The sequence below is a fragment of the Rana temporaria genome (genome assembly GCF_905171775.1).
Source record: "Rana temporaria chromosome 3 unlocalized genomic scaffold, aRanTem1.1 chr3a, whole genome shotgun sequence".
Classification (NCBI taxonomy): Eukaryota; Metazoa; Chordata; class Amphibia; order Anura; family Ranidae; genus Rana; species Rana temporaria.
The window spans coordinates 70,075-214,253 of record NW_024404423.1 but is presented as its reverse complement, the minus strand read 5'-3'; the positions used below and the strand labels follow the sequence as shown (position 1 = coordinate 214,253).

General features: G+C 51.8%; 1 protein-coding gene across 1 annotated transcript; it reads left to right on the top strand.

Moving 5' to 3' along the window:
• The first annotated feature begins 26,994 nt into the window (after positions 1–26,994).
• Positions 26,995–76,659, top strand: POLR2A (RNA polymerase II subunit A). Its single transcript, XM_040334211.1, has 29 exons — positions 26,995–27,207; positions 33,121–33,253; positions 35,480–35,616; positions 35,699–35,872; positions 37,367–37,648; positions 37,820–37,981; positions 38,071–38,291; positions 38,374–38,506; positions 39,274–39,398; positions 41,640–41,850; positions 42,298–42,507; positions 42,655–42,823; positions 43,904–43,998; positions 44,077–44,280; positions 46,320–46,542; positions 51,940–52,123; positions 54,179–54,350; positions 55,189–55,294; positions 57,522–57,727; positions 59,587–59,811; positions 63,888–64,134; positions 64,356–64,456; positions 66,153–66,257; positions 70,099–70,281; positions 70,356–70,559; positions 71,618–71,804; positions 71,883–71,996; positions 74,533–74,682; positions 74,932–76,659. The coding sequence occupies exons 1-29, from the start codon at positions 27,121–27,123 to the stop codon at positions 76,086–76,088; spliced, it is 5,907 nt and encodes a 1,968-aa protein (XP_040190145.1). The 5' UTR covers positions 26,995–27,120; the 3' UTR covers positions 76,089–76,659.
• The last annotated feature ends 67,520 nt before the right edge of the window (positions 76,660–144,179 follow it).

Sequence of the window (144,179 nt, the reverse complement as noted above, 5' to 3'; positions counted from 1 at the left end):
CTCAGTCGGAACAAAGTCCCTCCTCCACCTGTCCCTCAGTCGGAACAAAGTCCCTCCCCCACCTGTCCCTCATTCAGAACAAAGTCCCTCCTCCACCTGTCCCTCAGTCGGAACAAAGTCCCTCCCCCACCTGTCCCTCATTCAGAACAAAGTCCCTCCTCCACCTGTCCCTCAGTCGGAACAAAGTCCCTCCTCCACCTGTCCCTCAATCGGAACAAAGTCCCTCCTCCACCTGTCCCTCAGTCGGAACAAAGTCCCTCCTCCACCTGTCCCTCAGTCGGAACAAAGTCCCTCCCCCACCTGTCCCTCAGTCAGAACAAAGTCCCTCCCCCACCTGTCCCTCACTCGGAACAAAGTCCCTCCCTCAGAACAAAGTCCCTCCTCCACCTGTCCCTCAGTCAGAACAAAGTCCCTCCCCCACCTGTCCCTCATTCAGAACAAAGTCCCTCCTCCACCTGTCCCTCAGTCGGAACAAAGTCCCTCCCCCACCTGTCCCTCATTCAGAACAAAGTCCCTCCTCCACCTGTCCCTCAGTCGGAACAAAGTCCCTCCCCCACCTGTCCCTCATTTAGAACAAAGTCCCTCCTCCACCTGTCCCTCAGTCGGAACAAAGTCCCTCCTCCACCTGTCCCTCAGTCGGAACAAAGTCCCTCCCCCACCTGTCCCTCATTCAGAACAAAGTCCCTCCTCCACCTGTCCCTCAGTCGGAACAAAGTCCCTCCTCCACCTGTCCCTCATTCAGAACAAAGTCCCTCCTCCACCTGTCCCTCAGTCGGAACAAAGTCCCTCCTCCACCTGTCCCTCAGTCGGAACAAAGTCCCTCCCCCACCTGTCCCTCATTCAGAACAAAGTCCCTCCTCCACCTGTCCCTCACTCAGAACAAAGTCCCTCCCCCCATCTGCTCTGCTCTATATAGTTGTATATAAAATGCACTTTTTATCTTACAAAAAGCGTTTCCCAGCCCTAAACTTTTCATCCAATTTCTAAAGCCAAGATGTTAATAATAGTAACAATACACTTGTGGGTTTAACCAATCATCTCTTTTATCATTCTCCTTTAAGGGGCGTGGCCTATGACTACAAAGGGGTCAGAGACGCCTGAATGGGATCCAGCTATTTTCCAGCATGGAACAGAATTTTTTTTTTATATATTATGCACAGGAGGGAAATACAATTGTAATATTTCCCATAATATCTAGAACCAGCAATAGGGAGGGAGGGCGGAGTCTTCCTCTATCTATGGTGTAATACTGACACCTGGTGTTCATTGCTTGCACTGCATAGATAATTGGCTGAAGTGTGGACCTCTGCACTTCCAAGTGGCCGGGAAGGAGTGCACATGCTGCATACCAGGAAGTGCGTCACCTGGAGTCGGCGCCATCTTGGTCCTCCTTAGCTTACCATAGAGGAGACCTGCCCAGAGATGCTATACTGCCAGACAAATGTGGGAAGAAACCCCCCCAGGGGGACCGATGACCACCTCAGAAAGAATGGGCCAAAAAGGCAACGGGCTGCTGGAGTTGTATCTGTCAAGCAGAAAAGTCCAGCACATCTTCAGGGAATAACCTCAGCTAAGCAACCTGACCAGGAACACCAGGACCTACGACCTGAGGAAGGACCTCGTCACCCGAGGAGGGAACACCGGGACCTAGTACCCGAGGAGGGACCTAGTCACCCGAGGGACCTAGTACCTGAGGAGGGAACGGAGGGACCTAGTACCTGAGAAAGGACCGAGGGACCTGAGGAGGGACCTCGTCACCCGAGGAGGGAACACCGGGACCTGAGGAGGGAACGGAGGGACCTAGTACCTGAGGAGGGACCTCGTCACCCGAGGAGGGAACACCGGGACCTAGTACCTGAGGAGGGAACGGAGGGACCTAGTACCTGAGAAAGGACCGAGGGACCTGAGGAGGGACCTAGTACCTGAGGAGGGACCTAGTCACCCGAGGAGGGAACTGAGGGACCTAGTACCCGAGGAGGGACCTAGTCACCCGAGGAGGGAACTGAGGGACCTAGTACCTGAGGAGGGACCTCGTCACCCGAGGAGGGAACACCGGGACCTAGTACCTGAGGAGGGACCTCGTCACCCGAGGAGGGAACACCGGGACCTAGTACCTGAGGAGGGACCTCGTCACCCGAGGAGGGAACACCGGGACCTAGTACCTGAGGAGGGAACGGAGGGACCTAGTACCTGAGGAGGGAACGGAGGGACCTAGTACCTGAGGAGGGAACGGAGGGACCTAGTACCTGAGAAAGGACCTCGTCACCTGAGGAGGGACCTAGTACCTGAGGAGGGACCTCGTCACCCAAGGAGGGAACGGAGGGACCTAGTACCTGAGGAAGGACCTTGTCACCCGAGGAGGGAACGGAGGGACCTAGTACCTGAGGAAGGACCTCGTCACCCAAGGAGGGACCTAGTACCTGAGGAAGGACCTCATCACCCAAGGAGGGAACGGAGGGACCTAGTACCTGAGGAAGGACCTCGTCACCCGAGGAGGGAATGGAGGGACCTAGTCACCCGAGGAGGGACTGGAGGGACCTAGTCCCCCGAGGAGGGACTGGAGGGACCTAGTCCCCCGAGGAGGGAACGGAGGGACCTAGTCCCCCGAGGAGGGAACGGAGGGACCTAGTCCCCCGAGGAGGGAACGGAGGGACCTAGTCCCCCGAGGAGGGAACGGAGGGACCTAGTCCCCCGAGGAGGGAACGGAGGGACCTAGTCCCCCGAGGAGGGAACGGAGGGACCTAGTCCCCCGAGGAGGGAACGGAGGGACCTAGTCCCCCGAGGAGGGAACGGAGGGACCTAGTCCCCCGAGGAGGGACCTAGTCATCTGAGGAGGGAACACCGGGACCTAGTCATCTGAGGAGGGAGCTCGTCACCCAAGGAGGGACCTAGTCATCTGAGGAGGGACCTAGTCACCCGAGGAGGGAACGGAGGGACCTAGTCATCTGAGGAGGGACCTAGTCACCCGAGGAGGGAACGGAGGGACCTAGTCACCCGAGGAGGGAACGGAGGGACCTAGTCACCCGAGGAGGGAACGGAGGGACCTAGTCATCTGAGGAAGGACCTAGTCACCTGAGGAGGCCCCCCGACAACAATCCGAGCCAAACATAACCAAGTACACTCCTGGATGGTATTTAGAGCCATAGATGATACAAACTTTCTTGGAACCCATGGGTGGGATGTACACACCAGTAGGGGTGCAACGGTTCAGATCGTTCCTCGGATCAGGAGTCACGGATCGGATCATTTTTCAGATAAGCAAACAAAAAAAATCTCCCCTACAGGAAAACCCACATCTCCCCCACTGCAGTGGTATCATTAGGGTTGGTGTCACTTGGTGCAATTTTTTTTTTTTTTAAATGGTGGTGTCGTCGTCCCCCCTCAGTAAAGACACCCCCCAGTAGTGCAGACAGTAACCCCCCCCCCTAGTAGTGCAGACAGTAACCCCCCCCCCCCCCTAGTAGTGCAGACAGTAACCCCCCCCCCCTAGTAGTGCAGACAGTGACCCCCCCCCCTAGTAGTGCAGACAGTGACCCCCCCAGTAGTACAGGCAGACAGTAACCCCCCCCCCCTAGTAGTGCAGACAGTGACCCCCCCAGTAGTACAGGCAGACAGTAACCCCCCCCCTAGTAGTGCAGACAGTGACCCCCCCAGTAGTACAGGCAGACAGTGACCCCCCCAGTAGTACAGGCAGACAGTGACCCCCCCAGTAGTACAGGCAGACAGTGACCCCCCCCCAGTGCAGACCCCTCATCAGTATGACTGCCAGTCCCCTTACAGACAGCGGCGTGCGTGTCCCTCGAGCGTGGGCTCCTCCTCCTCTGTGGGTGTAAACAGAGAGGAGTGCCGCTGCCGGGTGTACCAAGATGACCGCGGCTCCGGAGCTAGGCCGAAGCCTTGGCCTTTCCTAATGCTATGGCCGCGGCGGCAATCCGCAGATCGCATAGCGTGCCGATCTGAAGGGGGTGACCCGTTCGGATCAACGGTGATCCGTTGCACCAGTAGTTTTTTTTTCCCCCAATCAACACAGCAATGATCGAACGCTAGACATCTGACCTGCCGGCTGTACACACATTAGAGCTCCAATGGGAACCTGAGAAGAGGTGGATCAGGGCAACTCGGTGCAAAACCATTACAGAGCCGGTGAGTATGAAAGGTTTATCATTTCAAAATAAACACTTTATAAACACTTTAAACAAAAATGCAGATTTTACAGGACCAGAGCATCCCCGATTAGCACCCCCCCCACTCCGTATGATAACAGCCCCCCCACTCCGTATGATAACAGCCCCCCCACTCCGTATGATAACAGCCCACCCCCTCCTGACAGGAAAAATATACAAAAAGGGCAAAGAAGCTGAGGATAATGCAGCGCCCTCAGCAGGACAAGCACGGTTTCCATAACATGAAAAGCCCGGTGTCACCACAGATGTTTAAGAGGCAGCAGGTAGGCCCATTGACTGTAAAAGGACCTCCAGTCCCATCCCCCCCCCCCCCCCCCCCACACCTTGTGTGGGACTAACCATTCGCCCATCGCAGAGGTCCTGCAAGACCCGGCTTTCTCATACGAGTTGGGATATTCCCCGACTCAAACATGTGGCCTTATAGAACAGGAGCGCGGCGGCGGCGTTCACCAGTCCTTTCTAGGTTCGTAGCGAGGGAACGATGGGGGTTCTTCCTTTGTCAGATGATGGCTTTACAGGCAAATCAGGGTTCTATGGGCTATCGCAGGGACATGCAATTAGCGGACCTCCAGCTGTTGCCAAACTACAAGTCCCATGAGGCATAGCGAGACTCTGACAGCATCAAGCATGAAACCCAGAGGCAGAGGCATGATGGGACTTGTAGTTTGGCAACAGCTGGAGGTCCGCTAATTGCATGTCCCTGGGCTATGGTATTGGCCAGTCCTATCAGATACCAAAGACAATGGTGTGTTGTGATGAATTGGGTGTTAAAACGGGGGTATTGGCAAATCTCCATCAATCAGCCGTAAGGGACCGATAAATATTCACCATTTAGAGGGATTATAATGAACTTCTATTACATGAGCCTGTCCCTGGCAGAAACAAGGTGTGGAAAGTCCCTACTGTCACCATCAAATCGGGGATCTCCCACCCATTTCTACCTGGAAAGGGGGGGGGGGGGGAAGAATTTGGAAACAATTCCTTAGATATTGCATATAAAAGTTCTAACCAGGCGGCCATCACATAGCAACCGTTCCAGGGAGGGAGGAGGAGCACGTCCCTAGCCCCAGAGAGCCACGCGCATGCCGCAGTTTACGCACCGAGAGAAATACAAATTCAGGAGAGAAAACATCAATGTACCTCGAGAGACAACGGGGCTTATTTACTAAAGGCAAATCCACTTGGAAGTGCAGTTGCTGTAGATCTGAGGGGAAGCTCTGCTGATTTTATCATTCAATCACGTACAAACAAAAATGCTGTTTTTTATTTTCCTTGCATTCCCCCCTCAGATCTACAGAGACTGCACATTGGGGATTTTCCTTTAGTAAATAAGCCCCCCCCCCCCCCCCAATGTCTCTGATGATCTTCATACCCCCTCGCTGCCCATATAGGAGGGTCAGGTAGTGACATCATATGAGGGACACAGGGGGGGTCACACAGAGGGGAATATGGAGAACAGATTCCTGCCCCCCAGGGAATATCTTTTGGGCCGGTTCCCAGTGAGACATGTGGATCCCGGGGGGGGGGGTCTCCTATACAGAAAATATTGTAGGCTTTCGTAGGAACGCATTGGAGAACGCCTCAATACTAGAGCGCCATCATCTGTAACCAACCACAAACTGGGGCAAGTAGACTACTCAGATCCCCTCGGCCACTACTCTGAGCAGACGAGGAAGAGTATTTTCAGGAGGAGATTGTCCCCACAGGACCACAAAAAAACGCATCCTCCCAAGAACCTTCGATACTGGCCACAACCTCAAAACCTTCCGGTTGGGTCGAGAAGCCAGGAGATCCCCATCAGGTGATCCCCATCTCCAGTAGAGGAGTCGAAACACCTCCGGGTGTAGAGACCACAGTCCATGGCCCAGCAACTGCCGACTCAGGGAGTCCGCCTGCTAGAGCTCTACGCCCAGACTGAATGCGGGTGATAAGGCCAGCACAGCTTTGCCCCGCTCCCGCAGGATGTGAGTGACAGCATGCAGCAGCCGGGCGACTTGTTCCCCCTCGATGAGTGACATATGCCAACGCTGTGGCATTGTCCAACTGGATCCTGACTGGACGTTCCCGCAGCCTCCGTGACCAAGTGGAGGGGCACCGACTGAACGCCCGAAGGAGCACCATGATTGGCAGGTGGGGTTCTTCCTGCGTCCAGCGACCCTGTGTCGTCCAACAAAAAAAGGAAACGACTTCCCGGACTGAAAGGCCAGAGACCTCAGCCACCGGACCAGGGATCCCAGACTAGCCGGCTCACCCGGATTTGACAATCCAGGGACAATGGAGCCAAGTCCCATGTCAACAGGATCTCAGTTTTTAAGATTCGAGAGTGGAATTAAACATATGGGACCGCCTCGAAGGTGGCTTCTGAAAAAAAAAAAAAACCAGTACACGCATGTAAAAGCGCAGTGATCACCACCAGCGCGACGCCCCCACTGTACCGCAGCCTGAAGAGTCTGCAACTTGCGAAGGGAGAAAAAGACTCTTGACTTTGAGTCCAGATCGAACCCCGGTATTCCAGGCGTGAAGTCGGCACCGACTTCTGGGGGTTCAGTACCCAACCAAAAACACCCGAAGAGTTTGGATGTGGCGATTGCCACATCCACCCTGAATTCCGAGACGGGATCTGCACGGAGATCGACAAAATAGCCAATGATTGTGATCCTTCGCTGCCTCAGCAAGGAACGCGACGAGCAACCTGAAGAAACACACTGTACCGACACCAGGCCAAAAAGGGGGAGCCACCATTTAGCAGTGCTTATCCCAGACTGCAAACCGCAGAAACCTCCAATGCCCGACGCATATGGGGGCTGCAATAAAATGCATCCTTGTTGTCCAAGGAAGGCAGCAAAAAAATTCCCTGAACGTAGTGCAGCAACCACAAAGTGACAAGCTGCCATCCTGAACCTTTGTGCCATCACAAAGCTGTGGAGGGTCTTGAGATCCAGGACCGGACCAACCCCTCCCTTCTCTGGAACTACAGATTGTAGATTCCTTAAAAAAAAACTTTCCGCACCGTCATAGGTACTATCCCCTGCGCATGAGCAGGTCCTGCACTGCCCAAAACAAGGCGGCCCGGCAAGGGGATGAAGGTAGGAGGGGAAAAGTTTATGGTGGAGAAGAGAGAAAAAACTCCATCTTGTACCCAGATGAAACCACTTCACAGACTCACTGGTCGGAAGTAGGGAGGTCCAGCGAGCTGCAAGCTCACAAGGGCGACCCCCCACCCCATAGACAGGCGGGGGCAAAAAACCTCCATGTCGCCGCAGATATGCTTGCGAGAAAAAAGGATTTTTGTACTCACCGTAAAATCCATTTCTCTGAGTTCATAGACGGACACAGCCTTCATTGACCTTAGGGTTATGCTTCTTCCTACCAGGAGATTTAGGCAGAATTCTACAGCACTTAAGGTGTTAAAAACTTTCCTTCATGCTGCTCCTCCCAGGGGGCGTGGCTCCCCCAGGCATAACCCACACCCTGCTTTAGCAGCCTCAGTTCGTAACAAGCAGTACAAACAAAGGAGGGGTGGGTGCTGTGTCCGTCTATGAACTCAGAGAAATGGATTTTACGGTGAGTACAAAAATCCTTTTTTCTCTTTCGTTCATAGACGGACACAGCCTTCATTGACCTTAGGGACGTCCCCAAGCAGTGTCAAAAAAATTCGAGGGGTGGGAAAAATAACACAGCAAAAACAGGTTACACCCCAAACAAAAACCGGAGTTACTCAACGGAGGAACTCCAACCTTAAACTGCCGCCTGTAACACCCTGCGGCCAATGGAGGCATCCGAAGATGCACTCACATCCACCATATAAAACTTTGAAAAAGCGTGGACCGACGACCAGGTCGCAGCCTTACACACCAGTAACACAGAGGCTTGGTGTCGGAAAGCCCAAGAGGCCCCGATCGCCCTGGTCGAATGCGCCGTGACCCGAAAGGGAGGCGCCCGCCCCTTCAGGGCGTAGGCCTGAAGCACAATCCGTCGGATCCACCTGGAAATGGTGGCCGACGAAACTGCCAGGCCCTTACTGGGACCGGACACAGACACGAACAGCGAGTCCGACATCCGGAACGGAGCTGTCGCCGACAAGTAAACTCGAAGGGCCCGAACCACATCCAAAGAATGTAAAGTGGCCTCCTTCGGGTTCTTCGGCTGAGGACACAAGGATGGAAGAACAATGTCCACATCCAAGTGAAAAGCCGAAACGACCTTAGGGAGAAAAAACGGCTGCGGCCGCAGCACCACCTCGTCCTTACGGATGACCAAGCAGGGAGCCTTGCAAGACAAGGCCACCAGAACAGAGACACCCGTCTGATCGAGGTAATTGCTACCAGAAATAAAATCACCTTTTGTGACAATAAAACAAAAAACCTCCCGAATGTCCTCAAAGGGAGCATCCCGAAGCACTGAAAGGACTAAATTCAAGTCCCATGGGGGTAATGGAGGGCGCACCGGAGGGGCCACCTGCCAGACCCCCTGACCCAACACACGCACCCAGGAGTGCGATGCCAAGGGTCGCTGCAAGTAAAAAAAAGGATTTTTGTACTCACCGTAAAATCCATTTCTCTGAGTTCATAGACGGACACAGCATCCTTTGACCTTAGGGTTATGCTTCTTCCTACCAGGAGATTTAGGCAGAATTCTACAGCACTTAAGGTGTTAAAAACTTTCCTTCATGCCGCTCCTCCCAGGGGGCGTGGCTCCCCCAGGCATAACCCCCACTCTGCTCTAGCAGCTTCAGTTCGTAACAAGCAGTACAAACCAAAGAGGGGTGGGTGCTGTGTCCGTCTATGAACTCAGAGAAATGGATTTTACGGTGAGTACAAAAATCCTTTTTTCTCTTTCGTTCATAGACGGACACAGCCTTCATTGACCTTAGGGACGTCCCCAAGCAGTGTCAAAAAAATTTGAGGGGTGGGAAAATAACACAGCAAAAACAGGTTACACCCCAAACAAAACCGGAGTTACTCAACGGAGGAACTCCAACCGTAAACTGCCGCCTGTAACACCCTGCGGCCGAAGGAGGCATCAGAAGATGCACTCACATCCACCTTATAAAACTTTGAAAAAGTGTGGAACGACGACCAGGTCGCTGCCTTACACACCTGTAACACAGAGGCTTGGTGTCGGAAGCCCAGGAGGCCCCGATCGCCCTGGTCGAATGCGCCATGACCCGAAAGGGAGGCGCCCGCCCCTTCAGGGCGTAGGCCTGAAGCACAACCTGTCGGATCCACCTGGAAATGGTGGCCGACGAGACTGCCAGGCCCTTACTGGGACCGGACACAGACACGAACAGCGAGTCCGACTTCCGGAACGGAGCTGTCGCCGACAAGTAAACTCGAAGGGCCCGAACCACATCCAGAGAATGTAAAGAGGCCTCCTTCGGGTTCTTCGGCTGAGGACATAATGATGGAACAACAATGTCCTCGTTAATGTGAAAGGCCGAAACGACCTTCGGAAGAAAAGAGGGCTGCGGGCGCAGCACCGCCTTATCCTGATGGATGACCAAGTAGGGGGCCTTGCAATACAAGGCCGCCAGTTCAGACACTCGTCTGATAGAGGTAATAGCTACCAGAAAGACCACCTTCGGCGACAAGGTCAGCAAGGGGATCTCCCGAATGTCCTCAAAGGGGGCACGCTGAAGCGCCGAGAGGACCAAGTTCAAGTCCCAAGAAGGTAGCGGAGGGCGCACCGGGGGGGCCACATGCCGGACCCCCTGCACAAACGTGCGAACCAAAGAATTCGCTGCCAAGGGACGCTGAAAATAAACAGCCTGAGCAGAAATCTGACTCTTGATCGTGCTCAAGGCAAGAGCCTGGTCCACTCCCCGCTGTAGGAACAGCAGGATCCGGGACACCACGTAAGTACGGGGGTGCCACTTCATCTCCTCACACATAGAGATGTATGCTTTCCATGTACGATGGTAAATTTTTCGAGAAGTGGACTTCCGTGCACGCAGCATGGTAGAGATTACCGGGCCCGACAGGCCCCGGTCCTTCAGTACCTGGTTTTCAACAGCCACGCCGTTAAAGCCAGTGACCGTAAAGCAGGATGGAAGATCGGGCCCTGAGACAGGAGATCTTCCCTCAGAGGCAGACGCCAGGGGGCGTCTGTCACCAGACGTACCAGGTCCGCGTACCAAGAGCGACGCGGCCAATCCGGGGCGATCAGGATCGTTGGAATACCATCGGCTTCCACCCTGCGCAGCAGGCGGGGTAGGAGCCTTAGAGGAGGGAAGGCGTAAATCAGGTGATATTGACCCAGGGAGCCACTAACGCGTCTGACGCGTCTGCCCACGGGTCCCTTGACCTAGCCACAAACCGTGGTACCTTCCGATTGAGACGGGACGCCAGAAGGTCCACGTCTGGAGTGCCCCATTTTTGGCACAGGATCTGAAACACCTCCGGGTGGAGAGACCACTCCCCTTGATCCAGAGTCATGCGACTTAGGAAGTCGGCTTGCCAATTCAGAACTCCCGGAATGTATACCGCCGACAGGGCCGGAACGGACCTTTCGGCCCACCGAAGTATGTGAGCGACCTCCGTCGCCGCGGCCGAGCTCCTTGTGCCGCCCTGATGATTGATGTACGCCACGGCCGTGGCGTTGTCGGACTGGATCCTGACAGGACGGCCCTGTAGCTCCAGCGACCACCTGACAAGGCACAGCTTGATTGCTCGGAGCTCCAGGATATTGATCGGCAGGCGGGACTCCTCCCGAGTCCAGCGCCCCTGGGCTGACTGGGTGCCCCAGACGCCCCCCCAGCCGAAGAGGCTGGCATCCGTCGTGACCACTGTCCAGCGGCACGGAAGAAAAGACTTCCCGGACCGAAGCACCGGAGACGTCAGCCACCATGCCAGGGAAGACTTGGCCAGATGGCTCAACCGAATCTGGTGATCCAGAGAAGATGGGACCCTGTCCCATCGTGACAGAATCTCCTTCTGTAGTACCCTGGTGTGGATTGGGCATACAGAACCGCCTCGAAGGAGGCCACCATCAGACCCAGAACCCGCATGCAGAAGCGAAGAGATGACCACTTCTGGGTCAACAACTGTCTCACTGCAGATTGCAGGGTCAGCAGGTTTTGCGATGGGAGGAACACTTTTGTCTCCCCCGAATCCAAAACCAGCCCCAGGGGTTCCAGCCTCTGGGACGGAACCAACACTGATTTTCTGAGATTCAGAAACCAGCCGAACTCCTGCAGAGTCCGACACATGATGGACACGTCCTCCTCTAACTCTGAGCCTGAAGAAGCTCTCAGGAGAAGGTCGTCCAGGTATCCCACGATAGCGATCCCTCGCTGCCGTAGCAAGGCCAGGATCGGGGCGAGCACCTTGGTGAACACCCGTGGTGCCGACGCCAGCCCGAACGGGAGGGCCACGAATTGATAGTGGTCCTCCCTGATCGCAAAGCGCAGATACCTTTGGTGGCTTGTGCAAACGGGAACATGCAGGTATGCGTCCATGATGTCTAAGGACGCCATGAAGTCCCCCTGGTGGAGGGACGCCATGATAGAACGGACCGACTCCATCCTGAATCGCTGCACCTTGACAAAGGAGTTGAGGGCCTTTAGGTCCAGGATAGGGCGAACCCCTCCCTTCTTGGGGACCACGAACAGATTGGAGTAGAACCCCCGAAACCGTTCCAGCGAGGGGACCGGCACAACCACCCCCCTGTCCAGAAGATCCTGGACAGCCCCGGACAGGGCTAGCCGACGATCCGGAGGAAGCTGGAGGTTGGATGGAAAAAAATCTGTTTGGGGGACAAGAAAGGAACTCTATCTTGTACCCCGAGGCGACCACCTCGCAAACCCAACGGTCGGATAGAAGAGAATTCCACCGATCCACGAAGTCGTGAAGCCGTCCCCCCACCCGAGACCCGGGCGGGGGCAGACCTTCATGCGGAAGCAGGCTTGTCCGCAGGCTTGTTCGGTTTTTTGAACCAGGGGCGCTTACGCCCGGCAGCAAGGGCTTTTGCACCTTGCGGACCTTTTCCAGCCGCGCTGGCGCACGAAAAAAAACGTTTAGGGGGTAGTAAAAGTAGGACCTTGCTTGCGGCGAGGTTCCCTACCCTTCCCCGACTGAGGGAGCAAGGTGCTCTTACCTCCAGTGGCATCCTTAATGATGTCATCCAGGGATGCCCCCAAAAGCCGTCCGCCCTTAAAGGGCAAATCTACCAAGGCCTTTTTTGAGTACTGGTCAGCCGACCAGCACTTCAGCCATATAAGGCGGCGCAGAACCACTGCGTAGACAGAAGCCCTGGAAAGCAAAGGAATCTAATCCATATCCGCCTCGCAGAGAAACTTCTGACCCTGAATCAACTGTTCAGCCAGGTCCCTAGAGGACTCGGAAGCCCCCTGGACCTCCAGGTCCTGCAGCAGGAGCTTCGCCCTTTCAGTCAGCGTCTGAGCTACCAGGGCTCCGGCCAGAGTCGGCCTTACCACCGAACCCACCACCGAGAACAGGGAGCGGGCCACGGCCTCCACTCTCCTATTAGCGGGGTCCTTGAAAGCAGGAGCCCCCTCCACAGGCAACGTAGTAGCCTTACTCAGTCTGGACACAGGAGGGTCCACCGACGGAGGAGTGACCCACTTTTTTAAAAAAGTCCTCCTCCAGGGGGTAACGGTAGCAAAGCTTTTAGGAACCGTAAAAGCCTTTTGCGGTGTATCCCATTCCTTATACAACATATTGTCTAAATAAGGAACACAGGGGAATACCTTAGCGGTACGCGGTGGTTTGCGGAATCCAAAAGGACTGACACCGCTGGTGTCTCCGCCAAATCCTCTAAATGAAGAGCCTCACGCACCGCAGTAATAAGAGCTCCAACAAATTCCTTATCAGCAGACTCCGCAGCAGAGTCATCCTCGCTGTCCATGTGGGTTAAGCCCGCATCCTCTGACATGACAGAACCAGAAGCATCAGATTCTGCGTCAGAGATATCCCCAGAAACAGCCTCCGGGGGGGGGCGCTTTTTTACCCCCCAACCGAGCACTGGCTGCTTCAAACCTGGTGAGAAAAAGACTCCAGGACAGCCGACACCGACTCAACAGATGTGGCAGGGGGAGGGGCGCTTAAGGGTTAATTCCGGCATTGTAAGAAATGAGGGGCCTGATTCAGGCTCCATATTGCTGTTGCCATTTCACCCCTACTGCCAAGGGCAGGAAAAAAGTCCCCCACAGGTCACCTCCCGGCCGCTAGAGCACAGTATGGGGCCCCCTGAGACTCACCACCCCCTGGTACAGCGCGGTCTGTGAAGGCAAGTGTGTGCTGAGGAGAAGCTGCAGCGCTGCGTCTGTCCCCTCAGATGATTCGCGGTCTTTTTTCCCCGCCGAAACGGCCACTAGAGGCCGAACTAGTGCTGAAAATGGCGCCGGCCACAAGAAAATGGCCGCCGAATAATACAAGCGCGGCTCCGGCAAAATGGCCGCCGTTGCGCAGTTTTAAAAAGACAGTGTACCCAAAAATGACAGTACACCAAAACAGCACACAGCACACACAAAAATGCCCAGAATGTCCACCACAGTCCCCTGCAGTGACACAGAACAGCCCCAGCCATACCACGAGTGAAAAAATGAGCCCCAGAGAAAAAAAACCCCTGCACAGCCGTCACCCAAAGGGGAAAGGAGGGAGAGGAATAAGGGAGAGAGGAAAGCAGGGGAAAACCCTCAGTCGACCTCCCAAGGGAAAACATTCCAGCCAGACCACTTACCTGAGTAAGGGGCCACTACTTACCTGTCCTGCGACTACCTGGCTGGAGGTATCCCAGACAGAACCAACGACCGCGAACGGCATGGCTGTCGGCCAGACACACTGTGACAAGGCCATAGAGACCGGTCATATGTGTGCCCTAGAACCGAAGTTCCCCGGCCGCCCCTGGAGCAATGGGGCCTGTCGTGGACGTCCCAAAGCGGAGCTGAGGGCCGGCACACGCTCGAAGGCCGAACCTGGGGGGACTACAAGGGTCGAGGACCCAGCCTGTCACCCAGTCGGCTGTTGATAGAAGAATCGCAGGATTCAAAAATAAAAATAAAATAAAAAAGCGAGGAAAAAACTCGCAAAATGCAAAAAAATTTGCAAGAAAAAACTCCAGAGTCCAGGACTCCAGAGAGAGCCTGACTCTCCTGACGGTTAGGCAGAAACAAACTGAGGCTGCTAAAGCAGAGTGGGGGTTATGCCTGGGGGAGCCACGCCCCCTGGGAGGAGCGGCATGAAGGAAAGTTTTTAACACCTTAAGTGCTGTAGAATTCTGCCTAAATCTCCTGGTAGGAAGAAGCATAACCCTAAGGTCAATGAAGGCTGTGTCCGTCTATGAACGAAAGAGAAAACAGCCAGAGCAGAAATCTGGCTCCTAACCATATGTAAGGCGAGAGCCGGAACCACTCCCTGCTGCAAAGACAGCAGAATCCTGTACACAACGCATGTACGAGAGTGCCAGTTCATCTCCCCACACACAGAGAAGTAGGCCTTCCATGTATGAGGAAAAAACCTACGTGAGGTAGACCTCCGTGCAGGCAGCACGGTAGAGACCACCGAGCCCAATAGGCCTCGGTCCTTAAGCCCCTGGCTCTCAACAGCCACGCCGCTAAGGCCGGTGGCTGTGAAACAGGGTGGAAGATTGGACCCTGTAACAGAAAATCAATTCCCAGGGGAAGACGCTAGGGGGCGTCTGCCAGCAGACGCACCTGGTCCGCGTACCAGAAGCGACGCGGCCAATCTGGGGCAATCAGGACCGATAGAATCCCTACAGCTTCTACTCTGCGCAGCAGGCGAGGAAGAAGCTTCCGAGGAGGGAAGGTGTAAAGTAGGCGACAGCGACCCCAAGGAGCCACCAACGCGCCTGACGCGTCCGCCCACGGGTCCTTAAACCTGGCCACGAACCGTGGCACCTACCGATATAGAGACGGGACGCTAGAAGGTCCACGTCCGGAGTGCCCCACTTTCGGCACAGACCCCGAAACACCTGCGGGTGGAGAGACCACTCTCCTTGGCCCAGTGCAGTGCGACTTAGGTAGTCGGCTAGCCAATTCCGTATTCCCGGAATGTACCCGGCCGATAGAGCCGGAACGGACCCTTCGGCCCACCGAAAGGATGCGCGCGACCCCCGTCGCTGCAACAGAACTCCGTGTGCCTCCCTGATGATCAACCTACGCCACGGACGTGGTGTTATCGGACAGGATCCTGACCGGTCGGCCCTGTAGATCCAGGGACCACCTGGTAAGGCAAAGCTTGATTGCTCGGAGCTCCAGAACGTTGATCAGTAGGCAGGACTCCACCTGAGTCCAGTGCCCCTGGGCTGACTGGGTGCCCCAAGCGCCCCTCCCCAACCGGAGAGGCTGGCATCCGTCGTGACCACTGTCCAGTGGCCTGCAGAAAAATGACTTTCCGGCTCGAAGCACCGGAAACGCCAGCCACCACCCAGGGGAGACATGATCAGATGACTCAACTGAATCTGGTAATCCAGAGATGACGGAAGCTAGTCCCATCGTGACAGCAGTTCCCTCCGTAGTACCCTGGCGTGGAATTGGGCATACGGAACCGCCTCGAAAGAGGCTACCAACTGACCCAGAACCTTCCTGCAGAATCGCAGAGATGACCGCTTCTGGGTCGGCAACTGCTGCACAGCAGATAGCAGAGTCTGAAGTTTTTCCGCTAGGAGAAAAACACTCCCACCCCGGAGGAATCCGGGACCAGTCTCAGGTATCCCTGAGACGGAATCAACCCTGATTTCAGGACAATCCAGAAACCAGCCGAACACTCGGAGAGCCTGACACGTGATAGACACGGCTCCACCAATGCAGAGCTCGAAGAAGCTCGTAGGAGAATGTCGTCCAGACATCCCATGATAACAAACCCCCGCTGTCACAGCCGGGCCAGTATCGGTACGAGCACCTTGGCGAAAACCCGCCGAATGGGAAGGACACCATTGAAAATGGTCCCCCCCGACCGCAAAGCACAGAATCTCTGGTGGTTTGAGGATATGCAGGTACACGTTCATGACATCCAAGGATGCCAGAAAAACCTGACAAAAACAAAACGAGGGACTTGAGGCCCAGGATCGACCGGGCCCCATCCTCCATGGGGACACAAACAGAATGGAGTAAAACCCCGAGACCGTTCCAACGAGGGAACTGGCACAATCACTCCCCTGACCAGAAGATCCTGGACAGCCCCTGACGGAGTCAACCGGCGAACCGGAGGAGGCCAGAAGCCGGAGGGAAAAAACCTGTTTGGCAGACAAGAGAGAAACTCAATCTTGTACCCCAAGGAAAACACTTCGCAATGCGAAGCCAGTCTCCCACCCGAGACACGGGCGGGAGCAGACCTTCAGGCGGAAGCAGGTATGTCCGCAGACTTGTTAGGCATGCGGTATCCGGTGCGCTGCTACCCCCGCAGCAGGGAATCAAGCACCATGTAGACCTACCCCCACCGCACAGGGCGAGCGAAAAAACGCTCGGAGGTAGGCAAGGAGGGTCCTTGCACAGGGCGAGGTCCCTAGCCCTTCCCAAACCGTGGGAACAGCATGCGCTTACCACCTGTGGCATCCTCAATGATGCCAGTCAGGGAAGACCCAAAAGGACCGTTCACCCTTAACGGTGATCACCAAGGCCACCTTAGAGGTCCTTCTTCCAGCTCCTGCAGCAGGAGCTTCGCCCTTTTAGTCGGGGCCTGCCAGGGCCCCGGCCAGAGCCGGCCTCACCGCCGAACCCACCACCGTGAATAGGGAGCGGGCCACGGCCTCCACTCTCCTATCAGCGGGATCCTGAAATGCAGGAGCCCCTTCCACAGGCAATGTGGTGGCCTTGCGCAGTCTGGACACAGGGGGATCCACTGGCGGAGGAGAGACCTACTTTTTTTTTTTTTTTTTTTTTAAAGCCCCCCTCAAGGGGGTAACGGGTTGCAAAGTTTTTTGACAAACTTTTTGCGGTGCATCCCATTCCTTGTATAACATATAGTCCAAATAAGGAACACAAGGAAACACTTCAGCGATGCGTGGTAGTCTGCTGGTACTGACACGGAGGTGTCTCCGCCACATCCTCAATTTTTAGAGCCTCACGCACCGCAGAAACAAGAGCTCCAACAAATTCTTGCCAGCAACTGACTGCAGCAGAGTCATCCTCACTATCCATAAGGGTTAAAACCCGCAGCCTCTGACATAACAGAACCAGAAAAAAACAGCGATTCTGTGTCATCCCCAGAAGCAGGCTTCAGGGAGGGGGCGCTTTTTTACCCCCCATCCGGGCACTAGCTGCTTCAAACCTGGCAAGAAACCCAGGACAGCCAACATAACAGATGTGGCAGGGGGAGGGGCGGTAAGGGTTAACTCAGGCATAGCTTGAGTTCCATAGTGTCAGCGCTGAGTCACCCACCCTGCAAGGCAGGACAAAAAAAACCCCACTGGTCACCTCCTTGCTGCTATTGCAGAGCATGGGGGCCCCCGGTATTCACCACCCCACCCAGCTGCAGAGGGAGCTGAAAAACCTCAGGTGTGCTCTGATGTGCTGACTGTGATGTGTATTCACCTCATGGAAGATTCACAGCACTAAAACTGTAACAGCACTAAAACTGACCAGAGGCTGTGCCGAGTCATCTCAGGGAAGAATCACATCGTTACCAAGGAGATTTCCAAGATGGCCACCATCTGAGGTAAAAATTACCTCATAGAACACAGCAGCACTGACTGCTTTGTTACCTCAGAAAAGAATCACAGCGTTACCAAGGAGATTTCCAAGACGGCCGCTGTCTGAGGTAAAAATTACCTCATAGAACACAGCAGCCCTGACTGCTTTGTCTGTTACCTCAGAAAAGAATCACAGCGTTACCAAGGAGATTTCCAAGACGGCCGCTGTCTGAGGTAAAAATTACCTCATAGAACACAGCAGCCCTGACTGCTTTGTCTGTTACCTCAGAAAAGAATCACAGCGTTACCAAGGAGATTTCCAAGACGGCCGCTGTCTGAGGTAAAAATTACCTCATAGAACACAGCAGCACTGACTGCTTTGTCTGTTACCTCAGAAAAGAATCACAGCGTTACCAAGGAGATTTCCAAGACGGCCGCTGTCTGAGGTAAAAATTACCTCATAGAACACAGCAGCACACAGCAGCACCCCCCAGAGTAACAACACAGTCCCCCTAACAACACACGGGCCCCGGTGGTAACAAAGAAAACCCAGGAGGCCCCCCTTCACAGCCACTACCCAGTCAGGGGAAGGAGGGAGAGGAAGGGGAGAGAGGAAAGCAGGGCGGACCCTCAGTCGACCTCCCCAGGGAAACCACCAGCCAGACCACTTACCTGAGTAAGGGGCCACTACTTACCTGTCCTGCGACTACCCGGCTGGATGTATTCCAGACAGAACCAACGTCCGTAAACGGCATGGCTGTCGGCCAGACACACTGTGACAAAGCCATAGAGACCGGTCATATGTGTGCCCTAGAACCAAAGTTCCCCGGCCGCCCCTGGAGCAATGGGGCCTGTCGTGGACGTCCCAAAGCTGAGCTGAGGGCCGGCACACGCTCGAAGGCCGAACATGGGGGGACTACAAGAGTCGAGGACCCAGCCTGTCACCCAGTCGGCTGTTGATAGAAGAATCACAGGATTCAAAATGCAGGAACAAAATAATAAAAAAAGCGAGAAAAATCGCCAGAAAAAACCTCCAGAGTCCAGGAACTCCAGAGATAGCCTTGACCTCCTGTCGTTAGGCAGAAAACAAACCGAGGCTGCTAAAGCAGGGTGTGGGTTATGCCTGGGGGAGCCACGCCCCCTGGGAGGAGCAGCATGAAGGAAAGTTTTTAACACCTTAAGTGCTGTAGAATTCTGCCTAAATCTCCTGGTAGGAAGAAGCATAACCCTAAGGTCAATGAAGGCTGTGTCCGTCTATGAACGAAAGAGAAACAGGGATACCTTTGTTAGACCCTTAGCCGGCGCCCTGTCGGCCTGGGAACTCATACCGGCGGAAGGAAAGAAAATGCGTGGCTCCTTACCTTTTCTGAATCTGAGAGAGCACAGTGCTCTCACCCCAAACAACATTTTTTAATAATGTTATCCAGCGAGGCTCCAAAAACCTCTAACCCCGGCAGAGCAACTTCACCAGAGACAACCTGGACGTCCGCAGACCATCATCCCAGTCAAATCATGCGGCATAGCCCCACTGCAGATACCGATGGTACTTGACAGCCAGGAAGCCGTACCTAAGACCGCATTGGAGACATATGTAATGCCATGCAACACCTGCTCCGCTATAAAGCAGACCCAGGAAGCCATTTGCTATCCAAATCACGGAGCAGCAACTCACCATAACCTAGATGCACTCGCCGTAACCTTCATTCTATTGGGGAGCCCGCACGCGTTGATGAGTGCTCCATCAAGCTCCTTCTAGCGCTGACACGGACGCAAACGAGAACGCAGTTCCGCACAGTCTGAAGGTCCTGGGTTGCATCCTCTGACTGGTCAGAGCAGGGGACATCTGCCACAGCCAGGCCCAAGTCTGATCAGAACTTTACCCCAAAGATGGTGGGGGATGGGGGCGTTTTTACCCCCCTTGCGTCCGCACACCGCTTCTACCCTGGTAATAAAGGGTCTCCAGGACCATCGACAAGGCGTCCATACGCACCCCAGGTACAGGGCACCGGTTGCCACCACAGGGATGTCAGGGAAAGAAAACACCAGCTCCCAACGTCATGCAACCCGCACTTGCCTGACACCCATAGGGACCAGGCAAGGCAGCAAATACACCCCCCCTAGCTGCTCAGAGTGAGGGACCCCAGGGGACTCACCGCTCTGATCCAGGTGCTGCCAGCGCCACTGTCCGCTCTCCCCATATGCCTCCTCTCATCAATCACCCTGGGGAAGAGAAAAGCTGTGGGATTACATAGCTGATAACCCGCTGTTACAGTTTACTTTACATTGCAGCCGCCTCCACTCGCGGTTACACACAGCCCCGCCTCCTGACCCCGTGCCTGTATCATATAGACAGAACACGTCCCAGCATTGGACTGGCATTCTGTCAATCTAATACAGGCGTGGGGTCAGGAGGCGGTGCTGTGTAACCACGCGCGGAGGGAGATGTAAAGTAAGCTGTAACAGCGGGTTATCAGCTATGTAATAGCTTGATCGATGGGAGAACGGCTCCCAATCAATCCCTTCATGCCGGCGGTACCCGCGCTCCCCCCCACTCCCAGCTCCTCTTCCCCTGGGGCTATCCTCTGCACAGGTGAGCAGAGGCTACAATCATGGGCACAGTGAGTAAAGGCTGCAATGGTGGGCACAGTTTGTAAAGGCTGCAATGTTGGGCACAGTGGGCAGAGGCTGCAATGGTGAGCACAGTGGGCAGAGGCTGCTATGGTGGGCACGGCTGCAACGGTGAGCACAGTGGGCAGAGGCTGCTATGGTGGGCACAGTGGGCAGAGGCTGCTATGGTGGGCACGGCTGCAATGGTGAGCACAGTGGGCAGAGGCTGCAATGGTGGGAACAGGCTGCAATGGTGGGCACAGGCTGCAATGGTGGGCACAGTGGACAGAGGCTGCAATGGTGGGCACAGGTGTGGCTGCACTGATAAAGTTTGTAACTTAATTTCCCATAAAACATGCAAGTGTCATTTCATGAGATAATTTGAGGGCGTGTTTAGGGGCAGAATTAGGGGTGGTGCAGGGTAGGGATTGGTTGGGTCAACTAATGGCGAGTAACCCTTAAGGCCTGGCTAGTAGCGCAGGACTTGAAATTTTGAGCCCTGTGTTTTAACACTTAACATGCTTTTCTGCCTAGTCCTCTTCTGATGGAAGGCTTATACCCTAATGTCAAGAATAAGATGCTGTGTCCGTCCATGAACAAAAGAGAAACAGGATTTAGGTGCCCAGTGAGGTCTTAGAAAGTACAAATAGACCGGAAAGATCGTCACTTTAAGACGAATTGTCAAACCCCTTTGAGTCCTTTCACACAGGCGGACCAATCAGATCGGTCTGTCAGATTTTCAGGTGGATCTGATCGGACCCTCCATTCACCCTTATGGAGCAGCGGATGTCATTGGTGACACGTCTGCCGACACCCTCCACTATTCAATCAAATATTGTCTGCTATCTCCAGTCGTCTGGATGCATGGATAAGAACGGGCGGTCACCCCCCCCCCCCCAAACCCCTATGGGGGAGGAGTGAGCAGAGAGAACCGCCATCCGCATGCTCAGCGGGGATCAGCAGAGCACAGAGGACCGCCGTGTGAAAGGACGCTTCTGGTTGGTGCTTCCAGGTGAACGTGGAGCCAATCATCTCCCAAGCAGCTAACCTGAAAAAATAGGATTTTTGTACTCACCGTAAAATCCATTTCTCTGAGTTCATGGACGGACACAGCAGCAATTGACCTTAGGGTATTATCCTCCCTTTTAGGAGATTGACTAGGCAGAAAAACAGCATGTTAAGTGTTAAAACAATCCACAGTACAGTACCTCCCAGGGGGCGGATCCCCCGGGTACATCCTCCATTCTCAGTTCTGCAACCTCAGTTAGTAAACAAGCAGTACAAACAAAAGGGGTGGGTGCTGTGTCCGTCCATGAACTCAGAGAAATGGATTTTACGGTGAGTACAAAAATCCTATTTTCTCTTCCGTTCCTGGACGGACACAGCCTTCATTGACCTTAGGGACGTCCCCAAGCAGTGTCAAAAAATCGAGGGGTGGGAAAATAACACAGCAAACCAGGTTACACCCCAAACAAACCAGAATTCCTCAAAGGAGGAACTCCAACCTTAAACAGCCGCCTGTAAAACCTTGCGGCCAAAGGAGGCATCCGAAGATGCACTCACATCCACCTTGTAAAACTTTGAGAAGGTGTGGACTGACGACCAGGTCGCTGCCTTACACACCTGTAACACAGACGCTTGATGGCGGAAAGCCCAAGAGGCACCAATCGCCCTGGTCGAATGCGCCGTAACCGGGAAGGGAGGCGCCCGCCCCTTTAGGGCATAGGCCTGAAGCACAACCTGTCTGATCCACCTAGAAATGACGGCAGACGAGAGCGCCAGACCCTTCTTAGGACCAGTCACCGACACGAAAAGTGAGTCCGACCTCCGAAACGGAGCCGTAGCAGACAAGTACACCCGTAGGGCCCGAACCACGTCCAAGGAATGCAACACAGCCTCTTTTGGGTTCACCGGCCGAGGACATAAGGATGGAAGAACAATGTCCTCATTATTGTGAAAAGCCGAAACAACCTTAGGAAGGAATGACGGCTGTGGCACCACATTATCCCTATCCCTGTAAATGACCAAGTAAGGAGCCTTGCAGGTCAAGGCCACCAGTTCAGAAACCCATCTGACCGATGTAATTGCCACCAGAAAAAACACGTTCTGGGACAGAGTCAATAAAGGGATTTCCCTAATGTCCTTAAATGGAGGCTTTGGAGGCACCAAGAGAACTAAATTAAAGTCCCATGGAGGCAGTGGAGGACGCACAGGAGGGGCCACATGTCGAACCCCCTGCAAAAAAAAACGTACGCACCAGAGAGTGCGCTGCCAAGGGTCGCTGAAAAAAAAACAGCCAAGGCCGAAATCTGACTCTTAATCGTACTTAAGGCGAGAGCCTGATCCACTCCACGCTGTAGGATCAGAATCCGGGACACCACGTATGTACGAGGGTGCCACTTCATCTCCTCACACAGAGATGTATGCCTTCCATGTCCGATGGTAAATCTTCCGTGAAGTAGACTTCCGCGCTCGTAGCATGGTAGAGATCACCGAGTCCAACAGGCCTCGATCCCTCAGCACCTGGCTCTCAAAAGCGTGGACGTGGACCTTCTAGCGTCCCGTCTCAATCGGAAGGTGTCACGGTTCGCGGCCAGGTCAAGAGACCCGTGGGCGGATGCGTCAGACGCGTTGTATCGCCTAATCTACGGCTTCCCTTGAAGAAGAAGTACACCAAGGCCTTTTTAGAAGACTGGTCCGCAGACCAACACTTCAGCCAGACAAGGTGGCACAACACCACCGCGTAGGCGGAAGCCCTGGAGAGCAAGGGAAGCGTATCCAGGGCCGACTCACAGACAAATTTTAGGCCCTGCACCAACTGGTCGGCCAGCGCCACACAGTCCACAGGGGCATCATGCTCCTCCAACTCCTCCTGCAGGAAAAACTAAAAGAAAAGCGAGAAAAAATAAGCAAAAAAAAATAAAAAAATCTCCAGAGCACATGGGTCCAGAAAAGCCATGTCATCTCCTTGCTAGGCAGAAAAAAGCTGGGGTTGCAGAACTGAGAATGGGGGATGTACCCAGCAGGCCCCTCTCCTTCCTGAGCAAAGGGGGCACACCAGCAGGCCCCTCTCCTTCCTGAGCAAAGGGGGCACACCAGCAGGCCCCTCTCCTTCCTGAGCAAAGGGGGCACACCAGCAGGCCCCTCTCCTTCCTGAGCAAAGGGGGCACACCAGCAGGCCCCTCTCCTTCCTGAGCAAAGGGGGCACACCAGCAGGCCCCTCTCCTTCCTGAGCAAAGGGGGCACACCAGCAGGCCCCCTCTCCTTCCTGAGCAAAGGGGGCACACCAGCAGGCCCCCTCTCCTTCCTGAGCAAAGGGGGCACACCAGCAGGCCCCTCTCCTTCCTGAGCAAAGGGGGCACACCAGCAGGCCCCTCTCCTTCCTGAGCAAAGGGGGCACACCAGCAGGCCCCTCTCCTTCCTGAGCAAAGGGGGCACACCAGCAGGCCCCTCTCCTTCCTGAGCAAAGGGGGCACACCAGCAGGCCCCCTCTCCTTCCTGAGCAAAGGGGGCACACCAGCAGGCCCCTCTCCTTCCTGAGCAAAGGGGGCACACCAGCAGGCCCCTCTCCTTCCTGAGCAAAGGGGGCACACCAGCAGGCCCCTCTCCTCCCTCCTGCTCCACACCAGCAGGCCCCCTCTCATCCCTCCTGCATCAAGAGGGCACACCAGCAGGCCCTTCTCCTCCTGCGCCAAGGGGGCACACCAGCAGGCCCCTCACCTTCCTCCAGCGCCAAAAGAGGGCACACCAGCAGGCCCCTCACCTTCCTCCAGCGCCAAAAGAGGGCACATCAGCAGGCCCCTCACCTTCCTCCAGCGCCAAAAGAGGGCACACCACCAGGCCCCTCTCCTCCAAGAAGGCACACCACCAGGCCCCTCTCCTCCTACGCCAAGGGGGCACACCAGCAGGCCCCCTCTCCTCCAAGAGGGCACACCAGCAGGCCCCCTCTCATGCACCAAGGGGGCACACCAGCAAGCCCCTCTCCTCCTGCGCCAAGGGGGCACACCAGCAAGCCCCCTCTCCTCCCTCCAGCGCCAAAAGAAGGCACACCAGCAGGCCCCCTCTCCTCCCTCCAGCGCCAAAAGAAGGCACACCAGCAGACCCCCTCTCATCCCTCCAGCGCCAAAAGAGGGCACACCAGCAGGCCCCCTCTCCTCCCTCCAGCGCCAAGGGGGCACATTAGCAGGCCCCCTCTCCTCCCTCCAGCGCCAAGGGGGCACACCAGCAGGCCCCTCTACTCCTGCTCCAAAAGAGGGCACACCAGCAGGCCCCCTCTCCTCCCTCCAGCGCCAAGGGGGCACACCAGCAGGCCCCCTCTCCTCCTGTTTCAAGGGGGCAGACCAGCAAGCCCCTCTCCTCCCTCCTGCTCCAAGGGGGCACACCAGAAGGCCCCTCTCCTCCTGCTCCAAGAGGGCACACCAACAGGCCCCTCTCCTCCCTCATGCACCTAGAGGGCCCCTCTTATCGCCAAGAGGGCACACCAGCAGGCCCCCTCTCCTTCCTCCTGCTCCAAGAGGGCCCCTTCTCCTCGCCAAGAGGACACCAGCAAACCCCTCTCCTCCCTCCAGCGCCAAGGGGGCACACCAGCAGGCCCCCTCTCCTCCTGTTTCAAGGGGGCAGACCAGCAAGCCCCTCTCCTCCCTCCTGCTCCAAGGGGGCACACCAGAAGGCCCCTCTCCTCCTGCTCCAAGAGGGCACACCAACAGGCCCCTCTCCTCCCTCATGCACCTAGAGGGCCCCTCTTATCGCCAAGAGGGCACACCAGCAGGCCCCCTCTCCTTCCTCCTGCTCCAAGAGGGCCCCTTCTCCTCGCCAAGAGGACACCAGCAAACCCCTCTCCTCCCTCCAGCGCCAAAAGTGGGCACACCAGCAGGCCCCCTCTCCTCCCTTCTGCGCCAAGAGGGCACACCAGCAGACCCCTCTCCTCCTGTGCCAAGGGGGCACACCAGCAGGCCCCCTCTCCTCCCTCCTGCTCCAAAAGGGGGCACACCAGCAGGCCCCCCCCCTTTCCTCCCTCGCCAAGGGGGCACACCAGCAGGCCCCTCTCCTCCCTCCTCCAAGAGGGCACACCAGCAGGCCCCCTCTCCTCCTGCACCAAGGGGGCACACCAGCAGGCCCCCTCTCCTCCCTCCTGCGCCAAGGGGGCACACCAGAAGGCCCCTCTCCTCCTGCGGTCTGGGGCCCCAGACCGCACACCCCCACCGGGGGCCACAGTCCGCACACCCCCACCGGGGGCCACAGTCCGCACACCCTACAGCCCCACCGGGGGCCACAGTCCGCACACCCTACAGCCCCACCGGGGGCCACAGTCCGCACACCCTACAGCCCCACCGGGGGCCACAGTCCGCACACCCTACACCCCCACCGGGGGCCACAGTCCGCACACCCCCACCAGGGGCCACAGTCCGCACACCCTACACCCCCACCGGGGGCCACAGTCCGCACACCCTACACCCCCACTGGGGGCCACAGTCCGCACACCCTACACCCCCACCGGGGGCCACAGTCCGCACACCCTACACCCCCACCGGGGGCCACAGTCCGCACACCCTACACCCCCACCGGGGGCCACAGTCCGCACACCCTACACCCCCACCGGGGGCCACAGTCCGCACACCCCCACCGGGGGCCACAGTCCGCACACCCTACACCCCCACCGGGGGCCACAGTCCGCACACCCTACACCCCCACCGGGGGCCACAGTCCGCACACCCTACACCCCCACCGGGGGCCACAGTCCGCACACCCTACACCACCACCGGGGGCCACAGTCCGCACACCCCCACCGGGGGCCACAGTCCGCACACCGGTTGTAGATAACACGGAGCGCCATGCACACCGTCGCGCAGTACACAGGTAAACATGTTGAGGAGATAAGTCCCGATAATGTCCGTCCGTTCCCGGAATAATAATAATAATGAGGTCTCTGGAGTCTATGAGGAGGTCAGCCCCGCACACAGATCAATCATCACCCGTATTCCTCCAAAAAACACCCGCGGCCTACAAAACCCGCGAAGCCTCGGTGTGTCCTGAATTGCATGCCCGGCTTCAGGCTTCTTCTTCGGTACGTAGAAAAACTCGACCACGGGGATGTGAGGCCTACACCATAAATAACGGATCAGCTGGCGATTCGGCATAGCACAATCCATAGACTGTACAAACAGGTAAAGAGATGAACCGGCGGAAAAAACGATAAAAAAAAATAACCAACACGGCGATAAACTGCTGAACAAGTCCGCCATTACTAAAGTAACCGAAATGCGCGTGCACGGCATAAAGACTCATACCCGCCAAACAAGCGTAAGGCAACACGCTATTGGAGAATTCATGTGTCAGTTACAGCTTAGGACCGCCCACCCTCCATTGAGCCATCGCTATCGGCCTACCCCCTGCTTACGAAGGTTGCCGGAAATACCCGAACCTATTTCGTAATTTGCGAATCAGTGCGCATGCGAGCAGTTTGCCCTTGTCGTCATCAGACTCCTGACGGTCCTCCAATCATTGGAGAGAGCTCCGCCCACTGCCCCTGGAAACAAGACCCGTTCCACCCGTAGGCAGCGGTACAGTCTATATAAGGAAGAGTCGCTTCACGGGGCCGCTCAGAAGCGCAGTGAGCGCCAGCAGCGACGGACCTCTGAGAGGGGGAAGTGCTGCTCGGTTCTCAGGGGTTATAAACCGGCCCTAGTCTCCGCCTTCCCGAAGGAACCGTCCGGCCGCCAACATGAACGGACCACCCACCGGGGACAGCGCCTGCCAGCTACGGACCATCAAACGCGTCCAGTTCGGTGTACTGGGCCCCGACGAGCTGGTAAGAGGCGGGGCTTGGAGGCTCGCGACTTCCCGGGAGGAGGAGGGGGCGGGAGTCACGTGCCTTGTGACGTACAGCTCTACACCCGGAAGTGTGAGGGAGGGGAGGATAGAAAGTCTAAAATACAATGTGATCCTATGGGATGGAGATCATAGAGTGTAATACTATGGGAGATCATAGAGTGTGATACAATGTAATACTATGGGATGGAGATCATAGAGTGTAATACTATGGGAGATCATAGAGTGTGATACAATGTAATACTATGGGAGATCATAGAGTGTCATACAATGTAATACTATGGGGAGATCATAGAGTGTGATACAATGTAATACTATGGGGAGATCATAGAGTGATACAATGTAATCCTATGGGAGATCATAGAGTGTCATACTATGGGAGATCATAGAGTGATACAATGTAATACTATGGGAGATCATAGAGTGATACAATGTAATCCTATGGGATGGAGATCATAGAGTGTAATACTATGGGAGATCATAGAGTGTGATACAATGTAATACTATGGGAGATCATAGAGTGATACAATGTAATACTATGGGGAGATCATAGAGTGATACAATGTAATCCTATGGGATGGAGATCATAGAGTGTAATACTATGGGAGATCATAGAGTGATACAATGTAATACTATGGGATGGAGATCATAGAGTGTAATACTATGGGAGATCATAGAGTACAATGTAACCCTATGGGAGATCATAGAGTGTGACCCTATGGAGATCATAGAGTGTAATACTATGGGAGATCATAGAGTGATACAATGTAATCCTATGGGAGATCATAGAGTGATACAATGTAATACTATGGGAGATCATAGAGTGATACAATGTAATCCTATGGGATGGAGATCATAGAGTGTAATACTATGGGAGATCATAGAGTACAATGTAACCCTATGGGAGATCATAGAGTGTGACCCTATGGAGATCATAGAGTGTAATACTATGGGAGATCATAGAGTGATACAATGTAATCCTATGGGAGATCATAGAGTGATACAATGTAATACTATGGGAGATCATAGAGTGTGATACTATGGGAGATCATAGAGTGATACAATGTAATACTGTGGGAGATCATAGAGTGTAATACTATGGGAGATCATAGAGTGTCATACTATGGGATGGAGATCATAGAGTGTCATACTATGGGATGGAGATCATAGTGTCGTAGTATGGGCGATCATAGTGTAATACTATGGGAGATCATAGAGTGTGGTAGTATGGGAGATCAGAGTGTCATACAATGTAATACTATGGGAGATCATAGAGTGATACAATGTAATACTATGGGATGGAGATCAAAGAGTGTCATACTATGGGAGATCATAGAGTGTGATACAATGTAATACTATGGGAGATCATAGAGTGTCATACTATGGGATGGAGATCATAGAGTGTCATACTATGGGATGGAGATCATAGTGTCGTAGTATGGGCGATCATAGAGTGTAATACTATGTAATACTATGGGATGGGAGATCAGCGTGTCATACAATGTAATCCTATGGGAGATCATAGAGTGTAATACTATGGGAGATCATAGAGTGATACAATGTAATACTATGGGAGATCATAGAGTGATACAATGTAATACTGTGGGAGATCATAGAGTGTAATCCTATGGGAGATCATAGAGTGTAATACTATGGGAGATCATAGAGTGTGGTGCTATGGGGAGATCATAGAGTGTAATACTATGGGAGATCATAGAGTGATACAATGTAATACTATGGGAGATCATAGAGTGTAATACTATGGGAGATCATAGAGTGATACAATGTAATACTATGGGATGGAGATCATAGAGTGTAATACTATGGGAGATCATAGAGTACAATGTAATACTATGGGAGATCATAGAGTACAATGTAACCCTATGGGAGATCATAGAGTGTGACCCTATGGAGATCATAGAGTGTAATACTATGGGAGATCATAGAGTGATACAATGTAATACTATGGGATGGAGATCATAGAGTGTAATACTATGGGAGATCATAGAGTACAATGTAATACTATGGGAGATCATAGAGTACAATGTAACCCTATGGGAGATCATAGAGTGTGACCCTATGGAGATCAGTGATACAATGTAATACTATGGGAGATCATAGAGTGATACAATGTAATCCTATGGGAGATCATAGAGTGTAATACTATGGGGAGATCATAGAGTGTAATCCTATGGGAGATCATAGAGTGATACAATGTAATACTATGGGAGATCATAGAGTGATACAATGTAATACTATGGGAGATCATAGAGTGATACAATGTAATACTATGGGAGATCATAGAGTGTAATACTATGGGAGATCATAGAGTGTCATACTATGGGATGGAGATCATAGAGTGTCATACTATGGGATGGAGATCATAGTGTCGTAGTATGGGCGATCATAGTGTAATACTATGGGAGATCATAGAGTGTGGTAGTATGGGAGATCAGAGTGTCATACAATGTAATACTATGGGAGATCATAGAGTGATACAATGTAATACTATGGGAGATCATAGAGTGTAATACTATGGGAGATCATAGAGTGTCATACTATGGGATGGAGATCATAGAGTGTCATACTATGGGATGGAGATCATAGTGTCGTAGTATGGGCGATCATAGTGTAATACTATGGGAGATCATAGAGTGTGGTAGTATGGGAGATCAGAGTGTCATACAATGTAATACTATGGGAGATCATAGAGTGTAATACTATGGGAGATCATAGAGTGTCATACTATGGGATGGAGATCATAGAGTGTCATACTATGGGATGGAGATCATAGAGTGTCATACTATGGGATGGAGATCATAGAGTGTCATACTATGGGATGGAGATCATAGAGTGTCATACTATGGGATGGAGATCATAGTGTCGTAGTATGGGCGATCATAGTGTAATACTATGGGAGATCATAGAGTGTGGTAGTATGGGAGATCAGAGTGTCATACAATGTAATACTATGGGAGATCATAGAGTGATACAATGTAATACTATGGGAGATCATAGAGTGTAATACTATGGGAGATCATAGAGTGTCATACTATGGGATGGAGATCATAGAGTGTCATACTATGGGATGGAGATCATAGTGTCGTAGTATGGGCGATCATAGTGTAATACTATGGGAGATCATAGAGTGTGGTAGTATGGGAGATCAGAGTGTCATACAATGTAATACTATGGGAGATCATAGAGTGATACAATGTAATACTATGGGAGATCATAGAGTGTAATACTATGGGAGATCATAGAGTGTCATACTATGGGATGGAGATCATAGAGTGTCATACTATGGGATGGAGATCATAGTGTCGTAGTATGGGCGATCATAGTGTAATACTATGGGAGATCATAGAGTGTGGTAGTATGGGAGATCAGAGTGTCATACAATGTAATACTATGGGATGGAGATCAAAGAGTGTCATACTATGGGAGATCATAGAGTGTGATACAATGTAATACTATGGGAGATCATAGAGTGTCATACTATGGGATGGAGATCATAGAGTGTCATACTATGGGATGGAGATCATAGTGTCGTAGTATGGGCGATCATAGAGTGTAATACTATGTAATACTATGGGATGGGAGATCAGCGTGTCATACAATGTAATACTATGGGAGATCATAGAGTGTGGTAGTATGGGAGATCAGAGTGTCGTACAATGTAATACTATGGGATGGAGATCATAGAGTACAATGTAATACTATGGGATGGAGATCATAGAGTACAATGTAATACTATGGGATGGAGATCATAGAGTACAATGTAATACTGTGGGAGATCATAGAGTGTAATACAATCTGACACTGTGGGAGGGAGATCATAGAGTGATATAATGTAAGACTATATGATGGAAAATCGCACAAATTTACTGACCACCTTACCAGACAGTGAGCACAAGACTGGGGGGGGGGGAGGGGGTAAAAACTGAAGCAGTTGTGTGCGGCAAACGATCGACATCTATCTTCATCTGTGCATGGCAGCCGATTGTCTTCAGCTTGTTCAGTTTAGCTTTTAAATTGAAAGTAACTGGTTGCCATGCACAGGTAAAGACAGATGTCGATTGGTTGCCATGCACAGGTAAAGACAGATGTCGATTGGTTGCCATGCACAGGTAAAGACAGATGTCGATTGGTTGCCATGCACAGGTAAAGACAGATGTCGATTGGTTGCCATGCACAGGTAAAGACAGATGTCGATTGGTTGCCATGCACAGGTAAAGACAGATGTCGATTGGTTGCCATGCACAGGTAAAGACAGATGTCGATTGGTTGCCATGCACAGGTAAAGACAGATGTCGATTGGTTGCCATGCACAGGTAAAGACAGATTTTGATTGGTTGCCATGTTCATCTGCACCAGTATTGATCTTTTCTCTTACGTTCATGGATGGACACAGCAGCATCTTGACCTTAGGGTATTATCCTCCTGTTAGGAAATTGACTAGGCAGAAAAACGGCATGTTAAGGTGGACGCTGAGAGTTGGGTTAAGGTCCCCCTCCCCTGGGTGGACGCTGAGAGTTGGGTTAAGGTCCCCCTCCCCTGGGTGGACGCTGAGAGTTGGGTTAAGGTCCCCCTCCCCTTGGTGGGTGCTGAGAGTTGGGTTAAGGTCCCCCTCCCCTGGGTGGGCGCTGAGAGTTGGGTTAAGGTCCCCCTCCCCTGGGTGGGCGCTGAGAGTTGGGTTAAGGTCCCCCTCCCCTGGGTGGACGCTGAGAGTTGGGTTAAGGTCCCCCTCCCCTGGGTGGACGCTGAGAGTTGGGTTAAGGTCCCCCTCCCCTGGGTGGACGCTGAGAGTTGGGTTAAGGTCCCCCTCCCCTGGGTGGGCGCTGAGAGTTGGGTTAAGGTCCCCCTCCCCTGGGTGGGCGCTGAGAGTTGGGTTAAGGTCCCCCTCCCCTGGGTGGACGCTGAGAGTTGGGTTAAGGTCCCCCTCCCCTGGGTGGACGCTGAGAGTTGGGTTAAGGTCCCCCTCCCCTGGGTGGGCGCTGAGAGTTGGGTTAAGGTCCCCCTCCCCTGGGTGGGCGCTGAGAGTTGGGTTAAGGTCCCCCTCCCCTGGGTGGGCGCTGAGAGTTGGGTTAAGGTCCCCCTCCCCTGGGTGGGCGCTGAGAGTTGGGTTAAGGTCCCCCTCCCCTGGGTGGGCGCTGAGAGTTGGGTTAAGGTCCCCCTCCCCTGGGTGGGCGCTGAGAGTTGGGTTAAGGTCCCCCTCCCCTGGGTGGGCGCTGAGAGTTGGGTTAAGGTCCCCCTCCCCTGGGTGGGCGCTGAGAGTTGGGTTAAGGTCCCCCTCCCCTGGGTGGACGCTGAGAGTTGGGTTAAGGTCCCCCTCCCCTGGGTGGGCGCTGAGAGTTGGGTTAAGGTCCCCCTCCCCTGGGTGGGCGCTGAGAGTTGGGTTAAGGTCCCCCTCCCCTGGGTGGGCGCTGAGAGTTGGGTTAAGGTCCCCCTCCCCTGGGTGGGCGCTGAGAGTTGGGTTAAGGTCCCCCTCCCCTGGGTGGGCGCTGAGAGTTGGGTTAAGGTCCCCCTCCCCTGGGTGGGCGCTGAGAGTTGGGTTAAGGTCCCCCTCCCCTGGGTGGACGCTGAGAGTTGGGTTAAGGTCCCCCTCCCCTGGGTGGACGCTGAGAGTTGGGTTAAGGTCCCCCTCCCCTGGGTGGACGCTGAGAGTAGGGTTAAGGTCCCCCTCCCCTGGGTGGACGCTGAGAGTAGGGTTAAGGTCCCCCTCCCCTGGGTGGTCGCTGAGTTGGGTAGGTCCTCTTACCTGCTTGTGGGAAGGACAAGGATGTGGCCAGTACTGATGTCTGCACTGTATTTAGTCCACTATGACCTCTTCTGAGTGAATTGCTGGATTTGTTGCCACCCAGAGGGGTAAATCGCTGTTTTTGTTCTCCAGAAACGCATGTCGGTCACAGAGGGAGGAATAAAATACTCAGAGACAACAGAAGGGGGCCGCCCCAAGCTGGGTGGATTGATGGACCCACGGCAAGGAGTGGTTGAGCGAAGTGGACGCTGTCAGACATGTGCAGGTAATGCTGATCCTTCTATTTGCGTTACTCACAAATGATGTTCTACACGGGCAGTATAACCGGGGGGGGGGGGGAATCTTTCCCTGTGTGAGCACTTATCTATCGAGAGTGCTTGTGATACTGTCATGGCTGCAGGATCGATCTTCAGTTTCCACGGTACATGGGTGCTTGTAGGAGGTTAGGTGGAACTTAGAACTTCATCTTGGATAATGGGTAATGGCAGTATAGGTGGGTCTTAGACCTTCGTTGGATGGTTATAGCAGTATAGGTGGGCCTTAGACCTTTGTTGGATGGTGGGTGGTTAAAGCAGTATAGGTGGGCCTTAGATCTTCATGATGGATGGTTATAGCAGTATAGGCGGGCCTTAGACCTTCATGGTGGGTGGGTATAGCAGTATAGGTGGGTCTTAGACCTTCATGATGGATAGTGGGTGGTTATGGCAGTATAGGTCGGCCTTAGACTTTTATGTTGGGTGGTTTGAGCAGTATAGGTGGGTCTTAGACCCTCGTTGGATGATGGATGGTTATAGCAGTATAGGTGGGTCTTAGACCTTCATGATGGATGGATGGTGGGTGGTTATAGCAGTATAGGTGGGCCTTAGACCTTCATGATGGATGGTGGGTGGTTATAGCAGTATAGGTGGGCCTTAGACCTTTGTTGGATGATGGATGGTTATAGCAGTATAGGTGGGCCTTAGACCTTTGTTGGATGATGGATGGTTATAGCAGTATAGGTGGGCCTTAGACCTTCATGATGGATGGTGGATGGTGGGTGGTTATGGCAGTATAGGTGGGTCTTAGACCTTCATGATGGATGGTGGGTGGTTATAGCAGTATAGGTCGGCCTTAGACCTTCATGATGGATGGTGGGTGGTTATAGCAGTATAGGTCGGCCTTAGACCTTCATGATGGATGGTGGGTGGTTATAGCAGTATAGGTGGGCCTTAGACCTTCATGATGGATGGTTATAGCAGTATAGGCGGGCCTTAGACCTTCATGGTGGGTGGGTATAGCAGTATAGGTGGGTCTTAGACCTTCATGATGGATAGTGGGTGGTTATGGCAGTATAGGTCGGCCTTAGACTTTTATGTTGGGTGGTTTGAGCAGTATAGGTGGGTCTTAGACCTTCGTTGGATGATGGATGGTTATAGCAGTATAGGTGGGCCTTAGACCTTCATGATGGATGGTGGGTGGTTATGGCAGTATAGGTGGGTCTTAGACCTTCATGATGGATGGTGGGTGGTTATAGCAGTATAGGTCGGCCTTAGACCTTCATGATGGATGGTGGGTGGTTATAGCAGTATAGGTGGGTCTTAGACCTTCATGATGGATGGTGGGTGGTTATAGCAGTATAGGTGGGTCTTAGACCTTCATCCTTGATCGGTTATAGCAGTATAGGTGGGTCTTAGACCTTCATGATGGATGGTGGGTGGTTATAGCAGTATAGGTGGGTCTTAGACCTTCATGATGGATGGTGGGTGGTTATGGCAGTATAGGTGGGCCTTAGACCTTCATGGTGGGTGGTTATAGCAGTATAGGTGGGCCTTAGACCTTCATGTTGGATGGTGGGTGGTTATAGCAGTATAGGTGGGCCTTGGACCTTTATGTTGGGTGGTTATGGCAGTATAGGTCGGCCTTAGACCTTTATGTTGGGTGGTTATAGCAGTATAGGTGGTCCTTAGACCTTCATGATGGATGGTGGGTGGTTATAGCAGTATAGGTGGTCCTTGGACCTTCATGTTGGGTGGTTATGGCAGTATAGGTGGGCCTTAGACCTTTATGTTGGGTGGTTATAGCAGTATAGGTGGGTCTTAGACCTTCATGATGGATGGTGGGTGGTTATGGCAGTATAGGTGGGCCTTAGACCTTTATGTTGGGTGGTTATGGCAGTATAGGTGGGCCTTAGACCTTTATGTTGGGTGGTTATAGCAGTATAGGTGGGTCTTAGACCTTCATGATGGATGGTGGGTGGTTATGGCAGTATAGGTGGGCCTTAGACCTTCATGATGGATGGTGGGTGGTTATAGCAGTATAGGTGGGTCTTAGACCTTCATCCTTGGTCGGTTATAGCCTTTTCTCTGAATAAAGTCCTATAGGTTTCATGTAGGACATTGAGCCGAGTCTTGGTGATGCCGGATCATCGGTGAATAGACCATTTCCAGACACACGTTTTAGTCATGAATGTGACTGTGATCTCTAACTGTTCTCTCGGCCTCTTTGCTTCCAGGTAACATGACGGAATGTCCCGGTCACTTCGGACACATTGAGTTGGCGAAGCCAGTCTTCCATTGTGGCTTTCTCGTGAAGACCATGAAAGTTTTACGCTGCGTCTGTTTCTTTTGCTCCAAGCTTCTGGTGGACTCTGTGAGTCTTTTGGTGCTGTTGGATGTTTTTCGTGTCTTAGCCGTTCCTGTGGATCCCTCCTAAACTTCACTGTTTCTTTCAGAATAACCCAAAAATCAAAGACATTTTGACCAAATCTAAAGGACAGCCAAAGAAGCGTCTGACTCACGTCTATGAACTGTGCAAAGGGAAGAACATCTGCGAAGGTGGAGAAGAAATGGACAACAAGTTTGGGGTGGAGCAGAACGAGGGGGATGAGGACATTACGAAAGAAAAGGTGACTTCTGTGACCATTTCTAGGGGGGGGGGTTGTGGGGGGGGGCGCGAGTTGTGGGTCGGGGCGCGAGTGTGAGGCCGGGTACACACGGACAAACATGTATGGTGAAAGCGGTCCGTCGGACCGTTTTCACCATACATGTCTGCCAGAGGGCTTCTGTACGATGGTTGTACACACCATCGTACAGAAGTCCGCGCGTAAACAATACGCGGGGCGTGTCCGCGGTGTCGCCGCGTCGATGACGCGGTGTCGCCGCGACAATGACGCGGCGACGTGGGCGGCCCGCCTTTAAAATGCTTCCACGCATGCGTCGAAGTCATTCGACGCATGCGAGGCACGGCGGGCGGCTGGACATGTACGGTAGGTCTGTACTGACGACCGTACATGTCCGAGCGGGCTGAATTCCAGCGGGCTGTTTTAAAACAAGTCCAGGAATATTTGTCTGCTGGGAAAAGGCCCGGCGGGCAAATGTTTGCTGGAATTCGGCCCGCTCGCGCCCACACACGAGCAAACATGTCTGCTGAAACTGGCCTGCGGGCCAGTTTCAGCAGACATGTTTGCTCGTGAGTATGGGGCCTGAGAGTTGTGTGGGGGGGGCGCGAGTGTGAGAGTTGTGGGGGGGGGGGGCGCGAGTGTGAGAGTTGTGGGGGGGGGGGCGCGAGTGTGAGTTGCAGGGGGGTCAGGGTGTGAGTCGTGGGGAAGAAGTTGCCTTCAATGCCGGCCTGTAGACGGTCAGTGATTGGTGGAAAAGGGTTGAATCGCTTGTCTGAAGAGTTCTGATATGTAAATGTCTAAGATGCAGATTTGGATAATGGAGATCTATGAGCTGGGGGGCCCTTTACACTTCATACATTCTGATAAAATTGTGTTCATTCTTTTATTTGGGGGTATGGAGATGATTGGAAGAATGTATGGTGAACATGTCTCGTAGGACGGAAGTGACAAGATGGTAACCCGATTGCCAGCTTTGTTCTGTAAGTGGGGGTGCCATAGGCTGGCACAGTGATTGGCTAGGCTGACCCCTGTGCTGGCACAGTGATTGGCTAGGCTGACCCCTGTGCTGGCACAGTGATTGGCTAGGCTGACCCCTGTGCTGGCACAGTGATTGGCTAGGCTGACCCCTGTGCTGGCACAGTGATTGGCCAGGCTGACCCCTGTGCTGGCACAGTGATTGGCTAGGCTGACCCCTGTGCTGGCACAGTGATTGGCTAGGCTGACCCCTGTGCTGGCACAGTGATTGGCTAGGCTGACCCCTGTGCTGGCACAGTGATTGGCTAGGCTGACCCCTGTGCTGGCACAGTGATTGGCTAGGCTGACCCCTGTGCTGGCACAGTGATTGGCCGGGCTGGCACAGTGATTGGCCAGGCTGACCCCTGGGCTGGCACAGTGATTGGCTAGGCTGGCCCCTGTGCTGGCACAGTGATTGGCCAGGCTGACCCCTGTGCTGACAGTGATTGGCCAGGCTGACTTATCGCTCCTTCCATGTCATTCCAGGGTCATGGCGGCTGTGGGCGTTATCAGCCACGCATTCGGCGCACTGGCCTGGAGTTGTATGCTGAATGGAAACACGTGAATGAAGACTCTCAGGAGAAGAAGATTCTACTCAGTCCAGAGAGGGTCCATGAAATCTTTAAGCGGATAACAGATGAGGAATGTTTCATCCTTGGTATGGACCCGCGATATGCTCGTCCTGAGTGGTTGATTGTCACCGTCCTTCCAGTGCCACCATTGTCTGTAAGACCTGCCGTTGTCATGCAAGGATCGGCCAGAAATCAGGTGGGTAATAGAGGGTGGGACTTTGTCCTCTTGGGATTCGCATTGACTTGGGCTGTCGGATTGTCGCCGTTATCCGGACTTCCCAATCTCTGCACTGGGGCAATAGATATGTAAATGTACCTGCCCCGGGGGGTCTCTACACAGTACAATTAATGGAATTTGTTTCCTCAGGACGATCTGACTCACAAACTGGCGGATATTGTGAAGATAAACAACCAGCTGCGGAGGAATGAACAGAATGGGGCCGCTGCTCACGTCATTGCTGAAGATGTGAAACTTCTGCAGTTCCATGTGGCCACCATGGTGGATAACGAGATGCCTGGATTACCCCGGGTAGGTGGAGGGCTGAAGATGGGTAAATAGAGGGGGCACCCAGGAATTTTGGGCAAGTCTACAGCTTGGGTAATTTCCTTTCTTCTCAGGCTATGCAAAAGTCTGGACGCCCCTTGAAATCCTTAAAGATGCGTCTAAAAGGAAAGGAAGGGCGAGTACGTGGAAACTTGATGGGGAAACGTGTGGATTTCTCCGCCCGAACCGTCATTACCCCCGACCCAAATCTTTCCATCGACCAAGTCGGCGTTCCAAGGTCGATTGCTGCAAACATGACCTTCCCGGAGATTGTCACCCCATTCAATATTGACCGGTAAGGTTTCACCCCCGCCCCCCACCCCCCTGAATGTATACATCTTCAGTGCAATCATTGAATGTTTCCTGCATTGTTCTAGGCTGCAGGAGCTGGTGAGACGAGGAAACAGTCAGTACCCAGGAGCCAAATACATCATACGAGATAACGGCGATCGCATAGACCTGCGATTCCACCCAAAACCCAGCGACCTTCACCTGCAAATTGGTTACAAGGTCAGAAGGGAGCGTCTGTGGTTCTCGCTTCTTGTGTTAATAAAGTTTTCTTAGATGTTGAGTGTTTGGAAAGCCCCTATAAGGCCTCCATTACAACGTCTGTCCTATATGTAGACCACCCATGGCACGGACCTCACTGTCAGGTCTGTGGGTCTGGATTTTTATTATGTTATGAAAATGATCAGTGGAGATTTTTAGGGGCACCCCCTTCCCCCACCTATCCCAAAATGTAGGAACTGTGGACATTCTGCCCCCCCCCAATCCCCCAAATGCTGCCTGCACCTGAAATGGCACCCCCTTCCCCCACCTATCCCAAAATGTAGGAACTGTGGACATTCTGCCACCCCCCCATCCCCCAAATGCTGCCTGCACCTGAAATGGCACCCCCTTCCCCCACCTATCCCAAAATGTAGGAACTGTGGACATTCTGCCCCCCCCCCCCCAATCCCCCAAATGCTGCCTGCACCTGAAATGGCACCCCCTTCCCCCACCTATCCCAAAATGTAGGAACTCTGGACATTCTGCCACCCCCCCATCCCCCAAATGCTGCCTGCACCTGAAATGGCACCCCCTTCCCCCACCTATCCCAAAATGTAGGAACTCTGGACATTCTGCCACCCCCCCATCCCCCAAATGCTGCCTGCACCTGAAATGGCACCATGGGTGAGTCTTTAGCATGACTATTATGGGAAAGTTGTGTGAAGACATTGGTGACTTCTGATACCATGTGACCTCCATTTCTGACCTCCATCTCTCATCTTCTTCAGGTGGAGAGACACATGTGTGATGGGGATATTGTCATCTTCAACAGACAGCCCACATTGCATAAAATGTCTATGATGGGGCATCGAGTCCGTATTCTGCCCTGGTCCACCTTCCGACTCAACCTCAGGTGAGCCCCTTACTGTGTCACTGTCTTATAAACCATAGCTTCTGTCTCTGTGCAACACTATATGGTCTATCCTGTGTCCTTCCTGGGCCTGTCTCTGTACAGTACTATGATCTCTTCTAGTGTCCTGGCTGGGCCTGTCTCTGTACAGTACTATGATCTCTTCTAGTGTCCTGGCTGGGCCTGTCTCTGTACAGTCCTAGGATCTCTTCTAGTGTCCTGGCTGGGCCTGTCTCTGTACAGTCCTAGGATCTCTTCTAGTGTCCTTCCTGGGCCTGTCTCTGTACAGTACTAGGATCTCTTCTAGTGTCCTGGCTGGGCCTGTCTCTGTACAGTCCTAGGATCTCTTCTAGTGTCCTGGCTGGGCCTGTCTCTGTACAGTCCTAGGATCTCTTCTAGTGTCCTGGCTGGGCCTGTCTCTGTACATTCCTAGGATCTTTTCTAGTGTCCTGGCTGGGCCTGTCTCTGTACAGTCCTAGGATCTCTTCTAGTGTCCTGGCTGGGCCTGTCTCTGTACAGTACTATGATCTCTTCTAGTGTCCTGGCTGGGCCTGTCTCTGTACAGTCCTAGGATCTCTTCTAGTGTCCTTCCTGGGCCTGTCTCTGTACAGTCCTAGGATCTCTTCTAGTGTCCTGGCTGGGCCTGTCTCTGTACAGTCCTAGGATCTCTTCTAGTGTCCTGGCTGGGCCTGTCTCTGTACAGTCCTAGGATCTCTTCTAGTGTCCTGGCTGGGCCTGTCTCTGTACAGTCCTAGGATCTCTTCTAGTGTCCTGGCTGGGCCTGTCTCTGTACAGTCCTAGGATCTCTTCTAGTGTCCTGGCTGGGCCTGTCTCTGTACAGTCCTAGGATCTCTTCTAGTGTCCTGGCTGGGCCTGTCTCTGTACAGTCCTAGGATCTCTTCTAGTGTCCTGGCTGGGCCTGTCTCTGTACAGTCCTAGGATCTCTTCTAGTGTCCTGGCTGGGCCTGTCTCTGTACAGTACTATGATCTCTTCTAGTGTCCTGGCTGGGCCTGTCTCTGTACAGTCCTAGGATCTCTTCTAGTGTCCTGGCTGGGCCTGTCTCTGTACAGTCCTAGGATCTCTTCTAGTGTCCTGGCTGGGCCTGTCTCTGTACAGTCCTAGGATCTCTTCTAGTGTCCTTCCTGGGCCTGTCTCTGTACAGTCCTAGGATCTCTTCTAGTGTCCTGGCTGGGCCTGTCTCTGTACAGTCCTAGGATCTCTTCTAGTGTCCTGGCTGGGCCTGTCTCTGTACAGTCCTAGGATCTCTTCTAGTGTCCTTCCTGGGCCTGTCTCTGTACAGTATGTGTCCTGGTTGGGCCTGTCTCTGTACAGTATGTGTCCTGGTTGGGCCTGTCTCTGTACAGTACTATGATCTGTGTCCTGGTTGGGCCTGTCTCTGTACAGTACTATGATCTGTGTCCTGGTTGGGACTGTCTCTGTACAGTATATGATCTATGTATCCTAGTTAGACCTGTCTCTGTACAGTATGTGTCCTGGCTGGGCCTGTCTCTGTACAGTGTGTGTCCTGACTGGGCCTGTCTCTGTACAGTGTGTGTCCTGGTTGGGCCTGTCTCTGTACAGTGTGTGTCCTGACTGGGCCTGTCTCTGTACAGTGTGTCCTGGTTGGGCCTGTCTCTGTACAGTGTGTGTCCTGACTGGGCCTGTCTCTGTACAGTGTGTGTCCTGGTTGGGCCTGTCTCTGTACAGTGTGTGTCCTGGTTGGGCCTGTCTCTGTACAGTGTGTGTCCTGACTGGGCCTGTCTCTGTACAGTATGTGTCCTGGTTGGGCCTGTCTCTGTACAGTATGTGTCCTGGTTGGGCCTGTCTCTGTACAGTATGTGTCCTGGTTGGGCCTGTCTCTGTACAGTATGTATCCTAGTTAGACCTGTCTCTGTACAGTACGTGTCCTGGTTGGGCCTGTCTCTGTACAGTATGTGTCCTGGCTGGGCCTGTCTCTGTACAGTATATGATCTATGTATCCTAGTTAGACCTGTCTCTGTACAGTACGTGTCCTGGTTGGGCCTGTCTCTGTACAGTATGTGTCCTGGTTGGGCCTGTCTCTGTACAGTATGTGTCCTGGTTGGGCCTGTCTCTGTACAGTATGTGTCCTGGTTGGGCCTGTCTCTGTACAGTCCTAGGATTTATTCTATAGGCCCTGCTGTTTGCCTCTATACAGTACTTTATGATCTATCCATTCTATAATGTACAGTCCACATTGTGTATAACGTTCCCTTTCTTTGTAGTGTCACCACTCCCTACAACGCTGACTTTGATGGAGACGAGATGAATCTGCACCTTCCGCAGTCTTTGGAAACTCGGGCAGAGATCCAGGAGTTGGCAATGGTGCCGCGTATGATTGTCACTCCTCAGTCTAACCGTCCCGTCATGGGAATTGTGCAGGACAGTCTGACTGCTGTGCGCAAATTCACCAAGAGGGACGTCTTCATAGAAAGGGTAAGGCGCCTTTCTGTAGCTGGGGCCAGTATGCGGGGCGTTGGGGGTGACGGGCCCAGTATGCGGGGCGTTGGGGGTGACGGGCCCAGTATGCGGGGCGTTGGGGGTGACGGGCCCAGTATGCGGGGCGTTGGGGGTGACGGGCCCAGTATGCGGGGCGTTGGGGGTGACGGGCCCAGTATGCGGGGCGTTGGGGGTGACGGGCCCAGTATGCGGGGCGTTGGGGGTGACGGGCCCAGTATGCGGGGCGTTGGGGGTGACGGGCCCAGTATGCGGGGCGTTGGGGGTGACGGGCCCAGTATGCGGGGCGTTGGGGGTGACGGGCCCAGTATGCGGGGCGTTGGGGGTGACGGGCCCAGTATGCGGGGCGTTGGGGGTGACGGTTTTAGTAGGGGGTTGGTAGTGATGCTGTCTCTGTTGCCTCACCTGTTCTGGTCTCTTCTGCAGGGAGAAGTGATGAACTTGCTCATGTTCCTCTCCACATGGGATGGAAAGGTACCTCAGCCCGCCATCTTGAAGCCCCGCCCCCTCTGGACGGGAAAGCAGATCTTCTCTCTCATCGTTCCCGGACACATTAATTGTATCCGGACGCACAGCACTCACCCCGATGATGAAGACAGTGGACCCTATAAACACATTTCTCCTGGGGACACCAAGGTAGGTTGCGCTCCTTGCTCAGCGGTGATTGGTGGAGGAGGAGACTCGTTGCGCTCCTTGCTCAGCGGTGATTGGTGGAGGAGACTCGTTGTGCTCAGCAGTGATTGGTGGAGGAGACTCTCCTAATTCTAAGGTCTCTCTTTCCAGGTGGTTGTGGAGAACGGGGAGCTGATAATGGGAATCCTGTGTAAGAAATCTCTGGGGACATCAGCCGGGTCTCTAGTCCACATCTCATACCTGGAGATGGGTCACGATACAACGCGGCTCTTCTACTCCAACATCCAGACCGTCATCAATACCTGGCTCCTCATTGAAGGTGTGTGACACGGAGCTTCCATTCCAATTATCTGGTGGGGGGGGGGGGGGTAATGGCTTTCTGGTAGGGTGTGTTGGGGGGGTAATGGGTGATGTTATGGGGGGGGGGGTATGGGTGATTTTATGGGGGGGGGGTAATGGGTGATGTTATGGGGGGGGGTAATGGGGGATGTTATGGGGGTATGGGTGATATGGGGGTATGGGTGATATGGGTGATATGGGGGTATGGGTGATGTTATGGGGGTATGGGTGATGTTATGGGGGTATGGGTGATGTTATGGGGGGGGGGGGGGTGATGTTATGGGGGGGGGGGGGGTGATGTTATGGGGGGGGGGGGTGATGGGGGCGGGGGTATGGGTGATGGGGGCGGGGGTATGGGTGATGTTATGGGGGTGGGTATGGGGGGGGTGATGGGGGGGTAATGGGTGATGTTATGGGGGGGGTAATGGGTGATGTTATGGGGGGGGGTGGGTATGGGTGATGGTATGGGGGGGGGTATGGGTGATGTTATGGGGGGGGTAATGGGTGATGTTATGGGGGGGGGTGGGTATGGGTGATGTTATGGGGGGGTATGGGTGATGTTATGGGGGGGGTAATGGGTGATGTTATGGGGGGGGGGGGGGTAATGGTATGGGGGTGTATGGGTGATGTGATGTGATGGGGGGGTATGGGTGATGTGATGTGATGGGGGGGGTATGGGTGATGTTATGGGGGGGGGGTATATGTTATGGGGGGGGGTAATGGGTGATGTTATGGGGGGGGGTATGGGTGATGTTATGGGGGGGGTATGGGTGATGTTATGGGGGGGTATGGGTGATGTTAGGGGGGGGGTAATGGGTGATGTTATGGGGGTGGGTGGGTATGGGTGATGGTATGGGGGGGGTATGGGTGATGTTATGGGGGGGGTAATGGGTGATGTTATGGGGGGGGGGTGGGTATGGGTGATGTTATGGGGGGGTATGGGTGATGTTATGGGGGGGGGTATGGGTGATGTAAGGAGCCGGGTGGAAATGGCTTAGACTACCAGGCACACACGACTTGAAGATCTGATTGGTAGTTTATCACGTTTGATGGATCGTAGGTCACACGATTGGAATTGGAGACTCTATTGCTGATGCCAAGACTTACCAGGATATTCAGAACACCATCAAGAAGGCGAAGCAGGATGTGATAGAGGTGAGGGTCTCCTCCATACTGCTCCTCTATGGGAAGCTCTTCTTGAACTCCTCCTTGTAACTCTTCTTTGATTGGCAGGTGATTGAAAAGGCGCACAACAACGAGCTGGAACCCACCCCCGGAAACACTCTACGGCAGACATTTGAGAACCAAGTGAACAGAATTCTGAACGATGCCAGAGATAAAACTGGTTCCTCTGCCCAGAAGTCCCTGTCTGAGTACAACAACTTCAAGTCTATGGTGGTGTCCGGAGCCAAAGGCTCGAAAATTAACATTTCTCAGGTAAGACCTGTTCTGTGGGGGAGGGGTCGTGTGAATCCTCTGGGGGGGTCCAAGTTGGGTTATGTGCATTTAAATCGGTGGTTCTCAACCTGGGGGTCAAATAGTGATTGGCCAGGGGTCACCGAATCCTGGGCTGTTCCCAGCCGGCCTCTTTGCAGCCACATGTAGGGTTATACACAGATCTGACCTGTGGGGGGGGGGGGGGCATGTGTAGGGTTGTACACAGATCTGACCTGTGGGGGGGGCACATGTAGGGTTATGCACAGATCTGACCTGTAGGGGGGGGGGGCATGTGTAGGGTTGTACACAGATCTGACCTGTGGGGGGGCACATGTAGGGTTGTACACAGATCTGACCTGTGGGGGGGCACATGTAGGGTTATACACAGATCTGACCTGTGGGGGGGGGGGGGGGGGCACATGTAGGGTTGTACACAGATCTGACCTGTAGGGGGGGCACATGTAGGGTTATACACAGATCTGACCTGTAGGGGGGGGCACATGTAGGGTTATACACAGATCTGACCTGTAGGGGGGGCACATGTAGGGTTATACACAGATCTGACCTGTGGGGGGGGGGGGGGGGGGGCATGTGTAGGGTTGTACACAGATCTGACCTGTAGGGGGCACATGTAGGGTTATGCACAGATCTGACCTGTGGGGGGGGGGGGGCACATGTAGGGTTATACACAGATCTGTAGGGGGTGGCTGTGTAGGGTTGTACACAGATCTGACCGGGGGGGGGGGGCTGTGTAGGGTTATACACAGATCTGACCTGTAGGGGGGGGTGGCTGTGTAGGGTTATACACAGATCTGTAGGGGGTGGCTGTGTAGGGTTGTACACAGATCTGTAGGGGGGCTGTATAGGGTTATACACAGATCTGTAGGGGGGGCTGTATAGGGTTATACACAGATCTGACCTGTAGGGGGGGGGTGTATAGGGTTATACACAGATCTGACCTGTAGGGGGGGCTGTGTAGGCTTATACACAGATCTGACCTGTAGGGGGGGGGTGGCTGTGTAGGGTTATACACAGATCTGTAGGGGGTGGCTGTGTAGGGTTGTACACAGATCTGTAGGGGGGGCTGTATAGGGTTATACACAGATCTGTAGGGGGGGCTGTATAGGGTTATACACAGATCTGACCTGTAGGGGGGGGGTGTATAGGGTTATACACAGATCTGACCTGTAGGGGGGGCTGTGTAGGCTTATACACAGATCTGACCTGTAGGGGGGGGTGGCTGTGTAGGGTTATACACAGATCTGTAGGGGGGGCTGTGTAGGGTTGTACACAGATCTGACCTGTGGGGGGGCTGTGTAGGGTTGTACACAGATCTGACCTGTAGGGGGGAGGGGGGGCACATGTAGGGTTATACACAGATCTGACCTGTGGGGGGGGGGGCTGTGTAGGGTTATACACAGATCTGACCTGTAGGGGGGGGGGGGGGCACATGTAGGGTTATACACAGATTTGACCTGTGGGGGGGGCTGTATAGGGTTATACACAGATCTGACCTGTAGGGGGGGCTGTGTAGGGTTGTACACAGATCTGACCTGTAGGGGGGGCTGTATAGGGTTGTACACAGATCTGACCTGTAGGGGGGCTGTATAGGGTTATACACAGATCTGACCTGTAGGGGGGGCTGTGTAGGGTTATACACAGATCTGTAGGGGGGGGGCTGTGTAGGGTTGTACACAGATCTGACCTGTGGGGGGGGCTGTGTAGGGTTATACACAGATCTGACCTGTAGGGGGGGCTGTGTAGGGTTATACACAAATCTGACCTGTAGGGGGGCTGTATAGGGTTATACACAGATCTGACCTGTAGGGGGGGCTGTGTAGGGTTATACACAGATCTGTAGGGGGGGCTGTGTAGGGTTGTACACAGATCTGACCTGTAGGGGGGGCTGTATAGGGTTGTACACAGATCTGACCTGTAGGGGGGGCTGTATAGGGTTATACACAGATCTGACCTGTAGGGGGGGCACATGTAGGGTAGATGTGAAGCGGCAGGACATATAATGAAGTTTCCTCTTCCAGGTCATTGCTGTGGTGGGACAGCAGAACGTGGAGGGAAAGCGAATCCCCTTTGGATTCAAACACCGGACGCTCCCTCACTTTATCAAGGATGATTACGGTCCTGAGAGCCGAGGCTTTGTGGAAAACTCCTATCTGGCCGGTCTGACCCCTACAGAGTTCTTCTTCCATGCTATGGGAGGGCGAGAGGGTCTTATCGACACGGCTGTGAAGACTGCCGAGACTGGTAAGGGTGCTGACCTGGATTGTCCAATGGCCAACCAAGTGGAAGATCTGTCCCAGCAGAGCTCCTCCCCTCTATACACCCCGACTGCACTGTGACCACTCCCTCTATACACTGACTGCACTGTGACCACTCCCCCTCTATACACCCCGACTGCACTGACCACTCCCCCTCTACACTGACTGCACTGTGACCACTCCCTCTCTATACACTGACTGCACTGTGACCACTCCCCTCTACACTGACTGCACTGTGACCACTCCCTCTCTATACACTGACTGCACTGTGACCACTCCCCCTCTACACTGACTGCACTGTGACCACTCCCCCTCTATACACCCCCTGCACTGTGACCACCCCCCCCACTACTAACCCTGCTGGTAGGTGACCTCCCCCTCTACTAACCCTGCTGGTAGGTGACACTCCCCCCTCTACTAACCCTGCTGGTAGGTGACACTCCCCCTCTACTAACCCTGCGGGTAGGTGACACTCCCCCCTACTAACCCTGCTGGTAGGGGACACTCCCCCCTCTACTAACCCTGCTGGTAGGTGACACTCCCCCCTACTAACCCTGCTGGTAGGTGAACTCCCCCCTACTAACCCTGCTGGTAGGTGAACTCCCCCCTACTAACCCTGCTGGTAGGTGACCTCCCCCTCCTACTAACCCTGCTGGTAGGTGACCTCCCCCTCCTAACCCTGCTGGTAGGTGACCTCCCCCTCCTACTAACCCTGCTGGTAGGTGACCTCCCCCTCTACTAACCCTGCTGGTAGGTGACACCCCCTCCTACTAACCCTGCTGGTAGGTGACACTCCCTCCTACGAACCCTGCTGGTAGGGGACACTCCCCCTCTACTAACCCTGCTGGTAGGGGACCTCCCCCTCTACTAACCCTGCTGGTAGGTGACCTCCCCCTCTACTAACCCTGCTGGTAGGTGACCTCCCCCTCTACTAACCCTGCTGGTAGGGGACACTCCCCCTCTACTAACCCTGCTGGTAGGGGACCTCCCCCTCTACTAACCCTGCTGGTAGGTGACACTCCCCCTCTACTAACCCTGCTGGTAGGTGACACTCCCCTTCTACTAACCCTGCTGGTAGGTGACACTCCCCTTCTACTAACCCTGCTGGTAGGTGACACTCCCCCTCTACTAACCCTGCTGGTAGGTGACACTCCCCTTCTACTAACCCTGCTGGTAGGTGACACTCCCCCTCTACTAACCCTGCTGGTAGGTGACACTCCCCCTCTACTAACCCTGCTGGTAGGTGACACTCCCCCTCTACTAACCCTGCTGGTAGGTGACACTCCCCTTCTACTAACCCTGCTGGTAGGTGACACTCCCCCTCTACTAACCCTGCTGGTAGGTGACACTCCCCTTCTACTAACCCTGCTGGTAGGTGACCTCCCCTTCTACTAACCCTGCTGGTAGGTGACACTCCCCCTCTACTAACCCTGCTGGTAGGTGACCTCCCCCTCCTACTAACCCTGCTGGTAGGGGACACTCCCCCTCTACTAACCCTGCTGGTAGGTGACACTCCCTCCTACTAACCCTGCTGGTAGGTGACACTCCCCCTCTACTAACCCTGCTGGTAGGGGACACTCCCCCTCTACTAACCCTGCTGGTAGGTGACACTCCCTCCTACTAACCCTGCTGGTAGGGGACACTCCCCCTCTACTAACCCTGCTGGTAGGTGACACTCCCTCCTACTAACCCTGCTGGTAGGTGACACTCCCCCTCTACTAACCCTGCTGGTAGGTGACCTCCCCCTCTACTAACCCTGCTGGTAGGTGACACTCCCCCTCTACTAACCCTGCTGGTAGGTGACACTCCCCTTCTACTAACCCTGCTGGTAGGTGACACTCCCCCTCTACTAACCCTGCTGGTAGGTGACACCCCCTCCTACTAACCCTGCTGGTAGGTGACCTCCCCCTCCTACTAACCCTGCTGGTAGGTGACCTCCCCCTCCTACTAACCCTGCTGGTAGGTGACCTCCCCCTCTACTAACCCTGCTGGTAGGTGACACCCCCTCCTACTAACCCTGCTGGTAGGTGACACTCCCTCCTACTAACCCTGCTGGTAGGTGACCTCCCCCTCTACTAACCCTGCTGGTAGGTGACCTCCCCCTCTACTAACCCTGCTGGTAGGTGACACCCCCTCCTACTAACCCTGCTGGTAGGTGACACCCCCTCCTACTAACCCTGCTGGTAGGTGACCTCCCCCTCCTACTAACCCTGCTGGTAGGTGACACTCCCCCTCTACTAACCCTGCTGGTAGGTGACACTCCCCTTCTACTAACCCTGCTGGTAGGTGACACTCCCCCTCTACTAACCCTGCTGGTAGGGGACACCCCCTCCTACTAACCCTGCTGGTAGGGGACACTCCCCCTCTACTAACCCTGCTGGTAGGTGACCTCCCCCTCTACTAACCCTGCTGGTAGGTGACCTCCCCCTCTACTAACCCTGCTGGTAGGTGACACTCCCCTTCTACTAACCCTGCTGGTAGGTGACACTCCCCCTCTACTAACCCTGCTGGTAGGTGACCTCCCCCTCCTACTAACCCTGCTGGTAGGTGACCTCCCCCTCCTACTAACCCTGCTGGTAGGTGACACTCCCCTTCTACTAACCCTGCTGGTAGGTGAAACTCCCCCTCTACTAACCCTGCTGGTAGGTGACACTCCCCCCTCTACTAACCCTGCTGGTAGGTGACCTCCCCCTCCTACTAACCCTGCTGGTAGGTGACACTCCCTCCTACTAACCCTGCTGGTAGGGGACACTCCCTCCTACTAACCCTGCTGGTAGGTGACACCCCCCTCTACTAACCCTGCTGGTAGGTGACCTCCCCCTCCTACTAACCCTGCTGGTAGGTGACACTCCCTCCTACTAACCCTGCTGGTAGGGGACACTCCCTCCTACTAACCCTGCTGGTAGGTGACACTCCCCCTCTACTAACCCTGCTGGTAGGTGACCTCCCCCTCCTACTAACCCTGCTGGTAGGTGACCTCCCTCCTACTAACCCTGCTGGTAGGTGACACTCCCCCTCTACTAACCCTGCTGGTAGGTGACACTCCCCCTCTACTAACCCTGCTGGTAGGTGACACTCCCCCTCTACTAACCCTGCTGGTAGGTGACACTCCCCCTCTACTAACCCTGCTGGTAGGGGACACTCCCTCCTACTAACCCTGCTGGTAGGTGACACCCCCCTCTACTAACCCTGCTGGTAGGTGACACTCCCCCCTCTACTAACCCTGCTGGTAGGTGACCTCCCCCTCTACTAACCCTGCTGGTAGGTGACACTCCCCCTCTACTAACCCTGCTGGTAGGTGACCTCCCCCTCTACTAACCCTGCTGGTAGGTGACACCCCCTCCTACTAACCCTGCTGGTAGGTGACACTCCCCTTCTACTAACCCTGCTGGTAGGTGACACTCCCCCTCTACTAACCCTGCTGGTAGGTGACACTCCCCCCTCTACTAACCCTGCTGGTAGGTGACCTCCCCCTCCTACTAACCCTGCTGGTAGGTGACACTCCCCCTCTACTAACCCTGCTGGTAGGGGACACTCCCCCTCTACTAACCCTGCTGGTAGGTGACACTCCCCCCTACTAACCCTGCTGGTAGGTGACACCCCCTCCTACTAACCCTGCTGGTAGGGGACACACCCTCCTACTAACCCTGCTGGTAGGTGACACTCCCCCTCTACTAACCCTGCTGGTAGGTGACACTCCCCCTCTACTAACCCTGCTGGTAGGTGACCTCCCCCTCCTACGAACCCTGCTGGTAGGTGACACCCTCCTACTAACCCTGCTTGTAGGTGACACCCCCTCCTACTAACCCTGCTGGTAGGGGACACTCCCTCCTACTAACCCTGCTGGTAGGTGACACTCCCCCTCTACTAACCCTGCTGGTAGGTGACCTCCCCCTCTACTAACCCTGCTGGTAGGTGACACCCCCTCCTACTAACCCTGCTGGTAGGTGACCTCCCCCTCTACTAACCCTGCTGGTAGGTGACACCCCCTCCTACTAACCCTGCTGGTAGGTGACACTCCCCTTCTACTAACCCTGCTGGTAGGTGACACTCCCCTTCTACTAACCCTGCTGGTAGGTGACACTCCCCCCTCTACTAACCCTGCTGGTAGGTGACACTCCCCCCTCTACTAACCCTGCTGGTAGGTGACCTCCCCCTCCTACTAACCCTGCTGGTAGGTGACACTCCCTCCTACTAACCCTGCTGGTAGGTGACACTCCCCCTCTACTAACCCTGCTGGTAGGGGACACTCCCCCTCTACTAACCCTGCTGGTAGGTGACACCCCCTCCTACTAACCCTGCTGGTAGGTGACACCCCCTCCTACTAACCCTGCTGGTAGGTGACACTCCCCTCTACTAACCCTGCTGGTAGGTGACACCCCCTCCTACTAACCCTGCTGGTAGGTGACACTCCCCCCTACTAACCCTGCTGGTAGGTGACACTCCCCTCTACTAACCCTGCTGGTAGGTGACACTCCCCCTCTACTAACCCTGCTGGTAGGGGACACACCCTCCTACTAACCCTGCTGGTAGGTGACACTCCCCCTCTACTAACCCTGCTGGTAGGGGACACTCCCCCTCTACTAACCCTGCTGGTAGGGGACACTCCCCCTCTACTAACCCTGCTGGTAGGGGACACTCCCCCTCTACTAACCCTGCTGGTAGGGGACACTCCCCCTCCTACTAACCCTGCTGGTAGGGGACACTCCCCCTCCTACTAACCCTGCTGGTAGGTGACACTCCCCCTCCTACTAACCCTGCTGGTAGGGGACACTCCCCCTCCTACTAACCCTGCTGGTAGGTGACACTCCCCCCCACTACTAACCCTGCTGGTAGGTGACACTCCCTCCTACTAACCCTGCTGGTAGGTGACACCCCCTCCTATGAACCCTGCTGGTAGGTGACACCCCCTCCTATGAACCCTGCTGGTAGGGGACACCCCCTCCTATGAACCCTGCTGGTAGGGGACACCCCCTCCTATGAACCCTGCTGGTAGGTGACACCCCCTCCTATGAACCCTGCTGGTAGGGGACACCCCCTCCTACTAACCCTGCTGGTAGGTGACCTCCCCCTCTACTAACCCTGCTGGTAGGTGACACTCCCCCTCTACTAACCCTGCTGGTAGGTGACACTCCCCCTCTACTAACCCTGCTGGTAGGTGACACTCCCCCTCTACTAACCCTGCTGGTAGGTGACACTCCCCCTCTACTAACCCTGCTGGTAGGGGACACTCCCCCTCTACTAACCCTGCTGGTAGGTGACCTCCCCCTCTACTAACCCTGCTGGTAGGTGACCTCCCCCTCTACGAACCCTGCTGGTAGGTGACACCCCCTCCTATGAACCCTGCTTTACATTTTATTAATCTGTTGTACTTTCTGATCAGGTTATATCCAGAGACGTCTGATCAAGTCTATGGAGTCTGTCATGGTGAAATACGACGCTACGGTCCGGAACTCCATCAATCAGGTGGTACAGCTGAGATACGGAGAAGATGGTTTGGCTGGAGAGGGAGTCGAGTTCCAGAATTTGGCCACATTGAAACCCTCCAACAAAGCCTTCGAGAAGAAGTGAGTGTTGTGGTATAGAAAGCTTCTACCCTTGGGCTCTGGCGGGTGAGGGGCGCTCTGGCGGGGTGAGGGGCGCTCTGGTGGGGTGAGGGGCGCTCTGGTGGGGTGAGGGGCGCTCTGGTGGGGTGAGGGGCGCTCTGGTGGGTGAGGGGCGCTCTGGTGGGTGAGGGGCGCTCTGGTGGGTGAGGGGCGCTCTGGTGGGTGAGGGGTGCTCTGGTGGGTGAGGGGCGCTCTGGTGGGTGAGGGGCGCTCTGGCGGGTGAGGGCAAACCAGACTCATTCCCATATTTCAGCGAGTACTGGTTTGCTCATAGCTGGCTCATTCCCATAGAGGTCAGTGTGTAATGGGGGGGGGGCATAGCTGGCTCATTCCCATAGAGGTCAGTGTGTAATGTGGGGGGGGGGGCATAGCTGGCTCATTCCCATAGAGGTCAGTGTGTAATGTGGGGGGGGGGCATAGCTGGCTCGTTCCCATAGAGGTCAGTGTGTAATGTGGGGGGGGGGGGCATAGCTGGCTCATTCCCATAGAGGTCAGTGTGTAATGTGGGGGGGGGGGGCATAGCTGGCTCGTTCCCATAGAGGTCAGTGTGTAATGTGGGGGGGGGGGGCATAGCTGGCTCATTCCCATAGAGGACAGTGTGTAATGTGGGGGGGGGGCATAGCTGGCTCATTCCCATAGAGGTCAGTGTGTAATGTGGGGGGGGGGGCATAGCTGGCTCATTCCCATAGAGGTCAGTGTGTAATGTGGGGGGGGGGGCATAGCTGGCTCATTCCCATAGAGGTCAGTGTGTAATGTGGGGGGGGGGCATAGCTGGCTCATTCCCATAGAGGTCAGTGTGTAATGTGGGGGGGGGGGCATAGCTGGCTCATTCCCATAGAGGTCAGTGTGTAATGGGGGGGGGGGGGCATAGCTGGCTCATTCCCATAGAGGTCAGTGTGTAATGTGGGGGGGGGGGCATAGCTGGCTCATTCCCATAGAGGTCAGTGTGTAATGTGGGGGGGGGGGCATAGCTGGCTCATTCCCATAGAGGTCAGTGTGTAATGTGGGGGGGGGGGCATAGCTGGCTCATTCCCATAGAGGTCAGTGTGTAATGTGGGGGGGGGGGGCATAGCTGGCTCATTCCCATAGAGGTCAGTGTGTAATGTGGGGGGGGGGGCATAGCTGGCTCGTTCCCATAGAGGTCAGTGTGTAATGTGGGGGGGGGGGGCATAGCTGGCTCGTTCCCATAGAGGTCAGTGTGTAATGTGGGGGGGGGGGGGCATAGCTGGCTCATTCCCATAGAGGTCAGTGTGTAATGTGGGGGGGGGGCATAGCTGGCTCATTCCCATAGAGGTCAGTGTGTAATGTGGGGGGGGGGGGCATAGCTGGCTCATTCCCATAGAGGTCAGTGTGTAATGTGGGGGGGGGGGGCAAAGCTGGCTCGTTCCCATAGAGGTCAGTGTGTAATGTGGGGGGGGGGCATAGCTGGCTCGTTCCCATAGAGGTCAGTGTGTAATGTGGGGGGGGGGGGCATAGCTGGCTCATTCCCATAGAGGTCAGTGTGTAATGTGGGGGGGGGGGGCATAGCTGGCTCGTTCCCATAGAGGTCAGTGTGTAATGTGGGGGGGGGGGGCATAGCTGGCTCATTCCCATAGAGGTCAGTGTGTAATGTGGGGGGGGGGGGCATAGCTGGCTCGTTCCCATAGAGGTCAGTGTGTAATGTGGGGGGGGGGGCATAGCTGGCTCGTTCCCATAGAGGTCAGTGTGTAATGTGGGGGGGGGGGGCATAGCTGGCTCGTTCCCATAGAGGTCAGTGTGTAATGTGGGGGGGGGGGCATAGCTGGCTCGTTCCCATAGAGGTCAGTGTGTAATGTGGGGGGGGGGGGCATAGCTGGCTCATTCCCATAGAGGTCAGTGTGTAATGTGGGGGGGGGGGCATAGCTGGCTCGTTCCCATAGAGGTCAGTGTGTAATGGGGGGGGGGGGGGCATAGCTGGCTCATTCCCATAGAGGTCAGTGTGTAATGTGGTTGGTTCGCTCTGCTGGTACAAAAATTTTGTTTATTGCTCTTTTGCAGATTTAAGTTTGATTACGCGAATGAACGCGCTTTGCGCAGGACGTTACAGGAGGACGTGGTGAAGGACATTCTCAGCAACGCTCACATCCAGAATGAGCTGGAAAAGGAGTTTGAGAAGATGAAGGAAGACAGAGAGGTTCTGAGAGTCATTTTCCCCACTGGAGATAGTAAGGTAAGAGAACGGCAATAGACCGCGCAGCATGCCGGTGCCCCCCCCCCCTAGTGGCGCAGCGTGCCGGTGCCCCCCCCTAGTGACGCAGCGTGCCGGTGCCCCCCCCTAGTGGCGCAGCGTGCCGGTGCCCCCCCCTAGTGGCGCAGCGTGCCGGTGCCCCCCCCCTAGTGGCGCAGCGTGCCGGTGCCCCCCCCCCTAGTGGCGCAGCGTGCCGGTGCCCCCCCCTAGTGGCGCAGCGTGCCGGTGCCCCCCCCCTAGTGGCGCAGCGTGCCGGTGCCCCCCCCCCCCCCCTAGTGGCGCTGCGTGCCGGTGCCCCCCCCCCCTAGTGGCGCAGCGTGCCGGTGCCCCCCCCTAGTGGCGCAGCGTGCCGGTGCCCCCCCCCCTAGTGGCGCAGCGTGCCGGTGCCCCCCCCTAGTGGCGCTGCGTGCCGGTGCCCCCCCCCCCTAGTGGCGCTGCGTGCCGGTGCCCCCCCCCCCTAGTGGCGCTGCGTGCCGGTGCCCCCCCTAGTGGCGCTGCGTGCCGGTGCCCCCCCCCTAGTGGCGCAGCGTGCCGGTGCCCCCCCCCTAGTGGCGCAGCGTGCCGGTGCCCCCCCCTAGTGGCGCTGCGTGCCGGTGCCCCCCCCCCTAGTGGCGCTGCGTGCCGGTGCCCCCCCCTAGTGGCGCTGCGTGCCGGTGCCCCCCCCTAGTGGCGCAGCGTGCCGGTGCCCCCCCCCCTAGTGGCGCAGCGTGCCGGTGCCCCCCCTAGTGGCGCAGCGTGCCGGTGCCCCCCCCCCTAGTGGCGCAGCGTGCCGGTGCCCCAGTGGCAGTACTATGATGGGTGACGTGTTCTTGTCTTACAGGTTGTTCTGCCTTGTAACCTGATGAGGATGATATGGAACGCACAGAAGATCTTTCACATTAATGCCCGGATCCCCACAGATCTGCACCCTATAAAAGTGGTGGATGGTGAGTAGTGTGGGGCGCTGTAGGTTGGGTTAAACATGGAGGTCCCCTGAAATTCCTGTTACCCCTCCACGCAATGAGGAAAAGTATTCAGCCCCCTCACCTCAGTACCGGGGAAGGTCATACTGGACCCGCCCCACCAATCGTTCTCCATAGCGAAGTTGGCATTTCTTGGCCTCACACAGATCAGAAGATTGCTCACTTGGCCCAGTCGGTGAGGAGGATTCCCTTGGCCCAGTCAGTGAGGAGGATTCCCTTGGCGCAGTCAGTGAGGAGGATTCCCTTGGCCCAGTCAGTGAGGAGGATTCCCTTGGCCCAGTCAGTGAGGAGGATTCCCTTGGCCCAGTCAGTGAGGAGGATTCACTTGGCCCAGTCAGTGAGGAGGATTCACTTGGCCCAGTCAGTGAGGAGGATTCACTTGGCCCAGTCAGTGAGGAGGATTCACTTGGCCCAGTCAGTGAGAAGGATTCCCTTGGGCCAGTCAGTGAGGAGGATTCCCTTGGGCCAGTCAGTGAGAAGGATTCCCTTGGCCCAGTCAGTGAGGAGGATTCCCTTGGCCCAGTCAGTGAGGAGGATTCCCTTGGCCCAGTCAGTGAGGAGGATTCCCTTGGCCCAGTCAGTGAGGAGGATTCCCTTGGCCCAGTCAGTGAGGAGGATTCCCTTGGCCCAGTCAGTGAGGAGGGATTCCCTTGGCCCAGTCAGTGAGAAGGATTCCCTTGGGCCAGTCAGTGAGGAGGATTCCCTTGGGCCAGTCAGTGAGGAGGATTCCCTTGGGCCAGTCAGTGAGGAGGATTCCCTTGGGCCAGTCAGTGAGGAGGATTCCCTTGGGCCAGTCAGTGAGGAGGATTCCCTTGGGCCAGTCAGTGAGGAGGATTCCCTTGGGCCAGTCAGTGAGGAGGATTCCCTTGGGCCAGTCAGTGAGGAGGATTCCCTTGGGCCAGTCAGTGAGGAGGATTCCCTTGGGCCAGTCAGTGAGGAGGATTCCCTTGGCCCAGTCAGTGAGGAGGATTCCCTTGGCCCAGTCAGTGAGGAGGATTCCCTTGGCCCAGTCAGTGAGAGGGATTCCCTTGGCCCAGTCGGTGAGGAGGATTCCCTTGGCCCAGTCGGTGAGGAGGATTCCCTTGGCCCAGTCGGTGAGGAGGATTCCCTTGGCCCAGTCGGTAAGGAGGATTCCCTTGGCCCAGTCGGTGAGAGGGATTCCCTTGGCCCAGTCGGTGAGAAGGATTCCCTTGGCCCAGTCGGTGAGAAGGATTCCCTTGGCCCAGTCGGTGAGAAGGATTCCCTTGGGCCAGTCAGTGAGGAGGATTCCCTTGGGCCAGTCAGTGAGGAGGATTCCCTTGGGCCAGTCAGTGAGGAGGATTCCCTTGGGCCAGTCAGTGAGGAGGATTCCCTTGGGCCAGTCAGTGAGGAGGATTCCCTTGGGCCAGTCAGTGAGGAGGATTCCCTTGGGCCAGTCAGTGAGGAGGATTCCCTTGGGCCAGTCAGTGAGGAGGATTCCCTTGGGCCAGTCGGTGAGGAGGATTCCCTTGGGCCAGTCAGTGAGGAGGATTCCCTTGGGCCCAGTCAGTGAGGAGGATTCCCTTGGGCCAGTCGGTGAGGAGGATTCCCTTGGGCCAGTCGGTGAGAAGGATTCCCTTGGCCCAGTCGGTGAGGAGGATTCCCTTGGGCCCAGTCAGTGAGGAGGATTCCCTTGGGCCCAGTCAGTGAGGAGGATTCCCTTGGGCCCAGTCAGTGAGGAGGATTCCCTTGGGCCCAGTCAGTGAGGAGGATTCCCTTGGGCCCAGTCAGTGAGGAGGATTCCCTTGGGCCCAGTCAGTGAGGAGGATTCCCTTGGGCCCAGTCAGTGAGGAGGATTCCCTTGGGCCCAGTCAGTGAGGAGGATTCCCTTGGGCCAGTCGGTGAGGAGGATTCCCTTGGCCCAGTCAGTGAGGAGGATTCCCTTGGCCCAGTCAGTGAGGAGGATTCCCTTGGGCCAGTCAGTGAGGAGGATTCCCTTGGGCCAGTCAGTGAGGAGGATTCCCTTGGGCCAGTCAGTGAGGAGGATTCCCTTGGGCCAGTCAGTGAGGAGGATTCCCTTGGGCCAGTCAGTGAGGAGGATTCCCATCTGTGGAGAAAAGTCCCGGCCTGTATGGGAGTAAATGGTTTATATTGAGAAATGAAGCCTCTCGTCATCCCGAAAAAAGCAAGGATTGCCCAATTCATGTCTGATGAGTTCCTCTTCTCCTCGTAGGTCTGAAGGATCTCAGTAAGAAGCTGGTGATTGTCAATGGAGACGATCCTTTGAGCCGACAAGCACAGGAAAATGCCACCCTTTTGTTTAACATCCACTTACGTTCGACCCTGTGCAGCAGGCGGATGATAGAGGAGTTCCGGCTCAGCGGAGAAGCCTATGACTGGCTTCTGGGGGAAATCGAGTCCAAATTCAACCAGGCCATTGTAAGAGCAAATTCGAGTGTCTCTGTCCTCTGCTCTAATCATTGGAGTGTCTCTGTCCTCTGCTCTAATCATTGGAGTGTCTCTGTCCTCTGCTCTAATCATTGGAGTGTCTCTGTCCTCTGCTCTAATCATTGGAGTGTCTCTGTCCTCTGCTCTAATCATTGGAGTGTCTCTGTCCTCTGCTCTAATCATTGGAGTGTCTCTGTCCTCTGCTCTAATCATTGGAGTGTCTCTGTCCTCTGCTCTAATCATTCGAGTGTCTCTGTCCTCTGCTCTAATCATTGGAGTGTCTCTGTCCTCTGCTCTTATCATTCCAGTGTCTCTGTCCTCTGCTCTAATCATTGGAGTGTCTGTCCTCTGCTCTAATCATTGGAGTGTCTCTCTGTCCTCTAATCATTGGAGTGTCTCTGTCCTCTGCTCTAATCATTGCAGTGTCTCTGTCCTCTGCTCTAATCATTAGAGTGTCTCTGTCCTCTGCTCTAATCATTGGAGTGTCTCTGTCCTCTGCTCTAATCATTCGAGTGTCTCTGTCCTCTGCTCTAATCATTCGAGTGTCTCTGTCCTCTGCTCTAATCATTCGAGTGTCTCTGTCCTCTGCTCTAATCATTCGAGTGTCTCTGTCCTCTGCTCTAATCATTCGAGTGTCTCTGTCCTCTGCTCTAATCATTGCAGTGTCTCTGTCCTCTGCTCTAATCATTGGAGTGTCTCTGTCCTCTGCTCTAATCATTCGAGTGTCTCTGTCCTCTGCTCTAATCATTCCAGTGTCTCTGTCCTCTGCTCTAATCATTGGAGTGTCTCTGTCCTCTGCTCTAATCATTGGAGTGTCTCTGTCCTCTGCTCTAATCATTGGAGTGTCTCTGTCCTCTGCTCTAATCATTCGAGTGTCTCTGTCCTCTGCTCTAATCATTCGAGTGTCTCTGTCCTCTGCTCTAATCATTCGAGTGTCTCTGTCCTCTGCTCTAATCATTCGAGTGTCTCTGTCCTCTGCTCTAATCATTGGAGTGTCTCTGTCCTCTGCTCTAATCATTCGAGTGTCTCTGTCCTCTGCTCTAATCATTGCAGTGTCTCTGTCCTCTGCTCTAATCATTCCAGTGTCTCTGTCCTCTGCTCTAATCATTGGAGTGTCTCTGTCCTCTGCTCTAATCATTGGAGTGTCTCTGTCCTCTGCTCTAATCATTGGAGTGTCTCTGTCCTCTGCTCTAATCATTGGAGTGTCTCTGTCCTCTGCTCTAATCATTGGAGTGTCTCTGTCCTCTGCTCTAATCATTGGAGTGTCTCTGTCCTCTGCTCTAATCATTCCAGTGTCTCTGTCCTCTGCTCTAATCATTTGAGTGTCTCTGTCCTATGCTCTAATCATTTGAGTGTCTCTGTCCTCTGCTCTAATCATTGGAGTGTCTCTGTCCTCTGCTCTAATCATTCCAGTGTCTGTGTCCTCTGCTCTAATCATTCGAGTGTCTCTGTCCTCTGCTCTAATCATTGGAGTGTCTCTGTCCTCTGCTCTAATCATTCGAGTGTCTCTGTCCTCTGCTCTAATCATTGGAGTGTCTCTGTCCTCTGCTCTAATCATTCGAGTGTCTCTGTCCTCTGCTCTAATCATTCGAGTGTCTCTGTCCTCTGCTCTAATCATTGGAGTGTCTCTGTCCTCTGCTCGAATCATTCGAGTGTCTCTGTCCTCTGCTGTAATCATTCCAGTGTCTCTGTCCTCTGCTCTAATCATTCGAGTGTCTCTGTCCTCTGCTCTCTAATCATTCGAGTGTCTCTCTGTCCTCTGCTCTAATCATTGGAGTGTCTCTGTCCTCTGCTCTAATCATTGGAGTGTCTCTGTCCTCTGCTGACGTCTGTCTCTCCTTGTCCTTTAGGCTCACCCCGGTGAGATGGTGGGCGCTCTGGCTGCTCAGTCACTCGGAGAACCCGCCACTCAGATGACCCTGAACACCTTCCATTACGCCGGTGTGTCGGCTAAAAACGTCACCTTGGGAGTCCCGCGTCTGAAGGAGCTCATCAATATTTCCAAAAAACCAAAGACCCCTTCCCTGACGGTGTTCTTGCTGGGGCAGTCGGCTCGCGATGCTGAGCGCGCAAAGGTCAGAAATCAACATCATTTTCTCCCGGCGCACAATTCCCTGACCCCGAATGTAACGCAGCGCACAATTCCCTGACCCCGAATGTAACCGGGCGCACAATTCCCTGACCCCGAATGTAACCGGGCGCACAATTCCCTGACCCCGAATGTAACCGGGCGCACAATTCCCTGACCCCGAATGTAACCGGGCGCACAATTCCCTGACCCCGAATGTAACCGGGCGCACAATTCCCTGACCCCGAATGTAACCGGGCGCACAATTCCCTGACCCCGAATGTAACCGGGCTTACAATTCCCTGACCCCGAATGTAACCGGGCGCACAATTCCCTGACCCCGAATGTAACCGGGCGCACAATTCCCTGACCCCGAATGTAACCGGGCGCACAATTCCCTGACCCCGAATGTAACCGGGCGCACAATTCCCTGACCCCGAATGTAACCGGGCGCACAATTCCCTGACCCCGAATGTAACCGGGCGCACAATTCCCTGACCCCGAATGTAACCGGGCGCACAATTCCCTGACCCCGAATGTAACCGGGCGCACAATTCCCTGACCCCGAATGTAACCGGGCGCACAATTCCCTGACCCCGAATGTAACCGGGCGCACAATTCCCTGACCCCGAATGTAACCGGGCGCACAATTCCCTGACCCCGAATGTAACCGGGCGCACAATTCCCTGACCCCGAATGTAACGCAGCGCACAATTCCCTGACCCCGAATGTAACGCAGCGCACAATTCCCTGACCCCGAATGTAACGCAGCGCACAATTCCCTGACCCCGAATGTAACGCAGCGCACAATTCCCTGACCCCGAATGTAACCGGGCGCACAATTCCCTGACCCCGAATGTAACCCAGCGCACAATTCCCTGACCCCGAATGTAGCCGGGCGCACAATTCCCTGACCCCGAATGTAACCGGGCGCACAATTCCCTGACCCCGAATGTAACGCAGCGCACAATTCCCTGACCCCGAATGTAGCCGGGCGCACAATTCCCTGACCCCGAATGTAGCCGGGCGCACAATTCCCTGACCCCGAATGTAACCGGGCGCACAATTCCCTGACCCCGAATGTAACCGGGCGCACAATTCCCTGACCCCGAATGTAACCGGGCGCACAATTCCCTGACCCCGAATGTAACCGGGCGCACAATTCCCTGACCCCGAATGTAACCGGGCGCACAATTCCCTGACCCCGAATGTAACCGGGCGCACAATTCCCTGACCCCGAATGTAACCGGGCGCACAATTCCCTGACCCCGAATGTAACGCAGCGCACAATTCCCTGACCCCGAATGTAACCGGGCGCACAATTCCCTGACCCCGAATGTAACCGGGCGCACAATTCCCTGACCCCGAATGTAACCGGGCGCACAATTCCCTGACCCCGAATGTAACCGGGCGCACAATTCCCTGACCCCGAATGTAACCGGGCGCACAATTCCCTGACCCCGAATGTAACCGGGCGCACAATTCCCTGACCCCGAATGTAACGCAGCGCACAATTCCCTGACCCCGAATGTAACCGGGCGCACAATTCCCTGACCCCGAATGTAACCGGGCGCACAATTCCCTGACCCCGAATGTAACCGGGCGCACAATTCCCTCACCCCGAATGTAACGGGGCGCACAATTCCCTGACCCCGAATGTAACCGGGCGCACAATTCCCTGACCCCGAATGTAACCGGGCGCACAATTCCCTGACCCCGAATGTAACCGGGCTTACAATTCCCTGACCCCGAATGTAACCGGGCGCACAATTCCCTGACCCCGAATGTAACCGGGCGCACAATTCCCTGACCCCGAATGTAACCGGGCGCACAATTCCCTGACCCCGAATGTAACCGGGCGCACAATTCCCTGACCCCGAATGTAACCGGGCGCACAATTCCCTGACCCCGAATGTAACCGGGCGCACAATTCCCTGACCCCGAATGTAACCGGGCGCACAATTCCCTGACCCCGAATGTAACCGGGCGCACAATTCCCTGACCCCGAATGTAACCGGGCGCACAATTCCCTGACCCCGAATGTAACCGGGCGCACAATTCCCTGACCCCGAATGTAACCGGGCGCACAATTCCCTGACCCCGAATGTAACCGGGCGCACAATTCCCTGACCCCGAATGTAACCGGGCGCACAATTCCCTGACCCCGAATGTAACGCAGCGCACAATTCCCTGACCCCGAATGTAACGCAGCGCACAATTCCCTGACCCCGAATGTAACGCAGCGCACAATTCCCTGACCCCGAATGTAACCGGGCGCACAATTCCCTGACCCCGAATGTAACCGGGCGCACAATTCCCTGACCCCGAATGTAACCGTGCGCACAATTCCCTGACCCCGAATGTAGCCGGGCGCACAATTCCCTGACCCCGAATGTAACCGGGCGCACAATTCCCTGACCCCGAATGTAACGCAGCGCACAATTCCCTGACCCCGAATGTAGCCGGGCGCACAATTCCCTGACCCCGAATGTAGCCGGGCGCACAATTCCCTGACCCCGAATGTAACCGGGCGCACAATTCCCTGACCCCGAATGTAACCGGGCGCACAATTCCCTGACCCCGAATGTAACCGGGCGCACAATTCCCTGACCCCGAATGTAACCGGGCGCACAATTCCCTGACCCCGAATGTAACCGGGCGCACAATTCCCTGACCCCGAATGTAACCGGGCGCACAATTCCCTGACCCCGAATGTAACCGAGCGCACAATTCCCTGACCCCGAATGTAACGCAGCGCACAATTCCCTGACCCCGAATGTAACCGGGCGCACAATTCCCTGCCCCCGAATGTAACCGGGCGCACAATTCCCTGACCCCGAATGTAACCGGGCGCACAATTCCCTGACCCCGAATGTAACCGGGCGCACAATTCCCTGACCCCGAATGTAACCGGGCGCACAATTCCCTGACCCCGAATGTAACCGGGCGCACAATTCCCTGACCCCGAATGTAACCGGGCTTACAATTCCCTGACCCCGAATGTAACCGGGCGCACAATTCCCTGACCCCGAATGTAACCGGGCGCACAATTCCCTGACCCCGAATGTAACCGGGCGCACAATTCCCTGACCCCGAATGTAACCGGGCGCACAATTCCCTGACCCCGAATGTAACCGGGCGCACAATTCCCTGACCCCGAATGTAACCGGGCGCACAATTCCCTGACCCCGAATGTAACCGGGCGCACAATTCCCTGACCCCGAATGTAACCGGGCGCACAATTCCCTGACCCCGAATGTAACCGGGCGCACAATTCCCTGACCCCGAATGTAACCGGGCGCACAATTCCCTGACCCCGAATGTAACCGGGCGCACAATTCCCTGACCCCGAATGTAACCGGGCGCACAATTCCCTGACCCCGAATGTAACCGGGCGCACAATTCCCTGACCCCGAATGTAACCCAGCGCACAATTCCCTGACCCCGAATGTAACGCAGCGCACAATTCCCTGACCCCGAATGTAACGCAGCGCACAATTCCCTGACCCCGAATGTAACCGGGCGCACAATTCCCTGACCCCGAATGTAACGCAGCGCACAATTCCCTGACCCCGAATGTAGCCGGGCGCACAATTCCCTGACCCCGAATGTAACGCAGCGCACAATTCCCTGACCCCGAATGTAGCCGGGCGCACAATTCCCTGACCCCGAATGTAGCCGGGCGCACAATTCCCTGACCCCGAATGTAACCGGGCGCACAATTCCCTGACCCCGAATGTAACCGGGCGCACAATTCCCTGACCCCGAATGTAACCGGGCGCACAATTCCCTGACCCCGAATGTAACCGGGCGCACAATTCCCTGACCCCGAATGTAACCGGGCGCACAATTCCCTGACCCCGAATGTAACCGGGCGCACAATTCCCTGACCCCGAATGTAACCGGGCGCACAATTCCCTGACCCCGAATGTAACCGGGCGCACAATTCCCTGACCCCGAATGTAACCGGGCGCACAATTCCCTGACCCCGAATGTAACCGGGCGCACAATTCCCTGACCCCGAATGTAACCGGGCGCACAATTCCCTGACCCCGAATGTAACGCAAATCTCCTCCTCTACAGGATATTCTCTGCCGATTGGAGCATACCACGCTCCGCAAAGTCACCGCCAATACCGCCATTTACTACGACCCAAATCCACAGAACACCGTGGTGTCCGAAGATCAGGAATGGGTCAATATCTACTATGAGATGCCCGACTTTGATGTGACCAGAATTTCCCCGTGGTTACTTCGTGTGGAGCTCGATCGCAAGCACATGACCGATCGGAAACTGACCATGGAGCAGATTGCCGAGAAGATCAATGCAGGTTAGTGATGCTTCATTCTTCCATACAGGTGAATATGAGTGCCCACAGTGCCCCCCCGACACCCCACAGTGCCACCCCACAGTGCCCCCCGACACCCCACAGTGCCCCCCCGACACCCCACAGTGCCCCCCCGACACCCCACAATGCCCCCTGACCCCCCGACACCCCACAATACCCCTTCTGGGGTCTCTTCACAAGCTGACTGTCTGATCTTCTCTTAGGTTTTGGAGACGATTTGAACTGTATCTTCAATGATGACAATGCTGAAAAGCTAGTCCTGCGAATCCGTATTATGAACAGTGAGGAGAACAAGATGCAAGAGGTGAGATGTTCAGGTCTTCAACCTTTCCTCTCCACTTACATGTCTGATATCCCAGCACCTCAAGTCTGGTGTCTGAGCTCTTCCTTTACCCTTTCCACTCCTTCCGCCTGTTGTCCCCCCAATCCCCCGTCTGTTCCCACCTTCCCGGCGTCCGCCTGTCTTTCCTTCTGTCCTCCCGCCGTCCTTCTGTCCGCCTGTCTGTCCTTCTGTCCGCCTGTCTGTCCTTCTGTCCGCCTGTCTGTCCTTCTGTCCGCCTGTCTGTCCTTCTGTCCGCCTGCCTTTCCTTCTGTCCTCCCGCCGTCCGCCTGTCTTTCCTTCTGTCCTCCCGCCGTCCGCCTGTCTTTCCTTCTGTCCTCCCGCCGTCCGCCTGTCTTTCCTTCTGTCCTCCCGCCGTCCGCCTGTCTGTCCTCCCCCTCCCTCCCGGCGTCCGCCTGTCTTTCCTTCTGTCCTCCCGGCGTCCGCCTGTCTGTCCCCACCCTCCCGCCGTCCGCCTGTCTTTCCTTCTGTCCTCCCGCCGTCCGCCTGTCTTTCCTTCTCTCCTCCCGCCGTCCGCCTGTCTTTCCTTCTGTCCTCCCGCCGTCCGCCTGTCTTTCCTTCTCTCCTCCCGCCGTCCGCCTGTCTTTCCTTCTGTCCTCCCGCCGTCCGCCTGTCTTTCCTTCTGTCCTCCCGCCGTCCGCCTGTCTTTCCTTCTGTCCTCCCGCCGTCCGCCTGTCTTTCCTTCTGTCCTCCCGCCGTCCGCCTGTCTTTCCTTCTGTCCTCCCGCCGTCCGCCTGTCTTTCCTTCTGTCCTCCCGCCGTCCGCCTGTCTTTCCTTCTGTCCTCCCGCCGTCCGCCTGCCTTTCCTTCTGTCCTCCCGCCGTCCGCCTGTCTTTCCTTCTGTCCTCCCGCCGTCTGCCTGTCTTTCCTTCTGTCCTCCCGCCGTCCGCCTGTCTTTCCTTCTCTCCTCCCGCCGTCCGCCTGTCTTTCCTTCTCTCCTCCCGCCGTCCGCCTGTCTTTCCTTCTCTCCTCCCGCCGTCCGCCTGTCTTTCCTTCTCTCCTCCCGCCGTCCGCCTGTCTTTCCTTCTGTCCTCCCGCCGTCCGCCTGTCTTTCCTTCTGTCCTCCCGCCGTCCGCCTGTCTTTCCTTCTGTCCTCCCGCTGTCCGCCTGTCTTTCCTTCTGTCCTCCCGCCGTCCGCCTGTCTTTCCTTCTGTCCTCCCGCCGTCCGCCTGTCTTTCCTTCTGTCCTCCCGGCGTCCGCCTGTCTTTCCTTCTGTCCTCCCGGCGTCCGCCTGTCTTTCCTTCTGTCCTCCCGCCGTCCGCCTGCCTTTCCTTCTGTCCTCCCGCCGTCCGCCTGTCTTTCCTTCTGTCCTCCCGCCGCCCGCCTGTCTTTCCTTCTGTCCTCCCGCCTGTCTTTCCTTCTCTCCTCCCGCCGTCCGCCTGTCTTTCCTTCTATCCTCCCGGCGTCCGCCTGTCTTTCCTTCTCTCCTCCCGCCGCCCGCCTGTCTTTCCTTCTATCCTCCCGGCGTCCGCCTGTCTTTCCTTCTGTCCTCCCGCCGCCCGCCTGTCTTTCCTTCTCTCCTCCCGCCGCCCGCCTGTCTTTCCTTCTGTCCTCCCGCCGTCCGCCTGCCTTTTTACCTGACCTCATTTCCTTCTATCCCTGCGCTCTTGCGCATCCATTCCTCTCCACTCACATGCTCTGCTTCACCTTTCCCTGGACAGGAAGAAGAGGTTGTGGATAAAATGGATGACGATGTCTTTCTGCGTTGCATTGAATCGAACATGCTGACAGATATGACCTTGCAGGGAATCGAGCAGATCAGTAAGGTATGGCAGTATTCCCTCTCATGCAGAGTCTTTGATAAATGTCCGTCTTCCTGTCTTCAGAAGACACAAGAAATCTCCGGGGCAGAATAATGAAGAGCAGATTCTCTAAAATGGAGCGCCAAGGGAAATAATGAATATTTGTAATGGGTTCCTGTCCCTGGAGTAAAATGTCTGCATTCAGTACATAGAGCAGAGCTCCTAGTTCCATGTCTTTACTAGGCCTCTCTATCTTTGGGTTTGGCACATAGTAAGCGGTTCCTGGCTTCCTGTCCTCAGTGTACCTCTATCCTGGAGTAAAATGCTTGGGTTTGGCACATAGTAAGCGGTTCCTGTCCTCGGTGTACCTCTATCCTGTAGTAAAATGCTTGGGTTTGGCACATAGTAAGCGGTTCCTGTCCCTGGTGTACCTCTATCCTGGAGTAAAATGCTTGGGTTTGGCACATAGTAAGCGGTTCCTGTCCCTGGTGTACCTCTATCCTGGAGTAAAATGCTTGGGTTTGGCACATAGTAAGCGGTTCCTGGAGTAAAATGCTTGGGTTTGGCACATAGTAAGCGGTTCCTGTAGTAGAATGCTTGGGTTTGGCACATAGTAAGCGGTTCCTGGAGTAAAATGCTTGGGTTTGGCACATAGTAAGCGGTTCCTGTAGTAGAATGCTTGGGTTTGGCACATAGTAAGCGGTTCCTGGAGTAAAATGCTTGGGTTTGGCACATGGTAAGCGGTTCCTGTAGTAAAATGCTTGGGTTTGGCACATAGTAAGCGGTTCCTGGAGTAGAATGCTTGGGTTTGGCACATAGTAAGCGGTTCCTGTAGTAAAATGCTTGGGTTTGGCACATAGTAAGCGGTTCCTGTAGTAAAATGCTTGGGTTTGGCACATAGTAAGCGGTTCCTGGAGTAGAATGCTTGGGTTTGGCACATAGTAAGCGGTTCCTGTAGTAGAATGCTTGGCACATAGTAAGCGGTTCCTGTAGTAAAATGCTTGGGTTTGGCACATAGTAAGCGGTTCCTGTAGTAAAATGCTTGGGTTTGGCACATAGTAAGCGGTTCCTGGAGTAGAATGCTTGGGTTTGGCACATAGTAAGCGGTTCCTGTCCTCGGTGTACCTCTATCCTGGAGTAAAATGCTTGGGTTTGGCACATAGTAAGCGGTTCCTGTAGTAGAATGCTTGGGTTTGGCACATAGTAAGCGGTTCCTGTAGTAAAATGCTTGGGTTTGGCACATAGTAAGCGGTTCCTGTCCCTGGTGTACCTCTATCCCGGGGTAAAATGCTTGGGTTTGGCACATAGTAAGCGGTTCCTGTCCCTGGTGTGCCTCTATCCTGTAGTAAAATGCTTGGGTTTGGCACATAGTAAGCGGTTCCTGTAGTAGAATGCTTGGGTTTGGCACATAGTAAGCGGTTCCTGTAGTAGAATGCTTGGGTTTGGCACATAGTAAGCGGTTCCTGTAGTAAAATGCTTGGGTTTGGCACATAGTAAGCGGTTCCTGTAGTAGAATGCTTGGGTTTGGCACATAGTAAGCGGTTCCTGTAGTAAAATGCTTGGGTTTGGCACATAGTAAGCGGTTCCTGTAGTAAAATGCTTGGGTTTGGCACATAGTAAGCGGTTCCTGGAGTAGAATGCTTGGGTTTGGCACATAGTAAGCGGTTCCTGTAGTAGAATGCTTGGGTTTGGCACATAGTAAGCGGTTCCTGTAGTAAAATGCTTGGGTTTGGCACATAGTAAGCGGTTCCTGTAGTAAAATGCTTGGGTTTGGCACATAGTAAGCGGTTCCTGTAGTAGAATGCTTGGGTTTGGCACATAGTAAGTGGTTCCTGTAGTAAAATGCTTGGGTTTGGCACATAGTAAGCGGTTCCTGTAGTAAAATGCTTGGGTTTGGCACATAGTAAGCAGTTCCTGTCCCTGGTGTACCTCTATCCTGTAGTAGAATGCTTGGGTTTGGCACATAGTAAGCGGTTCCTGTAGTAGAATGCTTGGGTTTGGCACATAGTAAGCGGTTCCTGTAGTAGAATGCTTGGGTTTGGCACATAGTAAGCGGTTCCTGTAGTAGAATGCTTGGGTTTGGCACATAGTAAGCGGTTCCTGTAGTAAAATGCTTGGGTTTGGCACATAGTAAGCGGTTCCTGTAGTAGAATGCTTGGGTTTGGCACATAGTAAGCGGTTCCTGTAGTAGAATGCTTGGGTTTGGCACATAGTAAGCGGTTCCTGTAGTAGAATGCTTGGGTTTGGCACATAGTAAGCGGTTCCTGTAGTAGAATGCTTGGGTTTGGCACATAGTAAGCGGTTCCTGTAGTAAAATGCTTGGGTTTGGCACATAGTAAGCGGTTCCTGTAGTAAAATGCTTGGGTTTGGCACATAGTAAGCGGTTCCTGTAGTAAAATGCTTGGGTTTGGCACATAGTAAGCGGTTCCTGTAGTAAAATGCTTGGGTTTGGCACATAGTAAGCGGTTCCTGTAGTAGAATGCTTGGGTTTGGCACATAGTAAGCGGTTCCTGTAGTAGAATGCTTGGGTTTGGCACATAGTAAGCGGTTCCTGTAGTAGAATGCTTGGGTTTGGCACATAGTAAGCGGTTCCTGTAGTAGAATGCTTGGGTTTGGCACATAGTAAGCGGTTCCTGTAGTAGAATGCTTGGGTTTGGCACATAGTAAGCGGTTCCTGTAGTAGAATGCTTGGGTTTGGCACATAGTAAGCGGTTCCTGTAGTAGAATGCTTGGGTTTGGCACATAGTAAGCGGTTCCTGTAGTAAAATGCTTGGGTTTGGCACATAGTAAGCGGTTCCTGTAGTAGAATGCTTGGGTTTGGCACATAGTAAGCGGTTCCTGTAGTAGAATGCTTGGGTTTGGCACATAGTAAGCGGTTCCTGTAGTAAAATGCTTGGGTTTGGCACATAGTAAGCAGTTCCTGTCCCTGGTGTGCCTCTATCCTGGAGTAGAATGCTTGGGTTTGGCACATAGTAAGCGGTTCCTGTCCTCGGTGTACCTCTATCCTGGAGTAGAATGCTTGGGTTTGGCACATAGTAAGCGGTTCCTGTCCCTGGAGTAAAATGCTTGGGTTTGGCACATAGTAAGCGGTTCCTGTCCCTGGTGTGCCTCTATCCTGTAGTAAAATGCTTGGGTTTGGCACATAGTAAGCGGTTCCTGTAGTAGAATGCTTGGGTTTGGCACATAGTAAGCGGTTCCTGTAGTAGAATGCTTGGGTTTGGCACATAGTAAGCGGTTCCTGTAGTAGAATGCTTGGGTTTGGCACATAGTAAGCGGTTCCTGTCCCTGTAGTAGAATGCTTGGGTTTGGCACATAGTAAGCGGTTCCTGTCCCTGGTGTACTTCTATCCTGGAGTAAAATGCTTGGGTTTGGCACATAGTAAGCGGTTCCTGTCCGTGGAGTAAAATGCTTGGGTTTGGCACATAGTAAGCGGTTCCTGTCCCTGGAGTAAAATGCTTGGGTTTGGCACATAGTAAGCGGTTCCTGTCCTTGGTGTACCTCTATCCTGGAGTAAAATGCTTGGGTTTGGCACATAGTAAGCAGTTCCTGTCCCTGGTGTGCCTGTAGTAGAATGCTTGGGTTTGGCACATAGTAAGCGGTCCCTGTAGTAGAATGCTTGGGTTTGGCACATAGTAAGCGGTCCCTGTAGTAGAATGCTTGGGTTTGGCACATAGTAAGCGGTCCCTGTAGTAGAATGCTTGGGTTTGGCAGGGTTCTAATGTTCTCTGTATCCTGCAATGAACTGCTTGGATTTGGCAGCATAACTCGCAATGCTTTGGATTTGGCACATAGTAAGCGGTTCCTGTCCCTGGAGTAGAATGCTTGGATTTGGCAGCATAACTCGCAATGCTTTGCTCTTGCCCAGGTCTACATGCACTTGCCTCAGACAGACAATAAGAAGAAGATCATCATTACAGAAGATGGGGAGTTTAAGGCTCTTCAGGAGTGGATTTTGGAGACGGATGGAGTCAGTCTAATGCGAGTCTTGAGTGAGAAAGACGTTGATCCTGTGAGGACCACATCCAATGACATTGTAGAGATCTTTACAGTAAGTCTGCAGTACGGTTTTCCTCCTGATACATATTATAGGGCTTGTACTTACCTCCCGCCATTGTCTTCTAGGTGTTGGGGATCGAGGCTGTGCGCAAAGCTCTGGAGAGAGAATTGTACCATGTCATCTCCTTCGATGGTTCTTACGTCAATTACCGTCACTTGGCTCTTCTTTGTGACACAATGACAAGCAGAGGACACTTGATGGCCATCACACGTCACGGTGTGAACAGGCAGGACACGGGACCTCTCATGAAGTGTTCCTTTGAAGAGACGGTAAGTTGGGGGCCCCTATGTCCTTCCAGTGTGGGGGGGGTACTTGTTTCTGTTCTATAACTTGAATTGTCCTTCCAGTGTGGGGGGGCCCCTATGTCCTTCCAGTGTGGGGGGCCCCTATGTCCTTCCAGTGTGGGGGGGGCCCCTATGTCCTTCCAGTGTGGGGGGGCCCCTATGTCCTTCCAGTGTGGGGGGGCCCCTATGTCCTTCCAGTGTGGGGGGCCCCTATGTCCTTCCAGTGTGGGGGGCCCCTATGTCCTTCCAGTGTGGGGGGCCCCTATGTCCTTCCAGTGTGGGGGGCCCCTATGTCCTTCCAGTGTGGGGGGCCCCTATGTCCTTCCAGTGTGGGGGGGCCCCTATGTCCTTCCAGTGTGGGGGGTACTTGTTTCTGTTCTATAACTTGAATTGTCCTTCCAGTGTGGGGGGGCCCCCTATGTCCTTCCAGTGTGGGGGGGCCCCCTATGTCCTTCCAGTGTGGGGGGCCCCTATGTCCTTCCAGTGTGGGGGGGGCCCCCTATGTCCTTCCAGTGTGGGGGGTACTTGTTTCTGTTCTATAACTTGAATTGTCCTTCCAGTGTGGGGGGGGGGGGGGGGGGTACTTGTTTCTGTTCTATAACTTGAATTGTCCTTCCAGTGTGGGGGGGGGGGGGTACTTGTTTCTGTTCTATAACTTGAATTGTCCTTTCAGGTGGATGTCCTTCCAGTGTGGGGGGGCCCCTATGTCCTTCCAGTGTGGGGGGGCCCCTATGTCCTTCCAGTGTGGGGGGGGGTACACTTGTTGGTTCTGTAACTTGAATTGTCCTTTCAGGTGGATGTCCTTCCAGTGTGGGGGGGCCCCTATGTCCTTCCAGTGTGGGGGGGCCCCTATGTCCTTCCAGTGTGGGGGGGGGGGTACTTGGTTCTGTTCTATAACTTGAATTGTCCTTCCAGTGTGGGGGGGCCCCTATGTCCTTCCAGTGTGGGGGGCCCCTATGTCCTTCCAGTGTGGGGGGCCCCTATGTCCTTCCAGTGTGGGGGGGGGTTGTTTCTGTTCTATAACTTGAATTGTCCTCTTTCAGGTGGATGTCCTCATGGAGGCGGCGGCACATGGTGAATCGGACCCTATGAAGGGTGTGTCTGAGAACATCATGTTGGGACAGTTGGCTCCGGCTGGCACTGGCTGTTTTGACCTCTTATTGGATGCCGAGAAATGTAAATTTGGAATGGAAATTCCAACCAATATTCCAGGACTTGGAGCTGTAGGACGTAAGTAGTGACTATTTTGTGCAAAGACTCTTCTCCACTCATCCCAACGTGACTTAATGGTCTTTTTTTTATTTCTAGCAACTGGTATGTTCTTTGGATCTGCTCCAAGTCCAATGGGGGGAATGTCGCCCGCCATGACGCCATGGAACCAAGGAGCTACGCCAGCCTATGGAGCCTGGTCGCCAAGTCTAGGTATGTTTTGTCGTGGTTTGAGATGTAAAGTGGCTTACACTTTGAGGCATCGACCTGGGACATGTGTGCAGACCGGGGGTCCTGACCTCAGTCTGATTCAGCATGCTTGTTCCATGTCGGTGCCCCCCTCCCCCGTGATTCAGCATGCTTGTTCCATGTCAGTGCCCCCCTCCCCCGTGATTCAGCATGCTTGTTCCATGTCAGTGCCCCCCTCCCGTGATTCAGCATGCTTGTTCCATGTCAGTGCCCCCCTCCCCCATGATTCAGCATGCTTGTTCCATGTCAGTGCCCCCTCCCCCGTGATTCAGCATGCTTGTTCTATGTCAGTGCCCCCCTCCCGTGATTCAGCATGCTTGTTCCATGTCAGTGCCCCCCTCCCCCATGATTCAGCATGCTTGTTCCATGTCAGTGCCCCCTCCCCCGTGATTCAGCATGCTTGTTCTATGTCAGTGCCCCCCTCCCGTGATTCAGCATGCTTGTTCCATGTCAGTGCCCCCCTCCCCCATGATTCAGCATGCTTGTTCCATGTCAGTGCCCCCTCCCCCGTGATTCAGCATGCTTGTTCTATGTCAGTGCCCCCCTCCCGTGATTCAGCATGCTTGTTCCATGTCAGTGCCCCCCTCCCCCATGATTCAGCATGCTTGTTCCATGTCAGTGCCCCCCTCCCGTGATTCAGCATGCTTGTTCCATGTCAGTGCCCCCCTCCCCCATGATTCAGCATGCTTGTTCCATGTCAGTGCCCCCCTCCCGTGATTCAGCATGCTTGTTCCATGTCAGTGCCCCCCTCCCCCATGATTCAGCATGCTTGTTCCATGTCAGTGCCCCCCTCCCGTGATTCAGCATGCTTGTTCCATGTCAGTGCCCCCCTCCCCCATGATTCAGCATGCTTGTTCCATGTCAGTGCCCCCCTCCCGTGATTCAGCATGCTTGTTCCATGTCAGTGCCCCCCTCCCCCATGATTCAGCATGCTTGTTCCATGTCAGTGCCCCCCTCCCGTGATTCAGCATGCTTGTTCCATGTCAGTGCCCCCTCCCCCGTGATTCAGCATGCTTGTTCCATGTCAGTGCCCCCCTCCCCCATGATTCAGCATGCTTGTTCCATGTCAGTGCCCCCCTCCCGTGATTCAGCATGCTTGTTCCATGTCAGTGCCCCCCTCCCCCATGATTCAGCATGCTTGTTCCATGTCAGTGCCCCCCTCCCGTGATTCAGCATGCTTGTTCCATGTCAGTGCCCCCTCCCCCGTGATTCAGCATGCTTGTTCCATGTCGGTGCCCCCCTCCCCCGTGATTCAGCATGCTTGTTCCATGTCGGTGCCCCCCTCCCCCGTGATTCAGCATGCTTGTTCCATGTCAGTGCCCCCCTCCCGTGATTCAGCATGCTTGTTCCATGTCAGTGCCCCCCTCCCGTGATTCAGCATGCTTGTTCCATGTCAGTGCCCCCTCCCCCGTGATTCAGCATGCTTGTTCCATGTCAGTGCCCCCCTCCCGTGATTCAGCATGCTTGTTCCATGTCAGTGCCCCCCCTGTGATTCAGCATGCTTGTTCTATGTCAGTGCCCCCCTCCCGTGATTCAGCATGCTTGTTCCATGTCAGTGCCCCCCTCCCGTGATTCAGCATGCTTGTTCCATGTCGGTGCCCCCCTCCCCCGTGATTCAGCATGCTTGTTCTATGTCGGTGCCCCCCTCCCCCGTGATTCAGCATGCTTGTTCCATGTCAGTGCCCCCTCCCCCGTGATTCAGCATGCTTGTTCCATGTCAGTGCCCCCTCCCCCGTGATTCAGCATGCTTGTTCCATGTCAGTGCCCCCTCCCCCGTGATTCAGCATGCTTGTTCCATGTCGGTGCCCCCCTCCCCCGTGATTCAGCATGCTTGTTCCATGTCAGTGCCCCCTCCCCCGTGATTCAGCATGCTTGTTCCATGTCAGTGCCCCCCTCCCCCGTGATTCAGCATGCTTGTTCCATGTCGGTGCCCCCCTCCCCCGTGATTCAGCATGCTTGTTCCATGTCAGTGCCCCCCTCCCCCATGATTCAGCATGCTTGTTCCATGTCGGTGCCCCCCTCCCCCGTGATTCAGCATGCTTGTTCCATGTCGGTGCCCCCCTCCCCCATGATTCAGCATGCTTGTTCCATGTCAGTGCCCCCTCCCCCGTGATTCAGCATGCTTGTTCCATGTCGGTGCCCCCCTCCCCCGTGATTCAGCATGCTTGTTCCATGTCAGTGCCCCCTCCCCCGTGATTCAGCATGCTTGTTCCATGTCAGTGCCCCCCTCCCGTGATTCAGCATGCTTGTTCCATGTCTGTGACCCCTCCCCCCGTGATTTAGCATGCTTGTTCCATGTCTGTGACCCCCCCCCCATGCTTTGCTATATTTGGATGGACCACTGACACCATTTCAATGGGCCCTTGTACTGACACTCTATAGAGCTCGCCATGTTCCTTGGGGTTTTCTTCTGTAACCAATCCATAGTGGAGATTCATTTGACACAAACTTGTCCATTTCCCAATGTGATGCCCTCTTGTTTTGCCGTTTCTTCCCTCAGGGAGTGGTATGACCCCTGGAGCTGCCGGCTTCTCTCCCAGTGCCGCTTCAGATGCCAGTGGCTTCAGTCCAGGATATTCCCCTGCGTGGTCCCCCACCCCCGGCTCTCCTGGATCTCCGGGACCTTCCAGTCCATACATTCCCTCACCAGGTAAGTGACCATTCTCAGTTTGTTTCTTCAGTCTGCATACAGCTTGGTGTTCTCATGAATTGAGGGGATTGCACATTTATTAGGATAAGTTCCGATCCTTCTGTAGCCTCGGCTTGCTGTGCCGGTGTAAGGACTGGATGGAACCTATTAAACCCTTAATCTTCATAAATGTGCTGTCCCTGATCTGTACATGAATGGGAGGTGGCTTAATGTTGGCATTGTGATGTAATGATGTGCTTTCTTCTGCAGGTGGTGCCATGTCTCCTAGTTATTCTCCAACTTCTCCTGCTTATGAGCCCAGAAGCCCTGGTGGATACACTCCTCAGAGTCCCAGCTACTCGCCAACATCTCCATCCTACAGTCCCACCTCCCCATCCTATTCTCCCACTAGTCCCAACTACAGTCCTACTTCACCCAGCTATTCCCCCACATCACCCAGTTATTCTCCAACAAGTCCTAGTTACTCTCCAACATCTCCCAGCTATAGCCCAACAAGCCCAAGTTACAGCCCCACTTCACCAAGCTACTCTCCAACCTCTCCTAGCTATTCCCCCACCAGTCCCAGCTACAGTCCCACGTCTCCCAGCTATTCCCCCACCAGTCCCAGTTACAGTCCAACATCACCCAGTTATTCTCCTACAAGCCCCAGTTATTCGCCTACAAGTCCCAGCTATTCTCCTACCAGCCCAAGTTACTCCCCCACCTCTCCCAGCTACTCCCCAACATCCCCTTCATACAGCCCGACGTCTCCTTCTTACTCGCCAACTTCTCCCAACTATTCGCCATCTTCTCCCAACTACACACCAACATCTCCCAGTTACAGCCCAACAAGTCCCAGTTACAGCCCCACTTCTCCAAGTTACAGCCCAACCTCTCCCAATTATTCACCTACATCTCCCAGTTACTCGCCATCCAGCCCCCGTTATACGCCACAGTCCCCGAGCTATACACCCAGCTCTCCCAGCTACAGCCCAAGTTCACCCAGCTACTCCCCAACAAGCCCAAAATACACGCCGACGAGTCCATCCTACAGCCCAAGCTCACCAGAGTACACCCCTACATCTCCCAAATATTCTCCAACTTCACCCAAGTACTCGCCAACATCTCCCAAGTATTCTCCAACCTCCCCTACATATTCCCCCACAACCCCCAAATACTCTCCTACATCTCCAACCTATTCACCAACCTCCCCAGTCTATACTCCTACATCTCCCAAATACTCCCCCACTTCTCCCACCTACTCGCCTACTTCTCCCAAGTATTCACCAACCTCGCCCACCTACTCACCTACAAGTCCCAAGGGCTCCACATATTCTCCCACATCCCCTGGCTACAGTCCTACGTCACCCACTTACAGTCTTACCAGTCCGGCTATTAGCCCGGATGACAGTGATGAAGAGAATTGAAGAGGACGTGCGGCTTCCAGAGAGACTCCATCTTTTATACTGTTCAGCCACATGGAGACATAATGAAAGACTTCACACCAACGTAATAGACACGTTTTTTTCCTGCGTATAATCCTGCTGGCTTATCTTTGGCTTTGTCGTTCTATGATCTCAGCCTGTATGTGTAAATTTTTATCTGAGCAAGCTGTGATAAAGACGTCATAGTTGTTTCATGCAAGTTTGTTGTGAACTGAATCTCTAAATGTTTTGCACCAATCCCACAAAAATACAAAAGCGAAAAACAAAAAAACTCGCCAAATTCCTCCCGAATATTCAGACCGTGCCGCGCTAACTGAACCTATGCTTGCGTTCTGGTGTTTTTTCCTCGCACTTATCCAGCGTATCGTTCAGCATCCACCTCGTTATTTATAGACTGAGATGATTCAGTTTTAATTTTTTTGTTTTTGTTTATTTTGATGTTTTTCAGCAGATTGCTCTGAATTTTTCACCAGTCTGACTCTTTAACAAGATTTCTTTTGAAATATTAAATATTGAATTAAACTTGGTAATTCTGTAATTCTCAATAAAGAGACAAAAATTTCACTTTGTCTGGCCTTTTTTTTTTTTTTCTACCTAGAATGTATCTGCATGGAAGCCGCTTGTCAATGTTGTAGAAAGCAGTTTTCTCAATTTTGGGTTTTTTAGACTAGGAGTTCTGCACATTTATTAAAAATGGTAACAAAGAAACGAGTCACAGAAATCGGATACGGGGGGTACACAGAGCGTAGGGGGCTCCAGAGGTTGGTGACGAGGATACGGGGGTACACACAAAGCGCAGGCTCTAATCAGGGATGCAGGGGGCTCCAGAGGTTGGTGATAAGGATACAGGGGGGTACACAGAGCGCAGGCGCTAATCGGGATGCAGGGGGCTCCAGAGGTTGGTGACGAGGATACAGGGGGGTACACAGAGCGCAGGCTCTAATCGGGATGCAGGGGGCTCCAGAGATTGGTGACAAGGATACAGGGGGGTACACAGAGTGCAGGCTCTAATTGGGGATGCAGGGGGCTCCAGAGGTTGGTGACGAGGATACGGGGGGGTACCCAGAGCGCAGGCTCTAATTGGGGATGCAGGGGGCTCCAGAGGTTGGTGACGAGGATACGGGGGGGTACCCAGAGCGCAGGCTCTAATTGGGGATGCAGGGGGCTCCAGAGATTGGTGATGAGGATACACAGAGCGCAGGCGCTAATCGGGATGCAGGGGGCTCCAGAGGTTGGTGACGGGGATACAGGAGGGTACACAGAGCGCAGGGGGCTCCAGAGGTTGGTGACGAGGATACAGAGGGGGCTCCAGAGGTTGGTGACGAGGATACAGGGGGATACACAGAGCGCAGGCTCTAATCAGGGATGCAGGGGGCTCCAGAGGTTGGTGACGAGGATACAGAGGGGGATGCAGGGGGCTCCAGAGGTTGGTGACGAGGATACAGGGGGGTACACAGAGCGCAGGCTCTAATTAGGGATGCAGGGGGCTCCAGAGGTTGGTGACGGGGATACAGGAGGGTACACAGAGCGCAGGGGGCTCCAGAGGGTGGTGACGAGGATATGGGGGTACACACAAAGCGCAGGCTCTAATCAGGGATGCAGGGGGCTCCAGAGGTTGGTGATAAGGATACAGGGGGGTACACAGAGCGCAGGCTCTAATTAGGGATGCAGGGGGCTCCAGAGGTTGGTGACGAGGATACAGGAGGGTACACAGAGCGCAGGGGGCTCCAGAGGTTGGTGACAAGGATATGGGGGTACACACAAAGCGCAGGCTCTAATCAGGGATGCAGGGGGCTCCAGAGGTTGGTGATAAGGATACAGGGGGGTACACAGAGCGCAGGTGCTAATCGGGATGCAGGGGGCTCCAGAGGTTGGTGACGAGGATACAGGAGGGTACACAGCGCAGGCGCTAATCGGGATGCAGGGGGCTCCAGAGGTTGGTGACGAGGATACAGGAGGGTACACAGAGCGCAGGCGCTAATCGGGATGCAGGGGGCTCCAGAGGTTGGTGACGAGGATACAGGGGGGTACACAGAGCGCAGGCGCTAATCGGGATGCAGGGGGCTCCAGAGGTTGGTGACGAGGATACAGGGGGGTACACAGAGCGCAGGCGCTAATCGGGATGCAGGGGGCTCCAGAGGTTGGTGACAAGGATACAGGAGGGTACACAGAGCGCAGGCGCTAATCGGGATGCAGGGGGCTCCAGAGGTTGGTGACAAGGATACAGGAGGGTACACCGAGCGCAGGCGCTAATCGGGATGCAGGGGGCTCCAGAGGTTGGTGACAAGGATACAGGAGGGTACACCGAGCGCAGGCGCTAATCGGGATGCAGGGGGCTCCAGAGGTTGGTGATAAGGATACAGGAGGGTACACAGAGCGCAGGCGCTAATCGGGATGCAGGGGGCTCCAGAGGTTGGTGACGAGGATACAGGGGGGGTACACAGAGCGCAGGCGCTAATCGGGATGCAGGGGGCTCCAGAGGTTGGTGACGAGGATACAGGGGGGTACACAGAGCGCAGGCTCTAATTAGGGATGCAGGGGGCTCCAGAGGTTGGTGACGGGGATACAGGAGGGTACACAGAGCGCAGGGGGCTCCAGAGGTTGGTGACAAGGATACAGGGGGGTACACAGAGCGCAGGCGCTAATCGGGATGCAGGGGGCTCCAGAGGTTGGTGACAAGGATACAGGAGGGTACACAGAGCGCAGGCGCTAATCGGGATGCAGGGGGCTCCAGAGGTTGGTGACAAGGATACAGGAGGGTACACAGAGCGCAGGGGGCTCCAGAGGTTGGTGACAAGGATACAGGGGGGTACACAGAGCGCAGGCGCTAATCGGGATGCAGGGGGCTCCAGAGGTTGGTGATAAGGATACAGGAGGGTACACAGAGCGCAGGCGCTAATCGGGATGCAGGGGGCTCCAGAGGTTGGTGACGAGGATACAGGGGGGGTACACAGAGCGCAGGCGCTAATCGGGATGCAGGGGGCTCCAGAGGTTGGTGACGAGGATACAGGGGGGTACACAGAGCGCAGGCGCTAATCGGGATGCAGGGGGCTCCAGAGGTTGGTGACAAGGATACAGGAGGGTACACAGAGCGCAGGCGCTAATCGGGATGCAGGGGGCTCCAGAGGTTGGTGACAAGGATACAGGAGGGTACACAGAGCGCAGGCGCTAATCGGGATGCAGGGGGCTCCAGAGGTTGGTGACAAGGATACAGGAGGGTACACAGAGCGCAGGGGGCTCCAGAGGTTGGTGACAAGGATACAGGGGGGTACACAGAGCGCAGGCGCTAATCGGGATGCAGGGGGCTCCAGAGGTTGGTGACAAGGATACAGGAGGGTACACAGAGCGCAGGCGCTAATCGGGATGCAGGGGGCTCCAGAGGTTGGTGACAAGGTAGCCTTAGCTGCATCCTATGTGATGGTTTCTTTTGCAGTATGATTTTTATTTTCTTTCGTTTATGGACGGACACAGCAGCTTTGACCTTGGGGTTATGTACCTTTTCTCTAGGAGAAGACTAGGCAGAAAAAAACAGCACTTTTAGTGTTAAAAACACTTCAGTACAGCACCGCCCATGTGGGCGTGTCCCCCGGGTACATCCCACTCTCTGGAAGCATCCAGCCTCAGTTTTTCATATGCCTAGCGTCAGGAGAGCTTGGCCTTTTTCTGGAGTCCTGTGCTCTGGAGTTTTTTGCGGGGGTTTTTTTTTTTTTTGTATCCTGGGATCTACTATCAACTGCCGACTGGGTGACAGGCTGGATTTTGAATCATTGTAGTCGTCCCATGTTCGGCCATCGAGCGTGTGCCGGTCTTTCACTAGGCCTTCCACGACATGCTCCAGGGGTGGCCGGTAAACTACATGTTCCAGGGCGCACATATGACCGGTGACAGTGTGTCTGGCCGACAGCCATGCCGCATGCGGACGTTGGTTTTGTCTGGAATGCCGCCAGCCGGTGGTCGCAGGATGGGTAAGTAGTGTCCCCTTGCTTCGGCGGGGTGATTTCGGCTGGTGCATTCCTGGGGAGGTCGACTGAGGGTCCGCCCTGCTTTCCTCTCTCCCTTTCCTCTACTTCCTTCCCTGTTTATGGGTGACGGCTGTGAGGTGGGGGGCTGTCCTGCTGGGGGGTTACTGTGTTTTAAGTCTATAATTAGCTATAGGTAGTCTATGCTTGCGAGCTCCCCCTAGTGGGCAATTCTGTAAAACACAGTTGCAGGTAATCTTAGCCAGGCCTGGCCCAAATAGATTCAGAATGTTCCTCAGTGGTGGAATCTACGGTGAGTGCGTTGGTGCACTTTAATTTATTTGTAATCCAAGGGAATGATCAACACAGGTGCTTGTGGACCAATCCTTCAGTCAGCGTCGGTCAATTTAGCTAGCGTGACTTTTAGATGTTCGCCCTCTGAGCTAGATCAGCCAACCATACGTGGCCCTGGCATGTGGAGTATTACAAGTCATAAGGCTGAGGTAATATTGAAACTTGGGCAAGTGCCCTCTCACCCGAGCAGGCCCAGTCCTCCTGAGTCCCTCACGAGAGATGCGCTGATCAGTCGCCGCTCTGCAACACACAGTCTCCGCTCTCCACTGTTACAACCGTCAGCTGGAGAGTTTCTCCGGTCTCTTGGAAACACGAGCTGGAGGCACTTGATCTTGTCTCTCTCTGGATGGCTGGTCTTCCGTTGGTTCCCGCCTCAGGCCTAGCTGCTTGGCTGTAGTGCTCTCCCTCGTTCCGCAGAGGGGAGAGCGCCGATCCCAAGAGAGAAAAATCAGCTCCTCCCCGCCTTTAAGTAACCTCCCCCATAAAGCTGTGCGGGGTTGCAATGTTCTCTGGGAAGCCAATGCATTGTGGGTACCATAGACTATTTCTACTAATGTCAATGGAGTCCGTTTCTCCTAATCCTTCAAATCCCACAATGCATTGCTTTAGGAAAAAGTAAACACATATACACAACGTGACTGGAACTCCCGGGGATTTAGGTATACATAACTATCAAATAGTCCCTGATAGTATGACCCCGCTACACTTTGCTTTTTTTTTCAGTGGTTTAATACCGCTTTAAGTGTGTTGTCACTGCTTCCATAGGAATCGAGCCCGAAACTCTATAAGCATATTGGCTAGCTGGAAAATGACCCATCCAGAGTTTATTCTGGATGATATCTCTGTCCCGCTGGTTCTGTTAGAGAGAGATATTTTTTTTTTTTTGAAAAGCCTATGGCGTGTGAACACACCCAAAAAACTCCACCCGGTGCAGAAAAAATGTGCACACACATAAAGAGTGTTCACAAAAACGTGCAGACGGGTGCAACGTCAAGTGGTCCTCCTGTGAAGAGGGACCCAAACCCTGATCCCCCGGGGCGTTAGGCTCCAGACGGGGACTGAGGTACTGTGGTCCGAGCAACCGAAGCCGACACAGACCCAACTTCCTCGGAGGGACTGCCGAAACAGAACCCTCCCAGTACTAGGTGAGGCCCCTCCCCCGAAGGGAGACCCCATGAGAGCAGGCGAACTAAGCCAGAAGGCCATGTCCACCCACTCCCAAGACGTTCAGGGCTGGCCCGAGGACCCGCACCCTACTAATCACACAGTGAGACAAAACGTGCACAACAAAAAAATGTTAGAGAGAGATATGTCCTCTAAGCAAAGCACAGCATGCTCAAAGCATCCCAATATCCATGGGATGGAACCAGTTATAGGTGTGTGCAGCCTATGGCATTAGGGTGTGCACCCCAAAGCTCAAACACACACTACCGATCACTCATCATGTTCATTCAGAAAGGGAAGGGGGCGATAAATACATATTTACCAGCCCCTTCCCTCACTCATCCTAAAACATCCCCGCAGCAACAGCTGGCAGGAGAGGAAAGGAGGGAAGCAGGTAGTACTGCAGAGGGAAGGAGGTGGAAGCCAGGGCAGTAGGGGGAATCTGTGCTGCACATGATGATTAGGGTGTGCCTGGGCACATCCGGCACACCCTGTGCGCACGCCTATGCCAGTTATCCTTGGTGGTCCTGCATATTGAACACAGCTTTTGTTCTCATAGGAACCAGAGGCCACCTCAGATTGCAACCCAATATGGATTTAAACACTGCCCATACTAGGCAAAATGCCAACGAGGATCAATCGAGGAAAAAGGGCCCAGATCCCAGCAAACCCATAAGGCCCGTCCACACGATCGGATATTCCGACAACAATTGTCGTGTTTTGTCGGATAATCCGACTGTCTGTACGCTCCATCGGACAGTTGCTGTCGGAATTTTCAACAACAAATATTGGATGTTCCTGCACTTAAATTGTCAGACTAAACTCCAAAGTACAAACACGCATGCTCCGAACCAATGCTAACCATCAGACAACATTAGCAGAAGTTGCCCAAAGGGTGGCGGTAAAGAGCTGAAAAAACACGTAGTTTTGTGTATGGTGACTGAAAAAGTTCTGCCGTGTGTATGCAGAACAAGTTCACGGCCAACGCCCCACGTATTTGTCCGATGGAAGTCCGATCGTGTGTATAAGGCTTTAGAGAGGCTGCCTTCATGACCGAACCTTTACTCAAAACTAGACTGAAAGAGAACCCATCTGGAGCAGCAAACTGCTAAAGAGCCTGATTCTGGAAAACTTCCTGCTGAGGATGTAGCCCATGGGGTGTTCAACCTGTGGCCCTCCAGCTGTTGCGCAACTACAAGTCCCATGAGGCAATGCAAGCCGCTGACAGTTACAAGTGTGACTCTCAAAGGCAGAGGCATGATGGGACTTGTAGTTCTGCAACAGCTGGAGGGCCACAGGTCGAGCACCCATGACATTGTAGCCTTTAGAGAGCATAACATTATGGCTCAATCCTTGATCCCACCTGGAGCTGTAAGTCACCAAAGGATCCTTCGTAGCCTAAAGCTTTGATCTTGACAATCTTCCCAGCTGAAGAGATAGCCCTTCGAGTACATGCCTTCAGAGCTCAGTCTTTCCCCAAGCTGGACTGAAAAGAGATCCGGCGGAAGTAGTAAATCCCACCTAGAGGCTTGGCTCTCCTTCCAGTCTCGGATGCAGCCCCCCATCAAATTATTGTATAAGTAAGGGATAGTCTACCCATGAGACATTGCGTATGACGGGGACTGCCAGTCTCGGATGCAGCCCCCCATCAAATTATTGTATAAGTAAGGGATAGTCTACCCATGAGACATTGCGTATGACGGGGACTGCCAGTCTCGGATGCAGCCCCCCCATCAAATTATTGTATAAGTAAGGGATAGTCTACCCATGAGACATTGCGTATGACGGGGACTGCCAGTCTCGGATGCAGCCCCCCCATCAAATTATTGTATAAGTAAGGGATAGTCTACCCATGAGACATTGCATATGACGGGGACTGCCAGTCTCGGATGCAGCCCCCCATCAAATTATTGTATAAGTAAGGGATAGTCTACCCATGAGACATTGCGTATGACGGGGACTGCCAGTCTCGGATGCAGCCCCCCCATCAAATTATTGTATAAGGGATAGTCTACCCATGAGACATTGCGTATGACGGGGACTGCCAGTCTCGGATGCAGCCCCCCCCATCAAATTATTGTATAAGTAAGGGATAGTCTACCCATGAGACATTGCGTATGACGGGGACTGCCAGTCTCGGATGCAGCCCCCCCATCAAATTATTGTATAAGTAAGGGATAGTCTACCCATGAGACATTGCATATGACGGGGACTGCCAGTCTCGGATGCAGCCCCCCCATCAAATTATTGTATAAGTAAGGGATAGTCTACCCATGAGACATTGCGTATGACGGGGACTGCCAGTCTCGGATGCAGCCCCCCCATCAAATTATTGTATAAGTAAGGGATAGTCTACCCATGAGACATTGCGTATGACGGGGACTGCCAGTCTCAGATGCAGCCCCCCATCAAATTATTGTATAAGGGATAGTCTACCCATGAGACATTGCGTATGACGGGGACTGCCAGTCTCGGATGCAGCCCCCCCATCAAATTACTGTATAAGTAAGGGATAGTCTACCCATGAGACATTGCGTATGACGGGGACTGCCAGTCTCAGATGCAGCCCCCCATCAAATTATTGTATAAGGGATAGTCTACCCATGAGACATTGCGTATGACGGGGACTGCCAGTCTCGGATGCAGCCCCCCATCAAATTATTGTATAAGTAAGGGATAGTCTACCCATGAGACATTGCGTATGACGGGGACTGCCAGTCTCGGATGCAGCCCCCCATCAAATTATTGTATAAGTAAGGGATAGTCTACCCATGAGACATTGCGTATGACGGGGACTGCCAGTCTCAGATGCAGCCCCCCATCAAATTATTGTATAAGGGATAGTCTACCCATGAGACATTGCGTATGACGGGGACTGCCAGTCTCAGATGCAGCCCCCCATCAAATTATTGTATAAGGGATAGTCTACCCATGAGACATTGCGTATGACGGGGACTGCCAGTCTCGGATGCAGCCCCCCCATCAAATTATTGTATAAGGGATAGTCTACCCATGAGACATTGCGTATGACGGGGACTGCCAGTCTCGGATGCAGCCCCCCCATCAAATTATTGTATAAGTAAGGGATAGTCTACCCATGAGACATTGCGTATGACGGGGACTGCCAGTCCCGGATGCAGCCCCCCCATCAAATTATTGTATAAGTAAGGGATAGTCTACCCATGAGACATTGCGTATGACGGGGACTGCCAGTCTCAGATGCAGCCCCCCATCAAATTATTGTATAAGGGATAGTCTACCCATGAGACATTGCGTATGACGGGGACTGCCAGTCTCGGATGCAGCCCCCCCATCAAATTATTGTATAAGTAAGGGATAGTCTACCCATGAGACATTGCGTATGACGGGGACTGCCAGTCCCGGATGCAGCCCCCCATCAAATTATTGTATAAGGGATAGTCTACCCATGAGACATTGCGTATGACGGGGACTGCCAGTCTCGGATGCAGCCCCCCATCAAATTATTGTATAAGTAAGGGATAGTCTACCCATGAGACATTGCGTATGACGGGGACTGCCAGTCTCGGATGCAGCCCCCCCATCAAATTATTGTATAAGGGATAGTCTACCCATGAGACATTGCGTATGACGGGGACTGCCAGTCCCGGATGCAGCCCCCCATCAAATTATTGTATAAGTAAGGGATAGTCTACCCATGAGACATTGCGTATGACGGGGACTGCCAGTCTCGGATGCAGCCCCCCATCAAATTATTGTATAAGGGATAGTCTACCCATGAGACATTGCGTATGACGGGGACTGCCAGTCTCGGATGCAGCCCCCCATCAAATTATTGTATAAGTAAGGGATAGTCTACCCATGAGACATTGCGTATGACGGGGACTGCCAGTCTCGGATGCAGCCCCCCATCAAATTATTGTATAAGTAAGGGATAGTCTACCCATGAGACATTGCGTATGACGGGGACTGCCAGTCTCGGATGCAGCCCCCCCATCAAATTATTGTATAAGTAAGGGATAGTCTACCCATGAGACATTGCGTATGACGGGGACTGCCAGTCTCGGATGCAGCCCCCCCATCAAATTATTGTATAAGTAAGGGATAGTCTACCCATGAGACATTGCATATGACGGGGACTGCCAGTCTCGGATGCAGCCCCCCCATCAAATTATTGTATAAGTAAGGGATAGTCTACCCATGAGACATTGCGTATGACGGGGACTGCCAGTCTCGGATGCAGCCCCCCATCAAATTATTGTATAAGTAAGGGATAGTCTACCCATGAGACATTGCGTATGACGGGGACTGCCAGTCTCGGATGCAGCCCCCCCATCAAATTATTGTATAAGTAAGGGATAGTCTACCCATGAGACATTGCGTATGACGGGGACTGCCAGTCTCGGATGCAGCCCCCCATCAAATTATTGTATAAGTAAGGGATAGTCTACCGATGAGACATTGCGTATGACGGGGACTGCCAGTCTCGGATGCAGCCCCCCCATCAAATTATTGTATAAGTAAGGGATAGTCTACCCATGAGACATTGCGTATGATGGGGACTGCCAGTCTCGGATGCAGCCCCCCATCAAATTATTGTATAAGTAAGGGATAGTCTACCCATGAGACATTGCGTATGACGGGGACTGCCAGTCTCGGATGCAGCCCCCCCATCAAATTATTGTATAAGTAAGGGATAGTCTACCCATGAGACATTGCGTATGACGGGGACTGCCAGTCTCGGATGCAGCCCCCCCATCAAATTATTGTATAAGTAAGGGATAGTCTACCCATGAGACATTGCGTATGACGGGGACTGCCAGTCTCAGATGCAGCCCCCCATCAAATTATTGTATAAGTAAGGGATAGTCTACCCATGAGACATTGCGTATGACGGGGACTGCCAGTCTCAGATGCAGCCCCCCATCAAATTATTGTATAAGTAAGGGATAGTCTACCCATGAGACATTGCGTATGACGGGGACTGCCAGTCTCGGATACAGCCCCCCCATCAAATTATTGTATAAGTAAGGGATAGTCTACCCATGAGACATTGCGTATGACGGGGACTGCCAGTCTCGGATGCAGCCCCCCCATCAAATTATTGTATAAGTAAGGGATAGTCTACCCATGAGACATTGCGTATGACGGGGACTGCCAGTCTCGGATGCAGCCCCCCATCAAATTATTGTATAAGTAAGGGATAGTCTACCCATGAGACATTGCGTATGACGGGGACTGCCAGTCTCGGATGCAGCCCCCCATCAAATTATTGTATAAGTAAGGGATAGTCTACCCATGAGACATTGCGTATGACGGGGACTGCCAGTCTCGGATGCAGCCCCCCCATCAAATTATTGTATAAGTAAGGGATAGTCTACCCATGAGACATTGCGTATGACGGGGACTGCCAGTCTCGGATGCAGCCCCCCATCAAATTATTGTATAAGTAAGGGATAGTCTACCCATGAGACATTGCGTATGACGGGGACTGCCAGTCTCGGATGCAGCCCCCCATCAAATTACTGTATAAGTAAGGGATAGTCTACCCATGAGACATTGCGTATGACGGGGACTGCCAGTCTCGGATGCAGCCCCCCCATCAAATTATTGTATAAGGGATAGTCTACCCATGAGACATTGCGTATGACGGGGACTGCCAGTCTCGGATGCAGCCCCCCCATCAAATTATTGTATAAGTAAGGGATAGTCTACCCATGAGACATTGCGTATGACGGGGACTGCCAGTCTCGGATGCAGCCCCCCATCAAATTACTGTATAAGTAAGGGATAGTCTACCCATGAGACATTGCGTATGACGGGGACTGCCAGTCTCGGATGCAGCCCCCCATCAAATTATTGTATAAGTAAGGGATAGTCTACCCATGAGACATTGCGTATGACGGGGACTGCCAGTCTCGGATGCAGCCCCCCATCAAATTATTGTATAAGGGATAGTCTACCCATGAGACATTGCGTATGACGGGGACTGCCAGTCTCAGATGCAGCCCCCCATCAAATTATTGTATAAGTAAGGGATAGTCTACCCATGAGACATTGCGTATGACGGGGACTGCCAGTCTCGGATGCAGCCCCCCCATCAAATTATTGTATAAGTAAGGGATAGTCTACCCATGAGACATTGCGTATGACGGGGACTGCCAGTCTCGGATGCAGCCCCCCCATCAAATTATTGTATAAGGGATAGTCTACCCATGAGACATTGCGTATGACGGGGACTGCCAGTCTCGGATGCAGCCCCCCCATCAAATTATTGTATAAGTAAGGGATAGTCTACCCATGAGACATTGCGTATGACGGGGACTGCCAGTCTCGGATGCAGCCCCCCCCATCAAATTATTGTATAAGTAAGGGATAGTCTACCCATGAGACATTGCGTATGACGGGGACTGCCAGTCTCGGATGCAGCCCCCCATCAAATTATTGTATAAGTAAGGGATAGTCTACCCATGAGACATTGCGTATGACGGGGACTGCCAGTCTCGGATGCAGCCCCCCCCATCAAATTATTGTATAAGTAAGGGATAGTCTACCCATGAGACATTGCGTATGACGGGGACTGCCAGTCTCGGATGCAGCCCCCCCATCAAATTATTGTATAAGTAAGGGATAGTCTACCCATGAGACATTGCGTATGACGGGGACTGCCAGTCTCGGATGCAGCCCCCCCATCAAATTATTGTATAAGTAAGGGATAGTCTACCCATGAGACATTGCGTATGACGGGGACTGCCAGTCTCAGATGCAGCCCCCCATCAAATTATTGTATAAGTAAGGGATAGTCTACCCATGAGACATTGCGTATGACGGGGACTGCCAGTCTCGGATACAGCCCCCCCATCAAATTATTGTATAAGTAAGGGATAGTCTACCCATGAGACATTGCGTATGACGGGGACTGCCAGTCTCGGATGCAGCCCCCCCATCAAATTATTGTATAAGTAAGGGATAGTCTACCCATGAGACATTGCGTATGACGGGGACTGCCAGTCTCGGATGCAGCCCCCCATCAAATTATTGTATAAGGGATAGTCTACCCATGAGACATTGCGTATGACGGGGACTGCCAGTCTCGGATGCAGCCCCCCCATCAAATTATTGTATAAGGGATAGTCTACCCATGAGACATTGCGTATGACGGGGACTGCCAGTCTCGGATGCAGCCCCCCCATCAAATTATTGTATAAGGGATAGTCTACCCATGAGACATTGCGTATGACGGGGACTGCCAGTCTCGGATGCAGCCCCCCCATCAAATTACTGTATAAGTAAGGGATAGTCTACCCATGAGACATTGCGTATGACGGGGACTGCCAGTCTCGGATGCAGCCCCCCATCAAATTATTGTATAAGTAAGGGATAGTCTACCCATGAGACATTGCGTATGACGGGGACTGCCAGTCTCGGATGCAGCCCCCCCATCAAATTATTGTATAAGTAAGGGATAGTCTACCCATGAGACATTGCGTATGACGGGGACTGCCAGTCTCGGATGCAGCCCCCCATCAAATTATTGTATAAGTAAGGGATAGTCTACCCATGAGACATTGCGTATGACGGGGACTGCCAGTCTCGGATGCAGCCCCCCCATCAAATTATTGTATAAGTAAGGGATAGTCTACCCATGAGACATTGCGTATGATGGGGACTGCCAGTCTCGGATGCAGCCCTCCCATCAAATTATTGTATAAGTAAGGGATAGTCTACCCATGAGACATTGCGTATGACGGGGACTGCCAGTCTCGGATGCAGCCCCCCATCAAATTATTGTATAAGGGATAGTCTACCCATGAGACATTGCGTATGACGGGGACTGCCAGTCTCGGATGCAGCCCCCCCATCAAATTATTGTATAAGTAAGGGATAGTCTACCCATGAGACATTGCGTATGACGGGGACTGCCAGTCTCGGATGCAGCCCCCCCATCAAATTATTGTATAAGTAAGGGATAGTCTACCCATGAGACATTGCGTATGACGGGGACTGCCAGTCTCGGATGCAGCCCCCCCATCAAATTATTGTATAAGTAAGGGATAGTCTACCCATGAGACATTGCGTATGACGGGGACTGCCAGTCTCGGATGCAGCCCCCCATCAAATTATTGTATAAGGGATAGTCTACCCATGAGACATTGCGTATGACGGGGACTGCCAGTCTCGGATGCAGCCCCCCCATCAAATTATTGTATAAGGGATAGTCTACCCATGAGACATTGCGTATGACTGCAGAGATCTAAGAGAGTGTTAGGGTGAGTTGCACCTGACCAGAGGACAAAGCAATCCGAACTGAACAAGCTTGTAGGATTGAGAGTCCGGTGCGTCTCTATTCTCCATTCAGACCAAAAGACGCACATGAAATGCATATATCCCCTGACTGGACTCACGGATAAGCGAATATAGCAAAAATTATATTATTTATTAATGAAATACAAACATAATATGAAAAATAGAATAAAATTGCTCTTAAATGTGTAGCGCCTGTGTACTTTTCATTACAGGTGTTAAATTTAGTGGGATGGGAGAGTTATTTGCTTTCATCGGGGGTCATTCTGTACTCCAGACATGTAGTTCCATCTCTGGATGGCAGGTGGCGCCAGAGGGGTCCAGGCGGAGTCGCTTTTCCCCAGGAGCCAATTGGAGGAGTTTTCCCTCGCGGAGAATGCTGGGGAGGGGTATTTCTGTGGCGGAGGCCATTGCTCGGGGTTCTTTGCGAGTTCCTGGTTCCAGGTGAGGCACCCACCTTTAGGGTGTGCGCACATCACGGGCCCCGGCGATATGGCCTGCCAGGCCGCACGTGCTACGCGGAGTTCCTGACTCTGGGCCCTCATGGCTCAGAGCAACTGAAGCTACAATGGGGCCCCAGTGACTTACTGGGTCCCCACACTTTGAGAGAAAGATCCCAAGCTGGCTGGGCTGTTCGGTGGGGAGTCGGTCTGAGGTGAGCCCGGAGGCAGGTGATCCAATAGGGCCTAGACGATCCATCGGGGATCTGGGTGACCGGACACTGACAGGTTGTATGCTGCAAACTGTCAGTCGGTGGCCCCAAATTACTGACTGAGAGGATTGGCTCTACGTTCCTGAGTACTGAGTCTGTGGCAGAACCCTTTACTAATCCAAATCCTACTAGAGCCATTGGTGGCAGAGACTTGTTCCTTCTCAGTGGTTCCGAGTGACACCCCGGCAGGGCCAGATTAAGAACATCATGGGCCTGGTGCTGAGGATTTCGGTGGGGCCTTTTAGGCTGCATTCACACCTCCGCGACAAGTAACGCCGCGTAGGCGGCGTATTTTGCCGTGAATAGTGTAACTTTTTTTTTACAAATCCTTCCTATTGCTTTGTATGGCCGAACGCCAATGCCGCCTGAAAAAAAGGGTCCGGGACTTTTTTTCATGCCGCAGGTGTACGGCGTCTATGAGATGTGAACCATCTCATAGACAGCAATGGGAATTCTCCCCTCCAGCGGCACGAGCGGCCGGCGTCGGGCGTTTTGTCGCAGAGGTGTGAATGGGGTGTAATAAATAATAAATAAATGTGTGGGAATGACATGAACGCAGCCCAGCCAAGGCAAGTGACCAAAGGCACAGAACCCAGAAGGAAGACCGGGTGAAGATGGAAGCACCCGGGCCCCGCCTGATTCATCGCAGCACTGGAGGGCCCCGCCTGATTCATCGCAGCACTGGAGGGCCCCGCCTGATTCATCGCAGCACTGGAGGGCCCCGCCTGATTCATCGCAGCACTGGAGGGCCCCGCCTGATTCATCGCAGCACTGGAGGGCCCCGCCTGATTCATCGCAGCACTGGAGGGCCCCGCCTGATTCATCGCAGCACTGGAGGGCCCCGCCTGATTCATCGCAGCACTGGAGAGCCCCGCCTGATTCATCGCAGCACTGGAGGGCCCCGCCTGATTCATCGCAGCACTGGAGGGCCCCGCCTGATTCATCGCAGCACTGGAGAGCCCCGCCTGATTCATCGCAGCACTGGAGGGCCCCGCCTGATTCATCGCAGCACTGGAGAGCCCCGCCTGATTCATCGCAGCACTGGAGGGCCCCGCCTGATTCATCGCAGCACTGGAGGGCCCCGCCTGATTCATCGCAGCACTGAAGGGCCCCGCCTGATTCATCGCAGCACTGGAGGGCCCCGCCTGATTCATCGCAGCACTGGAGGGCCCCGCCTGACTCATCGCAGCACTGGAGGGCTCAGTCTGATTCATCGCAGCACTGGAGGGCCCCGCCTGATTCATCGCAGCACTGGAGGGCCCCGCCTGATTCATCGCAGCACTGGAGGGCCCCGCCTGATTCATCGCAGCACTGGAGGGCCCCGCCTGATTCATCGCAGCACTGGAGGGCCCCGCCTGATTCATCACAGCACTGGAGGGCCCCGCCTGATTCATCGCAGCACTGGAGGGCCCCGCCTGATTCATCGCAGCACTGGAGGGCTCCGCCTGATTCATCGCAGCACTGGAGGGCCCCGCCTGATTCATCGCAGCACTGGAGGGCCCCGCCTGATTCATCGCAGCACTGGAGGGCTCAGTCTGATTCATCGCAGCACTGGAGGGCCCCGCCTGATTCATCGCAGCACTGGAGGGCCCCGCCTGATTCATCGCAGCACTGGAGGGCTCAGTCTGATTCATCGCAGCACTGGAGGGCCCCGCCTGATTCATCGCAGCACTGGAGGGCCCCGCCTGATTCATCGCAGCACTGGAGGGCCCCGCCTGATTCATCGCAGCACTGGAGGGCTCAGTCTGACTCATCGCAGCACTGGAGGGCTCAGTCTGATTCATCGCAGCACTGGAGGGCCCCGCCTGATTCATCGCAGCACTGGAGGGCCCCGCCTGATTCATCGCAGCACTGGAGGGCCCCGCCTGATTCATCGCAGCACTGGAGGGCTCAGTCTGATTCATCGCAGCACTGGAGGGCTCAGTCTGATTCATCGCAGCACTGGAGGGCCCCGCCTGATTCATCGCAGCACTGGAGGGCCCCGCCTGATTCATCGCAGCACTGGAGGGCTCAGTCTGATTCATCGCAGCACTGGAGGGCTCAGTCTGATTCATCGCAGCACTGGAGGACTCAGTCTGATTCATCGCAGCACTGGAGGGCTCAGTCTGATTCATCGCAGCACTGGAGGGCCCCGCCTGATTCATCGCAGCACTGGAGGGCTCAGTCTGATTCATCGCAGCACTGGAGGGCTCCGCCTGATTCATCGCAGCACTGGAGGGCCCCGCCTGATTCATCGCAGCACTGGAGGGCTCCGCCTGATTCATCGCAGCACTGGAGGGCTCAGTCTGATTCATCGCAGCACTGGAGGGCTCAGCCTGATTCATCGCAGCACTGGAGGGCTCAGTCTGATACATCGCAGCACTGGAGGGCCCCGCCTGATTCATCGCAGCACTGGAGGGCTCAGTCTGATTCATCGCAGCACTGGAGGGCCCCGCCTGATTCATCGCAGCACTGGAGGGCCCCGCCTGATTCATCGCAGCACTGGAGGGCTCAGTCTGATTCATCGCAGCACTGGAGGGCCCCGCCTGATTCATCGCAGCACTGGAGGGCTCAGTCTGATTCATCGCAGCACTGGAGGGCTCAGTCTGATTCATCGCAGCACTGGAGGGCTCAGCCTGATTCATCGCAGCACTGGAGGGCTCAGCCTGATTCATCGCAGCACTGGAGGGCCCCGCCTGATTCATCGCAGCACTGGAGGGCCACGCCTGATTCATCGCAGCACTGGAGGGCTCCGCCTGATTCATCGCAGCACTGGAGGGCCCCGCCTGATTCATCGCAGCACTGGAGGGCCCCGCCTGATTCATCGCAGCACTGGAGGGCCCCGCCTGATTCATCGCAGCACTGGAGGGCTCAGCCTGATTCATCGCAGCACTGGAGGGCCCCGCCTGATTCATCGCAGCACTGGAGGGCCACGCCTGATTCATCGCAGCACTGGAGGGCCCCGCCTGATTCATCGCAGCACTGGAGGGCTCCGCCTGATTCATCGCAGCACTGGAGGGCCACGCCTGATTCATCGCAGCACTGGAGGGCTCAGTCTGACTCATCGCAGCACTGGAGGGCTCAGCCTGATTCATCGCAGCACTGGAGGGCTCAGTCTGATTCATCGCAGCACTGGAGGGCCCCGCCTGATTCATCGCAGCACTGGAGGGCCCCGCCTGATTCATCGCAGCACTGGAGGGCCCCGCCTGATTCATCGCAGCACTGGAGGGCCCCGCCTGATTCATCGCAGCACTGGAGGGCTCAGCCTGATTCATCGCAGCACTGGAGGGCTCAGTCTGATTCATCGCAGCACTGGAGGGCTCAGTCTGATTCATCGCAGCACTGGAGGGCCCCGCCTGATTCATCGCAGCACTGGAGGGCCCCGCCTGATTCATCGCAGCACTGGAGGGCTCCGCCTGATTCATCGCAGCACTGGAGGGCTCAGCCTGATTCATCGCAGCACTGGAGGGCCCCGCCTGATTCATCGCAGCACTGGAGGGCTCAGTCTGACTCATCGCAGCACTGGAGGGCTCAGTCTGATTCATCGCAGCACTGGAGGACCCCGCCTGATTCATCGCAGCACTGGAGGGCCCCGCCTGATTCATCGCAGCACTGGAGGGCCCCGCCTGATTCATCGCAGCACTGGAGGGCTCAGTCTGATTCATCGCAGCACTGGAGGGCTCAGTCTGATTCATCGCAGCACTGGAGGGCCCCGCCTGATTCATCGCAGCACTGGAGGGCCCCGCCTGATTCATCGCAGCACTGGAGGGCCCCGCCTGATTCATCGCAGCACTGGAGGGCTCAGTCTGATTCATCGCAGCACTGGAGGGCTCAGTCTGATTCATCGCAGCACTGGAGGGCCCCGCCTGATTCATCGCAGCACTGGAGGGCTCCGCCTGATTCATCGCAGCACTGGAGGCCCCGCCTGATTCATCGCAGCACTGGAGGGCCCCGCCTGATTCATCGCAGCACTGGAGGGCCCCGCCTGATTCATCGCAGCACTGGAGGGCCACGCCTGATTCATCGCAGCACTGGAGGGCTCAGTCTGACTCATCGCAGCACTGGAGGGCTCAGCCTGATTCATCGCAGCACTGGAGGGCTCAGTCTGATTCATCGCAGCACTGGAGGGCCCCGCCTGATTCATCGCAGCACTGGAGGGCCCCGCCTGATTCATCGCAGCACTGGAGGGCCCCGCCTGATTCATCGCAGCACTGGAGGGCCCCGCCTGATTCATCGCAGCACTGGAGGGCTCAGCCTGATTCATCGCAGCACTGGAGGGCTCAGTCTGATTCATCGCAGCACTGGAGGGCTCAGTCTGATTCATCGCAGCACTGGAGGGCCCCGGCTGATTCATCGCAGCACTGGAGGGCCCCGCCTGATTCATCGCAGCACTGGAGGGCCCCGCCTGATTCATCGCAGCACTGGAGGGCCCCGCCTGATTCATCGCAGCACTGGAGGGCTCAGCCTGATTCATCGCAGCACTGGAGGGCCCCGCCTGATTCATCGCAGCACTGGAGGGCTCAGCCTGATTCATCGCAGCACTGGAGGGCCCCGCCTGATTCATCGCAGCACTGGAGGGCTCAGTCTGATTCATCGCAGCACTGGAGGGCCCCGCCTGATTCATCGCAGCACTGGAGGGCCCCGCCTGATTCATCGCAGCACTGGAGGGCCCCGCCTGATTCATCGCAGCACTGGAGGGCCCCGCCTGATTCATCGCAGCACTGGAGGGCCCCGCCTGATTCATCGCAGCACTGGAGGGCCCCGCCTGATTCATCGCAGCACTGGAGGGCCCCGCCTGATTCATCGCAGCACTGGAGGGCCCCGCCTGATTCATCGCAGCACTGGAGGGCCCCGCCTGATTCATCGCAGCACTGGAGGGCCCCGTCTGATTCATCGCAGCACTGGAGGGCTCAGTCTGATTCATCGCAGCACTGGAGGGCTCAGTCTGATTCATCGCAGCACTGGAGGGCTCAGTCTGATTCATCGCAGCACTGGAGGGCCCCGCCTGATTCATCGCAGCACTGGAGGGCTCAGTCTGACTCATCGCAGCACTGGAGGGCCCCGCCTGATTCATCGCAGCACTGGAGGGCTCAGTCTGACTCATCGCAGCACTGGAGGGCCCCGCCTGACTCATCGCAGCACTGGAGGGCCCCGCCTGACTCATCGCAGCACTGGAGGGCCCCGCCTGATTCATCGCAGCACTGGAGGGCCCCGCCTGATTCATCGCAGCACTGGAGGGCCCCGCCTGATTCATCGCAGCACTGGAGGGCCCCGCCTGATTCATCGCAGCACTGGAGGGCTCAGTCTGATTCATCGCAGCACTGGAGGGCTCAGTCTGATTCATCGCAGCACTGGAGGGCCACGCCTGATTCATCGCAGCACTGGAGGGCCCCGCCTGATTCATCGCAGCACTGGAGGGCTCAGTCTGAAAATGTAAGTGTACACTAATGTGCTAATATGCTGGGCATACTTGTACGTTGTGGCATAACCTACCCCAGGGCCTCTAATAAGTAATAATGTCAGGAAAGTTTACTACCGCTTTATTATCACAGGATCCCAGGAGCCTCTCATGGGGCCCCCTACTGACCCGGTGGACGGTGGCCCTTGGGCAGTGCCTAAGTGCACAGTTGCCAAAATTTAAAAAATATTTTCAGGGCCACTTTTTTATATAAGTGCTATATTTAGAGTAGCTGAGATCCCCGATGTTCCTCTATACATCATAGTAGTAATCACAAAATGAAATGAGTACTAATAATGGGGCAGAACAAATATGAGAACTGAGATTTCCTTCAGTTGTGTCCATTCTAGAGCTGGTAACATTGAGGATATTCAGTATAATTTTAAAGAACTGTTTTTGTGGGTAAGCGACATAGGGGAGGAGTATGGACGGTATATAAGTGGGAAGTATGTGCAGGTGAGGGAGAGGAATGTGGAGGGTCTAACAGTGGGCACTATGTAGAGGAGAGGAGTACAAAGGGTACGGAAAAAAGCACTATGTACAGGAGAGGAGTGTGAAGGGTATGACAATGGGCAGTATGTACAGGAAGAGTGAGGGGGTATGACAGAGGGTAGTACGTACCAGAGAGAAGTGTGGAGGGTATGATGGGGCAGTATGTACAGGAGAGGAGTGTGGAGGGTATGACAGTGGGCAGTATGTACAGGAGAGGAATGTAGATGGTATGATAGTGGGCTCTATGTATAGGAGAGGAGTGTGGAGGGTATGACAGTGAACACTATGTATAGGAGAGGAGTGTGGAGGGTATGACAGTGGGCGGTATGTACAGGAGAGGAGTGTGGAGGATATGACAGTGGGCACTATGTATAGGAGAGGAGTGTGGGGGATATGACAGTGAGCAGTATGTACAGGAGAGGAGTGTGGAGCGTGCGACAGTGGGCACTAAGTACAGGAGAGAAGTGTATGACAGCAGGCACTATGTACAGGAGAGGAGTGTGAAGGGTATGACAGTGGGCGCTATGTATAGGAGAGGAGTGTGAAGGGTATGACAATGGGCAGTATGTACAGGAGAAGTGAGGGGGTATGACAGAGGGTAGTACGTACCAGAGAGAAGTGTGAAGGGTATGATGGGGCAGTATGTACAGGAGAGGAGTGTGGAGGGTATGACAGTGGGCAGTATGTACAGGAGAGGAATGTAGACGGTATGATAGTGGGCACTATGTACAGGAGAGGAGTGTGGAGGGTATGACAGTGAACACTATGTATAGGAGAGGAGTGTGGAGGGTATGACAGTGGGCACTATGTATAGGAGAGGAGTGTGGAGGGTATGACAGTGGGCACTATGTATAGGAGAGGAGTGTGGAGGGTATGACAGTGAGCAGTATGTACAGGAGAGGAGTGTGGAGCGTGCGACAGTGGGCACTAAGTACAGGAGAGAAGTGTATGACAGCAGGCACTATGTACAGAAGAGGAGTGTGAAGGGTATGACAGTGGGCGCTATGTATAGGAGAGGAGTGTGGAGGGTATGACAGTGGGCGCTATGTATAGGAGAGGAGTGTGGAGGGTATGACAGTGAGCAGTATGTACAGGAGAGGAGTGTGGAGGGTATGACAGTGGGCGGTATGTACAGGAGAGGAGTGTGGAGGGTGTGACAGTGAGCAGTATGTACAGGAGAGGAGTGTGGAGGGTATGACAGTGGGCACTATGTATAGGAGAGGAGTGTGGGGGATATGACAGTGAGCAGTATGTACAGGAGAGGAGTGTGGAGGGTGCGACAGTGGGCACTAAGTACAGGAGAGAAGTGTATGACAGCAGGCACCATGTACAGGAGAGGAGTGTGAAGGGTATGACAGTGGGCGCTATGTATAGGAGAGGAGTGTGGAGGGTATGACAGTGGGCACTATGTACAGGAGAGGAGTGTGGAGGGTATGACAGTGGGCACTATGTACAGGAGAGGAGTGTGGAGAGTATGACAGTGAGCACTATGTACAGGAGTGGAAGGATATTTAGGGACTGAGTAGTGGTTAAGCGGGTCATACATGGATTGAAATTATGCCAATTATGCAGAGACCAGCCATAGTGAATCTATGTATGGGCTAGCTGGTTTTACACAAGTCAATCTATTAATCAACTTGAGTACAACCAGCCTGTTTTTTTTTCCTTAAAACAATCAATGCTGCCAGCTAAAGTTAGCAACACTGATCATTGTATGCACTGGCAGAACACAATAACACTGCAGGAGTGATTCCCCCATCCACAGGTCAGCAGGTGAGAGGGTGTGTGGGGACAGGTGAGGGGGTGTGTGGGGACAGGTGAGAGGGTGTGGGGACAGGTGAGGGGGTGTGTGGGGACAGGTGAGGGGGTGTGTGGGGACAGGTGAGAGGGTGTGTGGGGACAGGTGAGAGGGTGTGTGGGGACAGGTGAGGGGGTGTGTGGGGACAGGTGAGGGGGTGTGTGGGGACAGGTGAGGGGGTGTGTGGGGACGACAGGTGAGGGGGTGTGTGGGGACAGGTGAGGGGGTGTGTGGGGACAGGTGAGGGGGTGTGTGGGGACAGGTGAGAGGGTGTGTGGGGACAGGTGAGAGGGTGTGTGGGGACAGGTGAGGGTGTGTGTGGGGACAGGTGAGGGGGTGTGTGGGGACAGGTGAGGGGGTGTGTGGGGACAGGTGAGAGGGTGTGTGGGGACAGGTGAGGGGGTGTGTGGGGACAGGTGAGAGGGTGTGTGGGGACAGGTGAGGGGGTGTGTGGACAGGTGAGAGGGTGTGTGGGGACAGGTGAGGGGGTGTGTGGGGACAGGTGAGGGGGTGTGTGGGGACAGGTGAGGGGGTGTGTGGGGACAGGTGAGGGGGTGTGTGGGGACAGGTGAGGGTGTGTGTGGGGACAGGTGAGGGGGTGTGTGGGGACAGGTGAGGGGGTGTGTGGGGACAGGTGAGGGGGTGTGTGGGGACAGGTGAGGGGGTGTGTGGGGACAGGTGAGGGTGTGTGTGGGGACAGGTGAGGGGGTGTGTGGGGACAGGTGAGGGGGTGTGTGGGGACAGGTGAGGGTGTGTGTGGGGACAGGTGAGGGTGTGTGTGGGGACAGGTGAGGGTGTGTGTGGGGACAGGTGAGGGGGTGTGTGGGGACAGGTGAGGGGGTGTGTGGGGACAGGTGAGGGTGTGTGTGGGGACAGGTGAGGGGGTGTGTGGGGACAGGTGAGGGGGTGTGTGGGGACAGGTGAGGGGGTGTGTGGGGACAGGTGAGGGGGTGTGTGGGGACAGGTGAGGGGGTGTGTGGGGACAGGTGAGGGTGTGTGTGGGGACAGGTGAGGGGGTGTGTGGGGACAGGTGAGGGGGTGTGTGGGGACAGGTGAGGGGGTGTGTGGGGACAGGTGAGGGGGTGTGTGGGGACAGGTGAGGGGGTGTGTGGGGACAGGTGAGGGGGTGTGTGGGGACAGGTGAGGGGGTGTGTGGGGACAGGTGAGGGGGTGTGTGGGGACAGGTGAGAGGGTGTGTGGGGACAGGTGAGGGGGTGTGTGGGGACGGGTGAGAGGGTGTGTGGGGACAGGTGAGGGGGTGTGTGGGGACAGGTGAGAGGGTGTGTGGGGACAGGTGAGGGGGTGTGTGGGGACAGGTGAGAGGGGGTGTGGGGACAGGTGAGGGTGTGTGTGGGGACAGGTGAGGGGGTGTGTGGGGACTGGTGAGAGGGTGTGTGGGGACAGGCTGGGGAGAGATACTAGTCAGTGGCTGGGTAGGCACTGGTAGTATCAGAGCCAGATACACACAGGTTACATACGCCACGATCGTTAGAGCGAGAACAATAATTCTAGTACTAGACCTCCTCTGTAACTCTAAACATGTAACCTAAAAAAAATGTAAAGCATCGCTTAGGATACCAAAAAAAATTGTGCTAACTTAACTAACTAACTGTTTTTTTAATGAATGAAACATTTTTTTCCAAAAATACATGTTTGAAAAATTGCTGCGCAAATACCGTGCTAGAGCTGCGCAATTAATCGTTAAATCGTGATCTCGATTCAACCCCCCTGACGATCTACAATGCAGAGTTTGCTGATTCTTTCATATAACAAGTGGAGAGACTTTCAGCTGTCAAAAGAAAATATCCGGCAGTCTGCCAAGTTTTTATCAGGAAACATTGTAACTGACACTTCCTTCTTAGATCAAAGGGATACACTTCTGTGTGTAAAGAACAAATCTGGGCAGTCTGCGAAGTTTGTAAACAAAATGAAACATTGTAACTAACTAACATTGTAACTAAATGTAACCACTTAAAGTCCAACACTTGTTTCTTAAGTTAGAAAGCAATATTATTTGCTAGAAAATGACTTGGAACCGCCAAACATTATATATATTTTAGCAGAGACTCTAGGGCAGTGGTCTCCAAACTGCGGCGCGGGGGCCGGACGTGGCCCTTTGCTTGCCTTTATCTGGCCCTTGGGGCAATATTCCACCAACTGACACCAATGATGGAGCACCATTCCATCTACTACTACGGACACCATCAATGAAGTACTATTCTCCTCATTGATATCAAGAATGGGTCACTATTTCTCTCATTAAATCCAATGATGGGGCACGGATGCGGGGGCATTTTCTACTCTTACTGGACACAGTCCGGCCCCCCCAGAGCCTGAAGGACAGTAAACTGGCCCTTTGCTTAGAAAGTTTGGAGACCCCTGCTCTAGGGAATACAATGGCAATTACTGCAATATGTTATGTCACACTGCATTTTCCCACTTCAATGAATAATAAAAACATAAAAACAAAACAGTGAAGTTAGCCCATTTTTTTTTTTTTTTATGTGAAAGATGATGTTACGCCGCAACAATCGTGAGAGAATCGTGATCTATCTTCTAAGCAAAAGAATTGCAATTCTCATTTTAGCCAGAATCGTGCAGCTCTGTACCGTGCAACATAAAAAGTGCAAAGACCACCATAGAGTCATTTTCTAGCAAAAAACAAATGATAATTTTTACATGTAGTAGAGAAGTGTCAGAATTGGCCTGGGTGGCAAGGGGTTAATTACCATGAGTAATATACAAATAATTATTATAAGCACTGTGATCCTATCAGTCTGCTGCAGTGTGTCAGCTTGTATTTATACTGGCCGCTCTGTATGTAGCTTCTGACAGGCTGTGTAAGCAGGCCCGTATCTCCGGAACCATAAATGATAGCCGTCCCATATTTTCACCAGTTGTGGGGGAGGTCTTCACATGCCTACCCCCAAATGTGGGGTTTCTGTGACCTCTGGTCATCGAGCTACAACCCCCCAAATTCGATCTTAGAAAAAAAAAAATCTTAAAAAAAAAAAAATATTTTTTGGGCAAATGGGCCTATCTTGAGAAAGGGGCCTGGAGCTGCAGCTCCATCAGCCCCATTGTTAATCCGGCCCTGCACCCCGGCTGCCAGGCCTGTGAGAGGGATCTGTCCGGCGGCGCTATACCCACTCCGGCTGGAGTGGCGATGAAACAAGCACAATCATTGGAGGCAGGACTGCTTCTTCTATCCATAGCCTGAATCTGCAAAGTTCTCTCCTTTTTCACCAACCTATTCTATCTACCTCCAGTTGACTGTTGGTCGTGTTGGACCCGAAATAAAAGCATTGAAAACGTCAACCAACTGTCTGGACATTCCGTCACTGCTCTCATCACCATCCTCACCCCTAGACACATCACAGAGGTAACATAATTATGCCGTCCCAAATTTAACCAGCGGCTCCTCCGGGGGTAGCGCTACAAATGGAATGTACATACGAGTTTCTATTAGCTAGTAACCACAATAATTGACATCATTTTTCGGTGGATCAAAGAAGGGGTTGGGAATAGAGAGAGGAAGGGAGGGGAAGGGAGAGAAAAGGGAGGGGTTAGGAAACAAGGGAATAGCACTCACATGGGCCACATCTGTATATATAGTAAAGGGGAAACAACAACTACAAGTAGATATTGATGGTCAGACTTTGAGGCCAAGGAAGTATATTAAAAATAAAGTTTAATATCATATTAAATTACAAATACATAGTGATAAATTACAATTACAACAAATGACCACTGTATACAAAATCCTCAGAAGTCGCCGACGCACGTTTCGCCGTGGGGCTTCTTCAGGATGATAACAAGGATTTTGTGAGATAATATGTAACAGAGAACAAGTAGTTATATAACAGATGGTCTCTCGATGGATGCATCCATAGGGCACGTCTAGCAAACGGTGTCACAAGATCGATAAGGAACTTGTCCACAATTTTAAAAGGATCTCGTAGTGACTTTAAGGTCAGAACACAAATCTCAAGCTTGAGTGAGGCGTCACAGGTAAAATCACACATCGTCTGTGCTAAAATAAGTGGTCCTGGGGCCCACTGGGACAACAAATACCTCACAGACAGCAGGCTGGAATATCAAACACACACAATAGGTCCTCAATATCATTTTTCGGTGGAACACCCAACGTTTCGGAGAATCCAATCTCCTTCAGGGGTATGTAGAAAAATCAGTCATGTGTTTATAATACAGAGCTTTTTTTCTCAGAAAATAGGTGCAGGAACTCAACCATGACCCTGTTCAGATTTTATAAACAGTAGAAGGGTCTCAAAGGGGCATTAAATACCAGGATTGCATTACATACAGAGTACAGAGTTCAGGGGGGTTATACACAAAGTACAGAGCTGTCACTTGTAAACACAGAAACCAGACTTCTGTGTTTACAAGTAATTGTGGTGAGCAGGCAACAATGGGTCTGAGCCAGAGGTGGTGGAACTGAGTTCCCCCAAGTTCCCCCTGAAAAAAAAGGCGTGCTATAATATATGAAAAGACATGATACCAAAATTGATGATGGAATAGAATAATTATCAAATCTTGCAGTAAATTGCAGTGGTATCCATACTTACATATCTAGACAAAACTCTTTATGGATGTTATTCCATAGCATCATAAAATCAAGGAACAATCTAACAGAGATGAGTCCTGGGTATGCTGGTTGGCCAACGTCTACAACTTATCATTAGGAGTGGCCTTACCCCTCCCGGAAGGGATTCGTCACTCGGCAGGACTGAAGGTGAGAGTGCACAAACCCTGTGATAAAAGATGTGATCATACACTTATTAAATAAAATATCATACCTTTGGCATAGGGTAAGCAGTGCGAGTGGGTCTTGATGATTATACCGTATTAGCCAAACCGATGGCCACTAAATAAAAAAGTCAGATCATCTTATATAAATTTGTGTATGTGCACTGGAGCCGCTGCGGAGATGTGTGAGCTGGCTCCATAGAGAGCCGGTCACAAGCTTCTGCTATGTGAGTTGGATGCAGGGAAATTGATGTGGTGTATCTAGATAAAGGAAGGTCCGTAGACGTGGTGTATCTGGATAAAGGAAGGTCTGTAGACGTGGTGTATCTGGATAAAGGAAGGTCTGTAGACGTGGTGTATCTGGATAAAGGAAGGCCCGTAGACGTGGTGTATCTAGATAAAGGAAGGTCAGTAGACGTGGTGTATCTAGATAAAGGAAGGTCCGTAGACGTGGTGTATCTAGATAAAGGAAGGCCCGTAGACGTGGTGTATCTAGATAAAGGAAGGCCCGTAGACGTGGTGTATCTAGATAAAGGAAGGCCCGTAGATGTGGTGTATCTAGATAAAGGAAGGTCTGTAGACGTGGTGTATCTAGATAAAGGAAGGTCTGTAGACGTGGTGTATCTGGATAAAGGAAGGTCCGTAGACGTGGTGTATCTAGATAAAGGAAGGCCCGTAGACGTGGTGTATCTAGATAAAGGAAGGCCCGTAGATGTGGTGTATCTAGATAAAGGAAGGCCCGTAGACGTGGTGTATCTGGATAAAGGAAGGCCGTAGACGTGGTGTATCTGGATAAAGGAAGGCCCGTAGACGTGGTGTATCTAGATAAAGGAAGGCCCGTAGACGTGGTGTATCTAGATAAAGGAAGGCCCGTAGACGTGGTGTATCTGGATAAAGGAAGGCCCGTAGACGTGGTGTATCTGGATAAAGGAAGGCCCGTAGACGTGGTGTATCTAGATAAAGGAAGGCCCGTAGATGTGGTGTATCTGGATAAAGGAAGGCCCGTAGACGTGGTGTATCTGGATAAAGGAAGGCCCGTAGATGTGGTGTATCTAGATAAAGGAAGGTCTGTAGACGTGGTGTATCTAGATAAAGGAAGGTCTGTAGACGTGGTGTATCTGATAAAGGAAGGCCCGTAGACGTGGTGTATCTAGATAAAGGAAGGCCCGTAGACGTGGTGTATCTGGATAAAGGAAGGCCCGTAGACGTGGTGTATCTGGATAAAGGAAGGTCCGTAGACGTGGTGTATCTAGATAAAGGAAGGTCCGTAGACGTGGTGTATCTAGATAAAGGAAGGCCCGTAGACGTGGTGTATCTAGATAAAGGAAGGCCCGTAGACGTGGTGTATCTAGATAAAGGAAGGCCTGTAGACGTGGTGTATCTGGATAAAGGAAGGCCCGTAGATGTGGTGTATCTAGATAAAGGAAGGTCTGTAGACGTGGTGTATCTAGATAAAGGAAGGTCCGTAGACGTGGTGTATCTAGATAAAGGAAGGCCCGTAGACGTGGTGTATCTAGATAAAGGAAGGCCCGTAGACGTGGTGTATCTAGATAAAGGAAGGCCCGTAGACGTGGTGTATCTAGATAAAGGAAGGCCCGTAGATGTGGTGTATCTAGATAAAGGAAGGTCTGTAGACGTGGTGTATCTAGATAAAGGAAGGTCCGTAGACGTGGTGTATCTAGATAAAGGAAGGCCCGTAGATGTGGTGTATCTAGATAAAGGAAGGTCCGTAGACGTGGTGTATCTGGATAAAGGAAGGTCTGTAGACGTGGTGTATCTAGATAAAGGAAGGCCGTAGATGTGGTGTATCTAGATAAAGGAAGGCCCGTAGACGTGGTGTATCTAGATAAAGGAAGGTCTGTAGATGTGGTGTATCTGGATAAAGGAAGGCCCGTAGACGTGGTGTATCTAGATAAAGGAAGGCTCGTAGACGTGGTGTATCTAGATAAAGGAAGGTCTGTAGATGTGGTGTATCTAGATAAAGGAAGACCCGTAGACGTGGTGTATCTAGATAAAGGAAGGTCCGTAGACGTGGTGTATCTGGATAAAGGAAGGCCTGTAGACGTGGTGTATCTAGATAAAGGAAGGCCCGTAGACGTGGTGTATCTAGATAAAGGAAGGCTCGTAGACGTGGTGTATCTAGATAAAGGAAGGTCTGTAGATGTGGTGTATCTAGATAAAGGAAGACCCGTAGACGTGGTGTATCTAGATAAAGGAAGGTCCGTAGACGTGGTGTATCTGGATAAAGGAAGGCCTGTAGACGTGGTGTATCTAGATAAAGGAAGGTCCGTAGACGTGGTGTATCTAGATAAAGGAAGGTCCATAGATGTGGTGTATCTGGATAAAGGAAGGCCCGTAGACGTGGTGTATCTGGATAAAGGAAGGCCCGTAGACGTGGTGTATCTGGATAAAGGAAGGTCCGTAGATGTGGTGTATCTAGATAAAGGAAGGCCCGTAGACGTGGTGTATCTAGATAAAGGAAGGCCGTAGACGTGGTGTATCTAGATAAAGGAAGGCCCATAGACGTGGTGTATCTAGATAAAGGAAGGTCTGTAGATGTGGTGTATCTGGATAAAGGAAGGCCTGTACACGCGGTGTATCTAGATAAAGGAAGGCCAGTAGACGTGGTGTATCTAGATAAAGGAAGGCCCGTAGATGTGGTGTATCTAGATAAAGGAAGGCCCGTAGATGTGGTGTATCTGGATAAAGGAAGGCCCGTAGACGTGGTGTATCTAGATAAAGGAAGGCCCGTAGACGTGGTGTATCTAGATAAAGGAAGGCCCGTAGATGTGGTGTATCTGGATAAAGGAAGGCCCGTAGACATGGTGTATCTGGATAAAGGAAGACCCGTAGACGTGGTGTATCTAGATAAAGGAAGGCCCGTAGATGTGGTGTATCTAGATAAAGGAAGGCCTGTAGATGTGGTGTATCTGGATAAAGGAAGGCCCGTAGATGTGGTGTATCTAGATAAAGGAAGGCCCGTAGATGTGGTGTATCTAGATAAAGGAAGGCCCATAGATGTGGTGTATCTAGATAAAGGAAGGCCCGTAGATGTGGTGTATCTGGATAAAGGAAGGTCCGTAGACGTGGTGTATCTAGATAAAGGAAGGCCCGTAGACGTGGTGTATCTAGATAAAGGAAGGTCTGTAGACGTGGTGTATCTAGATAAAGGAAGGTCCGTAGACGTGGTGTATCTAGATAAAGGAAGGTCTGTAGACGTGGTGTATCTGGATAAAGGAAGGCCCGTAGACGTGGTGTATCTAGATAAAGGAAGGTCCGTAGACGTGGTGTATCTAGATAAAGGAAGGTCCGTAGACGTGGTGTATCTGGATAAAGGAAGGTCCGTAGACGTGGTGTATCTGGATAAAGGAAGGCTCGTAGATGTGGTGTATCTAGATAAAGGAAGGCCCATAGATGTGGTGTATCTGGATAAAGGAAGGCCTGTAGACGTGGTGTATCTGGATAAAGGAAGGCCCATAGATGTGGTGTATCTGGATAAAGGAAGGCCTGTAGATGTGGTGTATCTAGATAAAGGAAGGCCTGTAGATGTGGTGTATCTAGATAAAGGAAGGCCCGTAGACGTGGTGTATCTAGATAAAGGAAGGCCCGTAGATGTGGTGTTTCTGGATAAAGGAAGGCCTGTAGACGTGGTGTATCTGGATAAAGGAAGGCCCGTAGACGTGGTGTATCTAGATAAAGGAAGGCCCGTAGATGTGGTGTATCTAGATAAAGGAAGGTCCGTAGACGTGGTGTATCTAGATAAAGGAAGGCCCGTAGATGTGGTGTATCTGGATAAAGGAAGGCCCGTAGATGTGGTGTATCTAGATAAAGGAAGGTCCGTAGACGTGGTGTATCTGGATAAAGGAAGGTCTGTAGACGTGGTGTATCTAGATAAAGGAAGGCCCGTAGATGTGGTGTATCTAGATAAAGGAAGGCCCGTAGACGTGGTGTATCTAGATAAAGGAAGGTCTGTAGACGTGGTGTATCTGGATAAAGGAAGGCCCGTAGACGTGGTGTATCTAGATAAAGGAAGGCTCGTAGACGTGGTGTATCTAGATAAAGGAAGGTCTGTAGATGTGGTGTATCTAGATAAAGGAAGACCCGTAGACGTGGTGTATCTAGATAAAGGAAGGTCCGTAGACGTGGTGTATCTGGATAAAGGAAGGCCTGTAGACGTGGTGTATCTAGATAAAGGAAGGCCCGTAGACGTGGTGTATCTAGATAAAGGAAGGCTCGTAGACGTGGTGTATCTAGATAAAGGAATGTCTGTAGATGTGGTGTATCTAGATAAAGGAAGGCCCGTAGACGTGGTGTATCTAGATAAAGGAAGGCTCGTAGACGTGGTGTATCTAGATAAAGGAAGGTCTGTAGATGTGGTGTATCTAGATAAAGGAAGGCCGTAGACGTGGTGTATCTAGATAAAGGAAGGCCCATAGACGTGGTGTATCTAGATAAAGGAAGGTCTGTAGATGTGGTGTGTCTGGATAAAGGAAGGCCTGTAGACGCGGTGTATCTAGATAAAGGAAGGCCAGTAGACGTGGTGTATCTAGATAAAGGAAGGCCCGTAGATGTGGTGTATCTAGATAAAGGAAGGCCCGTAGATGTGGTGTATCTGGATAAAGGAAGGCCCGTAGACGTGGTGTATCTAGATAAAGGAAGGCCCGTAGACGTGGTGTATCTAGATAAAGGAAGGCTCGTAGACGTGGTGTATCTAGATAAAGGAAGGTCTGTAGATGTGGTGTATCTAGATAAAGGAAGACCCGTAGACGTGGTGTATCTAGATAAAGGAAGGTCCGTAGACGTGGTGTATCTGGATAAAGGAAGGCCTGTAGACGTGGTGTATCTAGATAAAGGAAGGCCCGTAGACGTGGTGTATCTAGATAAAGGAAGGCTCGTAGACGTGGTGTATCTAGATAAAGGAAGGTCTGTAGATGTGGTGTATCTAGATAAAGGAAGGCCCGTAGACGTGGTGTATCTAGATAAAGGAAGGTCCGTAGACGTGGTGTATCTGGATAAAGGAAGGCCTGTAGACGTGGTGTATCTAGATAAAGGAAGGTCCGTAGACGTGGTGTATCTAGATAAAGGAAGGTCCGTAGACGTGGTGTATCTAGATAAAGGAAGGTCTGTAGACGTGGTGTATCTGGATAAAGGAAGGCCCGTAGACGTGGTGTATCTGGATAAAGGAAGGTCCGTAGATGTGGTGTATCTAGATAAAGGAAGGCCCGTAGATGTGGTGTATCTAGATAAAGGAAGGCCGTAGACGTGGTGTATCTAGATAAAGGAAGGCCCATAGACGTGGTGTATCTAGATAAAGGAAGGTCTGTAGATGTGGTGTGTCTGGATAAAGGAAGGCCTGTAGACGCGGTGTATCTAGATAAAGGAAGGCCCATAGATGTGGTGTATCTGGATAAAGGAAGGCCTGTAGACGTGGTGTATCTGGATAAAGGAAGGCCCGTAGACGTGGTGTATCTAGATAAAGGAAGGCCCGTAGATGTGGTGTTTCTGGATAAAGGAAGGCCTGTAGACGTGGTGTATCTGGATAAAGGAAGGCCCGTAGACGTGGTGTATCTAGATAAAGGAAGGCCCGTAGATGTGGTGTATCTAGATAAAGGAAGGTCCGTAGACGTGGTGTATCTAGATAAAGGAAGGCCCGTAGATGTGGTGTATCTGGATAAAGGAAGGCCCGTAGATGTGGTGTATCTAGATAAAGGAAGGTCCGTAGACGTGGTGTATCTGGATAAAGGAAGGTCTGTAGACGTGGTGTATCTAGATAAAGGAAGGCCCGTAGATGTGGTGTATCTAGATAAAGGAAGGCCCGTAGACGTGGTGTATCTAGATAAAGGAAGGTCTGTAGACGTGGTGTATCTGGATAAAGGAAGGCCCGTAGACGTGGTGTATCTAGATAAAGGAAGGCTCGTAGACGTGGTGTATCTAGATAAAGGAAGGTCTGTAGATGTGGTGTATCTAGATAAAGGAAGACCCGTAGACGTGGTGTATCTAGATAAAGGAAGGTCCGTAGACGTGGTGTATCTGGATAAAGGAAGGCCTGTAGACGTGGTGTATCTAGATAAAGGAAGGCCCGTAGACGTGGTGTATCTAGATAAAGGAAGGCTCGTAGACGTGGTGTATCTAGATAAAGGAATGTCTGTAGATGTGGTGTATCTAGATAAAGGAAGACCCGTAGACGTGGTGTATCTAGATAAAGGAAGGTCCGTAGACGTGGTGTATCTGGATAAAGGAAGGCCCGTAGACGTGGTGTATCTGGATAAAGGAAGGTCTGTAGACGTGGTGTATCTAGATAAAGGAAGGCCCGTAGACGTGGTGTATCTGGATAAAGGAAGGCCTGTAGACGTGGTGTATCTAGATAAAGGAAGGTCCGTAGACGTGGTGTATCTAGATAAAGGAAGGTCCATAGATGTGGTGTATCTGGATAAAGGAAGGCCCGTAGACGTGGTGTATCTGGATAAAGGAAGGCCCGTAGACGTGGTGTATCTGGATAAAGGAAGGTCCGTAGATGTGGTGTATCTAGATAAAGGAAGGCCCGTAGATGTGGTGTATCTAGATAAAGGAAGGCCGTAGACGTGGTGTATCTAGATAAAGGAAGGCCCATAGACGTGGTGTATCTAGATAAAGGAAGGTCTGTAGATGTGGTGTGTCTGGATAAAGGAAGGCCTGTAGACGCGGTGTATCTAGATAAAGGAAGGCCAGTAGACGTGGTGTATCTAGATAAAGGAAGGCCCGTAGATGTGGTGTATCTAGATAAAGGAAGGCCCGTAGATGTGGTGTATCTGGATAAAGGAAGGCCCGTAGACGTGGTGTATCTAGATAAAGGAAGGCCCGTAGACGTGGTGTATCTAGATAAAGGAAGGCCCGTAGATGTGGTGTATCTGGATAAAGGAAGGCCCATAGACATGGTGTATCTGGATAAAGGAAGACCCGTAGACGTGGTGTATCTAGATAAAGGAAGGCCCGTAGATGTGGTGTATCTAGATAAAGGAAGGCCTGTAGATGTGGTGTATCTGGATAAAGGAAGGCCCGTAGATGTGGTGTATCTAGATAAAGGAAGGCCCGTAGATGTGGTGTATCTAGATAAAGGAAGGCCCATAGATGTGGTGTATCTAGATAAAGGAAGGCCCGTAGATGTGGTGTATCTGGATAAAGGAAGGTCCGTAGACGTGGTGTATCTAGATAAAGGAAGGCCCGTAGACGTGGTGTATCTAGATAAAGGAAGGTCTGTAGACGTGGTGTATCTAGATAAAGGAAGGTCTGTAGACGTGGTGTATCTAGATAAAGGAAGGTCCGTAGATGTGGTGTATCTGGATAAAGGAAGGCCCGTAGACGTGGTGTATCTAGATAAAGGAAGGCCCGTAGACGTGGTGTATCTAGATAAAGGAAGGCCCGTAGACGTGGTGTATCTAGATAAAGGAAGGTCTGTAGACGTGGTGTATCTAGATAAATGAAGGTCCGTAGATGTGGTGTATCTGGATAAAGGAAGGCCCGTAGAAGTGGTGTATCTAGATAAAGGAAGGTCCGTAGACGTGGTGTATCTGGATAGAGGAAGGCCCGTAGACGTGGTGTATCTAGATATAGGAAGGTCTGTAGACGTGGTGTATCTAGATAAAGGAAGGCCCGTAGATGTGGTGTTTCTGGATAAAGGAAGGTCCGTAGACGTGGTGTATCTGGATAAAGGAAGGTCCGTAGATGTGGTGTATCTGGATAAAGGAAGGCCCGTAGACGTGGTGTATCTAGATAAAGGAAGGCCCGTAGACGTGGTGTATCTAGATAAAGGAAGGTCTGTAGACGTGGTGTATCTAGATAAAGGAAGGCCCGTAGATGTGGTGTATCTAAATAAAGGAAGGTCCGTAGACGTGGTGTATCTGGATAAAGGAAGGCCCGTAGACGTGGTGTATCTAGATAAAGGAAGGCCCGTAGACGTGGTGTATCTAGATATAGGAAGGTCTGTAGACGTAGTGTATCTAGATAAAGGAAGGCCCGTAGATGTGGTGTTTCTGGATAAAGGAAGGCCCGTAGATGTGGTGTATCTGGATAAAGGAAGGTCTGTAGACGCGGTGTATCTAGATAAAGGAAGCCCCGTAGATGTGGTGTATCTAGATAAAGGAAGACCTGTAGATGTGGTGTATCTGGATAAAGGAAGGCCCATAGATGTGGTGTATCTGGATAAAGGAAGGGTCATAGATGTGGTGTATCTGGATAAAGGAAGGCACGTAGACGTGGTGTATCTGGATAAAGGAAGGCCCGTAGATGTGGTGTATCTAGATAAAGGAAGGCCCGTAGACGTGGTGTATCTATATAAAGGAAGGCCCGTAGATGTGGTGTATCTAGATAAAGGAAGGCCCGTAGACGTGGTGTATCTAGATAAAGGAAGGCACGTAGACGTGGTGTATCTGGATAAGGGAAGGCCCGTAGACGTGGTGTATCTGGATAAAGGAAGGGTCATAGATGTGGTGTATCTGGATAAAGGAAGGGTCGTAGACGTGGTGTATCTGGATAAAGGAAGGTCCGTAGATGTGGTGTATCTAGATAAAGGAAGGCCCATAGATGTGGTGTATCTAGATAAAGGAAGGCCCGTAGACGTGGTGTATCTAGATAAAGGAAGGCCCGTAGACGTGGTGTATCTAGATAAAGGAAGGCCCGTAGACGTGGTGTATCTAGATAAAGGAAGGTCTGTAGATGTGGTGTATCTAGATAAAGGAAGGGTCATAGATGTGGTGTATCTAGATAAAGGAAGGCCCGTAGACGTGGTGTATCTAGATAAAGGAAGGCCCGTAGATGTGGTGTATCTAGATAAAGGAAGGCCCGTAGACGTGGTGTATCTAGATAAAGGAAGGCCCGTAGATGTGGTGTATCTAGATAAAGGAAGGCCCGTATACGTGGTGTATCTAGATAAAGGAAGTCCCGTAGATGTGGTGTATCTAGATAAAGGAAGGCCTGTAGACGCGGTGTATCTAGATAAAGGAAGGTCCGTAGACGTGGTGTATCTGGATAAAGGAAGGCCCATAGACGTGGTGTATCTGGATAAAGGAAGGCCCGTAGACGTGGTGTATCTGGATAAAGGAAGGGTCGTAGACGTGGTGTATCTGGATAAAGGAAGGCACGTAGACGTGGTGTATCTGGATAAAGGAAGGCCCGTAGATGTGGTGTATCTAGATAAAGGAAGGCCCGTAGACGTGGTGTATCTAGATAAAGGAAGGCCCGTAGATGTGGTGTATCTAGATAAAGGAAGGCCCGTAGACGTGGTGTATCTAGATAAAGGAAGGTCTGTAGATGTGGTGTATCTAGATAAAGGAAGGGTCATAGATGTGGTGTATCTAGATAAAGGAAGGCTCGTAGATGTGGTGTATCTAGATAAAGGAAGGCCCGTAGACGTGGTGTATCTGGATAAAGGAAGGCCCGTAGACGTGGTGTATCTGGATAAAGGAAGGCCCGTAGACGTGGTGTATCTAGATAAAGGAAGGCCCGTAGATGTGGTGTATCTAGATAAAGGAAGGCCCATAGATGTGGTGTATCTAGATAAAGGAAGGTCTTTAGATGTGGTGTATCTGGATAAAGGAAGGCCCGTAGACGTGGTGTATCTAGATAAAGGAAGGCCCGTAGACGTGGTGTATCTAGATAAAGGAAGGTCTTTAGATGTGGTGTATCTGGATAAAGGAAGGCCCGTAGACATGGTGTATCTAGATAAAGGAAGGCCCGTAGATGTGGTGTATCTAGATAAAGGAAGGCCCGTAGACGTGGTGTATCTAGATAAAGGAAGGTCTTTAGATGTCGTGTATCTGGATAAAGGAAGGCCCGTAGACATGGTGTATCTAGATAAAGGAAGGCCCGTAGATGTGGTGTATCTAGATAAAGGAAGGCCCGTAGACGTGGTGTATCTAGATAAAGGAAGGTCTTTAGATGTCGTGTATCTGGATAAAGGAAGGTCCGTAGATGTGGTGTATCTAGATAAAGGAAGGCCCGTAGATGTGGTGTATCTAGATAAAGGAAGGTCTGTAGACGTGGTGTATCTGGATAAAGGAAGGCCCGTAGATGTGGTGTATCTGGATAAAGGAAGGTCTGTAGACGTGGTGTATCTAGATAAAGGAAGGCCCGTAGACGTGGTGTATCTAGATAAAGGAAGACCCGTAGACGTGGTGTATCTGGATAAAGGAAGGCCCGTAGACATGGAGTATCTAGATAAAGGAAGGCCCGTAGACGTGGTGTATCTAGATAAAGGAAGACCCGTAGACGTGGTGTATCTAGATAAAGGAAGGCCCGTAGATGTGGTGTATCTAGATAAAGGAAGGTCTGTAGACGTGGTGTATCTGGATAAAGGAAGGCCCGTAGACGTGGTGTATCTAGATAAAGGAAGGTCCGTAGACGTGGTGTATCTAGATAAAGGAAGGTCTGTAGACGTGGTGTATCTAGATAAAGGAAGGCCCGTAGACGTGGTGTATCTGGATAAAGGAAGGCCCGTAGACGTGGTGTATCTAGATAAAGGAAGGTCCGTAGACGTGGTGTATCTAGATAAAGGAAGGTCCGTAGACGTGGTGTATCTAGATAAAGGAAGGTCCGTAGACGTGGTGTATCTGGATAAAGGAAGGTCCGTAGACGTGGTGTATCTGGATAAAGGAAGGCCCGTAGACGTGGTGTATCTAGATAAAGGAAGGTCCGTAGACGTGGTGTATCTAGATAAAGGAAGGTCTGTAGACGTGGTGTATCTAGATAAAGGAAGGCCCGTAGACGTGGTGTATCTAGATAAAGGAAGGCCCGTAGATGTGGTGTATCTAGATAAAGGAAGGTCCGTAGACGTGGTGTATCTGGATAAAGGAAGGCCCGTAGACGTGGTGTATCTAGATAAAGGAAGGCCCGTAGATGTGGTGTATCTAGATAAAGGAAGGTCCGTAGACATGGTGTATCTGGATAAAGGAAGGCCCGTAGACGTGGTGTATCTGGATAAAGGAAGGCCCGTAGATGTGGTGTATCTAGATAAAGGAAGGTCCGTAGACGTGGTGTATCTGGATAAAGGAAGGTCCGTAGACGTGGTGTATCTGGATAAAGGAAGGCCTGTAGACGCGGTGTATCTAGATAAAGGAAGGCCCGTAGACGTGGTGTATCTAGATAAAGGAAGGCCCGTAGACGTGGTGTATCTAGATAAAGGAAGGCCCGTAGATGTGGTGTATCTAGATAAAGGAAGTCCCGTAGATGTGGTGTATCTAGATAAAGGAAGGCCCGTAGACGTGGTGTATCTAGATAAAGGAAGGCCCGTAGACGTGGTGTATGTAGATAAAGGAAGGTCCGTAGACGTGGTGTATCTAGATAAAGGAAGGCCCGTAGATGTGGTGTATCTAGATAAAGGAAGGCCCGTAGACGTGGTGTATCTAGATAAAGGAAGGCCCGTAGATGTGGTGTATCTGGATAAAGGAAGGCCTGTAGATGTGGTGTATCTAGATAAGGAAGGTCCGTAGATGTGGTGTATCTAGATAAAGGAAGGCCCGTAGACGTGGTGTATCTAGATAAAGGAAGGTCTGTAGATGTGGTGTATCTAGATAAAGGAAGGGTCATAGACGTGGTGTATCTAGATAAAGGAAGGCTCGTAGACGTGGTGTATCTAGATAAAGGAAGGTCTGTAGATGTGGTGTATCTAGATAAAGGAAGGTCCGTAGACGTGGTGTATCTGGATAAAGGAAGGCCCGTAGATGTGGTGTATCTAGATAAAGGAAGGCCCGTAGATGTGGTGTATCTAGATAAAGGAAGGCCCGTAGACGTGGTGTATCTGGATAAAGGATGGTCCGTAGACGTGGTGTATCTGGATAAAGGAAGGCCCGTAGATGTGGTGTATCTAGATAAAGGAAGGTCCGTAGACGTGGTGTATCTAGATAAAGGAAGGATCGTAGACGTGGTGTATCTGGATAAAGGAAGGCCCGTAGACGTGGTGTATCTAGATAAAGGTAGGTCTGTAGATGTGGTGTATCTGGATAAAGGAAGGCCCGTAGACGTGGTGTATCTAGATAAAGGAAGGCCCGTAGACGTGGTGTATATAGATAAAGGAAGGTCTGTAGACGTGGTGTATCTAGATAAAGGAAGGCCCGTAGATGTGGTGTATCTAGATAAAGGAAGGTCTGTAGACGTGGTGTATCTGGATAAAGGAAGGCCCGTAGACGTGGTGTATCTAGATAAAGGAAGGTCCGTAGACGTGGTGTATCTGGATAAAGGAAGGCCCGTAGACGTGGTGTATCTAGATAAAGGAAGGCCCGTAGATGTGGTGTATCTGGATAAAGGAAGGTCTGTAGACGTGGTGTATCTAGATAAAGGAAGACCTGTAGACGTGGTGTATCTAGATAAAGGAAGGCTCGTAGATGTGGTGTATCTGGATAAAGGAAGGCCCGTAGACGTGGTGTATCTGGATAAAGGAAGGTCTGTAGACGTGGTGTATCTGGATAAAGGAAGGTCCGTAGACGTGGTGTATCTGGATAAAGGAAGGTCCGTAGACGTGGTGTATCTGGATAAAGGAAGGCCTGTAGACGTGGTGTATCTAGATAAAGGAAGGTCCGTAGACGTGGTGTATCTAGATAAAGGAAGGATCGTAGACGTGGTGTATCTGGATAAAGGAAGGCCCGTAGACGTGGTGTATCTGGATAAAGGAAGGCCTGTAGACGTGGTGTATCTAGATAAAGGTAGGTCTGTAGATGTGGTGTATCTGGATAAAGGAAGGCCCGTAGACGTGGTGTATCTGGATAAAGGAAGGCCCATAGATGTGGTGTATCTAGATAAAGGAAGGTCTTTAGATGTGGTGTATCTAGATAAAGGAAGGTCCGTAGATGTGGTGTATCTAGATAAAGGAAGGCCCGTAGACGTGGTGTATATAGATAAAGGAAGGTCTGTAGACGTGGTGTATCTAGATAAAGGAAGGCCCGTAGATGTGGTGTATCTAGATAAAGGAAGGTCTGTAGACGTGGTGTATCTGGATAAAGGAAGGCCCGTAGATGTGGTGTATCTAGATAAAGGAAGGTCCGTAGACGTGGTGTATCTGGATAAAGGAAGGCCCGTAGACGTGGTGTATCTAGATAAAGGAAGGCCCGTAGATGTGGTGTATCTGGATAAAGGAAGGTCTGTAGACGTGGTGTATCTAGATAAAGGAAGACCTGTAGACGTGGTGTATCTAGATAAAGGAAGGCTCGTAGATGTGGTGTATCTAGATAAAGGAAGGCCCGTAGACGTGGTGTATCTGGATAAAGGAAGGTCTGTAGACGTGGTGTATCTAGATAAAGGAAGGCCCGTAGACGTGGTGTATCTAGATAAAGGAAGGCCCGTAGATGTGGTGTATCTAGATAAAGGAAGGTCTGTAGACGTGGTGTATCTAGATAAAGGAAGGCCCGTAGACGTGGTGTATCTGGATAAAGGAAGGTCCGTAGATGTGGTGTATCTAGATAAAGGAAGGCCCGTAGATGTGGTGTATCTAGATAAAGGAAGGTCCGTAGATGTGGTGTATCTAGATAAAGGAAGGCCCGTAGACGTGGTGTATCTGGATAAAGGAAGGCCCGTAGATGTGGTGTATCTAGATAAAGGAAGGGTCATAGATGTGGTGCATCTAGATAAAGGAAGGCCTGTAGACGTGGTGTATCTTGATAAAGGAAGGCCCGTAGACGTGGTGTATCTAGATAAAGGAAGGTCTGTAGATGTGGTGTATCTAGATAAAGGAAGGTCCGTAGACGTGGTGTATCTGGATAAAGGAAGGTCCGTAGATGTGGTGTATCTAGATAAAGGAAGGTCTGTAGATGTGGTGTATCTAGATAAAGGAAGGCCTGTAGACGTGGTGTATCTAGATAAAGGAAGGCCCGTAGATGTGGTGTATCTAGATAAAGGAAGGTCCGTAGACGTGGTGTATCTGGATAAAGGAAGGCCCGTAGACGTGGTGTATCTGGATAAAGGAAGGTCCGTAGACGTGGTGTATCTGGATAAAGGAAGACCCGTAGACGTGGTGTATCTGGATAAAGGTAGGCCCGTAGTCGTGGTGTATCTAGATAAAGGAAGGCCCGTAGACGTGGTGTATCTAGATAAAGGAAGGTCTGTAGATGTGGTGTATCTAGATAAAGGAAGGTCTGTAGACGTGGTGTATCTAGATAAAGGAAGGCCCGTAGATGTGGTGTATCTAGATAAAGGAAGGTCTGTAGACGTGGTGTATCTGGATAAAGGAAGGCACGTAGACGTGGTGTATCTAGATAAAGGAAGGTCCGTAGACGTGGTGTATCTGGATAAAGGAAGGCCCGTAGACGTGGTGTATCTAGATAAAGGAAGGCCCGTAGATGTGGTGTATCTAGATAAAGGAAGGCCCGTAGACGTGGTGTATCTAGATAAAGGAAGGCCCGTAGACGTGGTGTATCTAGATAAAGGAAGGCCCGTAGATGTGGTGTATCTAGATAAAGGAAGGCCCGTATACGTGGTGTATCTAGATAAAGGAAGGCCCGTAGACATGGTGTATCTAGATAAAGGAAGGTCCGTAGATGTGGTGTATCTAGATAAAGGAAGGCCCGTAGACGTGGTGTATCTAGATAAAGGAAGGTCCGTAGATGTGGTGTATCTAGATAAAGGAAGGTCCGTAGATGTGGTGTATCTAGATAAAGGAAGGCCCGTAGATGTGGTGTATCTAGATAAAGGAAGGGTCATAGATGTGGTGTATCTAGATAAAGGAAGGTCTGTAGATGTGGTGTATCTAGATAAAGGAAGGTCTGTAGATGTGGTGTATCTAGATAAAGGAAGGTCCGTAGACGTGGTGTATCTGGATAAAGGAAGGTCCGTAGATGTGGTGTATCTAGATAAAGGAAGGTCCGTAGATGTGGTGTATCTAGATAAAGGAAGGCCTGTATACGTGGTGTATCTAGATAAAGGAAGGCCCGTAGACGTGATGTATCTAGATATAGGAAGGTCTGTAGACGTGGTGTATCTAGATAAAGGAAGGCCCATAGATGTGGTGTATCTAGATAAAGGAAGGTCCGTAGACGTGGTGTATCTGGATAAAGGAAGGCCTGTAGATGTGGTGTATCTAGATAAAGGAAGGCCCGTAGACGTGGTGTATCTAGATAAAGGAAGGCCCGTAGACGTGGTGTATCTAGATAAAGGAAGGTCTGTAGATGTGGTGTATCTAGATAAAGGAAGGTCTGTAGATGTGGTGTATCTAGATAAAGGAAGGCCCGTAGACGTGGTGTATATAGATAAAGGAAGGTCTGTAGACGTGGTGTATCTAGATAAAGGAAGGCCCGTAGATGTGGTGTATCTAGATAAAGGAAGGTCTGTAGACGTGGTGTATCTGGATAAAGGAAGGCCCGTAGATGTGGTGTATCTAGATAAAGGAAGGTCCGTAGACGTGGTGTATCTGGATAAAGGAAGGCCCGTAGACGTGGTGTATCTAGATAAAGGAAGGCCCGTAGATGTGGTGTATCTGGATAAAGGAAGGTCTGTAGACGTGGTGTATCTAGATAAAGGAAGACCTGTAGACGTGGTGTATCTAGATAAAGGAAGGCTCGTAGATGTGGTGTATCTAGATAAAGGAAGGCCCGTAGACGTGGTGTATCTGGATAAAGGAAGGTCTGTAGACGTGGTGTATCTAGATAAAGGAAGGCCCGTAGACGTGGTGTATCTAGATAAAGGAAGGCCCGTAGATGTGGTGTATCTAGATAAAGGAAGGTCTGTAGACGTGGTGTATCTAGATAAAGGAAGGCCCGTAGACGTGGTGTATCTGGATAAAGGAAGGTCCGTAGATGTGGTGTATCTAGATAAAGGAAGGCCCGTAGATGTGGTGTATCTAGATAAAGGAAGGTCCGTAGATGTGGTGTATCTAGATAAAGGAAGGCCCGTAGACGTGGTGTATCTGGATAAAGGAAGGCCCGTAGATGTGGTGTATCTAGATAAAGGAAGGGTCATAGATGTGGTGCATCTAGATAAAGGAAGGCCTGTAGACGTGGTGTATCTTGATAAAGGAAGGCCCGTAGACGTGGTGTATCTAGATAAAGGAAGGTCTGTAGATGTGGTGTATCTAGATAAAGGAAGGTCCGTAGACGTGGTGTATCTGGATAAAGGAAGGTCCGTAGATGTGGTGTATCTAGATAAAGGAAGGTCTGTAGATGTGGTGTATCTAGATAAAGGAAGGCCTGTAGACGTGGTGTATCTAGATAAAGGAAGGCCCGTAGATGTGGTGTATCTAGATAAAGGAAGGTCCGTAGACGTGGTGTATCTGGATAAAGGAAGGCCCGTAGACGTGGTGTATCTGGATAAAGGAAGGTCCGTAGACGTGGTGTATCTGGATAAAGGAAGACCCGTAGACGTGGTGTATCTAGATAAAGGAAGGCCCGTAGACGTGGTGTATCTAGATAAAGGAAGGTCTGTAGATGTGGTGTATCTAGATAAAGGAAGGTCTGTAGACGTGGTGTATCTAGATAAAGGAAGGCCCGTAGATGTGGTGTATCTAGATAAAGGAAGGTCTGTAGACGTGGTGTATCTGGATAAAGGAAGGCACGTAGACGTGGTGTATCTAGATAAAGGAAGGTCCGTAGACGTGGTGTATCTGGATAAAGGAAGGCCCGTAGATGTGGTGTATCTAGATAAAGGAAGGCCCGTAGATGTGGTGTATCTAGATAAAGGAAGGCCCGTAGACGTGGTGTATCTAGATAAAGGAAGGCCCGTAGACGTGGTGTATCTAGATAAAGGAAGGCCCGTAGATGTGGTGTATCTAGATAAAGGAAGGCCCGTATACGTGGTGTATCTAGATAAAGGAAGGCCCGTAGACATGGTGTATCTAGATAAAGGAAGGTCCGTAGATGTGGTGTATCTAGATAAAGGAAGGCCCGTAGACGTGGTGTATCTAGATAAAGGAAGGTCCGTAGATGTGGTGTATCTAGATAAAGGAAGGTCCGTAGATGTGGTGTATCTAGATAAAGGAAGGCCCGTAGATGTGGTGTATCTAGATAAAGGAAGGGTCATAGATGTGGTGTATCTAGATAAAGGAAGGTCTGTAGATGTGGTGTATCTAGATAAAGGAAGGTCTGTAGATGTGGTGTATCTAGATAAAGGAAGGTCCGTAGACGTGGTGTATCTGGATAAAGGAAGGTCCGTAGATGTGGTGTATCTAGATAAAGGAAGGTCCGTAGATGTGGTGTATCTAGATAAAGGAAGGCCTGTATACGTGGTGTATCTAGATAAAGGAAGGCCCGTAGACGTGGTGTATCTAGATATAGGAAGGTCTGTAGACGTGGTGTATCTAGATAAAGGAAGGCCCATAGATGTGGTGTATCTAGATAAAGGAAGGTCCGTAGACGTGGTGTATCTGGATAAAGGAAGGCCTGTAGATGTGGTGTATCTAGATAAAGGAAGGCCCGTAGACGTGGTGTATCTAGATAAAGGAAGGCCCGTAGACGTGGTGTATCTAGATAAAGGAAGGTCTGTAGATGTGGTGTATCTAGATAAAGGAAGGTCTGTAGATGTGGTGTATCTAGATAAAGGAAGGCTCGTAGATGTGGTGTATCTAGATAAAGGAAGGCCCGTAGATGTGGTGTATCTAGATAAAGGAAGGCCCGTAGATGTGGTGTATCTGGATAAAGGAAGGTCTGTAGATGTGGTGTATCTAGATAAAGGAAGGTCCGTAGACGTGGTGTATCTAGATAAAGGAAGGCCCGTAGACGTGGTGTATCTGGATAAAGGAAGGCCCGTAGACGTGGTGTATCTAGATAAAGGAAGGCCCGTAGATGTGGTGTATCTAGATAAAGGAAGGTCCGTAGACGTGGTGTATCTAGATAAAGGAAAGCCCGTAGACGTGGTGTATCTGGATAAAGGAAGGTCCGTAGACGTGGTGTATCTGGATAAAGGAAGGCCCGTAGACGTGGTGTATCTAGATAAAGGAAGGCCCGTAGACGTGGTGTATCTAGATAAAGGTAGGTCTGTAGATGTGGTGTATCTGGATAAAGGAAGGCCCGTAGATGTGGTGTATCTAGATAAAGGAAGGTCTGTAGATGTGGTGTATCTAGATAAAGGAAGGCCCGTAGACGTGGTGTATCTGGATAAAGGAAGGTCTGTAGACGTGGTGTATCTAGATAAAGGAAGGTCCGTAGACATGGTGTATCTGGATAAAGGAAGGTCTGTAGACATGGTGTATCTAGATAAAGGAAGGCCCGTAGATGTGGTGTATCTAGATAAAGGAAGGTCTGTAGACGTGGTGTATCTAGATAAAGGAAGGGTCGTAGATGTTGTGTATCTGGATAAAGGAAGGCCCGTAGACGTGGTGTATCTAGATAAAGGAAGGTCTGTAGACGTGGTGTATCTGGATAAAGGAAGGCCCGTAGATGTGGTGTATCTAGATAAAGGAAGGTCCGTAGACGTGGTGTATCTAGATAAAGGAAGGATCATAGACGTGGTGTATCTGGATAAAGGAAGGTCCGTAGACGTGGTGTATCTGGATAAAGGAAGGCCCGTAGACGTGGTGTATCTGGATAAAGGAAGGCCCGTAGACGTGGTGTATCTAGATAAAGGAAGGTCCATAGACGTGGTGTATCTAGATAAAGGAAGGTCTGTAGATGTGGTGTATCTGGATAAAGGAAGGCCCGTAGACGTGGTGTATCTAGATAAAGGAAGGCCCGTAGACGTGGTGTATCTGGATAAAGGAAGGTCTGTAGATGTGGTGTATCTGGATAAAGGAAGGCCCGTAGACGTGGTGTATCTAGATAAAGGAAGGCCCGTAGACGTGGTGTATCTGGATAAAGGAAGGCCTGTAGACGTGGTGTATCTAGATAAAGGAAGGTCCGTAGACGTGGTGTATCTAGATAAAGGAATGCCCGTAGATGTGGTGTATCTGGATAAAGGAAGGTCTGTAGATGTGGTGTATCTGGATAAAGGAAGGTCCGTAGATGTGGTGTATCTAGATAAAGGAAGGCCCGTAGACGTGGTGTATCTGGATAAAGGAAGGCCCGTAGATGTGGTGTATCTGGATAAAGGAAGGTCTGTAGACGTGGTGTATCTAGATAAAGGAAGGCCCGTAGACGTGGTGTATCTAGATAAAGGAAGGTCTGTAGATGTGGTGTATCTATATAAAGGAAGGTCTGTAGACGTGGTGTATCTGGATAAAGGAAGGTCTGTAGACATGGTGTATCTAGATAAAGGAAGGCCTGTAGATGTGGTGTATCTATATAAAGGAAGGTCTGTAGACGTGGTGTATCTGGATAAAGGAAGGTCCGTAGACGTGGTGTATCTGGATAAAGGAAGGTCCGTAGATGTGGTGTATCTATATAAAGGAAGGTCTGTAGACGTGGTGTATCTGGATAAAGGAAGGTCTGTAGACATGGTGTATCTAGATAAAGGAAGGCCTGTAGACGTGGTGTATCTATATAAAGGAAGGTCTGTAGACATGGTGTATCTAGATAAAGGAAGGCCCGTAGATGTGGTGTATCTAGATAAAGGAAGGCCTGTAGACGTGGTGTATCTGGATAAAGGAAGGCCCGTAGACGTGGTGTATCTAGATAAAGGAAGGTCCGTAGACGTGGTGTATCTAGATAAAGGAAGGTCCGTAGACGTGGTGTATCTAGATAAAGGAAGGCCCGTAGATGTGGTGTATCTGGATAAAGGAAGGCCCGTAGACGTGGTGTATCTAGATAAAGGAAGGCCCATAGATGTGGTGTATCTGGATAAAGGAAGGCCCGTAGACGTGGTGTATCTGGATAAAGGAAGGTCCGTAGACGTGGTGTATCTAGATAAAGGAAGGTCCGTAGACGTGATATATCTGGATAAAAGAAGGCCCGTAGATGTGGTGTATCTAGATAAAGGAAGGCCCGTAGATGTGGTATATCTAGATAAAGGAAGGCCCATAGATGTGGTGTATCTAGATAAAGGAAGGCCCGTAGACGTGGTGTATCTAGATAAAGGAAGGCCCGTAGATGTGGTGTATCTGGATAAAGGAAGGCCCGTAGACGTGTTGTATCTAGATAAAGGAAGGCCCGTAGACGTGGTGTATCTAGATAAAGGAATGCCCATAGATGTGGTGTATCTGGATAAAGGAAGGTCCGTAGACGTGGTTATCTAGATAAAGGAAGGCCCGTAGATGTGGTGTATCTAGATAAAGGAAGGCCCGTAGATGTGGTGTATCTAGATAAAGGAAGGCCCGTAGATGTGGTGTATCTAGATAAAGGAAGGCCCGTAGACGTGGTGTATCTAGATAAAGGAAGGTCTTTAGATGTGGTGTATCTGGATAAAGGAAGGCCCGTAGACATGGTGTATCTAGATAAAGGAAGGCCCGTAGACGTGGTGTATCTAGATAAAGGAAGGCCCGTAGACATGGTCTATCTAGATAAAGGAAGGCCCGTAGAGGTGGTGTATCTAGATAAAGTGTGGCGGCAAAATTGGCCGTACGCAGAGCACAGCGCCATTTTGCCCTGTGCTATAAAGCACAGCATCCAGTCTTAATGAAATAATGCATATTTAAGCTAAATAGATTCACTCACCATCATTCTCTGCCATTCATACAAAGAGACACCATCACCAGCCTGTTCTCATATCATTCTGCCAGCATGACTGCCCAAAGGCTCAGCCAAGCACCCTTTATTTACCCAAAACAGGAAGTGCTCACTGCACCCATTAAACACCTCCCTCATGGGAGTGGTTAACACATGATGTTCCACTGACACAGCTAACACCATATAAGGACGTTCCTTCTAACAGGAAGTCCCATAGAATACATGAATAGAATATAATACAATGGATACAATACAATGCATAGAAGTACATACAATGCTGCTAAAGGCTTATGGGCGTGGCAGGGAGTGCCCCCCCTGCCTCTAACCAATCATAAGCTCTCATATTAATCGCCTGATAGAATCCTAATCTGCGCCATTCCATAGAATAATGCATATCCAGATTATACCCTTATTAAGGTGGAAAGGAAGCTATCTACAGGCGTACGCTACGAATCGCAAGCCCTGCTGATCAGACAAGACCCAGATAAGACCGCACATCTGTCCATAACCACTAGTGTGCTCGCGGAGTGAGCGCATCCCCTCCCCAACGATCGTCTGTGCTAAATGCACAGAGGGCCCCTTGTGGGGGCGGACATATGCCCACGCCGCAAACATCACATTCCAACCTCAAGACATTTTCTACTACCAGACGAGATTCAACCAGCCTCAGACTGCCCCAGTCAGTTCTATTTAGAGCGGGTTGTGGCAGTACTAAGACTGGGTGCCATTATGACAATACATATTAAATACATCTTCAAATTTCCACCACAGTCCTCCCTTTTTGTCATATTGCTCCCACTTGTCCTTCCAATCTTGATAGTCTTCTTACACCGAGAAAGGAATCAGTCCTTATAGTCCATAAAAAGGAAAACACGGCTTGACATGTAGACTCTGTTCTTCAGGAGGGATGACTTATAAGGAGGACACAACTTGGTGAGCTGTAGTAATCGCAGATCGGTCTGGGGTCCTCTGTGTCTTGTAAATGGGTCCGGCTTCGAGGCGTCTCATCAAGGAAAATGTGGTCATCTGCTCCGGCTCTGGTCATGCGTCCAATCAGGCAACAGGAGCGCCTCATCACGACATAGAAAGAATAGAAATTAAAACCACATGAGTATATATATATTCCCATTTCCATCAACCACGATCCGCAAATCCCCAAAGATTCCTAGACCCTTCAAAGGACTCCCAACCTTCACTTAGCTACAGCTCTGGCTCTGCCTTGCAGGGACCCAAACATTATCCATATGGGCCTGAACTCCAATTCCCAGTATCCCCGATCCAGGTATAACAATCTTTACTTGTAAATTCCCAGAAATCGCCCTTGGACCGCGAGAACTTCCTTGTAGCTTCAACAGTCATATGAAACATTCCATCCTCAATAGGTGTGAATTGTTCAATCGTATCATAAGCTCAAGCCCCCCACCTTGTACATGCAGGAAACCATGCCCAGACCTGGTCGGGGTTGGTGCCTTCTAGCCGCCCCTGCCATTCCTACTTTCTCTTGTGCCATCAGATCCTTGCGATCGGCCACGATACAGGATGCTGGGACAGCTTCACCACCACACATGAACCTCTTGAATTACCTTATAAGCTGTAGATACCCAACCGACAAGAGGCAGAGCCATAAAAACAAATAAAAATTCTACCCTCTAAAGACATCTCATTAAATTCTATTGCCAAGTGTCTGTCCGGAGTCTTCACTAGTTTGTCAATAATCCTCATACCAATCATAACATCATAAATAGCATGTACCGCTGTCATCGCTGGGCACTAAAGCTCGGTGGAGACTCAGAACAGACCCCGCAATCCGTCCCGTTCACTTTCTTAAATAGTCATAAAATAGACTTTAAATAATAACTTGGGATGTATTTCATCGTTACCTCTGCTAAAATTTACTAAACAAACAAATACAAAATAAACGAAGATACTACTCATTTCTTTGATGTGGAGGAGCCGCTTCTTGCAGTGGCTGGCGTGGTCTCATCCATCAAGTTTCTTTACACACGACCCAGTCACCTGGTTGGGAAAAATGAAAACCAATTACCGTGTCGGGGTCCAGGAGAGACTCTCCTGAACCCCTTTGAAGTTCATGTTACAGTGATCGCACTCACCCCATCACCTGACAATAGACGTGACAGCTGACGAGGGGAGTACGACCCTGGTTTCGGTTGACCTCCAAACAAACCTTATGACAATAACCCCGACCTCGGGACTGTGTTCACTGCACAATCTGTGCGTGTCTCCCCGTCGCCTATAATCGCTTACCATCTCCTGTAATACCTGGAACCATTGGCAGGTTCATCTAAGATGGGAACCTACTTCACCAGACTGCTGCTTGCCGATTCAAATTCCATCAAAGAAAGACAGTCTTGGCACAAACTTGATTAGAATTAGAAAGATTAGTGTTATTAGTTCGAAAAACTGTCACTTTTACATTTATTTATCCCCCCATTTTCTTCCTCATTACAGACTGGAGGAAGAAGAAACAATGAAATAGCCTATGATACTTTAAACCTCCTTAGACTCGTATTTATCCATGTGTACAGCTGTCTACATACACCTGCTCTCTATGTACAGAAACTTCCAGAAACTTCTTGGACCTGAAAAATACTTATAAGCAGAAATCATTACTTCATCCCTCATATTTATCCTGCAGAGAATGGCAAACAAAAATGACATTCCTGTAAATTTTCAATGACATTCTTTCAAAACCGATTCAAACAAAACCCTCTATAACCCTTACTTTCCCCGTTTCTACAAAAATACTACAGCCGCGACGCATCGGAGGATCGCCGCGGTAAATTCGTACATATTCACGTTACTACATACAAACATTCATATACAAATGTGGGGGAGATATTCATAGTATCCAAAACAGAAATGAAAAAAAACAAAAACCAGCCGGAAATCTGCCTTCACTTTCAGCAATAGACGAAAATACAATGGGAAAATATGAGAACAGCGTGAGCGCCTTGCATAGACAGCTATACAACGTTCTCCTTTGAGGGTCACCAAAGCGTGTACCACGCCTCCATCCACACTCATCATTACAGATTTCTGAAACCGCAGCGAAACCACATCCACTCCAGAGGGATACCCAAATAGTATCCTTGGCAATCTTTTAAAGGGGTCTAAAGGCCTTTGCCCCCAAAACTAAGCTTTGTGCACCGTGTAACCGTCTGACTGTGGGAAGCCTTCCTTCCCACGCGATTCGAATCGACTTATCGTCTTACTTCTCGCGTCCGAGAGAAACCGTTGCACCCATTTCGGGGACCACCGCCCGGTGCCTTCTTCTACGGTGGATTGACGGACTACAACCACTATCTGGTCCAGTCCCTCAACTAGAAAACCCTAACCGAGGCATCATCTCTATGGCTTGTTGTCCCAACACACCTGGCACAGAACTACAGAGTAACTATGCCAAATGATTCGTCAACAACCACAGATCAACCCCCAAATTAGGCCTCTACCCCTCACAGTGTATGCATCCCATACACTGCGTCGCCAGACTAAACCACACGGAACACTTACGCCCAGTTATCACCTGCAGAATAATGTGGCTTCTCTCTGCATCTAGATGTTACAACAGTAATGGTGAAGCCCTCCTGTTTGCTCCAAAATACCCAAAACTGTATTTATAGTATAACACTTCACAAAAACGACTGAAATTAAACTTTAAAACACTCTTTTAAACGCCAAAATATTTTCCGTTGTCCTTTCAGGACACAAGTCTCATTGTTAATCTTTCAGAAGACTTCAAAAACTCCTCCCACTGACTTCCTGCTTATATATAAATGCCGAAAAAGGACTTTCTGTTGTATGCTGGTTCAGGAAAGGTAAAACAATCTCCTCCCATCTGCAGAATAGGAGTTGATCTCCCCCCCCTGACCCTACGATCTTCAAATACAAATGAATTGCCCACAGGGAAACTCCCAAATATTCAAACACCAAAACGCACATCGCTGTGCACATAAATGCATTCAAACCAGTTCCACAATCCATCAAAATTCAGTGCATGCAAAGCAGTCTTTTCACCCAAAAACCAAATTCTACACAAAAGCCTCCACTCTTACACTGCAACGTCAGCCGGTAGGTTAGTCAGATCCTGTATACAAATTAGCCCTAGCACTATTCAAAAGATAGCGCTTTAAACTGCATCTCAAAATAGCGACAACAAACCAAGCAAACAATGGCGCCATTTACACTTTCAAAAAAACAATCTAAACTGCGCTTCCAAATCACCTCTTCTACCACAGGACAGACAGTATTACACATAAGGGAAAACAAAAATGTTGTCCACCAGATCCCAGCACAGAAAAGACCGCGTTTACTCAATTCGCACTAAACATCAAAATCTGCGAAATTCCACTGCGGTCACATGGTATGACACCCCAAAGAAAGGTGGCTGCACCTTCTCCTATAGGACGACCCATAGACCAAACAGACTTCACCTCCCAAAATGGCCGCCAAACAACCATAGCAGCAAACAAGATGGCTGCCAGATGCAGTTTTCAAAAACCTGCCTGGAATCTTTCTCCACAAAAACAAAACATGGGACATCAAAAACGAACACCAAAAACATTTTCTAAAAACAACCAACCAACAAGGCACACACTTTAGGCTCCTTCAAATCGGACCTTTTTATGGTGTGAACCCCTCACAATGAGCCCAGGGATTCAACACTAGTCACCCCTCCCTCCCAGAGCCGCATTTGAGGCTGCTTCAAATCGGACCTTTTGCCAACACAGCACATTCAAAAAATTTCAGATACATGCGCAACATTAAAACAAAAACACTTTTCTCAAAGCTCATGTACAAACTGCGGCATCACCTTTCATAACAAGCCATTTAAGAAATTCACAGTGAGGTCACATTTAAAATCTTAAAAAAAAAACAAAACTCTTCATGCTCATGCAACAAGCCATTCAAAAAATATACTCAGGTCACATCATTTAAAACGCCTGCTATTGTTTACAGAGGGTTACCAACTTTGACTCAGTGATGGGACAGCCATGCTGGTTGCCCATCCCCCCCCCCCCCGAGCCTCATGGCACACCAAACAAATCACCCCTCCCCCACTAAAGCACATGTTTCCTTCATCAGCCAAACAATTCAATCACAGTTCAGCCACACTTATGCGGACATGTCTTTTGGTCCCATACAAAGGTAAAAATCACAATTTATTAATTTCTATTCCTCACATAGATCATGAACATATTACACATGACTTTTGCTCTAAAAATTGTACACTCAAGAAACACAGAGATCCAACACTGTCCGCCGCATGGTGGCCCAAACAAACTGCCCTTCCCCCGCCAAAGCACATGGCATAATGCTGCTGTCTTACACAATAGCTTTTCCAAACAGCTTTACTGTATACCATGGGCACATAACTTCAATCTGTTCAATCATACAGCATCCAGGCATACACACATAATTCATACATACATGTACAATCAAATCCACTCGATTTCACAAACGCACGCAATCATACACATATCCAATCCTAAACACACACACAAATCAAACTTTTAGTCCATGACAAAATCATACATGCACACACGTCCAATCGCACACATACACACGTCTGTTATATCCTCTGTGTTGTGAGGGAGACAAGACTCTGGTCTGGAACAATGGATGTTTATTCAGTACAGGCTGTACACTGCAACATGCATCTCAGGACATTACATATCACTCTGCTTCCTACATGTGGTCTCTCTAAGATGGCTACTATGCCCCTTGACCCTTGTCATCACTGCTGGGTGGAGCCAGCCTTAAAGTGCCAGTACATGTGGAACCCTTCAGGTATAACACCTTCCATCCGTCTTGACCAGGAGAAGGCCTTTGACCGTGTCTCCCATGAGTTCATGTGCAGAACCCTGCGCAGGCTTGGTCTTGGGGAACTGTTTTGTTCGTATGTGAATGTAATGTATAAAGACATTTGTAGTTTGGTGCTGGTAAATGGTTGGAAAACTGACCCCTTCGAGGTTCTCTCGGGGGTCAGACAAGGCTGCCCTCTCTCACCTCTGCTTTTTGTTTGCTGTATAGAGCTATTCGCCCAAAGCATCAGACGGAACCCAGAGATCAGAGGGATTACCGCACCAGGACCGGAAAGACGGGAGGTCAAGTGCTCGCTCTACATGGATGACGTGACGGTGTTCTGTGCCGACCAGCGCTCCATCGACACACTCGTCCAGACGTGCGAGGACTTCGGCCAAGCTTCGGGGGCAAAGGTCAACTGCGGGAAGTCGGAAGTCATGCTCTTCGGAAAGTGGTTCCTGCCTTCTTCTGCACCCATACCGTTCAGCCTCAAAGCGGATTTCATCAAAATTCTTGGAGTCTGGTTTGGAGCGGAGGGCGCAGCCCTGAAGTCCTGGGAGGAAAGACTGGCTAAGATGAGACAGAAGTTTGGACTTTGGAGCAACAGAGTACTTACCATCGAAGGGAAAACACTGGTACTCCGCAGCGAGATTCTCCCTGTGTTGCAGTACCTCGCCCAGGCCTGGCCCCCCCGGGACAACACCTGCAAGGTCATCACCAGGGCGGTGTTTCACTTCATCTGGGGCTCCAAAATGGACAGAGTAAAGCGGACTGTTATGTTCAAGGAACCTCTCAAGGGCGGTAAGGGCGTGCCTGACATCGCCACATTACTGAGGGTGTTCTTTGCCTGTAACTGCATCCGCAGGACTTTGGTTGACAGAACTGTGGACTCTGGCGGTAACTCCATGTCCCGTTTTTTCCTCCTGCCTCTTTGGAGGTCTCTTGGATGGGACAAATGGGACAGTTCCGTCCCCTACAACTGGGACCCTCCATGGTATTACTTGGATACTTTCAAGTTCATCAAGGAGCTGGGGCTGCATGGAGTTAAGCCTGACTTGTGGAAGCCAAAAACTATCTACAAGTTGATCAGAGCATCGGACATCTTGGAGTCGATTCCAGGCCTCCCTTCAGCCACTTGCAAAGTGGTTTGGAGGAATGTTTCTTCAAAGAGACTCATCAACAGGCACAAAGATCAGGCATGGATGGCAATCCAAGGGGGATTGCTACTCAGGACATTCTTGCATGCCAGACACCTGGGCAGATACACGCACTGCCCCTTTTGCATCATCCAGGAGGAAACATCTTATCATGTTTTCTGGGAGTGCCCCTTTGCACAGGGCCTGTTGACGGCCTTGGAACCTGAACTTAAAGACTTTGTACCACAGACTGCTATTACACACTTTGGTGTGTTAAACGGACTCTTCTGTGGAACTCATTCACAGGAGGACATTGACAGTGCCTGGCGGGTGCTGTGTTGCTTTAAAGACGCTTTATGGTACGCCAGGAACCGCCGCGTACACCACCGGCAGAGGATGTCCATTGAGGACTGTCGCAGACTGACCTTCAGTCTGCTGAGAGACTATACCTTGAGGGACTTTAAGGAGGAAGAGGACGTCTGAAGATTTCCCCTTCCCCCTGACATTGACATTTCTTGACACGCTTTTTTGAACTACTGTTTTCAGGGTAATGCGGCGTCATGCACGATGTGATGTTTCGGGGTTTCACAACTCTGCGCAACACATCAGGCATCATACCGCAGAATGGGCTGAATGAATGTAATTTAATTGTATGCTTGCAACTGTATTGATATGTAGTGTATTTATGCGCTGCGTCGCAGTACAGAGAATGTACCCTGTCAAAAGTATTTGATTTTTGTATATTTGCTTTGCAAAATAAACTTAAATATTACCTTCCATCCATCCCTAAAAAAAAACAAAAAACAAAAAAAAAAAAAAACACAACAAAACAATAACAGGCACAAAACATTAACTGCTAACTGTCCAATAACAGTCCTCCAAACACAGGAGAATTATGGGACTTCAAGCTTCCAGGAACCGTTGCGGGGTTAATATGTCATCGGATCACTTCCGTCGGCCCCGTCGAAAGTCTCGTAACCGCTCTTGCAACTGAAACCGGTCAGGAGGGCGACAGTGTCGTTGAGGCCGGGCATCCATCGATTCGGGACCGGAGGAAACAGGGCTGGCCGGAATGGGTACCGGCAGGGCCAAGAAGGGATCCCCCAGCTCAGAGGGTAAACAGACCTCCGGACCAGAGCTGGAGGGCTCTGTTGGAGCTGAGTTCAAAAGTTCAGAGTCCCCACAATCATCAGTCTCTGTGCATCCTGATTCGCTGGGAGCAGATCCTTGAGACACTGGTGGTTCAGCTGGCATCAAGGATTCGGGCAGTTGAGAACGAGGACGCAGTTGGTCCGCATGACGTCTGCAAATGGAACCATCTTCCAGGCGGACCTTGTACATCTTGGGTCCCAAGGTCTCTGCAATGACAGCAGGAAGCCAACGGGTGTTGGAAGCCCCATAAGATCGGGCCCATACCTTTTGTTGGGCTGTGAATCGGGGGAGCTCATTGTGTTGGACCATCTTGTCTTGGGACTGTAGTACATGTTCCTGGACTGTTTGAGGGCGGAGCATATCCAAAACAGTCCATGGCTGCCGCCCCAGAAGGAGTTCTGCTGGAGTTTTCCCAGTGGTTGCATGTGGTGTGTTTCTGTAAGCAGAAAGGAAGGAGTCCAGCTGCTGGGGTGACAGGGACTGTTGTTTACTTGCAGCCACTGTAGCTTTGAAATAGCGTTTAAAAGTCTGCACAAACCGCTCTGCTTGACCATTTGTAGCCGGGTGGTAAGGTGCGGTCAACTTGTGCTTGATGTTGTGGGCAGTCAGGAAACGTTGAAACTCCTGACTGGTGAATTGTGCACCGTTGTCTGTGACGATTTCTCTGGGGTATCCAAACGTAGCAGCGAGATGTAACAGTATGGAAACCGTTGCCTTAGTCGTTGGCTGAGTAACAGGAATTACCTCAGGCCACTTTGAATGGGCGTCCACTATGATCAAGAAGGTGTGTCCTCTGATCGGGCCTGCAAAGTCCAAGTGTAGGCGAAACCAAGGAACCGTGGGCCAAGTCCAGGGCTGGACGCACCCTCGAGGAGGGTCTCTTGCCGTTTGTGCACATCCAGCACAAGCATTCACATATGTTGTGATATCTGAGTCTAGGTTTGGCCACCACACATAGCCTCTGGCCTTTTGTTTCATACGTGTGCTCCCGGGATGACCAGTATGTAGCAAGTCCAGAATGTGTCTCCGGAGGGTCTGTGGAATGATCACTCGGTCTCCCCATAAAACACAGTTGCCAGCCACAGTTAATTCCATACGCCTACGGAAATAAGGTTCATACTCCTGTGTGACAGTTGCAGGCCAACCGGAACGTACCCAGGAGAGTATTGTTTTCAGAAAGGTATCCTTGTTTGTATGGGCTGCTATCTCCCCAGAAGACAAGAAGGACAGGCTGGTGTAACGACAACTCTTGACCGGTGGAGAAGAGTCCATGGACCTCCCTGTCAGTCGGGACATAGCGTCCGCATTAGCATTGGCATCATGACCACGATACTGAATTTTGTAGCTGTATGCCCCCAAGAATAGGGCATAGCGTTGGAGGCGGGCCGCAGTAGTCTGGGAGATGCCTTTGTCAGGGCTAAAGATCTGAAGGAGTGGTTTATGGTCCGTCAGTATGGTGAATTCCCTACCATACAGGTAAAGATGAAACTTCTTAATTGCCCATATCAGCGCAAGAGCCTCTTTGTCAATGTGTGAGTAATTGCTTTCTGCTTTTGTCAAAGACCTGGAGGCAAATGCCACTGGTTTTTCTGACCCATCTGGTAAGATGTGAGATAGTACCGCCCCCAGACCATAGGGTGAGGCATCACAAGCCAAGGTGAGAGGCTTCTGGAGGTCATAGTGCACGAGCATGCGTGACGCCAACAGCTTCCGCTTAGAAACTTCAAAAGCACGTTGGCATGCAGCCGACCAGTCCCATCTGGAGTGTTTCTCCAAAAGCTTGTTCAACGGAAACAAGGTGTGTGCCAGATCTGGCAGGAATTTGTGGTAATAGTTCAGCAAGCCAAGGTATGATCGCAGCTGCTGGACGTTGGTTGGGGCTGGAGCTTTGACTAAAGCATCAACCTTGGCTTCCGTGGTGTGTATACCTTCTGCATCCACAAGGTGGCCACAAAACTCCAATTTAGGCACCATGAATTGGCATTTTGCTAAGTTCACTTTCAGGCCCTGTTCTTGGAGTCTCGCCAACACAAGCTCCACATTCTGCTTGTGTTCCTGGTCGGTCCGTCCTGTAATGAGCATGTCATCTAGCAGGAACTGAGTGAAAGGAATGTCCGCCAAAATCTCATCCATTTTTCGTTGCCAAATGGCTGGGGCAGAGGCTACCCCAAACACCATCCGATTATATTGATACAGTCCCTTGTGGGTGTTGATGGTCAGAAACTTGCGGGAAGAAGGATGGACCTCAAACTGTAAATATGCTTGTTTGAGATCAAGCTTGGTGAACTTTTGACCTCCTGCAAGAGAGGCAAAAATGTCATCTACTCTGGGTAGGGGATACTGGTCTATTTCCAGTTGAGAGTTCAGTGCCATGCGGAAATCGCCACAAATGCGCAAGTCCCCATTCGATTTCTTTACCGGTACAACTGGTGATGCCCACTCACTGTGCTCTACCTTTGAGATGACACCTTGTTCCTCCAGCCGACTTAGTTCTGCTTCCACTCCTGCTCGGAGTGCGAAAGGTACTGTCCGAGCTTTGAAGAACTTAGGCTGAGCGTTGGGTTTCAGCTTGAGTCTCACACAGTCATGCTTTATTTTTCCCAACTGGTCATCAAAAATCTTTGGGAACCGCTGCTTCAGGGACACCACCCATCCCTCATTATCTCCTAATGGAATGGTAACGGTGTTACAGGGACTTATGGCGATGTCTGGCATACCAAAGTGAGCAATCCAGTCTCTCCCAAAGAGAGGGGGTCCCCCCATTTTCTAGGATATATAATGGCAGTCTCTTTGTCTGACCCTTGTACAATACCTTTACTTTTGCGTAACCCAGTGGGTGGAGTATCTGTTTTGAGTATGTCTGCAGTTTGATTGGTGTTGGGCGGACAGTTTTTCGGGTCTGAAGTTGTCTCCATTGTTTCTGGGTGATAACTGAAACTGCTGCTCCTGTGTCTACATCCATCCTGAGTTTCTTTCCCTCAACGGTTACATCTACAGTCATTGCGGAGGGTGCTGAATGCATATGATGTATGTCCAACCTGTGGAGCATTTCCTCATCCTCTGACTCAGATGATGATGTATATCTTCCCACCATATATGTCTTAGTCTTGGGGTTCAGAGGTTGTTTATCTCGCACCTTCTTGCTACGGCAAACTCGCTTCAGATGGCCGGTCCTACCGCAATTATGACAGGTCTGATCCTTAAACCGGCAGACTTTGTGGTCATGGTCTGTATTGCCACAATGGTAGCAAGCTGACCCCCGGCTTGGTGGGGGTCTGTATTTCCAGTTTGCAGCAGTTGGCTTGACTGCTGTTCTGAAAACTTCCTGCTTCACCTCTTCCCTTCTGCTCTGGGGGTTCAATTCCTCTGTATCTTTCACAGCCATTTCCATCACTGAAGCTATCTCAATTGCCTTTGTAAGGGTAAGGTCTTTCTCTGTTAACAGTCTCTTTTGTGTTGACTCACAACTCAGTCCCATGACAAACTTATCTCTCAGTGCAGTAGGTAGGTAGTCCCCAAAAGAACAGGTCGAGGCTAGTCTGCGAAGGGCGAGCACATAAACTTTAATCTCTTCACCTGTCTGCTGCTGCCTTTGATAGAAGCGAAATCTTTCTGCAATCTCTAATGGTTTAGGCTGGAAGTGATCCTCTAGCAGTGTCAGCAGCTCTGCCAATGTCTTAGCTGCTGGTTTTACAGGGGAAAGCAGATCCCTCAGAGTGTCATATGTCTTGGCCCCAACCACTGTCAGAAACACTGCTACTTGCCTGTTGTCTGGGATGTCATTTGCACTGAAATACTGTTCCAGCCTCTCAACCCAGGAACTCCAGGATGTCTGTTCTCCATCAAACTCACTTAATGTCCCGATTAATGACATTTTCCTGCTGGGATCTGTGATTGCTTTTATCCAGGTGACAATCCACAATGTCTTTGTCTCTCTCTCAGACTGATAGACACTTTGTAAATCCCATCCTCGTCGCCACTGTTATATCCTCTGTGTTGTGAGGGAGACAAGACTCTGGGCTGGAACAATGGATGTTTATTCAGTACAGCCTGTACACTGCAACATGCATCTCAGGACATTACATATCTCTCTGCTTCCTACATGTGGTCTCTCTAAGATGGCTACTATGCCCCTTGACCCTTGTCATCACTGCTGGGTGGAGCCAGCCTTAAAGTGCCAGTACATGTGAAACCCTTCAGGTATAACAACGTCCAATCGCACACATACACACGTCCAATCGCACACATACACACGTCCAATTCGCACAAGCATTAATTCATTAAAACGTCAAATTTATTCTTTCGCAGAGAAGAGTCCCCCACGCATCGGAACATAACCGATACCCAAAGGGGCCCAGTCTGCTCCTACATTCTGGCCCGCCAATCTGTGGTGGCAAAATTGGCCGTACGCAGAGCATACCACCATTTTGCCCTGTGCTATAAAGCACAGCATCCAGTCTTAATGAAATAATGCATATTTAAGCTAAATAGATTCACTCACCATCATTCTCTGCCATTCATACAAAGAGACACCACCACCAGCCTGTTCTCATATCATTCTGCCAGCATGACTGCCCCAAAGGCTCAGCCAAGCCCCCTTTATTCACCCAAAACAGGAAGTGCTCACTGCACCCATTAAACACCTCCCTCATGGGAGTGGTTAACACATGATGTTCCACTGACACAGCTAACACCATATAAGGACGTTCCTTCTAACAGGAAGTCCCATAGAATACATGAATAGAATATAATACAATGGATACAATACAATGCATAGAAGTACATACAATGCTGCTAAAGGCTTATGGGCGTGGCAGGGAGTGCCCCCCCTGCCTCTAACCGATCATAAGCTCTCATATTAATCGCCTGATAGAATTCTGAAACTGCGCCATTCCATAGAATAATGCATATCCAGATTATACCCTTATTAAGGTGGAAAGGAAGCTATCTACAGGCGTACGCTACGAATCGCAAGCCCTGCTGATCAGACAAGACCCAGATAAGAGCGCACATCTGTCCATAACCACTCGTGTGCTCGCGGAGTGAGCGCATCCCCTCCTCAACGATCGTCTGTGCTAAATGCACAGAGGGCCCCTTGAGGGGGCGGACATATGCCCACGCCGCAAACATCACACTCCAACCTCAAGACATTTTCTACTACCAGACGAGATTCAACCAGCCTCAGACTGCCCCAGTCAGTTCTATTTAGAGCGGGTTGTGGCAGTACTAAGACTGGGTGCCATTATGACAATACATATTAAATACATCTTCAAATTTCCACAACAAAAGGAAGGTCTGTAGACGTGGTGTATCTAGATAAAGGAAGGCTCGTAGACGTGGTGTATCTGGATAAAGGAAGGTCCGTAGATGTGGTGTATCTGGATAAAGGAAGGCCCGTAGACGTGGTGTATCTAGATAAAGGAAGTCCCGTAGATGTGGTGTATCTAGATAAAGGAAGGCCCGTAGACGTGGTGTATCTAGATAAAGGAAGGCCCGTAGACGTGGTGTATGTAGATAAAGGAAGATCCGTAGACGTGGTGTATCTAGATAAAGGAAGGCCCGTAGATGTGGTGTATCTAGATAAAGGAAGGCCCGTAGACGTGGTGTATCTAGATAAAGGAAGGCCCGTAGATGTGGTGTATCTAGATAAAGGAAGGCCCGTAGACGTGGTGTATCTGGATAAAGGAAGGCCTGTAGATGTGGTGTATCTAGATAAAGGAAGGCCCGTAGACGTGGTGTATCTAGATAAAGGAAGGTCTGTAGATGTGGTGTATCTAGATAAAGGAAGGCCCGTAGACGTGGTGTATCTAGATAAAGGAAGGTCTGTAGATGTGGTGTATCTAGATAAAGGAAGGGTCATAGATGTGGTGTATCTAGATAAAGGAAGGTCTGTAGATGTGGTGTATCTAGATAAAGGAAGGCTCGTAGATGTGGTGTATCTAGATAAAGGAAGGCCCGTAGACGTGGTGTATCTGGATAAAGGAAGGCCCGTAGACGTGGTGTATCTGGATAAAGGAAGGTCCGTAGACGTGGTGTATCTAGATAAAGGAAGGCCCGTAGATGTGGTGTATCTAGATAAAGGAAGGCCCGTAGATGTGGTGTATCTAGATAAAGGAAGGCCCGTAGACGTGGTGTATCTGGATAAAGGAAGGTCCGTAGACGTGGTGTATCTAGATAAAGGAAGGCCCGTAGATGTGGTGTATCTAGATAAAGGAAGGTCTGTAGACGTGGTGTATCTGGATAAAGGAAGGCCCGTAGATGTGGTGTATCTGGATAAAGGAAGGTCTGTAGACATGGTGTATCTAGATAAAGGAAGGCCCGTAGACGTGGTGTATCTAGATAAAGGAAGGCCCGTAGACGTGGTGTATCTGGATAAAGGAAGGTCTGTAGACATGGTGTATCTAGATAAAGGAAGGTCTGTAGATGTGGTGTATCTAGATAAAGGAAGACCCGTAGACGTGGTGTATCTGGATAAAGGAAGGCCCGTAGACGTGGTGTATCTAGATAAAGGAAGGCCCGTAGACGTGGTGTATCTAGATAAAGGAAGGCCCGTAGATGTGGTGTATCTGGATAAAGGAAGGTCTGTAGACGTGGTGTATCTAGATAAAGGAAGGTCTGTAGACGTGGTGTATCTAGATAAAGGAAGGTCCGTAGACGTGGTGTATCTAGATAAAGGAAGGCCCGTAGACGTGGTGTATCTAGATAAAGGAAGGCCCGTAGACGTGGTGTATCTAGATAAAGGAAGGTCTGTAGACGTGGTGTATCTAGATAAAGGAAGGTCCGTAGACGTGGTGTATCTAGATAAAGGAAGGTCTGTAGACGTGGTGTATCTGGATAAAGGAAGGCCCGTAGACGTGGTGTATCTAGATAAAGGAAGGTCCGTAGACGTGGTGTATCTAGATAAAGGAAGGTCCGTAGACGTGGTGTATCTGGATAAAGGAAGGTCCGTAGACGTGGTGTATCTGGATAAAGGAAGGCCCATAGATGTGGTGTATCTGGATAAAGGAAGGCCTGTAGACGTGGTGTATCTGGATAAAGGAAGGCCCGTAGACGTGGTGTATCTAGATAAAGGAAGGCCCGTAGATGTGGTGTTTCTGGATAAAGGAAGGTCCGTAGACGTGGTGTATCTGGATAAAGGAAGGTCTGTAGACGTGGTGTATCTAGATAAAGGAAGGCCCGTAGATGTGGTGTATCTAGATAAAGGAAGGCCCGTAGACGTGGTGTATCTAGATAAAGGAAGGTCTGTAGACGTGGTGTATCTGGATAAAGGAAGGCCCGTAGACGTGGTGTATCTAGATAAAGGAAGGCCCGTAGATGTGGTGTATCTAGATAAAGGAAGACCCGTAGACGTGGTGTATCTAGATAAAGGAAGGTCCGTAGACGTGGTGTATCTGGATAAAGGAAGGCCTGTAGACGTGGTGTATCTAGATAAAGGAAGGCCCGTAGATGTGGTGTATCTGGATAAAGGAAGGCACGTAGACGTGGTGTATCTGGATAAAGGAAGGCACGTAGACGTGGTGTATCTGGATAAAGGAAGGCCCGTAGATGTGGTGTATCTGGATAAAGGAAGGTCTGTAGATGTGGTGTATCTAGATAAAGGAAGGTCCGTAGACGTGGTGTATCTAGATAAAGGAAGGTCCATAGATGTGGTGTATCTGGATAAAGGAAGGCCCGTAGACGTGGTGTATCTGGATAAAGGAAGGCCCGTAGACGTGGTGTATCTGGATAAAGGAAGGTCCGTAGATGTGGTGTATCTAGATAAAGGAAGGCCCGTAGATGTGGTGTATCTAGATAAAGGAAGGCCGTAGACGTGGTGTATCTAGATAAAGGAAGGCCCATAGACGTGGTGTATCTAGATAAAGGAAGGTCTGTAGATGTGGTGTGTCTGGATAAAGGAAGGCCTGTAGACGCGGTGTATCTAGATAAAGGAAGGCCAGTAGACGTGGTGTATCTAGATAAAGGAAGGCCCGTAGATGTGGTGTATCTAGATAAAGGAAGGCCCGTAGATGTGGTGTATCTAGATAAAGGAAGACCCGTAGACGTGGTGTATCTAGATAAAGGAAGGCCCGTAGATGTGGTGTATCTAGATAAAGGAAGGCCTGTAGATGTGGTGTATCTGGATAAAGGAAGGCCCGTAGATGTGGTGTATCTGGATAAAGGAAGGCCCGTAGATGTGGTGTATCTAGATAAAGGAAGGCCCGTAGATGTGGTGTATCTAGATAAAGGAAGGCCCATAGATGTGGTGTATCTAGATAAAGGAAGGCCCGTAGATGTGGTGTATCTGGATAAAGGAAGGTCCGTAGACGTGGTGTATCTAGATAAAGGAAGGCCCGTAGACGTGGTGTATCTAGATAAAGGAAGGTCTGTAGACGTGGTGTATCTAGATAAAGGAAGGTCTGTAGACGTGGTGTATCTAGATAAAGGAAGGTCCGTAGACGTGGTGTATCTGGATAAAGGAAGGCCCGTAGACGTGGTGTATCTAGATAAAGGAAGGCCCGTAGACGTGGTGTATCTAGATAAAGGAAGGCCCGTAGACGTGGTGTATCTAGATAAAGGAAGGTCTGTAGACGTGGTGTATCTAGATAAATGAAGGTCCGTAGATGTGGTGTATCTGGATAAAGGAAGGCCCGTAGAAGTGGTGTATCTAGATAAAGGAAGGTCCGTAGACGTGGTGTATCTGGATAGAGGAAGGCCCGTAGACGTGGTGTATCTAGATATAGGAAGGTCTGTAGACGTGGTGTATCTGGATAAAGGAAGGTCCGTAGATGTGGTGTATCTGGATAAAGGAAGGCCCGTAGACGTGGTGTATCTAGATAAAGGAAGGCCCGTAGACGTGGTGTATCTAGATAAAGGAAGGCCCGTAGATGTGGTGTATCTAAATAAAGGAAGGTCCGTAGACGTGGTGTATCTGGATAAAGGAAGGTCCGTAGACGTGGTGTATCTGGATAAAGGAAGGCCCGTAGATGTGGTGTATCTAGATAAAGGAAGGCCTGTAGACGTGGTGTATCTAGATATAGGAAGGTCTGTAGACGTAGTGTATCTAGATAAAGGAAGGCCCGTAGATGTGGTGTTTCTGGATAAAGGAAGGCCCGTAGATGTGGTGTATCTGGATAAAGGAAGGTCTGTAGACGTGGTGTATCTGGATAAAGGAAGGTCTGTAGACGCGGTGTATCTAGATAAAGGAAGGCCCGTAGACGTGGTGTATCTGGATAAAGGAAGGCCCGTAGACGTGGTGTATCTAGATAAAGGAAGCCCCGTAGATGTGGTGTATCTAGATAAAGGAAGACCTGTAGATGTGGTGTATCTGGATAAAGGAAGGCCCATAGATGTGGTGTATCTGGATAAAGGAAGGCCCGTAGACGTGGTGTATCTGGATATAGGAAGGGTCATAGATGTGGTGTATCTGGATAAAGGAATGCCCGTAGACGTGGTGTATCTGGATATAGGAAGGGTCGTAGACGTGGTGTATCTGGATAAAGGAAGGCACGTAGACGTGGTGTATCTGGATAAAGGAAGGCCCGTAGATGTGGTGTATCTAGATAAAGGAAGGCCCGTAGACGTGGTGTATCTAGATAAAGGAAGGCCCGTAGATGTGGTGTATCTAGATAAAGGAAGACCTGTAGATGTGGTGTATCTAGATAAAGGAAGGCACGTAGACGTGGTGTATCTGGATAAGGGAAGGCCCGTAGACGTGGTGTATCTGGATAAAGGAAGGGTCATAGATGTGGTGTATCTGGATAAAGGAAGGGTCGTAGACGTGGTGTATCTGGATAAAGGAAGGTCCGTAGATGTGGTGTATCTAGATAAAGGAAGGCCCATAGATGTGGTGTATCTAGATAAAGGAAGGCCCGTAGACGTGGTGTATCTAGATAAAGGAAGGCCCGTAGACGTGGTGTATCTAGATAAAGGAAGGCCCGTAGACGTGGTGTATCTAGATAAAGGAAGGTCTGTAGATGTGGTGTATCTAGATAAAGGAAGGGTCATAGATGTGGTGTATCTAGATAAAGGAAGGCCCGTAGACGTGGTGTATCTAGATAAAGAAAGGCCCGTAGATGTGGTGTATCTGGATAAAGGAAGGCCCGTAGATGTGGTGTATCTAGATAAAGGAAGGCCCGTAGATGTGGTGTATCTAGATAAAGGTAGGTCTGTAGACGTGGTGTATCTAGATAAAGGAAGGCCCGTAGACGTGGTGTATCTAGATATAGGAAGGCCCGTAGACGTGGTATATCTAGATAAAGGAAGGCCCGTAGATGTGGTGTATCTAGATAAAGGAAGGCCCGTATACGTGGTGTATCTGGATAAAGGAAGGCCCATAGATGTGGTGTATCTAGATAAAGGAAGGTCCGTAGACGTGGTGTATCTAGATAAAGGAAGGCCCATAGACGTGGTGTATCTAGATAAAGGAAGTCCCGTAGATGTGGTGTATCTAGATAAAGGAAGGCCCGTAGACGTGGTGTATCTGGATAAAGGAAGGCCCATAGATGTGGTGTATCTAGATAAAGGAAGGCCCGTAGATGTGGTGTATCTGGATAAAGGAAGGCCCGTAGACGTGGTGTATCTGGATAAAGGAAGGGTCATAGATGTGGTGTATCTGGATAAAGGAAGGGTCGTAGACGTGGTGTATCTGGATAAAGGAAGGCACGTAGACGTGGTGTATCTGGATAAAGGAAGGCCCGTAGATGTGGTGTATCTAGATAAAGGAAGGCCCGTAGACGTGGTGTATCTAGATAAAGGAAGGCCCGTAGATGTGGTGTATCTAGATAAAGGAAGACCTGTAGATGTGGTGTATCTAGATAAAGGAAGGCACGTAGACGTGGTGTATCTGGATAAGGGAAGGCCCGTAGACGTGGTGTATCTGGATAAAGGAAGGGTCATAGATGTGGTGTATCTGGATAAAGGAAGGCCTGTAGACGTGGTGTATCTGGATAAAGGAAGGTCCGTAGACGTGGTGTATCTGGATAAAGGAAGGTCCGTAGACGTGGTGTATCTGGATAAAGGAAGGTCCGTAGATGTGGTGTATCTAGATAAAGGAAGGCCCGTAGACGTGGTGTATCTAGATAAAGGAAGGCCCGTAGATGTGGTGTATCTGGATAAAGGAAGGCCCGTAGACGTGGTGTATCTGGATAAAGGAAGGCCCATAGATGTGGTGTATCTAGATAAAGGAAGGCCCGTAGATGTGGTGTATCTAGATAAAGGAAGGCCCGTAGACGTGGTGTATCTGGATAAAGGAAGGCCCATAGATGTGGTGTATCTAGATAAAGGAAGGCCCGTAGATGTGGTGTTTCTGGATAAAGGAAGGTCCGTAGACGTGGTGTATCTGGATAAAGGAAGGTCTGTAGACGTGGTGTATCTAGATAAAGGAAGGCCCGTAGATGTGGTGTATCTAGATAAAGGAAGGCCCGTAGACGTGGTGTATCTAGATAAAGGAAGGTCTGTAGACGTGGTGTATCTGGATAAAGGAAGGCCCGTAGACGTGGTGTATCTAGATAAAGGAAGGCCCGTAGATGTGGTGTATCTAGATAAAGGAAGACCCGTAGACGTGGTGTATCTAGATAAAGGAAGGTCCGTAGACGTGGTGTATCTGGATAAAGGAAGGCCTGTAGACGTGGTGTATCTAGATAAAGGAAGGTCCGTAGACGTGGTGTATCTAGATAAAGGAAGGTCCATAGATGTGGTGTATCTGGATAAAGGAAGGCCCGTAGACGTGGTGTATCTGGATAAAGGAAGGCCCGTAGACGTGGTGTATCTGGATAAAGGAAGGTCCGTAGATGTGGTGTATCTAGATAAAGGAAGGCCCGTAGATGTGGTGTATCTAGATAAAGGAAGGCCGTAGACGTGGTGTATCTAGATAAAGGAAGGCCCATAGACGTGGTGTATCTAGATAAAGGAAGGTCTGTAGATGTGGTGTGTCTGGATAAAGGAAGGCCTGTAGACGCGGTGTATCTAGATAAAGGAAGGCCAGTAGACGTGGTGTATCTAGATAAAGGAAGGCCCGTAGATGTGGTGTATCTAGATAAAGGAAGGCCCGTAGATGTGGTGTATCTAGATAAAGGAAGACCCGTAGACGTGGTGTATCTAGATAAAGGAAGCCCCGTAGATGTGGTGTATCTGGATATAGGAAGGTCTGTAGACGTAGTGTATCTAGATAAAGGAAGGCCCGTAAATGTGGTGTTTCTGGATAAAGGAAGGCCCGTAGATGTGGTGTATCTGGATAAAGGAAGGTCTGTAGACGTGGTGTATCTGGATAAAGGAAGGTCTGTAGACGCGGTGTATCTAGATAAAGGAAGGCCCGTAGACGTGGTGTATCTGGATAAAGGAAGGCCCGTAGACGTGGTGTATCTAGATAAAGGAAGCCCCGTAGATGTGGTGTATCTAGATAAAGGAAGACCTGTAGATGTGGTGTATCTGGATAAAGGAAGGCCCATAGATGTGGTGTATCTGGATAAAGGAAGGCCCGTAGACGTGGTGTATCTGGATATAGGAAGGGTCATAGATGTGGTGTATCTGGAT

Excerpts from the sequence above, each read along its gene's own strand:
- POLR2A (XM_040334211.1), top strand. The coding sequence starts at position 27,121 with ATGAACGGACCACCCACCGGGGACAGCGCCTGCCAGCTACGGACCATC. Across the intron at positions 46,543-51,939 it reads TGTGAAGACTGCCGAGACTG|GTTATATCCAGAGACGTCTG; the intron begins GTAAGGGTGCTG and ends CTTTCTGATCAG. Across the intron at positions 71,805-71,882 it reads AGGACTTGGAGCTGTAGGAC|CAACTGGTATGTTCTTTGGA; the intron begins GTAAGTAGTGAC and ends TTTTATTTCTAG.